The following is a 107,120-nucleotide window of genomic DNA, read 5'->3' as shown; positions in this document are numbered from 1 at the left end:
GATCACAAGAAAATCTGTTTCTGTTTGGGCTTCATCCCGCTGCAGTAAGCCAGAGTGCAGCCTCTGTGTAACTTCCTGTTTACAGTGAGACTGAGACTCAGCACAGACAGATGAACGGGCGCTCCTCCGGGGGATGGGACGAACCGAGAGAGGACAGCGTTTATTTAGCAGACACATCTGGAGGGAGAATTTACCTTTGATCTGAACACACGGTCGCTGCTCGAGCTGCTGACTGGACTGTAAACAATGCAGCGCACGGAGGAGGACGTCTGGGCTGGAAGTCGTTCATCGCTAAACGCTAGCTAAACCGGAATGCCCGAAAAGTTCGCCGTCACTCCCAGAGGAGATATCGTCCTCAGCTTCTCAATAAACTAGTTTTCCTTGTTATAAGTACTTTACAGAGTTCTTTCCAAAGAACATTAAATGTTGAATAAGTTGGAGGATTTAGAGTTACTGAAGTTAGTTTTATCTTTCAGACGTTAATCGTTAATATTCTGAAATGTCCTGCCACATCATATTGTTAAATCCAAATGACTGAAATCAAAAAGGATTTCTTCATTAAACTCTTCCAAAGCTTGGTCAGCTGCTGCTAAATGGACCTTTTGTTCAGTCTGTATTCACCTCTGTGTTTCCTCTGATGCCCGCTCTGCACAGTATTCTGCTCAGCCGGTGTCCTGCTGTCTCTTAATGAAACGTCCTCACAGCACACAGTTTATCAGCTCCCTGGAGTCCGACTGTCCCCGCTCGAGCCATCCCTTTACTCCCCTTTAATGAAGGCCCCGCGACTCCATCCCTCTTATCGGATAGGCTATTAAAAGTTTTAGTGCAGCCGCTCATTAATTCAATTTAAAATTTAATGCATGAATTTCAGCTGACTTTTGGATAATACATTCACAGGATTGGAGGTCGTTAGCCTAACAGTGTTTTACGCTGGCCTTTGAGACCAGGAGGGGAGAGATTTAAAGGGTGAAGCTGCACCTGCAGACGCTTTCGTGTTTTCTGATGACTTTTGCAGAACAGTTTCAGGGAAGCAGAGGTGGGTAATGACTTCCTTATATCTCAGGCTCCCTTCTACAATGCTCTAATAAATATGTATTCAAAGGAAATCGTGCTTTAAGTCAATATAGGGTGCAGAAGTGAAATTATATGAATAAATGTGATACATATGACATATGTGACCGAGCAGGTGTTCAGCTCCCTCCAGCCTCAGGCCAGCTGTGGTTTGGACCTCTCTGCAGACGGGACATACACCGGTGTACAGAGACGACAGCACACCGAGCTCTAAGATAACAGCCAATCAACACTCAGGAGGAACTAAATGTCACCGACGTGCCGTCTTTTTACAGACATTAAATTCAGAAAGCAATTTATTAAAGACAAAACACTTTGATGGATCAGTTCAACAGCTTTATAGAGGAAGGAGGCACTGGGGTTATATTTATTTATATTTATCTATTTATTTAAGTGTTTCTTGAATTATAAAATGGCTGAATCTTTAGGGGGGTCTCTGGAGGCTGTTTGGGCTCTGTGTGAATCGTTGTTCCACACTGACACCTAGTGGTCTCTGTTTCCCTTCATATGTCTGAATCTGAGCTTTCAGTACAAACCACAGGTGATGCATTGTTAGTGTGAGTTATAAAATATAGAACGACAGAAACCCGAAACTGTTTGCCCAACATCAGGCTCCAGATGTTGTCTTCTTCTCAGGATTCCTAACAGGAAAAATGCTGTGCCCAAACACCTGAAGAAGGTGCTGTTCTTCTGCTTAGTAATTATAACACAACAGCCTTGAAATAAACACTGACACTAATTATAGACCAAAGAGTTGAAAGTGACTCATCTGTCAGAGACTTTTACATGTGTCAGTGCTTCATTATTTAAAATAGGATGGGGTTTGTTTAGTGTCGCATACAGGGAAGTTAATGTAGGCCTACATAAATAAAGATTACACAGAGATTTACAAACGTCTGTTTTACAGGGTAAGAAAAAAGTGTTAAAGGGTCAGTTTGCATCAGGTGAGGGACCTGGAGGTGCTGGACACGACTGTGAGGGAGGACATTTATATCTCACACCAGGTGTACTTAGACCATCACCAGGTGTACTTAGACCATCACAGGTTTACTTAGGCCATCACCAGGTGCACTTAGACCATCACCAGGTGCACTTAGACCATCACCAGGTGCACTTAGACCATCACTAAGTGTACTTAGACCATCACTAAGTGTACTTAGACCATCACCAGGTGCACTTAGACCATCACTAAGTGTACTTAGACCATCACCAGGTGCACTTAGACCATCACTAAGTGTACTTAGACCATCACCAGGTGCACTTAGACCATCACTATGTGTACTTAGACCATCACCAGGTGTACTTAGACCATCACCAGGTGTACTTAGACCATCACAGGTTTACTTAGGCCATCACCAGGTGCACTTAGACCATCACCTGGTGTACTTAGACCATCACAGGTTTACTTAGGCCATCACCAGGTGCACTTAGACCATCACCAGGTGTACTTAGACCATCACAGGTTTACTTAGGCCATCACCAGGTGCACTTAGACCATCACCAGGTGTACTTAGACCATCACAGGTTTACTTAGGCCATCACCAGGTGCACTTAGACCATCACCAGGTGCACTTAGACCATCACTAAGTGTACTTAGACCATCACCAGGTGCACTTAGACCATCACCAGGTGTACTTAGACCATCACAGGTTTACTTAAGCCATCACCAGGTGCACTTAGACCATCACCAGGTGCACTTAGACCATCACTAAGTGTACTTAGACCATCACTATGTGTACTTAGACCATCACTAAGTGTACTTAGACCATCACCAGGTGTACTTAGACCATCACTAAGTGTACTTAGACCATCATCAGGTGCACTTAGACCATCACAGGTGTACTTAGACCATCACTAAGTGTACTTAGACCATCACTAAGTGTACTTAGACCATCACCAGGTGTACTTGGACCATCACCAGGTGTACTTAGACCATCACTATGTGTACTTAGACCATCACAGGTGTACTCTGATCATGTGATAACAACAGAATCGTCTCCATAATGTCCATAACAGGAAGATGCCGTTCAAGGATCCAGTTGAAGGTAAAGATTGTGTGACAATGTTTTGAGCTTTTGTAGAGCGTTCAGCCATCAGGGGAAGAATATTCACAGGTTTAATGAGATTATGTGACACACTTTGTAGAACTGTGGCTTTTTTCAAGGTCAACTCACTCAGACATGTGTGCATATCCTGTAACTAGTATTTAAAGCAGATGCCATGTGAGGGTCCTACACGAGCATCAGCCAAAAGTCTGTCAGTCAAACCAGTTTGAGAGAAAAAGGATTTTGGAAACATTTTAGGGGAAATGTTTTGAACTTGTGTTTAAAGATGAAGTCAGACAGAACCTCTGGTCTTCACCCAGGTCTCTGCTCTCCTTCAGACACCCAGCAGCTGATAGTTCAGGCCCAGCGGGGGTCACCTCTGCTGTCCCCTCCCTCACTTGACGGATGTTTACAGATGGCTGTGACAGAAGTGTGCAGGGCGACGGCAGCGTGGCGCTCTCTCCCAGAGGGCCGAGCGCAGTCTCCTCACGTAGAACCATAATGGAGACTGTCTGGAGCGGGTCGATTGAGGCGATCAATCACCGTCTGCGGGCCTCCCCTCACAGGCAGCAACACTGACACAGTTTATTACCAAAGCCAAACTGTTCGTCCTGCATCACATCCTGAGAGAACAGGACCACCATGATCTGTAATATCTGAGGCTGTGTGTGATTTTACTCTCATATGAGTTTATTACAAGTTAGAACAAAGAAAAGAAGCTTCCAGACGCTCATTCATCCAGCAGAACATGCTGTACCTGAAACCAGGGTGTGAGAAATTGCTTTGACATTTTTAAAATTGCTGTGACATTTTATAAAAAGCTTTCAGTGTGCACAGGCTGCTGGTTTTTGTTGCTGCTGCGATTTTCAGACACAGTTTGATGGAAATTATTCAATTCCTGCCACTCATGCAGCGCAGGACGGAGCGAGGTGGACGGGAAATGTTTGAACAGATGTCACAGCCAGGAAGGAACATCTTGTACAGTGTCAGTGCGGAAATTTAACCTCTCTTTACACTAACTGTTTGTTAAGAAGCACGTTGAATAAACTTTATTCAGTGAAATCAAACACAAAAACAACTCTTTAAAAGAAACGAATCACACCGGAGCACCCCAGGGTCACATATTGGGCCCCTTGCTGAAGTCCCCGTACACACAAGACACACATCACATTATCCGAGGACACAGGTGGGGTGGACCTGATCACAGATGAGAAAGAAAAGGTCAGCCTGATGGGAAGAAAGGACCTGACCCGCTGATTTAAGGACAACCGTCTGCTCTGAATGTCACAAAGACAAAGATGCTGATAGAGGTCGTTCGGAAGGTCAAGGGAAGGAACGACACCTCCTAACGGTCCTCTGTGGAGAGGATTGAAAGGAATGACTACTGTGGTGTCTTACCTTGGCGCTACATCCTGAGTCAGTGATGAGAAAGGCAAGGCAGAGACTCTTTCACCTCAGACGCCTGAGGAAATCTGAAAAACTCTCCTCTTACAAAGAGATTATCCCGACAGGGAGCATCGTTGGCAGTTATGAACACAACAAACAGGACCCAGGGAGCGACACAGACAGTGTTTTGTTCAGCTTAACAAACCATAGGCCGTTCTCTACCCTCTCTAAAGGACATTTACACCCAGCAAGAGTAAGGTTAGGAGAATCATTAAGGATGCCAACAGCCTGGAAAAGACTTATTCTCCCAGCAGCAGTGCGGAAGATGATACCAGAAACACAAGGAGCTTCTGACCTCAGGAGATAGAGCTGCGGTCCAATCGAGGAAGGTTCCTAACCGAGTGAAACGACCTGGACGTGTTTACACGTCAGCTGTTCGAATTCTGTTAACGATAAGGAAAGGAGCTTCATTGCTTCCTTTATTATCTCCTTTAGGAAACATTGGACCATCCTTTATGAGCAGAGGGGAGAAAGTAATGACCCACAATTCCTTGTGGCAGCAACATTTAAAGTGACGACCACGTGACACGAGTCACATCCGCCCAGAGTCAGTGCAGTCTGATTCTCTGAGCGCCGCGGCCGTCTTTTCTTTATTCTTTACAACTCTCCTCACACCTTGACCTCATGACGTTTTCCATCCAGGTCAAGGAAAAGTGGTTCGCAAGAGACATGTTTTGGGACTTTTGGAACGCAGCCTGGATCCAACATCAGGTGACTGAACAAAACTTAAATCAAAAACAAGACTTCTGGTCCTCCTTCCAGTTTGCCTCTGATTGGCCATTAATGATCACATGTTCGCTCTTGTTTTATTCATACTTTATACAGAAAAATGAAACACAGGCAGGTTTGAGTTGAAGAAATAAGTAATTCTTTACATATCTGTGACAAATTTTACAATCTAGACTTTGAAACTGAAGCTGCATTTCTCCTATTATATCCATGTTACTGTCCACGTATCACTTTCACAGTGTGTTGCTGCAGAGAGCTGCGCCCGGCTGTCAATCAGAACAAGTCTCCTCCTATTCTCTAGATTTTGAGGAGGTGGTGAGTGCTGCTCACACGGGCCGCGTGACTGCTCTGTTCAAGGACTGTCACTACCTGCTCAGGTGTGCTGTGTGGACCAGGTGAGTCAACCTGACACGTCAGAAAACAGCAGTGTTTTTTTTGTCTTCAATGCAAGACAGGAAGTTTACGTCAAAAAATACTCAGTCAACGTTACCTCCTCCTTTTTAGAGAAGTATTAAAATGTCGACAACATTAATGTGTATTTCTGATATTTCACTTCTGGCAAAGTCACCGCTGCAGATCAACCAAACTTGTGAGTGGCACGCAGATCGACCGCTCAACCAAACTAACTGGAGCCAACTGAACTACTGAGTGTTCAGTAGCTCAGTACGTTTTGTTGGCCACCCGAGCTGACATTAAAATGAGTTTCCTTTCGCTCTTTGCAGACTCTGATTCTCTTCCCGATGACTCGATGGAGCGGTGGGCGGGTCGTACAGGGTTTCCTGTGAGTGATGGCTCTCGCTGACCAATCTGCAGTTTCTTCACGTGAACTTTGAGTTTCCGCTTAGCTCAGTTGCAAACTTGACCGAGGTGTCAACAAAAGTAGCAGGTACAATCCACAACTGGAAACTAAAAACAGAAAAGCTCGAGCTGAGTCGAGTAGCATCTTTTCACGGGCTGGTCTGAGGCAGTCTTTTTTCCTCCTCACATTCAGAGCGTCACACCACATTATAATCTTACTTCTCCGTCCAGTTCTTTAATACCATCAGGATTGTTCACCTTCATAAAGTTACCTCCCTGAGGGAAACAATCTCATAAGGCTTCATTGGGAACATCATCAGTATGCTGAGAAGTGAAGGTAGTTTGTTCATCTTCAGGCACACAGACATTAACACACATTTAATACACATGTACATGCACAGACTGTAAACTCGAGGCAGAGAGCGGGAAGATGCTCTTCAGATATTTGTTTAGTGTTAGTGAAACGGGGTGACCGGAGACATCGGGATCCTCTGAGGACAACCACACGACATCAGGACAAAAGGCTCACTTGTTAACATCACTGCAGAGCTTTTTCTTAGAAATCCATTTTATGCAAGTCATGAATTATTCATTCATCACTCCTTTCATTATTTCTACATGTTATCACCAAGGCAACAATAACACAGAAAGAGAGGGAGAGCTGCTGAAAGCCTCGAGTCCGTCTGACCATCTTCTTTTACTGGGCCTGATTTTAAACAGGCAAAGAGTCTTTAAGCTGCTGCTGTGATTAAGTTTAATTTATACTGGACTTCAAACACACACGCACACACACAGACACACACACACACACACACACACACAGCCCTGCACCTGAGGAAAGAATCGATACTGGAGGTAAACCTAAACTGACAAATGTAGAGTCTTTATCTCTCCTGCGGTTTCCACACCTGCTGCTCCACTGAAACGTGAAGAGACATTTCTCATTGAAAGTTTTCAATTGTTCTGAAGGTGATCAAATTATTTAATTCACATTTTAGTTCCTTCTGCTGCGCTGGACAGACGGGTCCTCTCCTGCAGGATGCAGCAGTCACAGAGGGTAGTTACTCTGATTTGGTGGAACCTGTGCAGGTCATCCAAGGCTGTGACTCTCACCTGTCAGTCCTTTCTCTTCTCTTCTCTCTCTCTCTCTCTTCTTTCTCTCCCTCTCTCTCTTTGCAGGGTGTTTGCATCGTGGCGTGTGTTTTGGGTTTTTGCATCGTTGATTGTATTTTCCTGTTTCTTCTAATGGAAATCATGAAGGCCGTTGCAGCGCGATTGCACTTGTCGGTACAAATTGTAAATGTTAGCTACTAAATCATGAACCGCGTGTAGCATCCTACCTCCGCGGTACAGTTAGGTCGCTCTGTTTGGCTGTAGAGTCTCGAGGCATTATGTTTCGTGCTCGCTGATAACACACACTTTGAAATGCAAAATGAGCTGAAGGAGAAAAACTTCAGGCTGCCCGATTCCCCCTGCTATCGTTAAGTGTTCTGAGCTTAATTTTGCTGGAGGGACGGCAACAAACGCAGGACGTGTTGTACTTATTTATTTACATGTCAGCGTAGAAGGAAGATTAAATGAATGTTAGAGCCTGGAACAATAAAAAGCCTCATTCGTCTCTGCAGGTCACGCCTGAACAGACTCGCAGAAAAAGTCCCAAAACACTTGAATTCATTTGAATACTTCACAGAGCTGATAGAGTCGAGTCGACAGTACAATTAATTCATTTTATTCACATTAAAATTCCTCCCAGTGCTTCTTCAGAGCTGCTCTTCATGTGAGGAGTAATCACCTGCTGCTCGCTGCAGAGAGGCGTCCGGCGAGGGGAGTCCACCGAGGCTCAGATAAGAGAGCAAACAACAGGGAGGGAGAGCAGCGCTGCATTCCTAATCACTACACACAAACACACACACAGAAACACACACACACACACACACACACACTCACACACACACACACACACTCACACGCCCCTCACTGAGCTGTGAGAGTGTCCCATCAGGATTAGACTGAGCTCAGGTGATTATTATAAACACACAACTTTGATTAAGTTGACTTTTTTTACATCATTAATTATAAACAGGATTTAAAAGTAAAAAACACTGAAAACTAAACTTTAAGGACGGAGTCAGTGAGCGCGTTCCTCCGGTGGATCAGAGACGTATCCGGGCCCGGCTGTTCAAAGGTCATCTGATCAGATTAAAGATGTCGGATTAGATCAAATCTTGAAAACGGCTTCAGGTAATCCGACTTGAGTTTTTATCTGGAAACAACCTCCAGTTTGTGTTCAAACGTCTGAGCAGGTTTGGGAAACTTTGGTCCAAAAACTGGAGGTTTGATCCAGACGGTTTCTTCTGAACAACCTGTTTTCAAAGTTTGATCCAATCCGACATCTTTCATCTGATCAGATTACCTTTGAACAACTACCGATTAAAGTCTGTCGAGAATCACGTGATCTTGTGAAATGTTGTGAAATGTTGTTGTATAGTGAATCAGTACTGTCTATTATTGTGTTTTTTATTCTTTTCACTTGTAATTGTTCTTTGTTTCCTGCACAGGGACTACAGATGCAGCTGATCTCATAGCTAACTCTGGTGTAGCTAAGAAGCTGTGCACTGTTCCTGTCAAACAAACAAACAAACAAACAAACAAACAAATACATATAAAAATATATCAGCTGAATTTACTTCAGGTTAAATCGTTTCTATAGTTTAAGAAGTAGTAGAATGTTTGCGTCCCATAAGAGAACACTTTCATCTTCAGTTGATGTAAAAAATAAATAAATAAAAATCACTTTTCTGGGTTAAAATAAAGAAACTCAAATAAAGACGACAGTGACAGGAAGCGCTGCAAAGTCTTCTGTGCACAGGTACGGACTCCCCCTTGACACCTGCTGCAGTGAGTCAATGATTCTTATGCAATTGCGTCCTCTAGTGGTCGGTGTATATAACACAATAACAGAACCAGGGTAGGTTCAGGGTAAGTAAAGTAGAATAGAGAGTATTTTCTAAAACGTGTTAAAGTTTGTTCAGGATGTGGAAGGTGTCATAAAGTTTATGAGCTACAGAGAAAACGTTCAATGATCCAGACAGAGCTCCTGAAACTCGACAGATACATGCTCACACACAGATCAATATGTGATCCGATTTAAACACAGAGCAGAGTTTGAGTCATTAGAGTTTCCTGATGTTCCTCTTCCTCTTTTGTTGCTGACTGAAGAACATGAGGGAACTTTTTGCAGTGAGCTGCCCTGCATGTTCTGTGGCACGTCTCCAGCTGCATTGTTTATCTGAACGTTCTCACAAAGTAACTTTATTAAACAGAAACTAGATTTCTCTTTCTGTTAGCTTCTTTATTTCTGTATCTTATTTGCAAAGGGACCGTGTGCAGTATTAAACATGTATGTTGCTGTTTGAGTCATTGTACCAGAGTTAGCTTAAAGCTAATTTAATCCACAGTCTCTGTAGTTAAACGTCTTCCAGTGTGAAGTCACTGGTTGCTTTGAATATTTAAGGGAAGAACTACAAATGCTTATAATCCTATGAGCCTCTTCTCTTGCACCACATGAGGTTATTATAACATGAGTTCAGGAACAGGACCTCGCCTCCCTCTCTCACTCTGTCACCTGTGTCTCGTTCGCTCTCACACCTGTGCCTCCCTAACGCAATTACCGGTACATACACATATAAGGCTGCTGAAGTCCTTCTCTCCTGTTTGTCTCAGGTCTCGAGACCCTCCCCCCCAAACCCCCTTCCTCCCCTCCCTCCTCTCTCAACACAGGAACCACCGGGGGAAGCCGAATCAGAACCTCGACTCTGTAGCATATTCCAAATAAACTTTCACTTTGCAGGTTATTGGATTTAGATCTGTGTTTGAATGTGGAGCGATGTTAGTGCAGCTACTTGTGCAATGTAATTAAATGTAAGGTTCTGTCCAGTGTGTTTTGTTCAAATAGTTATTTTTCTGACGCTGCAGCCGTATAAGTTCTGCTCATAAGTCTCTCTGTAGATTCTCAGTGTGGTTCACATAAGTTCAGGCTTTAATAACTCATGTCTCATCTTCTAATCTGTCGTGTTGTTGGAGGATCTCTGTGACTTCATGAGAGCTCGCGGTTTGTCTCTAAGGCTTCTTCAGCTTTATAAACTTGTTCCAAAATCCAGATTTGGATGATCTTTGAACACTTCTGTAACATGCAAACTGGTCTGCAGTGAAACAGGATCAAACAAAGTGGAGTATCAGTACTTTATTTCTGACTTGACAACAATATTGCTCTTTAATGCTGATTAATCTCTTCTTCACAGGTTCCTCTTTGTATCAAGCAAACAACAGAAACATTCTGACGGCACAGCACAGTCTGATGAAAACATGGAAATACAAATTCACTGATTTTATTGTGACTTGGGTGTTTCAGCGTTCAGGATTGCTGCAAAAAGCCTCCATCTGCGCCCTCAGGACCTTGTGCAGGTGAACTTGCAGGATGTGAGCCCTTCATACTTCAGTCGTGTGGTGAAGTGATGCAGTGAGTACACCGCTCTGAATGTGCAAACATCAACATGTCAGAGTCTGATCGGGGCTTAAAAATCCTGATCTGAGTCTGACGGGTGAAGATCCCTCCGAGCTCAATGATGCATCTTTATTAATAATTAAATATTAATTTTCTCCCCGGATCCTGGCTTGTTTTTCAGTCTGGTCGTGTTGGCTTCAGCTGTTGGCAGTTGAGTGAGTGCTGCAGTGAACCAGCGTGTGTGGACAGAAAGAGCTCAGAGGAGTCTGACTGTCATCTCGCCGTCTGGAGTTCCATCCAAACACGTCCAACACACAAAGACGACATGTTGAATTTTGATGCGCTGTCAGATTTTTGCAGCTTTGATATGATGCTAACAGTCACACACGTGTTGGAATGCATCGCTTCAGTTTGTGCTTATCGTTCAGGAGACTTCTGAGGAAGAATAAGTGATACATGTAAAAGGGTAAAGACAACAAAGATGCAGTGTAAGGCTTTAAATATGAGTTAAAACAAGCAGCAATGATTGAAGCCTCAACATATACAGCTGCACATGCTTCATGAGATACACAATGGTTAGCATACTTATACGGTGTCATACTGCTGCTGTGATGCACAGGAATGCACAACAAGCGAACGCACACTCACAAAAAGCACAGTGCGACACAAACATAAGATTGAACATGATTCGATGCTTCAGAACAAACTGAATGATGATTACATGATGAACACATGTCGCAGCTCTGTGTCTGTAGGTTCATGAGGCTCCGCTGGCAGTAGCGAGTCTGCTTCTCCAAAGAAATGTAAAAGTTTGAGCCAGGCACTCTTTGTAGAGGCATTGTGTGGGAGGGGCTTCAGAGTCAACAGTGTCACAGAGGTCAGGGGTCAGGTGTGGTAGGATTGAGGACAAAGAGGGGACTGAGGAGACCAGACAGGAGGCACTCGTGGTGGGCGTCTGCTGGGTGATCCAGGAGGGTCGACATGCTGCAGAGAGCAAGCAGAGGGCATGGGTGAGCTACAGTGACAAACACACTGCAGGTGTTCAGTGGTTCTAATAATGCCTGACAGCCTCCTGCTGAGGGTTACAGGTGTGTGTTTATCATATTAACGAAACATAATGCGCATTTTGTGAACATGTACGAGTATCATGGAGTGAATCATTAGTTACCTTACAGGCTGTTAAACTACCTAAACAGTTGTATAGCAAGCTACAGTAGGTACTCTGTTAATGTCATGTGACGTGCACAGCATCTAAAGTTACCCCCAGCTGTTGGTCATCTCTGCAGAATCATGAGTGTGTATTCTTTAAGTAGACATCTTGAACGCAGTCATGCTAGCAGCTCTATGAGGCTGTTCTGCAGAGCTTTGAGCTCTACGCTAACATCAGCATGCTAACAAGGGACAGTTCTTAGAGGACATGTTTATCATGTTCACTGTTTTAGTAAAGTTAAGTGTTTTATTTTATTAGCTAATGTGCACTAAAAAAGTACACCTGGGAATCAGCAGTATTCGGCCTGTTCCTTCCCCTCCTCATAATTGTGCTCTTTAAATGTCAGAGAATCACAGGAGTGGTTTCATCCCCTCAGGAGGAGACGATGAATGTGTCTACAAAACTTCACAGCAATCCATCCAATAACTAGAGATATTTCAGTGTGAACCAACAGGCAGAGAGCGGTGTCGCTAGCTTGTCTATAACTGGAACAAAAATACACGTGATGGGGCATAAACATGTATGACAGCGTAAGAGAGGGCTGGGCATCATTTAAACATTGAAATAGCAGTGCCAATACCAAGAACAGGGACAGTGATGCCGATACCAACAGAGTACTGTGGTGGAGGACTTCTCTTTTGCTTGGTGAGGGTCTTTATCATGTTTCTTATATTCCCAGTTTTCATTATACATTTTTTTGGCCTTTTATTCCTTTATTCAGAAAGGACAGTTTGTAGTTTGGAAACAGGGGAAGAGAGTGGGGATGACACGGGGCAAGGCGCCAGGTTCGGGAGTCAAACACAGAGACCCTGATTGGACGTGCGCTTTAACCACCGAGCTAAAGCCACACCCTATATGCCCAGTTATTCCCAGAAACGATCCCTCTGCACTTTATGCATTTTTATTAGCACTCCAGGCTTATAGTACAGACATACTTCAGCTCGTTTTGGTGCCTTCCAAATACACTGCGCTCAACTTATCAGGTTTGTAGCGGACGCTGCTCCGACCTCACACGTTGCCATGACAACGGCGAGAGTTTCTAAACTTATCTTTTTCCTCTTTAATGATTATTGTAATATTTAACCTTTGTTGCAGTCCTTAAGAATTTAATTTCACTGTTATTTCGGTTATTATGTTGTGTCAAAGGTATTCTACAGTGTTAGGAAACTTCCTTTGTTGCGTTCGTCCTGGTCAATAAAGTTTTGTTGTTGGTCATGTGACCACGCTGCACGCGGACGAGGTGCAGGCGTGCAGCGCCAGAGAGAGAGAGCTGGCGGGTGGAAGCGGCAACTTGTTGATCCCGTCTGTCGTTTAGCTTTTCTGTTGGTCTACCAGGCGAACACGGTGAGTATTAAGTTATTTCACTTGTTAATTTACTGTCTTTATTATTTAAGCTAAATGTCTGAAATCGTCTTGTTTGTTTGGTAGTTTGCTCGGTGTTTATAAGTCTTCTGTGAAGATTAGACCTGATTGTGAACATCAGTATGAAGCGTGGAGTCCTGTGAAGACCAGCAGCTATAAGCTTAGTTTGCAAAACGCATGCAGCATTAAATCGCACAACGCTTGCCTGGCTGCAAAACCGTGCAAATTACTGATGTAAACAAAGTGATGTAAATTACAGATACAAAAATCTTGGCTAGCTTGCAATCAGAGGGGACACGATCTCATCTTCTACTGCTAACTGGAAGCTGGAAAGGCCAGCTTAAAGGTGCATTACCGCCACCAACTGGACTAGAATGGAACAAGTAGATTTAAGGCAGCCAGTTAACTTTGGGCACAAACTTAAAAAGGAACATCTGTCAAGGACGCTCTTTGGTTCGCTTTGTTCACAACAAATATCCATTAAAAAAATCAGATCTTTTTCTCACTGTTTTTTCAAGGTCCTGGAACTAGTTTGTTTCAGTGTGCAGAAACTCAGCCCGACTTTTGGACACTGAAAGCCGTTAACTTCTAAACCTTTGTCTAATAATACAAAACTATAGTATATCATATTTTGCCTTTAGACTTTTCAACAGAAAAGGAAACCCTTCCAACATGTCAGCACTAAACTGGCCTGAGACTCATTATCTTTAAAATCTGGGTGAATGTGTTCTATTATTGGAGTAAAATGGGACAACTTGCCTAAGGGGGGATATTTAGGGAGGGCAGACGGTGAAATCTGCCCCTAGAGTCTGCAGGTGGTTTGTGTGACTGTGAGTTTTACCTGTAAAAGAAGCCGAGGAGGCTCAAACCCTCAGCTGTGGGGAGGGAACGAGGAGCGGCACTGTGGCAGAAGGCTACTGACGATCTGCAAGAGACTGACAATGTTAGACAGACACTCAGCAGCACACACACACACACACACACACACATACACACACACACACACACACTTTAAATGAGTCAGATTAACAGGAACATTATAAAGTCGTATCCAAAGGAGAGAAATCAAGGAATCAGCACTTACCTGAACACCAGTGAGGTTTAGCTTGAGTCAGATTTCATATTTTGATGTGTTGCATTGCTACGTTAGCTTAGCATACTGTAGCAACCCATAACTTCAAATGAATATAATGGAAATAAATATTCCTAAAGTGAAAGAATTGATCACAAAATTGGACACACAAAGTGTTAATTGATCGATATTTACAGTTTATATGAACATAACACTGTACAGTTAAAGCTTTAAAATACTTGATATGTACACGTGCATTTAAAGTGGTCAGACAGCAAACAGGCATCAGACACATTCAGTGATGTGATATTTAACAGTCTGGATGTTTGCATTGCAGGCTGTTAGCTCAGAGGTGCTGCGTACAGTAAGCTAGGAGAGAAGACCCAGCAGGAAGGAACACAGTCAAACAAAAGTGTGGTGTGATATGGTCGGTAATGTGACAGGAGGTAAAGCTAGACAGATATTTACTATAAATGACTTGATTCAAGGTGCATGGGTGGAGAAACACGCAGGTTATAAAGGGAGAAATCTACGTCAAATGATCTTATGTCAGTCTTGCAGAGAACCCTGAACTACATTATGTTATTGACGTTGGTAAAACACGACCCAACCCGACCCGATATTTGCCCCAGACAGGCCAGGCATGTCTGGGTTTATAAGATCTTGCAGAGGAGCACACAGCACGGTTTATTTCCGCTTCTTTTCCAGGAACTGTCTGGATTAACTTTCCTGCTGCTAACAGCTAAGGTCATTCTCATAACCTGTCACCTATTGTCTGACGATGCACAACGGTTCAGCCTCTGGGAACAACGGAGGATTTTCGGTGTAGCCAGTTGTTATTCCTTCCATTTTCCGTTCGCTGTTTATTGCTTACAGTCCGACTACAAACTTGAAAAAACGAGACTAGAGTTGGAGTTGAGACGACATCTATGCCAGGATTGTACACTTACATGCAGATGTCTTTTTAAACCATAATAAAATGGTAATTTGTGAGAAGACAGCTGATGGGTTTCAGAATCGCATTAAGGCTGTTGTGTTATGTTTCTTTTTGTTCTCCACACGGACTGTTTTTCTGTGTACAACTAAAGCCCACTGCGACGCCGGTGGACAATACCAAGACAAACGGAAATCAGAACACGAATACCAACAGAATCTGCTGAATCTGTTAATAGAGATTAACTTGAGGCTGACCAGTGCCCAGTGTGATGAGCTGTTAGCTCGGATCAGTACCAGGATTTCTCTGATGGACACCAACTACCGGCGTTCTGTCTCAGCTGTGGAGCGCCTGTCCATCTGTCTCTGCTGAGTGGCAGAAACAGATGTTACTGAGGTCTGTCTGCAAGATGACCAGAAAAAAACAACTTTTCAAACATTTGAAGAATCTCAGCATTCATTGGCTGGGTGTTATTTGAATTTATTTGAATTTAATGTTCCTGTGTAATGACTGTGACTGTCCACAAGTTTATATGAAATTGCATACTGCAAAAGATCTGCTTCACATTTGGTCCGCACGCTCTTGGAGTTGTGGGGAATGATGTTCGTTAAATACACAATGATTGCACACTGTATGCTAAAAACTAGATACTGTGTTTTACATTCTTTACTACATTCAACTTTGACAATCTGAAGTCTACTGTTTTGGTTTCATTCCTGGCCTGCGAGAGAGCACCACTGCCAATGGTGAGAACAATTTGGGGTTACTTGTACGTCATTGGTGACCAAACTGGAGAGGACCATTTTACATAAGGTAGTGAGCGTGAACACATTTGGTTCTCTGTGTGGCGACTACAATCTTACTGTACAAAGGTTTCTTGGTTATCTAGTTAGTTTAGCTGCCTTTTAAAAAATCTAGCCTAGACTTCTTCCAAGATTTTTACCTTTCAGGGTCACAGGTATGAAAACTCCCTCCATTCCACTATAATAAAGTGTGTCTCCAAGAATCACCAATTAGTGGGCTTAACTTGAAATGGGACATATTGGTGAAACAATCATACGTGTTGTGAAATGACATAATGTCGTACAGAATGTACCATCAAATCAGGCTGAACAAACTTGTTAAACTTGTGGAGATTCGTTTCTACCTTTAGCACCAACATGGCTGCCAGTATCAGTACACCAATCAGACTACAGCGAGGCCGGCAATGCTATCACTGTTAACATGTGTCTGTTGCATGCTTTCCTTTGGGTTCCATCGGACAGAAATCCCACAGAGGTCACTCTGAAACAAGATATACATGAAACGGGGGTTCGAGCAGTGTATCATGGGGCAGAAACCAGCATTTGACAGACTTCAGGTCGTCTCTCATTGGGAAAAGTTTCACCAAATCAACAGTTTAGCCAAGGATGGTGTTTTGGCGGGAAATTGGAGAAAGTGTGTGTCACAGTGTTGGTGAGTCTTTTAAGAAAGAGCGAGGGAATCACAGAGAGGAGATCAAACTGGTTTCCATCTTTTACCTTGGTCAGAATTCAGGTCCACTTTGGAATTGCATCAACTTTTCAGTCCAGTCAATGTAAATATACCATTTTATTGCCAATATAAGTCTGTCTGAATGAAAGCAGGTTGTAGTATTGTTAACTAGCTGACACAATAACAGGAGACACTAAATTATGTAGAAGAACCATCTGAACCAGATTGAAATATCAGATGAATCAAAACTTACTTTAACTGACTAACTTTTAATGGAGGTAACATTTCCTGCTTACAATCTGATTCAGGTCAGCCTCCAAACAAATGTATCAGGTTTCATGTTGACTGTTCAAAATCAGGATGTACGTAATGTGAATGAACACCCAGTCCAACACTGTGTGGTCAAGAAATCACAGATCAATAGCTGTAATGGTTACGATAAACATAATGACGGGATGTTTGGCCATCATGCTAAAGATAACTTAGCCAATCAGAAATGTGGAAAAAGGTGCCTGTCAGATGAGTTTTTGCCCCATGTTGCATATCATAAAACAAGAGGGTGCATCCATTTATAGTGTCTTACAGAAGCCAACAGTCAGTGTGTATCGGTGATAGTCTGAATGAATACATTATAAAAGAAAGAAGAAAAGTGGTGTCTAATGATTAAACGGTTCGAACAGGAAAGGAGGAAGGTCTGCGTTGGAGAAAAGTTGAAAGGGACACGGGCAAGCGTTTGCAAAGTCTGGAGTCTGGACAGCACCCAGACACAAATAAACCTACTGACAGATACTATCTGACTTTGCTGAGTCATCATCCACCTCACTGAAAGCATCCCAGCCAAAAACAAATACACACAAAAGCATCAGTTTAGCCTGAGGTGCAGGTGTTAAAACATAACATAAAGGGAGCTTTTTGTTTCCAGACAGGCATTTGTTATGAGGCTACACTATGTAGAAACTGTATAATATGGTTTATAAGGCACACACAGACACAGGGAATACGGTATCATGTGTGCTGAAGTGGTGGGATCTCAGATATGATGTTAGCCAACGGACGAATGTGCATTAGATCACAATTTTACCTATAATTACCTTATTGTCCACTCAAATAAGATGTAAAACAAGCACATTACATGTGAAAATTCCTTCATTTTAAAAATGGACGACAACTTAACTCTAAGCTTAAACCTAATTTCAAAGATCTATATCATGTTATTGTCTGGTTTGGTTGACTCATCCCAGGTAGAATGAGGTGTGTCACGTTCCCTGAGTTTGTTGTGGTGCCTTAACATAACCTGACTACATTCATTCTGTGTTATCAGACAAACCTCTGCAGGTGGCCTCAGAGGCACAAGAGGGAGCTACATATTGAGTTTAGAACTCTAAAGCCAGCAACTGATGAGTCACAATAGTTTTCACTTCCTCTACCTGTTAGTGTATACAACGATACTAGAGTTAGTTACCTAGATGTACTTTCCTGTATCACCTGCTTGTTGTGGAAAGTCCATAAATGTCAACATGTAGGAGTCTATTCTTTATTGGAAGAATTTGAAAAAGGCAGACTTGGAAGTTGGACTTGTTTTTAACATGGTCAAAGAAAACTGAGAAACATACCAGAGCTAACTCAAGTCATATTGCTCTCTTGTGATGATAAAACTATGGGATTCAGCTGATATCACACTGGTCATATGTCATATTTGATTGCTCTCCACCTCCCTTCCTTCTTATTCCTTCCATGGCCCTCATTACAACCTCTATCCGATCAGTATTTAATATGGAAAGGGAAAGAAGTCTGCGGTATAAGAGCATCCAAAAGTGAACATGCATAACTGTGTACTTGAATATATAAGATCAAACCACTGGGTGGTGCCAAAGATGGATAAATATGCTAAAGGTTGAGCTGATGATGGCAGCAAACCTGGACAAGAAATGAGAGATTCTCGTTGAGTTGCATTAAAGGATTCCTTTTGATCCCAACAATGACATGAAACACAGAGTATACCAACAACTAGGCCAACACTCCAAGGTCCAATCCCAATTCCAGCCCTTGGCCCTGCCCCTCCATTTTACCCAAAAGGTAGGGTGTCCCATGTCTATTGGGTATCAGGGGATAATGGCCACCTAGCCCTCCGAATGGCCCCCAACCAGAGCGTCTTCAGAGGCAAACTTCAAAAAGAAAGGTTAAAGTAATTGCAAAGAATAGTTTGTCTTACATGGAACATGGCTCTATTGTAGAGAAAGAATCTCAATAGGACAACCATTTGTGAATGGCGGTACAGTTATATCCATGTAATGTGTATGAAACTAACTTTTATGAAAACACTACTTGACGAGTGGTGTCCCTTTTCCTAGGAATAGATGATATCTCTACCCCCTGTAGCTCTTTTGTGAAGGGCCACTACCCAGTAGGGGGCATATTCAAAAACTAGGAGGAATGCCAAGAAAGGGGACTGGGATTGGGCCTTAACCCACAGCTGTCTCATCATACAAGTGTGTATGTGTGATAGAGATTATAGAATGAAAGTAAAGCTGAAAAGCAAAAGGAGTCAGTATGCGTCAAACACCCTCCCACCTATCCCCTTAAGTGTTGCAATTCAAGGCTGCATTTACAGAGCCACCTGTCCAAGGTGTACCTAACCTCTCGCCAAATGACAGCTGGGATTGGTTCCAGCCCTGCCAACAGAACTGAGTCGGCTGTCCTGCCTAATGCTGTCTGAAATACTCATGCTCTCCATTCTCTGCTACGATTACAGTTGGATTTGTACTTTCTGGTCATTTTAGACTTTGTTTTTTGCAAGATGCTGCTCCTCCAAGTACGAAGTACGAAAGTGCACCGATGCTGCATGGACGTGGTCACATGCCAATTTGGATATAGCCATACCCTAACTACTACCCTCCACAGTGCAATACCACAAATGTCTTTTAGGAGAGATAACCCTCTCTAGGACAAAAGGCATCTGAATCCACCTGTGAATGTGGCCATCCGAAACAGATTCTACACTTTGCCTTCGGACGACACTTTGTACAACCAACTTAGTTTGAATCATACTGAACCCTTCGGGTCAAGTCCCATGAACAAAGAAAAATGCTTTTACTGCACGACATGTGGTTTTACAGTGTTTGTGTATACAGCATATGAGATTAACTACCATTTAAAACAGAGTGGATATAACATTGAATACAGAATACAGACAGTATTGAACGTGTCATGAAAGCATCCGCCAAGTGTCCCGTCAATGTTTGAATGTTTGAATCACTTCATGCATTTGTGGCCTCAACCTGAACAACCTAAATTCTAAAAACTCTCATTAAAAAGTCTCTATTAACGTCCTCCTGCGGACCAATCAGCAGCCTCAGAATAAAAGGAAGGCGGGGCTGCTTGTGCTCCTTATGTCAAATCCCTGAGCAAAGTCACTGAACATTCAGAACCCATTGGCCAAAGCTTAGGCACTGGAAAACAGGAACTGGGAAACAGGAAACCATTCTGTCCTCCTCTCTGTGAGCCCCCACTCTCTCAGGTGAGAACATGATGGGAATTCAAGTTTTTGGTGTTAATAAGGAGCCTGGTGGAAAGCCTTGATAGAAAAGGACTGTTAGTGCCGGGGCCGGTAAGAGCTATAGTATCTGGGGTAAAGGGGCGTGTAGTGGGAGGAGTGGTTGTAGGAGGTGGATGTACCAGAGGCGAGGTAGGAGCTAGAGGGGGTAAAAGCAGAAGAGGAGCTGTAGTAGGCAGAGGAATAGCCGTGGGAGGAAGAAGGAAAATGAGAGGAGGAGTAAGGGGACGATGAGGACGGAGTGTGGAAGGCAGAAGAGCGACCCAGACTGGACAAGGGCCGAGTTCGGGGTGAGGGGCTCCATGTGGAGCGCCTGAGCCCAAGAATGGGGGATCGATAGGGTGAGGAAGGGGCAGATCCTGGCTGGGAGGGCCTGGTTGTGGTGGTGGAGGAGGTTGGGGTCGAGATATGAGAGTCTGGGGTGTGGTGTCTGGAGACATCGGAGCTATGTGGCAGAGTGGGGGAGATGTTGACACTGAAACTGTGGGAGTCAACCACAAACGTCCGCACCCCCAGGGTCCACTGGGAGTGAGCCAGCTTCAGAGGGGTTGAGGGCGGGGTGTGGGTCAAGTGAGAGGACGGGGCCTCCAGGGATGGAGGGCTCTCTTGCGCCAGAGGACCAGCCAATGAGGTAACTGCCTGTGATGATGGACTGCGAGGGGGTAAGTGTGACACAGGGGACGTGAGAGCTGAGGCCAGAGCTACAGCAGCTGCACTGACCAAAGATGGGCTAAGGGGCGCTGTAGGATCATCAGGAAGGATTGACGTAGGACTTGTTATGGTGGAAAGTGGGAGACTGACTGGGGCCATAGCCGAAGAGGAGCCTTGGGCTAGGTTGGAGGCGGAAGCCGAGGCAGGGGGACTTACTTTGGGGGTGCTGGTCTTCCTTCGGGTCAGCCTGCTCCCACGGGTGCGGTGGGTCTGCTCTTGATCGAAGGCCAAATCCTCTAGCCGCTGCGTGAGGGCCAGTTTCTGCTGGATGGCCATCCGCAGGAGGGAGTTCAAAGTCTTCTTCTCATCCTCAGCTGCAGCCAGCTGCCTCTGCATCTCATCCAGCTGGGTCACGTACTCATCACACCTGAAGAGAGAACAAGGCTTCAGCAGGTTGGAAGATAAACATGATGAGATTTTCAAAGGAGTAAATAAGAATGTTAAACTGAGCAGACCATTACGTAAAAATCGAATAAGTTTGGGAAACATTTTGGGAAATACAGGTTTCTTTCCTAGTTGGATGAGAAGATTGATGCTATTCCCATGTCTGTTTCTTGGACCAGTGCTTATATTTTCTGAAAGCCACCATAACACCAGGTATAATCAATTTGGTAAAGACATCCTGGTAAGTGGGTTTTGTTATCGCCATAGGGAACCAGCATAGCAGTAACCTCGTTCAGTCTTTGTGCTTAGCTCAGAAAGTCTGTATCTGCTAGTTGGTTTGGGCGTTGTCGACCGACTTTCTCTGTCCAAACTATAACGTGAAGAGACGATGATATTGTTTTGGACAGATTACAGATGACAAAAGAACAGCAACAGTCACAGGTAAAGACTCATTTAGGCTGATGTAGGAGTGTGTCGCTGAATTGAACAGATTGGGGGGGCAAATCATGATGGATGACGTGGATTTGTCAGTTTGCTCAGCCCTAGCTGACAGAAGATTCATATTATCTGAGCGGACAAAAGATTGGTGTTGTTCTTCTCATCTCATTCTCAGAGTTGAAATGGCTTATTTCCCAAATGTCAACAATTAGAGAATTTGTGGTTTGTTTGATTGAGACAAAATGTAGTTTACATCTATACATATACTTAGAGATGAAAGAGATGATAGTTGGAGAAACCCATTAATAGATTTATTTAGCCACTCAAAAGTGGAGCTGACAGGAACTGCTCTGTGGCTCCAGCACTTTAAACACTTAGTTTCACTTAACACACAATCATCTGAGTCACTTTAGAAGAAATCAGTTCTTGAAGTTGAATTGCTCTGATTGCATCTCTGACCTGGTGGCGAACATGGCCCGCAGAGAGGAGAATGTTGCGGCGTCCTCCTTCAGGGCCTTCAGCTCGTTCCTTAGCTTCATCATGGTGTCAGTCACCATGGACTTCTCTGCCTCATACTTACTCTTCAGGTTGGCCAGAGCGCCCTCTGCTGTCTGGAGGAACACATTTGTTACTATCACATTTAGCCAACCAAGACTACAGGCAAATCTGCTGCTTCAAAATGCAACAATTCTACTCCACTTGAATGTGTCAAAACAAAAAAGCATTGCATAGTGCAGCAAGAGGTGTCAGAGTTTGTTTTTTCCAATGGTAATGATAATGTTATCTGTAGCCTCTGCCTTTCTGAAGGAGAAGCCATATTAAACAGGCAATACAAACTAATAGCCATAAAGGAAAGGTTAGGACAGCCGAGTGAGCCCTTCAATCAGACGTATTGGTTGGTGTGTTTAGGCGAAGCCCGTAAACATGTGGACCATAAACTGTTGGACTCATTCCCTAAAAGCATTGTTAAACAGTACAGGGTATGCTTTTGGATTATGAGTATTTTGGTGATTTTTTTTGTGTCAAATAAAAAGGCAATCAACTGGATAAGAACACGATGATAAAGGTTTTACAGATAAAAAAGAAAGGATTGGTCGTTTTTGAACATATTAAATGCATGTGCAAATCTAGTTTAGGCTGTTCATGCATAGGAATAAGAAGCTATGTTGAGACTCCGTCAATTCATCGTCAATACCGAGATCCATACTAAATCCAGTACTTCTATTTTCCAAGATTATACAGCCGTATAATGTAAGTGTTTTCTGTTGAGTACTCATTTTGGACATCTGTAGGAAAACCTCCCATGTCTCACCTGTTTGTTGGCTTTGAGCACCAGTCTGAGGGTGGCGATCTGCTCTCTCTTGGTGCTGAGCAGAGACTTCAGCTTCAGGATTTCCTCCAAGCAGGTCTCCTTGTCCTTGTCCAGCAGAGGAGCCAGTTCCCGAGCTGCAGCCCTCTGTCTGGACAGCTGCAGAGACCGGTCCACTGCCCGCTGGAGGTGCTTCACCTGGGGGAGGGGCGGAGATAAAAGGACACAGAAGATCTACCTTATTTTGGAGGTGCTTAAGAGGAAAAGGAAGAGCATACAGGAAGTTATCAAGGGACTGAAAGTTAGAGACAAAGAGAAGGAAAATAGAAGAAAGGAAAGGTACAACTTAAGGAAAGATAAGGCGAGATGGGACAAGCTCAGTGAAACTTGAATCAGAGAATGAGGATGTCTGAAAGAAAACGGAAAAGAAAAAGTGAATTCCTGTGACACTGACATGAGATCTGTGTCGTACCTGGTCTCTGATGATGGCGTTGAGGTTGTAGATGTTCATGGGCTCCCTGCGCAGCTCACCAGCTGGCTCCAGGGCAGGCGAGGATGATGACGATGATGATGAAGAGGCACTGATGCTGGGCGATCGTGTCGGAGGCGTGCAAGGCGGCAGACTCTGCTCAGAGGGCACCTGGAGGCTCTCCCTGTCCCCCTCCTTCTCCTCTCTGCCCCCCTCCCGACATAAAGGCTCCTTGGACGGAGACTCCGAGGAGCTCCGGGACTCTGCAGGAGTTGAGGTTGTGGAGGCGACAGCGGCCAGCCGCCTGGCGAGGCGAGGTGTGAGGAGAACTTTGCTGTTGTCCGAGGACATGGCTTTAAGACTGGCACTGAGGCCTCTGAGCCCTCTGCCCTGTCTGGAGGGAAAACAGAGAGAAGATTCTTGAACATGTAACTAACTGAAAATCTGCCAGCCAGTGTTGAGCCTGATACAGCCTGGCCATACTTTGTCATCTGAAATAAAACTCGAGAAAGAGGTCTTTCAAGCTTTACTAGCCCAGGAGGTCCGATATGCAGCTTCTGGTAGAAGAGCCAAAAATTCACATTCACAGCTGGAGGGCAGATCTCTGTAGGTCTATGTTAAAGCTACAGTGATCTGGACAATGGTCAGCTGTAAGATAGCAAGGACCCAGGGATTGAAGAAATCTACACTGGGATTCTGAAGGCTCTTGACAATTTAAATTGTCTTGGGAGGCAAACCTTTGAGGGAATTGTGTGCTCCAGATATTGAGAGGATCGCAACACTCAGGCCCTCTTGTGCTTATGCCACAGTAATAGAAAAGAAGACTAATGAGGACTACTATTCAAACCATCAGTCAGACCTGTAGTAGTCCAGCATGACGCGGTTTGGCGTCTCGTTGTTGCACAGGCAGACATGGTGGTACAGCTGGGCCAGCTCCTCGCTCAGAGTCACCAACTCGTCCTGGGCCACAGTCAACGCCCCCTGGCTCTCATTGGATGCTGACTGAGCCGCCTGTAGCTCCGCCTCCAGGCTGGAAACCTGCAAGCAGAAGGGAGGAGATCCTTCATCCCTAACATCACTGACTATCTTTAATGTTATTTATTCAGAAACAGTCGCTGTGATGCGTTACCTTCTCCCGTCCCTCCCTGCAGCTCTTCTCCAGCGAGGCAACCTGCCTCTCCAGCTTCTGGAGCTGACTGTTTCTCCTCGGCTTCTCCTCGGCTGCTCCTGCAGCACACTGAGCTAGTCTGTCATGGAGCGCTTTCACCTCCGCCTTGAGCTCCACCACCTCCGTCACAGCCACACGGTACTTACACTGCATGATCTCCAGACCGGGAGTCTGGTATGAAAACACCTGACTTTTATTAAGTGTCTCACTTTTCTCCTCCTCAGATCTTCCCTCCTCCTCTGCCTCCTCAACCTCCCGGTCCAGCTCCCTAAGGGCCTCAGAGTGGAGGTGGGAGGAGGCACTGCTGTGGGCCTCCTGGTGGAGAAGGGCCCTGCGATGCAGGCGGCGCAGGGTGATGACTTTCTGGCTGAGGCGGAGGGTCTTCTCGTGCTGCTCAGTCAGGGCCCCCTGGGTGTGTTGGAGCTGGGTCTGGGACTCGTGCAGGGTCGTCATCAGGGCTGCTTTCTCACGTTCAACCTGTAGGGGCAGCAGCGAGGGAAAGTTGTATGTTATGATCAAACCTTCTTACAGGCTCAATTGGTTCGTGAACCCCCATTTTTAGAGCCTCAACTTTGGACACAGAAGTCTCCATATTTAGACGACATGTTGAACAGGCATTGCTTCTTCTCTGTCCTCGTTGACAAGTCTTCGTGGGAGCATCTTTCCAGTCACAGGTAGACGTGTTGTATTATCTACTTGACTCTGAATGGAACTTATCTTTTAACTCCTCCTCAGCTCTTCCATCTCGTCCAAATATGGTCACTTCTGGCTAAAAAAAAAAACCTCAGCAACAGCCAAAATGCCAAATGAAGTGTCTCAGTGGCTATCTTTACTTTATTAATGCCGTCTATGGTGATATATGTCCGGAACTTAAAAATGGTTTGCATAATACTTTTTAAATTTAACAAACGTAAGGTTTGCAATTAATCTAATTTCATTGAACCCCTGCTGACAGGCAGACAGGCAGACAGACAGGCTGACAGGCAGACAGATTGGCCTTGTTTTTAAACAGCAACTTCCTCGTTCATTTCATAGTAACACTCAGCTGGCACAGTTAAGGTCCAAACTCTGCTCCGGCACAGAGCCCAAGTCTGTCTGGCATAGAAGTTGAACTTGGCTCAACTTGTTGTGTTTCTCCCTCCATGTTTCTTGTCTCTACACTGTCTGCTGTCAGTAAAGGCTGACATGGACAGAAATTTTAAATAGAAAAGCCTCCAGGCACACAATCACTGTGTTAACCATTAAAATACATGTACGTCCACAATCCTGGCAGAGACACAAACAGGATAATTCTACTGTTATCGCTCCTTTGCAGGTAACGAAACCAGAGCTGCTATGACGAATGAATAATTCAAAAACAATTTTAGGTTTGAAGATTTTTTAAGAAAGTAGTCTAAATTTTTGGCTCAAAACTTCTTAAATGTGACGATTCGTTGGTTTCTTTCCTCCCTCAGGACAGTAAACTGATTATGTTTGGGTTCTGGACAAAACAGGACACTTAATGACGTCATCTTCGGCTTTGGGAAACACTGATCCACATTTTTGACTATTTTATGCAGCGAACAAACATCCTATTAATGGAAGAATACTCATTAGTTGCAGCCCTAAGTAAACAGAGGATAAAATAAGCAGCAGTGAAGAAAACGACCCTTAACACCGAGCACCTTCACCTGAACTGGAAACACTTTGCAATGAACCCTGGAGACCCTCTCAGACCTTTAAACTGCATTATTACACAAAGAAAACAGTCAGCGTCCATCAGGTGTAAAGGAAAGATGCTGTAGCACAAAGTGGATTCATAAACATTGACTAAGAGCAGCTCAGACACCAGCAGCGAAGCGGACCCCTCTGCTGGTCGATAGTGTCGTGTGTCAGCTGAGATATAAATAAAATCTTCCTGCAGCCAATCAGAGCGGCTGCTGGGAGCCGGGAGGGATGGGATTACACCTACAGGAACTGAAATATGGATGTGTGTGTGTATGAACACAGTATACAGCTGTGTGGTGAGTGTGTGTGTGTATGTGTGTGTGTGTGAGGGAGGAGACAAAGGGATGGAGTGAGAGACAGAGTGCTGTACGCAGAGGGAATACTGTCTGTCAGCAGGGTTTTACTGTAAATTATTCAAAAGGTTTTCACAGGAGGAGTCGGACGCCGGATTATGGAACCGGCAGAAGATGAAGAATAAAACAGCCGGAATGTGTCACAAATTAACTGAGTTTTAAAGAAGAGAGCAAACATGCTCTAAAACTTTCTACATGTGTGATCAGAGAGCAGACTCACCGTCATCAGCTGCTGCTTCAGCTTCTGGATCTCCGTCAGGTTCATCTCACTGAAGAGGTCGGATGTCGGCGCCCCCTCGGCTTTCCGACCCGACCCCCGAAACTCTCCATTAGACCTGGACGAAGACCCCGCAGCCGTCCCTGCTGCAGTCCCGCCCTGCAGGTGTCCGTTACACCTGACAGGTCAGAGAGAGAGAACAGAAGATCCACTGAACTTCACACAAGACGAGTACAGAAAAATGAAAGACAGATTTATAACGAGGAATAACATATCGTCCTCCATCTTGTTGTTGTTGTATGTGGAGTTGCAATACTGTATCCCAGCCTGCTTAAATCACTTCAGTGTTTGCACTGACAAAACAAATGCAAACAGAAAAGTCTGTGAAGGTTTGGAGTTCTCTGGGAGCTCTCTCACAGTTTGGTCATTGTTGATTTGGGTCTTTTGTTTGTGTTGAAAAGTAACACCTTCCTTTCCTTTAATGACGGAGAAAGACGCGACAGGACATGATGTATTCATCAATCATTCAATAAAACCACCGTCTACAACTTTAAGTCATCTGCATCATGTGCCAAACCATCCAAAACTTCCTACTTCCATCACCGCAGCAGCATTTAAAGTCCTTCTAACCACACAAAGCTGATTATGGGCTGTTAATGCATCTGTAGTGGACAGTGTAAAGCTCTCAGATCACTACCAATGTAATCATCTCATTTCCTTCCTGTGTGTGTAATATCCACCTCGTCGGCTCCTCTACGTTGGGGGACAGCAGAGTTGTGGGGGTGGCGTTGCCGCTGGGCGGGGCGGAGGTGAAGGTCAGGTGGGCGCTGCCGGTGTAGGCCACGTCACACATGCTCAGGTGGTGCACCAGCTCCCTGCGCAGGTGGTTCTTCTGCTCACGTTCACTCTTCAGAGACTCCAGCGCCTCCTCCAGCTGCCCGTCTGAGATGTCCTTCAGACGCAGCGCGTCCTGCAGCTGGCTGTTCAGGACCTCCATCTCCTCCTCCAGGACCTTTATCTCATGCTTCAGGCCTTCATACTCCACCTAAGCCGAGGGTGGAGACACAAAGAGATGGATCAGGTTTCATAAGTGTTCCATGAAGCTGATCTTTGTGTGAACCTGCAGATTAAAGCTCCAGCAGAGCTCAGTCTGACTGTAACTTCACACACTGATCATCCTCCGTTTGTTTCTCATCATTTATGAAGACACTCTGACCTTTGCTGCACGGCTGCAACCGAGACCAGACTTCCTGCAGATTTTCAAATTAAAGTTACCTGACTGTTGATCAGTTCTCACACTGACCATTAGAGAGATCATCAAACAAAACCAGGATATTTTCTTAAACCTCACCAAACTGTGACACTCACAGGTTAGATTAGGTTTAGGTTAAGATCATGGTGCTAAAGTTATTTTATTTTGGTTTCACAAGGGGCACAAGGCTGTGGTCTCCTGGACGAAAGACAAAAGAGCTTCACAGCAATATCCATGAAGGTAAACTTCTGGAGCCCAGGTGGTCAAAGAACCATGCAGGTGGAATACCGTGTTTTTAGTGAGTCCTTCAGTATCACAGGTGTCCTGCAGAGCTTTCTTGTAAACTAACAAAGGTCATGTTTACATGTTAAATGTTTTGTCCTCCTCATAAAACATTTTAAAAGCTGATCTTTAAATATATTATTGAACGGACATACATCCGTGTTTGCTGGCTAGCAGTCATCTTTATGTTTCTTAGTTTGAAACCAGCGAATGAAAGAGCATCGCAGCTCCTGCATGTTGGTGCGTGATGCAAACACACGGCTGCACATTTACACACACATTACTCCTTAATGAGAGCAGAGATATTACACACACTTGGAAATGAGTCTTCTCTTTCTGCTGTCAGAATTAATCTCTAAGTGATTTATTTTTAACATTTCTAATTATTAAAGAAGAAAAACATCTTTATGTAAATATAACAAATGTTGTTTTACTCTCTGAGCCTCTCAGTGGGCGCGCTGCTGCTCTACATGTTTGACTGACAGCTGAGAAATGTAAACACACTCGCTCTGGTAACTGCAGCTTAACAGACCCTGGCCCGACAGTGTTTAGTTAGAATAGCGACTGAGGATTGAAGCACTTTATAACTGTTTCTTTGTGCAGCAGCTCAGCAGCTCATTAAACACCCAGCGCGTGCACTTTCTAACAGTCGCTGAGTCCGTTTCAGCTCTGGTGCAGGAGAAGACTTGTGTTCATGTTTATAAGAAAGTGACTAAAATAAAGGAAGTCAAAACTCCATAATGTTTCTGTCCGTGTGTGTGTGAGTCACCTGGTTCTGTTTGAGTGTCGACACCAGCTTCTGCAGAGAGATGTTCTCCTCCTCCAGCTCAGTGTAGTCCTGGAGGAGGCGTGTTTCCCGAAACTTGTACTCCCTGATCTCCTCTCGCATCCGACTGCGCTGAAGCTCCAACATCTCGTTACTCTGCTGAGACATTCAGGGACACAGAGTTCAGGCTGTATGCAGCTTATAATACAAACAACCAAAGAGAGTGACTCCTCTGTTTCCTGTTTGTTTCTAATGAAAACACTCTTATGGACAGTTTTGGGATATCTGACTGTTTGAAAAATGTTCTTTTATTGTTTTAAATATTAAATCTGTTGGACATGAAGCTTCCTGTATGATCTGATCCCCCTCACCCCTCCTCTGTACTGTACCTCCCTCAGCTCCTGCAGCAGCCCGCTCAGGTGTTCGTTGTCGGCCTGGGAGCTGGAGGCGGTGGCCCGGCTGTGCTTCAGCTCCGCCTGCAGCTCCAGCAGGCGGCCCATGTAGTAGGCCTCCTTGTTGGCAGACTCCTGCAGCAGCGTCTCCTCGTTGGTCTCTCCATCCTCTGCCACCTTACGCTGGGTGGAGTAGGCCTGTCCAAACGCCTGCAACAGGTACAGATAGGAAATGATGAATCATCTCTACGTGATGAGGAGGTGAATCGTCTCATATTTCTATGAGGTCATAGGGTCTCTATTCGAAGGGCATCATCCAAAAAGATGCTACATATCTGTGTTGGAAGCTTAAGGAACCCATTCTGAGAACAACAGTCCTGTTCAGCTTTATCAGCCTCCCAAACTCTGCAGATTTTATTTAGACACAGAACACTCAAAACGTTTCCCGAGATGCCACATGTGTCCGACAAGACAGAACTCTGAACTGATGCCCCAGATGGAGTAGCATCCAAATGACTTGGTTCCAAGCAGCATCCTTTGTCGCACATCAAACCCCCCTGCTCTCTCTTTCCATTTCCTGTTTGCCCCTTCACATTAAAGCTCTGATAAAGTTTACAGGCACACATCATATAACTTCAATGAAGAGGTGGGACATGCTTATACAGAGTACATAAGTTTTATGATTGGATGCTTTTTTCAGTCTTAAAAATACCTAAAGGGAAGGTTGAAGGAGAAATGAAGCTTAGGGTTTAAAATGACATGGCTGCTACACCTAAAATCAGTGGGTCATGCAAGCGCCGCTTATTCAGAGGTTCAACTCCCGTCCCCTGCGGTTTGTTGCATGTCACCCTCCACTCTCTTCTACCCACATTTCCTGTCTCTCTTCAGCTGTCCTTTCAATAAGAAGCAAAATGGATGCAAAGGCCAAAAGCTGCCTGAGAAGAGCTGGAAGCCAAGAAGAGAGGGGCAAAGAACTGGGGCACCACCTGGAGAGTGTTTTGCCCCAGGGTGGAAAAACAATCCATGAGAGTTGGACACCACCTTCTGACCTTTGTTACGACTAGACTTTTATGGAAATTATCCGAGAGGTTTCCAAGATTTCCAAAAACAGCTGCATAAAAAGAGGAGCAGCACTTTGTCATATGTCTTGTGCGCACATCAGAGCTGTAACGCAGCTTTTACTCGATTTGCATTTCAATGAACAAGTCGTAGTTTTTGATTCAGAAACTTCTTTCTGTCACTTTTATTAGCTATGTGGCTAAAACAGAAAAATGCTCTGTCACTGGCTTCAGAGCACGTCTCCTCCAAGTTAAAAATCAATGAGAGCCGACGACAGGCTGGACTGAAGTAATCTGTGGGAACCTCTCTCTCTTTACACCCCTCACTCTTCTTTCTGTGTTGGCTCAGAGAAAAGTCCCGTCGATGTTTTCTTACTGCAGCAGCCTCTGTGCACAGGCTGCAGACTGTACACTGTGTGTCCTCCCACAGGAGCACAGAGTAAGTACAGTTAAACACAGTCAGCTGGGACCTGAACACCCAGCACCGCGCAGTGATGCGTTCAAGGCCACACACATGTTGGGCTGTGTTAAAGTGAAGGATTAATGAGCCTCCAGTTAACACACAAGCAACAGTACTGTGAGCCTACAGCTACAAACAGAGTGTAGTCTAACACTAATGAGCTCATATGAAACAGGGAATGTTTGGAGCCAAAGTTCAGGGAGGCGTTTGACGTTTGGAGGAACGTGCTCGAGTATCGTCCTGACGTTACATCTTTCACTGACCGTGAAACCAGAATTGTGACAGACATCATTCAGGTGGACTTAGACTGATGTCACAAGCATTTTAATGGAGCTCACACCTTGTGTTTTGTTTGTGTTTTTGTCACAGAAGTCCTCTCAATATCTTGGGTTTTGGTTTGAACGTGAAGGTAACATAAGGTGGATTTACCTGTCGATCTCTGTTTTAACCCTCACCTATGGTCCTGAGCTTTGGGTATCAACTGAATGTGGATAAAAGTGGCTGAAATAACAACAGAAGGCCTCAGATTTAGAGAGAGGGTAAGGAGCTCAGGTATGTGGAGGGAGCTCAGTATATAGGTACTGCTCCTGAGCATCGAAAGGAGCCAGTTGAGGTAGGGGCATCCAATCAAGATCCTTATGGGCACCTCCCTTTAGAGGTTTTGGAAGGAAGGGAAGGAGACCCTGAGGTAGTACCAGAACTTCCCTCGCTTGAGGGATATTTTATCCCCTCTGGTCTGGGACCACCTCGGGACTCCCCAGAAAAACTTCCCGACAAGAGCAACGGTATGTCTGAATTTGTTTACCTTCTCTCGTCTAGCTGGACAACTTCCAGGTTGTGTTCTGTGACACCTGTGTACAAATGTGGCTCAGGAAAGGGGGGATGATGTTGTCGGGGCTTTTGTGATAGGTAGGGCTAAACATGTTCTTAGGGGTGGGTAGAGACCAAAAACAGGGCTACAAGAGAGTGATCCATCAGACGGACACAAACAGGCCTCCAAACAAAGGGTAATGGAGCTTTGTGTCAGCTGGATGTGTAAATAGACAACTGTTAGCTAACATGTCCACTGTATCAACCTTATAAGGTGAAAATACGTTGCTTACAGCTTGTTTCACCACCATTCAAGCTGTCATGCCACCTCAAAATACAAATCTCAGCTGTGATAAAAACATCAAATATGAAGGCGATAAAACATCCAAGTGGAAACATTTTCAACCACAGCTGAAGATGAATCCTTCCTCGAACATATCAGGGATGATATATTGATTTTACCCATGAACGCCCTCTGTGAGGTCCCACAGCGTGTATAAACATGTGGAAGGGGCAGGGTGACCATCTGTTCATGGCCACAGCTCTGCTATTAAAGCCGTTACTTTGACACAGCACACACAGAACAACAATATGTACATGTCAGCACCTTAATGACATCCATTCAGTACAGAGTACAATAACCGCAGGCTGCAACCTGCCATAAAAGTGAAATACGACTGACACCCGCGTTCATCTGCCATACATCAGCGAGGACGGTGGGATATTAAGGAACGAGCTACACAGATTACCTGAGTTCTTCAGAAATAAAATCCTGCCATCAGACAGATTTTGTCTCAGGAAGATTTTAAAATGGAGACTGTCAGGGCCCTGCAATGGGCTGTAAGAGGGGGTGACGGCTCCCCTTATACATCCGTTCTCATGGGACCTGTGTAAACGCCTTACAATGAGGACCACGAGGTGAATGGAGCCGAAGAGAAGCTCAGACAGAATGTGACAAATTTATTATGCAAATATATTTAATATTCTCCAGAGATCCAATGACTTCAGATTAACAATGAAACAAGTAAAAATGATACATAGCCTTCTTAAAGGTACTATGTGGAGTTTTCACAAAATCCTGTCATTACTGCCACCGGTGGCCGTGAAGTGAACTGCAGTTAGCTTCCTGTTTCGAGCATTTGTATTCCTTAGCACCAATCAGCTTCGTGGAAACATTTCAAACACAAGCCTGATCTTGATGACCATCATCACGTTTGTGAAACACCTTTGCTTTGTAGCATTAGCTTCATCACTTATTGCTGACTTAAATCAACACTGTTTGTCCTAATACATCAGTTTGTAGGCTAACACGGATCGCGGTAGCTGGTGAAGTCATTTGGAAAGCTAGAAAACATACAAATGCACTTAGATAGAATTTTGTGAGCAATAATGTTAGCAAGAATGTATGCTAAAGTAAGCCAGCTAGCTTAACTTAGCTACATGACATGGATCAGAATTTGCGTGCTTGGTAACCTTAGCTGATAAAAATGTGTGGATGACACCGCAGCGGCGAGCAAGCTAACATTAGCAACAAGCTAGCATTAGCAACTAATTAAAGAAAAGGTCCATCTATAAAATGATGTGGCTGTTTAATGTTGGCGAATAAAACAATTTGTCAGGAAGAATTTGCTGACTTTTTTGCTATGTTAACATATTAGCATTTCCTCAGCAAGTTTACGTTAGCCAACAAACTCAAACAACTGTGTTTGACCTTTAGGTCAGTTTGTTTCCCTGCAGATGACCACAGTTATTGCTCAACGTCAGTAACAGTCGGACGGCTTTAACTACACAGAACTCTTTGTGCTTTGTGTTGCACTCTGGCTTGTGGTGGGTGCCGGTCATTTGTTGATAATAGCAAACTCGATGTCTTGGCTCACGTTAGATTGTGCAACGTTGGCACTGGAGATGGGTGAAGAGAGGAAATGTTTTTGAGTTTGAATCAATGTCACATCCTTTGAATTTTAAGGGCAAATCCGTCCTGAGTCCTTTACATAGAATCCGTCCATACGCTGTAAGAGGAAACCACGAGACAGGGAGTATAATTAAAGTTTTATTCGCTTTAGTTCAGACATTTGCAATACCAAGTGATTAATACATAATTCATGAATCGCTTCTTCTTAAACGACCGAATCAGAATATAAATATACATTCATAGGACCCCAAAATGTTCTACATTATTCTGATATCATATAAATATTCATGGTTTCATCCAGCTCAGAGACTACAGAGAGTCAGAGTGTTTGATAAAGGACCTCCTCCTGCGACAGATAAATAAAGGCCGCTCTTTATGGCCTCCAGTGAGTCAGCAGATTAGAGATCGGAGCTGCTCTCAACTCTGATCAACACACCTCAGACACATTGTAATGTAAGAGAAAATGTGTTACACTGATCAGTTTCTGTCCGCGTTCATTGACTCGATCACATTAACAATTCTGAATTCTGAAACAATTCACCTGTCAATCACAGGGCTGACACACAGAGACAGACAACCTTTCACGCTCACACTCACACCTACGGACAGTTTAGAGTCACCAGTGAACCTAACAGGCATGTCTTTGGACTGTGTGAGGAAGCCGGAGTACCCGGAGGGAACCCACGCATGCAAGGGGAGAACATGCAGACTAACACAGAAAGACCCACTACGTCTGAACCGGGATTCAAACCGGGAACCTTCTAGCTGTGAGGAAACCGTAATATCCAAGTCTTGAACCCACAAATTAGATAACCACTGTGGCCAGCCAAATTTAGCTTCTGTAAACTGACACAAACAAACTGAGGACTCGATTCCAGTTCAAGAGCACAGGTAGGTTGGTTGCTGGGGACACTTTGGCTCTGGATGTGGGTCAACGATAGCAGCAGCTCATTTACATCTGCTAACAGAAAGTTGGAGGTGATGTCTGGGAGGTTTTGAACTGGCCAGAGGCAATATGTTAATCTGCCGCTTGCCTCCATTGTCGCTCTGAGACCGGTGTCCTACTTAGCTGACACAGTGCCTTACTGCCAACTGTGACTTCATCCTGTCTCAGCCCAGGACGAGTCAGACGGAGAGAGAGAGGGAGAGAGGACAGGACGGTGTCCCACGATCAAACTGTGAGCGGGCACGCTGCCCTCAGAGGACAGGAACTCGTGATAATAAAAGAGGATAAAGGGATTCTTTTTATTCATTCATGGCCACAAAAAAACAACTCATTCCCATCTCCCAACCCTTTATCTCACTCTGTTTCACCTCCGCCTTTCACTCATTTATCTCTCCCCCCTGTCTGTCTCCTCTCGGCCGCTCTGTCAGCATACTAATGCAGCCGGACCGAACATTTACCCATAAAACTGTCCCCGCCTGAGTGACGCTGTGGGAAGACATCACAGAGGGTTTATGGAGCAGCTACTAAAGTTTATTCTCTATTTGGGGAACGTGATAACTTCAGAGTCTGCTCAAACATTTAGATGACACACGTCCACAAATCAGACATTTATCTTTGTCAAATATATAACCCGAGCTCGAGCTCAGAAACCGTCTGCAATCTGTCAAAATGTTGAACTTGTTTTTGACTCTGTGTGACACCGAGCAGCAGACTGTTGCATCATGCAGTCTTTGTGTTATGAATCTGTGTGATTGGAGTCAGCAGACTCTCAGGCTGACCCAGAGTCACACAGAAGCCCAGTTTGTTGATGTTTGTTGCCCCAGCTTTCCAATTATCTCATTCACATTTTTGCTCTCTCATTATTTAGTTCCCTCTTCTGTTGTTCACACTTTTACTGACTCGGGTGCATCATGTGATCGTCCTGCAGACGGTCGAGACGGGAAAGTAAAGGTGCAGGACGCCCCGACAGGAAACTGTCCCTGTTCAAACCTTCTGAGAACGATTTCAATCCACATCCTGATACTTTACACTCTCACAACAAGATTACAAACTTACATGTGCAGCCTTAAATTAATTAAACTTTATAGAATAGAATGTCTTTCTTGCCGTTGCATCCGGTCCAACTAAATTAAGAGTGCAACTCGCCATCAATGCAACAGTAAAAAGAAGTAAAGCAGCAATAAGACAATGAGAAGAAACAACAGCAGGGTCGGCAGTCATGGAGCAGTTTGGTCCACGTTCTGTCTCTTGAATTTCCGACTCTAATCTTAGAAATTCTGCTTCTTCCACTGAGGAGTGCCCCCCCTCCCCGGCACTGAACTATATCTTTCTTAAGCTACAACACGCCGTCTTAACGTCCAGACTGTCATCATATATGTTTCACTAGTGCAGATGTGATCGAGACGGTAACAGAGTCTGAGCGTGGCGTGATGACGTGTCAGAGGAGTTCAGCTGTTAGCATCCTGCAGTCTGCTGAGTCATTTCTCTGTGAGCCTCCCAGCATGACGTCTGATCAGATCAATAACATCACATGCTGAATATCACTTTACTGTGTGTGTGTGTGTGTGTGTGTGTGTGTGTGCCCAACCCCTGCTGAGTGAGTAAACACAGACGGAGTTGCCTGTATTGTAAATCAAGGTCAGTTCACTGCCAATTATACTGCAATAGATGCCACACACACACACACACACACACACACACACACACACATTATTATTTAAAGCCTCCATGCAGGGAGGCTGCTTTAAAAAGACAGCAGGCGTTCTCCGACCTTTACGACATCCTCCTGTCATCCGAACACACAAACACACACACACACATCACACACACACACAAACACACACACACACATCACACACCAGAACCACCAGAACATCAGGACTTGTGTGTTCCTCGCTTTATACTGTGTGAGACGAGCTGTAGTTCACTGAGCTGTTTCACACAAAACTAAATGATACTTTACAGTTTCTGAAAACGTTTGTGGTGATATTAATTTACAAACATCAAAGTCAAGTTCTTCAAGTTCCGGTCGACGTGATGTCACTGAGGACAGAACATCAAATACTTCATATAAATCACAATAACATTCGTGATGTGCTTTTTTCACCCGTAACACAAACGTTCCTCTCACCCTGACCAAGCTGTGTGAGGCCTGAACCTCACCTGTGACCCTCTCAGAACTTTGACCCCCCTCTTGTCTGGATTGTATGTGTAGGCGTGAGGACGTCTCGCATGCAGCTCGTAGGGCTGGTAGTTAAGTGAATGCTCCTGTGGGTTGTGTTGGAGGGTAAGAAACAAACAGCAGACAGCACGTTGTTTTATGAGTTGGAGGACTTGTTGAACAGGGACTGATTTCTGTCTGAAAAGGCCTCACAATCTTAAAGCTAAAATATTTAGACCGTGAATATAAGCGTAGCAGCAGGAGGCTGCAGGATGGGAGACTTGTCATCTGTCCGTTTGAGTGAAGGACTGACTGTGGACTCAGTGTCTGCATCTGTTACTGGACACATGCACAGTTTGTAGAGCTGCTGTTTGGTCAATGACAGAGAGTCACAGAGGGTCTGTTTTAAGCAGCACTGAACCAGAAACCACCAACACGACCTCGGATGTTCGTTTTTGGCTGTTGCTGCATTTGGAGCAGCTCCAGAGCAGTTTACATCAAGAACCCGATCAATCATCTTTAACAACCCGATCATTCATTCCTGCAGAACCGATCCTATTTACATATATTCACGACTTTGCTGCGATTATCTGCCGTTGATTCAGAGAGACAGCTCACTCTTGTTTTAGGGTGGATTCTTGCTCCGTGGCTTCTTTGTTATTTGCTGTTGATTAGTTGTTGTTTCTTGCGCAGAGCTGAATCTGTTTAAAGTGATAAAACTGAAGCCTGTGATGAGATTTCTGTCTGAGCCCCTGAAGAGAAGGAGCTGAATTACGACCTTTATTTGGTAGGAATGGATCTCTCTCCCTCTCCGTCCTCTCTCTCCTTCCACATTAGTTTTTTTATCTGTGCGAACAGCTCGAAGACTCATGGATCAATATAAACCCTGCAGCCGTGGGAGAACGGCATCCTCTTTAATCCAAGTCCAAGAGACAGAAAGAGACAAAGACAGCGGCAGAGAGGAGGAGAGCCAAGGAGAGGAGGAGGAGAGACGGAGAGAAAGGACAAAATGTCCTAGACAATCTCTCCTCTCTTTGCTTTACTTCCTGTTAACGTTCAGGAAGAGGAAAAGGTGCGAAGAAGGAGAGATAACAAGAGAGAAGGAGGGATGGAGGGAGAAGAAGAGGGGAGGGGAGGGGGTCGGATAGACGACAGGGAGGAGAGATAATCACATTTGATAGTGTTTTTGCCACTCCCTGTCACGGGTCCTTTGTTTCACTTTCATCCCTCTATTGTTTACAGCACCACTCCTCCTCCTCCTCCTCCTCCTCCTCCTCTGACTCCACCGTTCCTCCCAGCACAACAACATACAGATGACGAGTGGAGCAACATCTGCTCTTATAAAATGATGTCACACATCTATTCATTTCCTCATACAAGCATAGCAAGTGTTCATTTTTCTCACAAGTTCACTTTTAATTAGTTATTTGATGCTGTAAAAAAAGGGGGTGTGGCCTCATGATTGACAGCTCTGTGGACAAATGGGGCTCCTGCAGCGTTCTGTTCCCGAGTAGCAGAGTAGAGGAGGAACGGCGAGAGGAGACGTAACTAACACTAACACTACAGTCATTGAACTTTCCATCAGCGTGAATATCTGCTTCAGACCGACACGAGAAGCTGTTCTGCTGCAGACTGAGCCCACCTGAGGGCTCCAACACGCCAAGGACACCTGAGGGCTCCAACACGCCAAGGACACCTGAGGGCTCCAACACGGCAGGGACACCTGAGGGCTCCAACACGGCAGGGACACAAGGTAAAGGTGTGTGTCGGGTAGAGGAAGGGGTGGGACATCAGTACTGCGGCTCCACCAGCCGATCTGATCTGGGATTTTGGCTTGTTCAACGAGAGGAGGCGGAGACACGTCGGCCATCTTTACAGTCACTGGTTTAAACACAGCCAGACTAATTCACAAATAAAACATGAGCTCAGTCGGTCGGTCTGGATCTTTCCCAGGCTACTTTAATTCTGGGTCAGGCATGCTTCAAACTCTGCTGCTCCGGAGCGAAAGTATATCAAGAGACAGACTCACACCTTTTTAATAATCCCGTCTGCATCGGGCTCTACTCACATATATCTACAAGCTGTAAACATGACAATTTTTGATCTCAGCCGAAATCTTTTTGTGCAGATTCTCCCTGAAACAACAGAATATATATTTGTTGGTCTGTCCTCCAGAACAGGTCACGTTTTCTGATCTGACGTCTCTGTGAGAGCTGTCATCATTTATCTGAGTCCTCCAAAAACAAACACAGATCCCTGCTGTTGTTTTAGGATGTGACGATATCGTGAAGGATTATTTGGATTATCAGGCGGAGGGAAGGATCGGGGTTTGGGTTAATATGATGCTAATAACGCTTCTTTGAGCTTAGCGGAGTTTCATTCTTTGTTCCACTCTCACTCATCCTGAAAAATCCTCAATTCACACAAAGAAAACGTGAAAATATGGAAGTCTGTGTTTGGGAATCATCATGAATTCATCATGACCTCATAGCGAATGAATAATTCACCTCGCCCTCTCTGCTCTGCATGTGTGTGTGTGTGTGTGTGTGTGTGTGTGTGTGTGTGTGTGTGTGTGTGTGTGCGTGTGTGTACGTACATGCATCTTTCAGACATCCAGTCTGCTCTTAAGTGCCTCTGAGCCTGTGTCGGTGTCACACTCAGAACTCACAGAGAGGAGACGTCAGAGATTCAGAGTTTGTGTGAAACATTCAGACTGCAGGAGGTCGACTGAAGCTGCTACAACTCACACAGCACAGCCCAACAACAACACAACTACAGTCTGACAAACACCATCATGTTGAACCAAGTCTATCCAAGTCTTTGATCATAACCTCCTCCACTCAGAATCACTTTCAGCAGACTCTGCCATCTTTGTCTTCCAGGGTGCACGACCCCCTCCATCCTCCCCTCTGGTGAGCCACGCAGAGAGCTGATTGGGAGTCAGTGTCCAGTGACAACAGGAGAACGGAGACGTCTGATTGGCTGAGTGACGTCACAGAAGAGTAAGGAAGCGTCCCATGGGGGGGTCGCTCGGTGTCCTTCTGTTTTTAGCATCAACGGCGGCTCTATTGCTCTCCCTGCATTTTCATCTCCTCCCTCTACACACACACACATACACACACACACACACACACTCCGCCTGTCTGCACACCTGATCACTGGTTGGCCACGTTTGTGAGGCTGCTTCCTGTTTTTATGGTCCTAAACTGTGCAGACTCTTCCCCCGTAACGAAGAACAGCAAACTCCTTTGGGCTTTTGATTTGGATTAAGCATGCTTTGTTTACTGTTTTGTTTGTTTGTTTGTTTGTTTGTTTAGCTTTATGTTTACTAAATTAAACTGAGCTGGGAGATATAATGACATTCAGCTTCTTTTTAGGATTCTGAGCCACATGTAGTTATTTAAACTGCCACTGAAACCCCAAATCTTCTCTCTGTAGATCGCCGAGCTGCTCTGAGGCTGATAGCAGCTCAGCTCCGAGCTCAGGCTCACTGTACAGATCAATATGATGGAGTCCTGTTGAGCTAATTAGCAGCTAGCTGTGTTAGCACTTTGCAGCCCACTGATGGAGCCCACTGAGTCCTCCTCCTCCTGCTGTGAGGCCCTCGATTATTTCATTACAGCAGACTGTCCCTGTCACCCAATTAGCTAATGCACGCGACAACATCTTCATGACATGAAGGCTGACAACAGACGACCTTTACTGCTTCATGCAAGGAAATGCTTTTAGCTGTCTTATAATTGGACCATTCTGTGAAACCGGCCTGTTGGTCCACAGTTTGTCTCGTTTCAAGGATTTTATTTCCTCAGTGACAACAATATAACTTGAAGCCACTAATATAATAATAAGGCTTTTTCACAGACACAAAATGTAGCTGCAAAGATATGCAAGGAGATGCTGTCTGTCCACATGCAGGTTTTTATTTTAGCCCAAACCAAGTAAGTGAATTTAAAAATAAAGTGCCAAATATAAATCTATATTTATGAAAACAAGAATATTTACAAGAATAAAAAGTATTTACAAGAATAGGAAACATTTAAAAAGTAATAAAGTGAAACACAGACGGTACGGGAGGCTGTGAGTGGTGTTTGAGTTTCTCGCATGTCCATGAAATAGTGATGTTTCAGTCCAGCCCACGCTCCAGAGTGGAAAGTATGCTACAGTGAATCATTTATAGAAACTCTTTATGTAACTCCAGATTTGAACTCTGTGGCCTTAAAGTCAGCCGGGCGCAGAGTCAGAGTCAGACTGAGGAGGCTGGTGAATCGTTCATGAAGATGTGAGGTCTCTTATTTTCATTTTAAAGGCCAATCCGAGGTCACAAAAGTGCTCCTGGAATACATTGTTGTTTAATGTTTGTTTAAATGTTTTTCAAATGTTCAATATTTTGTGCACCGTGTTTTTTTTGTTGCTTCTTTGCTGCTTTTAAACACCAAAAATTCCCCGTTGTGTGATTAATAAAGGTTTATTGTATCATATTTTATCATATCGTACCGCACCGTATCGTATCGTATTGCATCGAACCATATCGTATCATATCATATCTCATCATATCGTATCGTATCGCACCGTATCATATTGTATTGTATCGTATCATTTCTTAATCAGTGCGGATGTTACTGCTCCCTTTTCCACTGTTTGACTATCCAGGTTAATGCTTTTTAAATGTATTTTCATTGGGTACTCTGAATACATTTATGGAGGACATTTCTTGGTGTTTTCACTTGCTGAATTGTTAGGTTTATATGTAGTCTGGTGTTTATCAGAAGGAAGTGCATTAAGAACTGCTGCTTCTTAAAGGAACCCTGGTGGCAGCAACAGTTTCTTGTTTTCCTCATTACATTCAGAGGCGGTCCACCTAAAGCTGTGTAAAATACCTTCCACATTGAAACAAACTCTTTCAGTGTATTTGAGGAGACGTAAGATGTCAGTGAGGACAGAAGATTTTCATTTTCACATTTTACACCAACAAAAAACTGTTCTTCTGCTTTCCTATAATATGATCAATCCTTTCTCTCTTCATTCTCAGTGCAGTCAGAACCTCTCAGAAGACAGTGATGGTTCACTACATCTGAATATTCTGTGATGGGTAAATCTCAGTTGTATTTCAGAGAAACTGATAATAAAGGAGGTATTAGCCCCTCCCATCAGCACTTTCCCCGAGCAGTACGCCCTGTGACAGAGAGGATCGATAGCAGCCCAATGAGCCGGAATGAGATGAAATGAGATGAAATGAGAGATATTGAGTTATCCGGGCTGTAATGGAGATTAGATGAAGATGATGTGTGTACACATGGATGCAGCCTGTGGGATTATAGGAAGTAAAAAGATGGAGGACAGAGGGGATCTTCTGCATACTAAACTCTTCACTGTTAGCCTCGATTCACACGCAGCTCCCTGCTCTCGAGTTTTGCATTCGAACACAATCAACGAAAGATTAAATAATAAAAATACCACAACCTTTAACAAGCCAACTTCTCAGACAGATTACTGAAACACCTTTCTTTAAAGGTTACAATAAGTCAAACACAACAGCAACAACTGTCCTCAAACCTCCAGTCTATGTCACACTCTGTCCCCTGAGTCGTGGCATGTTGCCAAATGATGGCCGTAATGAGGCCGAGGGTTTATTCATCGTGTCCACACAGCGAGTGGGAATCTCAAGTAGCTATGCTACATGAACGATATCGTGTTTCTGTGTTAAAGGTAACAACAAATCATGATCATTCACCTCTTCCTGATTGATCAGCAACATAGACGACAACAGAAAGTCAGGGGACACAAAAACATCATATTTGATAGACTGTCAGGTACAGTTAGCTAGCTATCATTTGCATTCAACTACTTTACCATTGGCTCTGACTTTACGCCTTTCACACTGCATCATGTTACACTATCAGAGGAGAATGCTAGCTAGAAAGTGTCTGAATGCTAACTATGCTGTCACCAGGCATTAACAATTATGTAATCCTGGAACCAACCAGATTTGATCATCTGACGATCATCCAGCCTCTTCAGGGCTCCTGGTGTCGGGAGCGGTTCTTATTCAGGCCACTACTTTCTTTTCCGTGCTCTGGTTATTGTTTACAGTCCGACCAATTACTTGAAATACGAGAAGGGAGTTGTTACTGATTGATAATTGATACTTCTATGGCGATGTCTGTAGAGATCATGAAAACCTGATGGGTTCCTGGGATTCACCTTGTTTGCTCTTTGACCGTTTACCTGCATACAAGCAATGACAGCTGAAATGTGATTGGACAATTCACCTCAGACTTCAAACAGAAACCAGAAAGCGTCAGACACCAAAAATCTTTGCCACCAGATTCTGGATTTATGTGTTTAGAAAGATTTCATCAACAATGGATTTTGGTATCAGAGGTGTTCTCATTTCAGTTTGTAGTCCGAGTAGTATTAACCAATCACGTATCAGCTGCTTTGGTTGCATGCAGGAAAAACAGTCGGTGTGGAATAAGAAAGAGGAACACATCCGCCATAACGTCATCTGACGACCACGTCCGCTCTTAGACGTCGTCTCTCAACCTAAACTCCATTCTCTTTTCTCATGTCTCTAAATGGACTGTAAACAAAGCAGCGCACAGAAAAGAAAGTCCTTAATCGCTGCCTGCTGGCTACACTGGAAGCCCTTAGATGTTCGCCATCGCTCCAAGATGGCGGTCGATGGGTTCAGAGAATGATAAAGATAATCTGTTTTGGTATTAAACATGTTTTACGTTGAGATACAGTCCAACATTGTCTCTCAGGATTCAACTATCTGTTTTAGTTTCGGATGCAGATCAATCAGGAAGCTGTGAATAAACAAATCGTCGTACAAAGCGATATGTAACTTCTCTTTTGGAAAAAGTATTCAAGACTACCACCCTGAGTGTGACGCAACAGGAAAAAGGCCACGGTGTAAATATGGTCAATTACATCCTGAGTTGTAATAAACCAGTACGTCATCAATGGCCCAGCCCTTCTCCATGACAGCCAGAGGTGTAGCACTCTGGCTGCACTGGGACACGACCAACAAAGAGTTTGTTGAAGCTTCACTTCCTGTCTGCTGTTTACTCCTCCAGAACACTGCTGTCAAAAAGTGTCGTAAGTCGACTTTATTGTTGGAACAACGCTTAAAAATAACAAACTGACACATCATTTATACTACTTCCTGTTAGTGATTCACAAACACACACGCACACACACTGACCTTCAGGGTGTAACTGCACAGTCAGCTTCAAACCCTGATTCATCTGTACTACATCTGATTAACTGGTGAATACTGTAACTGTACATTAGCCTACATGCTAGAAAATGCACTGATCAATAAGAGAAAATGATTGGATCAGAAGGGAAGCCAGCACAGCTCGTTATTGATTATCAGACTCAGAGGAGATAAATCAGGTTCGATCGGCCGGAGGAGAAGGAACACTGTGCAGAATCATATGATCAACGCCATCATGTGTTGTGTTTGATGTATGTGACTGATAACATGGTGGAGGGTTGTTAGAGCAGCCTGTGCTCACACGAAGCAGGAGTTTCCCTGCAGCCAAAGTGCTCCATGAGTTACTGACCTGTGTCATAAACCAGCCAACAAATACTGTCTACAAACAACAAGCAGCCGGCTGCACAAGGTCCGAGTGGTTTCTTCTAACATGTGGGAGCATGCTGGCTGAGTCTGAAATCATTCACTACTCAACATTCAGGGTGAAGGGACCTTACACTGAACTCATCTGCAAAATAAGAAACACTTTAGTACGCTACTCAGACCATTCATTACTTCATTGCTATCTTCAGTGCAAAGTATGATAATATGTTTGATAAGCACGAGTCAGATGCTGTCACAAATGAACTTCATAACAGCTTTCTTCCCTTCTGTATCCATTCTTTCTCGTTTACATGAAGCGGGGGGGCGGGGCAGCCACGTCACATTCACCAGTTTCACTTCAAACTCTGTGAAAGTCCGACAGGAAGGTCTGCAGGTGTGCTGACCCACACAAAGGGCACACTATGAAAAGTCTGCATCAGAGCCTTTGTGCATTTGCAGAGATTATTGGGCCAATCAGAGGTCCACACTTTTTCTCAATGCATTGTGGGATACTTTAAGTCCATTATGCAGGTTTAATATTCTCACTATGCATTCAGACAGCACTACAAAGGTAGAGAACTCACCTTTAATGATTGATATATGATTCCCAGTGGTCGGATTGTCATGTACACCACTAACTGTCAGCTGACATATCACACCTTAACGATCAGATATGGATCAACCCTCATGAATGTAGCGTTACCCCCTCACTGACTGTTTCTCATTTAAATGTGTAGAAGAAAAGAAAATTGGCAAACACTATTTATGAGTTTAAGGATTCTGCATTGAATCTTTATGATATCTCATCTTGGTGAGACTTGTCAGTCGCAGCCCTACACAGGAAGTTACTTTTAAAGTCACTGTAAAGAACTGGCTCTGTAGTGATCTGGGCCTGTCTATTGTTCGCTGTCCAGCAGGTGTACTGGGAGCCTGGTGAGCAGTATCACAGAGAGAGAAGTGATGTGCATCTTTAATTATTGTCTCACTTATTTCCTGCTCTGGAAATGTGACGTCAGACTATATTAGCCTCACGAGCCACTCCATGGCGTTAGTTGATATTATTTTTAAAAACTATATGTGACTTTTGGGAGTCGGAGCCATACCCCTGCCGAGCCCACCTCCTGCAGCTGCTCCAGCTCCAGCCTGAGCGCCTCCTGCTCGGCCTCCAGGTCCGCGTACTGCTGCTTCAGGCTCTGGTTCTCCTCCAGGACCACCAGTCCACACTCCGCCGCACGGACCTTCTCCCGGTTGGCCTCCGCCAGCTCCCGGGTCAGCCGCTCCACCTCGGCCCGGCACTGCTCCACCGTCTCCCCGCATCCTGCTCCTCCGGCGGCCATCGCCCCTCTCTCCCTCTCCCTCCCTCCCTCCCTCCTGCTGCCCTCTCCTCCCTGCGTCGGATGAGCAGAGAGCCCCGCCGGAGGGAGAAACAGCTGAGGTGGACAACAAACCCCCACCGCCCCTCCTCGGAGGAATCACACCTCTGCTTCAAATCTCATAAAAAAGAACAAAAAACATCCGTGAAAATCCTCACAGCGCTTTCCTCCTCATCGAAAGTCTTCCTCTGCCATGTGATGCTCTAAATGATGCAGCTCCTCATCTTCCGCTGCCCGCATCCTCTTCCCCTCCCTCTGCTCCGTTTTTCTGCTTATTCACCGGCACCAGGACGCCATCTCTGCCCGCAGCCGTGAAGCAAGGCACTCTCCCCGCTGCCTGTCATCATCCTGCTGCAGCCTCACACGGTGTGGAGCCTCTCCAGCTCTACCAGCATCATCATCACACAGGGGGTGGGGAGGAGGATGCGCCCTCTGGAGAGCAGACTGGTCACTATGCACAAGCTCTTGATATTTATATTATAGGCCTATCTATGATTTATTTTAAAACATATGTGTGTTAAATCCAATCAGATCAGACAAGAAAACAAATAAACATATTAATTATTGATTTGATTGTAACTTCACAAATAGGTTAGAGGTCAAATGACTAAAATGGAGTGAAAAAGTTTATTCATGTAAGTTAATAAAATGTTAATAATACAATGTTTGTCTATTTGTCCTGGACATGAGCGCATCTAAAAGCGTATACCAACATTTATAACGTCTTTGTAAACAATAACATGTTGTCTAAGTTATGGTTTTACAATAACACAGTGCTTCATAGCAATTCATTATTTTTCTGTGCATTCTTTAAATGTGAAATCATACATTACAACCATATACAAAAAAGTAAACAGAGATCATACAAAGATTTATACTCTTTATATCTGTATTTTTATCACACCTTTCAAAGCTCCTTTATAATCACATTCTCATAAAAACAAATATTTTAGATGAATATTAACCATAATTAAGTTTAAGCAAGCTAACAGGGTAGCTGTTAACTGGGTAACAGCTAACTGGGTTGCTCTGCTGAAATAAAAAAAAACAATGATACAGCTGATAAACACTTTATTACCGTGTAATCGTGATTCAACAGTGTGAAAATCAGGTATGCCTGCAGGGGGCAGCAGCACACCTGAGGTGCCTTTATCCTACCATAAGCGTTCTCCAGCCTTCAGAATAAAAGCAAGAGAATAAAACATTTAACAATAATTTTTATTTGGTTTGGAGTTTTTACCCTTAAATCTTAGATTAATAATAATATCAAATAGTATTAAAAAATCAAATGATATCCTAATTTGCTCTATTAAAGGAGTTGGCCACTTTATCATGTATTTAATTATATTTTGTGTAACTAATTTTAATCTGCAAATTAAGTATTGTCATTCACAAGTACACTGTAAGATTATAAAAGATGTAATAAAGTATAATTGCAATAAGTATACATTAAAAAGTATAATAATTACGTATAATGTCATTTGCACGCAGGCCCCTGTAAATCTGACAAAGTTCTGCTTATAAGGAAAATACATAATCGTCAAAATTGGTCAGTTGGTTCAGTTTTAAAAAAATAACTAGATAAACTGTTATTGTAAAACAAAAAAAACTAAATATAAACGATGGAATTGTATTTCAAGTGACTGATTATTGATTGATTATTTCACAAATTCGTGAGAAATAAATTCTTATAGTTATTTATCCTATAGTGTTTCATTTATATGCTGAATAATGAAAACTCAAACACCTAAGTTAGCGGACAGTTTGAAACGGGACACTTTTATTGTGTAAATATCACACCGGAAGTATTACCTTTGCTGTGGCTACCGGCTATATCATCTCAGCGGTGTTACGCCGCGTTGCACGTTGCTAGTTAGTTGCAATGTTGTAGCTATTAGCACGCTAGCCATTCCTTTGCTGGGAGGGAGACCCGCCGTTTATTATTACAAACTTACATTCGTAATTCTCAATAATTCATAGTCCAACCGTCATACCAACGGAAATCAATCAACAAAACAGCTGGTAGCTCGTTGTCTTTCTTTCTTTTAGCCCGCTAGCATACCCATCTAGGTAGCCGGCTAGCTAACCGCTAGCGTTGTGTTAACGTTTCCTCCCTCAGTACGAACCGTCTCGAGCCGGCTGGAGGACCATGGCGATGAGACAGACTCCGCTCACCTGCTCCGGTCACACCCGGCCTGTGGTGGACCTGGCCTTCAGTGGAATCACTCCCCACGGCTACTTCCTCATCAGCGCCTGCAAGGGTGAGACCACAGGGCATATATTAACTTTATTAAATAGACGAAGATGGTCCTAACGTTTAACGTCTGGTAAACACACCCAGGCTAAGAGCTAAATATCTATTCCCCATCCTTTATGCATTATAAAACACAGTAAGACCTTTAACTTCCTTGTTTATCCTGGCTTTAAAGTTTTGTTCAACACTACAGACTTCTTTTGATTTGTCCTTAAACTCTGTAAATGTGTCATCCTGAAAAGCAAAAATCAGATGTCATCGAAGTGAGACAGTTTGTGATACACCTGTTGACTTCAGTATACCTAGATTTCCTGTCAGCTGTCATGTTCTGGTACCCTCTCTCCTCCTTAGCTGTAACCTTTGTTTCCTCACTCCTTTTCTTTCATCAGATGGCAAGCCCATGTTGCGCCAGGGAGACACAGGGGACTGGATAGGAACGTTTCTGGGTCACAAAGGCGCTGTCTGGGGAGCCACTCTGAACTCAGACGCCACAAAGGCAGCCACCGCCGCAGCTGACTTCACAGCGTGAGTGGACAGTACAGTCCTGACAGACGCATACAGTGTTTTTGTGACTTGATACAGTTGTCAGATAATCCAGTCATCCAGAATATGACCTCATTTAAGGACATGATCAGATATCACACAGCTCTCTTGAGTCCAAAAGGCTTAACATTAGTAATATCACAAATTCAGTCGTACTCTCAAACACCAGGAAAGGCATGATGATCAAATGTCCCATAACTTTCAGCATCACAAAGCGGGCTCACTTTAACTTAGCTAGATCCAAACAAACTAACTGACACGCTGGGCCCCAAAGGCCTTATGTCCAAACCAAAAATTAACCAGCTGTTCCCCTTGAGACTAACACTGTAGAAGTATTTTATTATCAAGATACTGATCATCTCCATGGCTTGATTGATGTGCATTATCTTTAAACTGTGTTTCTCACCAAACACCATCGTACTGTTGTTCAGCATATTGCGCACATTTTAATGATGGACATCACTTAACTGTAATATTTAGGTTAATCTGAAAGTGTTTCTTCATCATTTGCTTTTTTAACTCCCTGAACAAAGCCAGCTTTCAAATTAATTCTTGGCAACGACAAACATTAAATGACTGCAGCTGCTTTAAAATCTTCCCTCTGTCCTTTTCAGAAAGGTGTGGGATGCAGTGAGCGGAGACGAGGTCCTCACACTGGCACACAAACACATCGTCAAGACTGTCACCTTTACTCAGGTACGTCAAGTTTCTAAAACATATTTATTAATCTGTTTCCACCTAATATCCTGCTTGTATTTATGAGGATGTGATGAGTTGGGTTGGGTTTTATAACGTTCTTCTGCCTCTCCTCTCAGGACAGCAGCTGTCTGCTCACTGGAGGAAACGACAAGCTGCTGCGCATCTACGACCTCAGCAACCCTGAAGCAGGTAGGTGAATGTGTAGAGAGGAAGCTGTCTCATGCAAAGACACATGTGGGTTCATCTTTTTATCGGGTTTAAAACGGGCCTCTCCTCTGGGATTCTTCCTGTAATTGTACATTGGTTGGTGATGCACTGCTCCCTACTGCTGATGGATCTGGTTAGAAATCAGGAGCAGGTGAAAGTCTCTGAATCTCGGTCCATTACCAAAAACAAGAGGAGTAAAGTTAATCCAACCAAACCATTACATTTGTGTTTTTTCTGCCTCTGTAACAAGCTGTCTTATCCGTGTCTCTGCAGCACCTCAGGAGATCGCCGGTCACACCTCAGCCATTAAAAAAGCCTTATGGTGCAACAACGACAAGCAGATCCTCTCTGCTGCAGATGACAAAACCATACGGTCAGTGGGCTTCTGTGTCACTGTAAGACTTTCAGCTGTGAAACAACACACTTCTCCGTCAGCTCGCACACCAGAGTCCTTAATGAAGTTTGTGTGTGTGTGTGTGTGTGTGTGTGTGTGTCCAGGCTGTGGGACAGAAGCTCTATGGAGGAGGTGAAGACGCTGACGTTTGACACGTCTGTGAGCAGCATGGAGTACGTGGCTGATGGAGAGATTCTTGTTATTACTTATGGAAAGACCATCGCTTTCTACAACGCTCTGAGGTATTAATGAGATCCACTTCAGAACACTTACATCTCCTGTCTTTGTTTTTCTCATATTGATCCACTCTAAAAGGTTTTTTTCTTCAGTAGTATTATGTACACATTAGTGAGGATGGAAAGACAAAATTTGACACAAATATGGCCAAAGGTGTGACATCTTCTGCCCACCTTTAGCTTCACAGAACCAACAATGAAATGTGTCATTTATCTTGTTTGTTAATCTTCCAGCCTGGACTTGATCAAAACAGTGGAGGCCCCGGCAACCATCAACTCCGCCTCCCTCCACCCAGAGAAAGACTTCTTTGTTGCCGGAGGAGAAGACTTCAAGCTCTACAAATTTGACTACAGCAGTAAAGAGGAGCTGGGTGAGGAGTGTTTATACGTCACATTTTAGAGACATTTAACAGTGTGAGCTTTTAGTGTTACTCCAGTTTCAAGACATGAACTACTACTGGCTGCTAGCTACTGTCTACAATCTAAAGGAAAAACATACTTAGGATTAGGTTCCAAGGGCTCTTTACTGAAAGCTGCATGAATCACCTTCTTTCAGGAGCCCTTTTTACATTGCATTTGCGCCACAGTGCTGTAACAAAGCTACGCTGTCGTGCAGCCTTTGCCAGTTTACATTGAAACAGGCAATGCCAGCCTAAAGCCTTCACAGTGTGTGTTTTTACACAGCGCTCTGACGTTGCGGAAACAAAAGGCACGTGACATGTAAACAGCACGTGCTTCACATACACACGGCACTGTTCTGCCCTGCTGGCTCCACCGTTTACACTGATGCCGGTTCGTCTCTGTTACTACCTCCGATGTCGGCTCAGCGGCTGAACAGCTTCACCCCACCATTCAGCCTCTGTGCGTTTTACATAGAAGACGAGGCATAACAGAGGCGTAATAATCCCGCCTTGAACCTGCAGTGTAAAGGGGCTATGGTGTTTATTCTGAATTTTGTTTATTAAGGGTATTTTTCTTTAAACAGACCCAGTAAATAAACAACTAATCAATTAAAAAATATGAATTCAAGATTTTTAGGAATTTGGTTTTTGTTTGGTTGTATTGTTAATTTCCTGTCACAGTACTTTGGAGAAACTAAAGCAAAATTAAAAAAGTATTCCCTTTAGAAAAGAACGTTATTAATCCCAGAGGAAGTTCTGTTCCATTCTACGGGAATATTGACACCAGTCCCATCTAACGCTGATGTTTTTCCTCCTGTCTGCAGAGTCGTATAAAGGTCACTTTGGTCCAGTTCACTGTGTTCGCTTCAGTCCGGATGGAGAGCTGTACGCCAGCGGCTCTGAGGACGGCACGCTGCGTCTGTGGCAGACGGCTGTGGGGAAAACTTACGGCCTGTGGAAGTGTGTCCTTCCTGGTAAAGATCTTTAAGCTGTCATTTATATAAAACTGGGACAGGCTGCGGGACACTGAACACAAACCAGTCCTGAGCCCTGAGCTCATTCTTAAGATCAATAAGAAAATCTCGGTATCATTTTCTCTGGGAAAACAGACGTCAACTGTTTTCTATAAAAAGTTAGTAATTGGTTTCACTTCTGTTTGTCATCGAAACCATTAAAATCTGAGTGAGAGACAAATTAGAACGTCCCCACTTTGCCTTTCAAACTCCACACATCCTCCTGTTATCATTTTTATTGTAATGTCTGTAATTCTAGTTTTGACAATTCAGTTGTTTCAAGCAATAACAAAAGTAAAATTAGTTGTACAGAGTGCAAGATACAAAATAAACAAATTAATTAGAAATAACAACACAATAAGATTACTAACTCCAGGTTTGTACAGCCCCAACCCTTCCTGCCTTTTGCACACATACACACCTTCACCTAACTCCCCTCCATGGATCATTCTGGCTGGGGTGTGATCACACACCTGAAATGTAAACAGAGGGGAACAGATAAGAGACGGAAAACAACAAAATAAACACCAGAAGGCAGGTGCATACTGTAATTACTGTGAAAGCAAACCATGCAAAATATCAGAATGTACTCTAATGTGCTGCGTAGATTTATCTTAATGCATAAAAACAGCAGAGTCCCCTCTTTTTTTTTTAAAGCCAATTAAGTTCTTTGTGCTGATACAAGGGGATCCCTGTGATGTGAATTGTTTAGACGACTGTGACTGCATGCTGTATGAACACACTGCTTAATTTGTATAACAAGTTTATGTCTTTAAATCCCCAATATGAATTTTAATGTTGTAAGCAGTAAAGCAAAACCCCAGGCGTATAAACATCTGCTCATAAACCTCTGGAAACTGTGACTGACTCCTGCATCAGCACACTGCTGAGGTGAAGAGATAATATGATTCTTCTAATTCTTCCTCTGTTTGTCTGCTGTTCCTCCTCAGAGGACCTGGGCGCTGAGAACTCTGAGCCGCTGTACACGTCGCCCCCTGAGATCAAAGCCTGAGGAGAAAACAGAGCTGCAAGGAAACATAAGAAAAGGAAAGGCAGGAAGGATAGAAGGAGACGAGCAGAGCGGAGGGGTGTTCCAGCGTTCTATCAGGCCCCAGCAAGGAGCAGAATCCAGAGCATCTCCATCCATCAGGACCTGATGTGGATATTATGACTGCCCTGTCTGTCATAGACCAACATGCTATACACTTACACTAACATGCACACACACACACACACAAACACACATATTTAATGCAGCCGTATGCACAGTATGGGCTGCAGAGTAAAGCAGTAGAGCTGTGAGCGTCTCCTCATCGCTGCCTGCTTTCTCTCTGATCAGTCCAGTTCTGTCCGTCAGCTTGAACTGATTTTAAACTTCCCTAAAGCCCCAATTACCCCACCCCACCCCTACAGACCCCACACGATGCTAAGATCGGTTTTGTTTTGAAAGTTAAAGGTATTAAATGAGCTGGACCAACGCTTGTGTTTTCAGTTCATAGAATACTGAAGGTTCTGCACAGCTTGTGCTGAAGTTAAGGCGCTTTTATTTGTTCAGAAACATTGCTTTGAGTATTTGCTGCTGTTGTTCTGGTTCAGTATATAAGGTTAAAAAGTTTAGTGTCAAAATAAAAGAAAATATCTTTTGTGGCAAAGTGGAAAGGGAAGAAAGGTCACTGTTTTTGTTCGATTTTGATTTCTGTCTTCATTTGTGTCCCGTGATGAAATAAACAAAAGACATTACTGTTTAATTTGTAAGTAATGCACAAAGAGCAAACTGGTGTTTTATTTTTTACTTATGAGATCTTTTGGTTATTTTATTTTGAAAATTATAAATGTACACTCATAAGTAGCTCTTACACACCCATTGTTGTGGCATCAGAGAATGAGAGAATAAAACATAAACAAGGAAAAAATGTTTGAAAAAGGAAATGAGAATTACTTTGATGACAAATATTTCCTTCTAAAACAGTTTTTATAAAGCCGTGCAGAATAATTGTCCCGTCTAATAAATAAAAGAACAGATGAAAGTCTTAAAAGGTGATTTATTGATTTATTAATATGGTATAATCAATGACAAAACAGAGGGAAAAAATTGGAACCTGCAATGCATAGGAGAACATTTAAAATGATTAATTTAAGGTAATTAATATAAATAAAGTGTTTAAATCTAATGTTTTTTGCCAAACTTTCTCCACAGCGTCACAAACCCATGATGTGATTTTCAATAGTTGCATTATTCGTTCAGCCAATGAGGAGCTCCTTCTTACAGCGTTTGACCAATAGTGGCCCGTCTTTGCAGGCCGTCACTTCCGGTTCGGGTCACCCCCCGTGAGCAGCGGCAGCAGCCTGGTGCTGATTTACCCACAGCAGGGACCACTTTCATTTCTCCATTTTTCTGCGGGCAGGAGGAACCGAGAGCAGCGACAACAAGTCATTTTCATTTTATTTCATTGTTCCTTCATTTTCGTATTAAAACTACGCTTTAGCACTTTAGCTAGTGTTTGTTTTGCGGGTTAAAACCAGTAAGAGGCGCTGGTTAGCCGCTACGCTCACACCAAACCTCCCTTGCGTTTTACTCCATTTATTGCCCCTCTCGGTGTTAGCTCGCTAACTTTACCCGTACCGCTGTCCCCGCCATACACACTGCAGACATGCCGGAGTACCTGGACGACCCGTCTGTGCTCACGAAGGACATGCTGAAGAGCGAGCTAGTGGCCCACAATGTGGCGCTTCCGAGCGGGAACCCGACCAAAGACGTGTATGTGCAGCTGTATCTGAAGAATCTAACCGCGCAGAACAACCAGCATGACACCGCCACGACCCTGGACGCCTTCTCCAGCGACGAGGAGCTGCCGCCGGTCGTGGTTTCCACCAGGAGTCGGTCCTCCGGAAGAGTGAGTTTGCTTTTTCCTATCTGTTATTTGATTTACAGAAGCAGGGCGGTCACCGTTACTCTAACTTTACTTAAAGTAGTTCATTTGTTTTCTTTGGCGCAGCATACTTTCTCTGTCGCTCGAGAACCCAAATACTTAATAACTACATAAATAAAGGAGCCATTTTAATGATTTATTACCAAAATAACAGCGTGCATGTTTGGATATAATCATGTAACATCCATCACCGTCCATACAGAAGACATAATATAACTTCAGAAAATCTCACTTTTCTCAAAGACCAGGTGTGTCATTGTAAAAGTGTTTCCTTAGATTTTTTAGGCCGAACACTTTAGCGACTGATTACTTTTAAATAAAAGTCGCTTAAGAAGTCGAAAAAAGCTGCAAGTGCCCTGCAGACGTTGCTTCAAACTACTGTTAAATTTTAACACACACACAGTAAACCTCAGCTTATCAATGAACCAACTCTTCTATACATCTGTACACTCCCTTCATCCACATTGTTCACACCCAAATCTGTACCACAGCTGTAGCGCACAGTAACATATGCTTTCGCTTTCTGCACTTTATTTTGAAAGTTGTCTGTCTACGTTTCTTAAGGACCCTTCTTTTCAGACCTCAGTTTGAAACCAAAAGCTTGATGAATGAAACTGATGCACACTTAAGCTTCTTCATAAAGAGCTTCTCTCTTTACTTCAGCGTAAACGTGTTAGAGGGCTGTTTTTATTGTTGATAGTAACAACAGTTGTACATTAAACTCCTGCTATGATACAATCAGGTTGTTGTTATCAGTCTCTGTGATCTGCAGAGCACTCCGGGTGTGGTTTCTCCTCCTCGGCCTGTTATTCATTCACTCTTTCAAATGATAATTGAATCAGTTTGTGTTGTGAGTGGACCAACAGACTTTCTGTTTTACCTGTTGTTACAGGCCCAGGTACAGAAACCGTGACAGCGCAGATAGAGACACTGAATAGGTGTTTGTTTGTTGTTAGTCTCCCGCCTAAAATATCCAGCTACCACCTGCATACCTGAGGAGAGCTGTCAAACAGGAGCAGGTCAGAGACTTCTGAAGCCTTCTGACATGAACTGCAGCCAGAAGTTTATGTTTGAATGATTTGTGATTTCTAATCATTTTAGACCAGAAAGCATTTAAATACAATTTAGCTTACATTCTTTTAGCAGCGAGAAATGGAAGCAATAAACCTCCCTATTTTACACTCTGATACGTTTACTCTGTTCTAAGTGGTTTGAATAAGTCTGTGACTATTCACGAGGAGAAGTCCACATGAAGGGGGTATTGTGCTACCTGTGGACCACCTTTTATACCATCCTTTGTCTCTGTTCGTCTTTGTTTGTGTTCATTGGAAAGTAAAGCTTGTTCTGGGTCTGGACTCAAACAGGTGTGCAGCGGACCTGTCCGGTCTGGACTTGTGGAGGTGGGGGAGGTCTGTACTGTGACTGAACGACAGGTGTGAGCAAAACAAAGGTAGTGAGTGAAAAATGACAAGTCAAACATGTGGGAGGAGACAGAGTGCCATTCACTCTCTGCTGCTCGTAGTTTAAAAACGGTGTGTGTGCAGGTGTTGCGCTGCGTGTTTCCTTCACTCACACGTCTCCTGAGGATGTCCCGGGGTCACGGGAAAGTCACCTGACCGTTCAGAGCTGCAGCGAAGATGATCGATCTTTCACGAGTTTAAGATGATAAAGAAACAAAAGGAGAAGGAGACTTTCTCTGAGTTTTTGCCGTCATCGGGCAAAAACATTTTAGCATAAGAACATTAGGGATACATGTGTAAAGGTATAAGTTAGTGTAGATGCAGCTGCACTGAATGTCTGGTACTAATCCAAACACAACCTTTGCACCTCTCTGAAGGATAATATTTGAATTCAATAAACCAGGACAATAAATGGACTGCTTTTATAGCACGGTTGTAGTCCGTGCACTTTAGCCCACATGCAGACAGACTCAGGAGCAATGTCAGTGTCTTATCAAAGGAGGTCGAGCTGCGTCTCCTCTGATTGGAAGATGACCTGATCCACCTCCATAGTATGTTTTATATGCTCTTGTTTTTTTCTACTTTCTAAGCGTATGAATGAAGTTACCGTCTGCTTTTGAAAGTCTGAAGAATTTAAGTTCCTAGTAATCCTGCACGTTTTTCACTCTGGGATTCACTCGAGCAGTGACGATGGAAAAAACGGTCGTTGTTGTTTAATGAAATGTGTTCAGTCCTTCTGAGGGGGGACACAGCCGTAGACTTTCTTGTGTGGTAGGCTTAAAGAAAGTTACATTAAGTTAACAAACATTCTTCTACTTACAGCTCCACTTTGTGATTTATTCGTATATAGAATTATTTTTGTATAAAATCAACTCGCCGCAGCTCAAAGCTCTGTTATCTTTTTGGGTTTGGTCTCTTCATTGAGGAAATACTTTTCTCAGGAAGAGGAATGTGTGTGTGTGTGTGTGTCTGTGTGTGTGTGTGTGTGTGTGTGTGTGTGTGTGTAGTAAAAAGTGGAGGCTGTGGAAAGACGCGCCTCGTGTGTAATTAGTTTGTCCTTTGTTTCCTGCAGTCGATCAGTGTTGAGGTTGTTGATCTCGTGAAACCCGATGATCACATGTGATTACAGGCTGCAGGTAGCTCGGTGCAGGTGGGGGCGGAGGGGGAGACGCCTCTGAAACCTTCATTCCTGACATATCTGAAATGGTTGGCTGAAGTCAAAGAGGCTTTTCAGAGTGAATCTGAAAGTCACATTCTTCATGTCTCGAACGTTCTCTTCTGTTTTTATGAGATTTAGAAGAATTGGCTGTAAAGTTTGAGGAATGTGTGACAGCAGGAATGCTAACAGTTGTGGTTAATTTCAGCAGAGTAAACATGTGGCGAACCACACACACTCTATTGTTACTGAGCCGTGCAGCGGGTTACATCATGCAGCCACAGGTCCTGGCGCGTCTCGCCCCGCAGCTCCTCCGTGCAGCTCTGGTTTGGAGCTGTGGAGGAAAGTCTGACGGTGTTTGTAGTGATTTTACTCCAGCGAGCTCCGGCTGTGAGCTCAGGCCTCAGTTATGCCTTTAAAGGCCCGGGTGTGGTCTGCACAGTCCCTCCTCCTCCTGTTCTCCCGCTCAGTCTGCTCCTATTATGAAACAGTCTGGCTCTCCTCCAATCCGAGCCCCGCCGAGGGCCCGCAGAGAGCCAGACTCGGAGTAAGACGGCCTCTCTGTGTGTGTGTGTTAGTATCACAGTTATTACACGCTGTGAACCGTGACAGAAACTCACCGCTGAAGTTAAAGATATCATCTCTGCATTCCTCACATTTTCTGCTGCAGAGTCCCTGCAGACCAAGAAGGTCATTGAAAGCCGCGCTCGCTCTGACAGAGGAGCGTTTGTAGTTAGTGTTTCTCTGAACATCCATCCACTCTGCTCAGCTCAGTCACACAGAGGAGAGCTGATACATCTGAGTCTGTAGTATGGTTTTTATTTTACTACGTCACCGTGTCTGTGTGCATCGATTCGACAGACAGACGCTGCAGAGTTCAGTCATGCAAACTAGTTTCAGTAGGAGGGAGATAAAGCCTGCTTCAAAGTCCCGAGGCGTCACTAGATGTTTGATTGTTCCCAGAATGCCAGTTTAAACTTTGAGGATTAACAAAGAAAATGTAAAACCATGCTTTCCTACTCAGTGTGAGAAAACTTGACCTACAGCAGAGCCCTGGTCATCACGTATGACCCAGTGAGGTGTGTGGTGGTGTCTGTCTCTGCAGAGAACTTTCCCTTTGACCGAGTTTCTTACACTGATTAACATTGCCTTTATTGACAGCAGTAATGATCAGCAGTGATTGCATATCTTCATAAATGGAGGATAAAGTTCCTCTTCGAGTCAGTCTGGAAGAGAGTCTCGTAAGTCGCTCAGCTGGCGACACGCCCGACTCTACAGGAAGACGACAGTGTGAGCCAATAACAGCTTCAGGTTTATATTGTCCGTGTGCCTTTTAAAAGCGGTTACAAACTATTCATTAACTGGACTCATCTGCTGAATCAGCAACAACACAGCTCAGACGCTCAGGAGGTTTAAAACTGCAGCTGTAAAGATGATCTACACAAACAGTCTTACTAAACCAGACTTCTTCTCTGATTGTTGGGACATGTTAACAGATTAATTGTTTAAGTAAAGCAGGTGTTCTACTAGTTCCAATTGAATGGTTCCTGCAGCTCCTTCAAAGTAAAAGCCTTTCATCAAAGAGACGTGATTATGTATGAAGTTTGGATGCAGCTGCAGGAGGTGTTGAGCTGAGCAGTGTAGCGTTTATGTTTTTACTGCAGAGAGAAGTGTTGCAGTGTAAGTGTAGAAAAGCAAACAGAGATTGTTTTTGGTCAGAAGCTCTTACTTCCTGAAGTTTCCTCAGCGCTGGCCTACAACACATAGTTATTTATTTCATGTTTTGCATATTCACGTCCTGCACGGTGGATGACATTTGCATGACGAGGAACTTTCTACAAATGAATCTCGTCCTTGTGATGGATCTGCTTGTTTGGAGGGTTTACATAGACGAGTATGTTTTTTACTTTGCACAGGGCTGCACTAATGGCCAAAATGATGATCACAATGTACACAAATAATATAATATATGAATGTAATTGTGTTTTTTCAGTGTGTCTGTGGGAGCTGGGTGATAGGGTGTCTCTGTGCAGCGTCTCTGCTCTGGATGTCTGACATGACGCTGGAGGACGGGCAGCAGCTCGCTCTTCCTCTCGGCCTTCACACACTCATCATGCTGCACTTTGTGCTGTTTGTTCAGCTGCTTCACCGTCAGTCATGTTTATTTAAAACAACATGGTGATCAGGATTAATATTCCATTAATTGTGAAGCTCTAACTTTCTCTTCTTTGAGTCTGTTATCTGCCCGACCTGCGAGTGCACTGACTTCACACAGACACACAGAGAAGTGCAGAATCACGTGTGTGCACTGACCAACATGTAAACCATGTTCCTGTCTGCTTTGGATTCATGCAGTCGTAGGAGCGTCAGGTTTTCTGCAGCTTAAAGAAAGTAGAAGTATGATGTTTGGACTTTGCAGCGCGCTCAGCTGGTGTGCCCTCGGTTTATTTACTCCGAGCCGGAGACACAGGCTTCGTTTCAGAGGCAGCTGGCTTCACACACGCTGTAATTTCCTGTCGGCTGGTGCGCTTCAGCCCTGCACTGTGTTTACTATCATGAATCGCCTGAAGGCAGCATCTGCTCAGAGTGCCGCGCTTCTTCCCCTCCTTCTTCATCATCGTAGGAAATTGAAGGAAACTCCAGGAGTTGGAGCTCGCCTCCCCAAATCATGTGCATGAGTGCGCATTCACATGTGCCTCCACATTTCTGTCTGTGGATCATGCGTCACATGAAGTTTCTGTGAACTTTTCCCACATTTTTTAAAAACAGGCATTCGGTTCTGTTCATTCAAAGCCAGGTGGGGTCGGCGAAGGAACCTGGCAAACAGGTTTCTGTAACTGAACGCTCGACAAACGGCTTCACTCTGAGCGGGAAGACAGTCAACAAGCTGAAGGCAAAAGGTCACAGGGTTATGTTTAAGGTGAGCTCGAGGGCGCGGCGGGAAAGAGTCCGTTCAGGGTCAAACATCTGAGCTGAGCAGCTTCTGACTCTGACTATAGTTTCCAGAGTGTTACGTTTTTATACACATTGTTTGGGATAAAAACCTTAAATGAAAATATGAAACACTTTTACGAACGTGTTTTTATTGATTACTTTCCTATTTGTTGTAAGAAAAACATTTGCATGAATCTTTGTCCTCAGCACGTTGAAACATCCTGACATATTGATGATTAAAAAAATAACAGGAACATCCTTTAGTTATACTTAAATTGAACAAAAGAGAAAGAAAGGGGCTCTCAGACGGAGACGTCTCCTTTTCATTTGAAGCTAGCTCTGTGAGCCGTCTTGTTCACCGGCGTTGTTGTGTGTTGTTGACTTGACCTCTTTCCCAACCTTCCTGAGAAAACAAAAAGCAGAAGAGGAGTACAGACGTGTTTCAGTGGGCTTCTTTTTGTGGGAGCATCAAACGTCTCAGCGCTACATCATCTGACTTTAATGTCATTACAGTCAGGAGAGGAACAAACCCGGTACAGCCCCTGAGCTGATGAGTTTATTCACTTCAGTTCATCACTGCATTAGTAACCGTGTCTCCATGTCCTCCTCTTCTTGCAGAAAGCCACCAGGAAGACGGACAAAGTTCTCCCGGACGAGCTCGATGTGACCGTGCTGACCGATGAGGGTCTGAAGGACGAGCTGCTGAAGCACGGAGTGGACGCCGGGCCGATTGTTGGTGAGTGTTCACATGAGCCAAGGGCTCACGTGTGAGGTAACGGGCTGAACCTTCACACACACACACACGCAGAGGGACGTGGTGTGTTGGTGCTACACACAGGTGCTGGAATTCACACGTGGCTCTGACATGTCAGCTAACAGTTTGACCCAGTCTGTGAGCGGTTACTCTGGAATGTGTCGCTCAATTAGGCTTCACTCTGCAGACCAATCAGATGAGTGCGTGAAGAACGGTCAGGCTGTTTGTGAAGAACGGTCAGGCTGTTTGTGAAGAACGGTCAGGCTGTTTGTGAAGAACGGTCAGGCTGTTTGTGAGTGAGCACATCAGCTTGTGTGTTCAGACGTGAAGCAGAAGCACCTGCTGACGTCTGCACCTCAACCTAAACGAACCACTCTGATGATCAACACTTTCTTAGCGCAAGAAGAGAAAGGAAGGAAACGATAAGGAAGTTTCGTGTGCTGCAAAAACAACTTTAAATCCCTTTTGAGGGCCAGCTCTGCCGGGTTTAGATGCATCTGAAGAATCTGCATGTCAAAGCATCTGCATTAGTTTATCTCCGTCCGGACGTCCTTAGAGCAATCTGGATCCAAGCTGGAGGTGCAAACAGATCTGAGCTGCCAGAGCAAAGCGAGACACGGATCACAAGTTGAAGAAGTTGTTAAAGAATCTTGTAAATAACGATCATCGCAAAGAAGTCGCAAACACATTTTGCAGCATGATAATTCAACAGTCACTCTCCCCACTAACTTGTCTGTCTATCCTCTCCCTCTAACACAGCTGTGTACGTCAGGCGTGTAATAGGCGTGTGCCTCAACAGCTGCAGTGAAACACTGACGGAAACCTGCAGCTGTTGAGCCGCTCACGTGCTACTTTGGTGGCTCCGTTAGACGAGATGTAACACAAGACATGACACTAATAATACATTATTACTGTTTGATAAAAGAAATTGTGAAAGTTTCCCAGTGACGTCTTCAGATGCTTCAGCAGCCCGACACACAGAGACCTTTCATGTCCTGTCAAAGAGGAGCATCAGATCCTCACGCTTAAGTCGGCGGATCCACTGAATATTTGTGATTTGAAAAATGACTGAAACGAGTTCATTGATTATTAAAAAAGGTGATTAATTGTCTTTCTTTTGACTGAACAGTTAATCCTGTACAGTTGGTGTACAGGATGTTTTAAATAACATAGCTGATGCAGAAGTGGCAGAGAAAGTGACCTAATGTCAGTTGTCATGAACGTCTCCCTCCTCCTCGTCCTCTCAGCGTCCACCCGTAAGCTGTACGAGAAGAAGCTGCAGAAGCTTCTGGATGCCGGTCCCGCACAGCTGTCACAGCTGGTCGTCACAGAGATACAAGTCAACCACAACGGCAACTCCGAGTCTGACCCATACAGCGACAAGGAGGACGGTAAGAACGACACCTCACACCTTTCATGAGGACTATAAAGTGCTGTGGTCCGTCTCTTACACACTGCAGCAGCTGCATGAAAACTAGAGAAGCTTTTTGCTGCCTGCAGAGGCAGAAATGATAAACTGACTTGAACTAATCCCAGACTGTGCTGTGATTTTTCAGAAGTGATACCAGAACCAGAGCCAGTACCTGAACCTGAACCAGTCCCAGTGGTGGAGAGGCCTCTGAGGAGCCGAGGGAAGACGCCCGTCACCACCCGAACCTCCAGCAGCAAACACCACGTGGTAAGAGACGCACCTGTACATGGACTCTTCCTGCTTCACCTGCGGACGTTTGTAAAAGGAGGCAGGAAATACTCCTGGTTTCTCTGTCATGTGATCAGTTTCTACACGCGATCATAATATTAGTTTACACGCTGCTTTCTTGATGTACAGAAGCTGATGAATGTTTGGATGCTGTGTGTGTTTGGTTTCTGCTAACAAGCAGCATGGATGTGTTTCCGCTCGTGTCTGTGACAGCAGTGGTCTGCTTGTTCAGTGTCTGATTTCAGCGCTCGGCTGACTGTAAACCTCCATGATAGACGAGTTTATGTCCTGTGGAAATTACAGGTTAGACTGCAGGTCGTAACGTTTCCCCTCGCAGCCGGCTGCAGTCTGACTTCTTTATAGTTTCCACTAGTGGCTGAGATTAGATTAGATGTTTGCAAACACAGTGTTTCCTTTCCCTGACCCAGATTTAGTTTTGTTCTCTGAAGGAGCAGCTACGTACGGTGAGGCTGAAAACTCCCGACGCTCTTCTGTAAAGCTCCACTTCAGCAGAGACTCTCTGCCTGTCTCGCTGCTTTCAACTCTGCAGAGGTAGAAATGTCTGCTCAAGGTGGAGTGAAGATCTGGAGAGAGGGAAGACTGAAGCAAGAAGGAAGACGAGGACAAGTGGTCATTTCTCCTCCATGTTTGTTGTCCAGTACTTTCACAAGTATTTGTTCTGCTCCTCGTCAGCTTTGATTGGAAGAATGGATAAATAAGTGATGCTGATAATCTCAGTGTTTAACCAAAGTTTAAATGTGTGGGGCGACAGGATCGCTCACCTCGTAGAGATTCGTGGAGGCTGAGTCCTCTTCACGGCGGGCAGGATTGGATCACTTGCTGCATGTAAAGCCCCGCTCTGCCACACACGACTTCTGTCTGTCTTCAGCTGACCGAACCTCGAATCAACAAAACATTTCTAACCTACATAACGTGATCATTAAGTAACAATGCCGACATGTGTGCACATCAAACGGCAGCCCTGTCAGTCCTTCGCTCTCTGCAGTATGAAAGCAGACCTACACAATGCCACACAGTGCCGCTTCCTGTGCAGACAGGAAGCTCAATGAACCCGGACCACACCTGAATCAAAGGCAGTGTGTGATTCTTCCCAGGAAACTTTCTCTCCTTCGGTTCCTGTTCTCCCGTGTTTTTCCTGAGCTTTACGACTCCAAAGGTCTGCTGTAATACTTCAACACAGACACACTACATGCCGTATCCTGATTCCTGGCATGCACGAGCTGCAGAAGACTCTTCCTCCTCAGTGATGGAGAGAGAGACGGAGCGCATGAAGAGAAAGACGTCCTGTTTTTTACACTTCAGAGGGGCAAATGATTCTGTGTTCTTCCCTTCTTCCTCTCTTCTTCTTCTTCTTCTTTATTCTGGTTTTAAACGTGAAGAGGAGACCTTTGTGGATTGATCACCTCCCTTTTAAAAGCCTCGTTAACAAAGGTCATATTGAGCCTGTTTCACAGCCTGCCGTGCTGTTGCTCCTGTGTCGCTCTGGGACTTAAATGCAGACATTTCACTTGCAAAATACGAGTCGACTCCGCTTGTTGTTAGGATAGTTTACTCTAATGTGGCAGCCCTGCAAAAAGTGCTTTTGAATTCTGTTTACATTCTTTAAAGTCAGCAGAATGCAGGAAGCGAACTTGATTTTTTCCGGGGGAGGACCCTCAGACTTCCTCTCCTGGTTGTTAAATCCTCCCTCTCAGTTTTGGCACGTCTGAGCGAGGACGTTTAAAAGGGGGTTTCTTCCTCACTGCTAGCTTTAGCATCGTACCACACTTAACTTTAGAGTCAAAGTATGATAGGAGTACTCCTTAAAACAGCAGCTGGCCTCAGACTTCTCACCTTCATTAACACATTCCAGCTGCAGACGCCACAGATGAACTCTGAGCCACATGTTGCACAGAAAGCTGCTTAATGAGAAGTGTTTGGAGGCGTTTCTTCTTCTGTGTGCAGCTCAGGTAGGATGTGACTCCCAGCAGCTGTTTCTCGTTACTCCGTTTCCTCCGACGCTGCCACAGGAAGCAGCTTTTCTTTTCACTGGAGCTCAGTCACACCCAGCTCAGTGCGAGTCTCTGCGCTGATCGCTGCATGTCAGACTCAAAGCACATGATGTGGATTAGCTGCTTCTCACTCGGCTCCTTCCCACACTTTCCTCCTCAGTCCTCGCGTCTGTTTTGTTCCTTCTTCTTCTTCAGATTTCTGGCGTCCATGTTTCCCTACATTTGTTTTCGTAATCACAAAGTCAGTTTTATTTTGAAAAACAGTGGAAGCGTGATCAGATCCTGTGTCTTTAGATCCTCTTTGGGAAACAGCAGCATGAACTCATCCCCCACATGTGATGTTGTCCTGCTGTGAACAGCTCCCCCTGCTGGTCAGACGCTCAACTCTCACCTGTTGAGCTGCAGGAACAAAAAAGGAGAAAACTGGAGGGCTGCCAACTATGAGCTGGTGTGAGGGAGGAGCTGGTGTGTGTGTAGGTGTGTTTATGTGTGTGTGTGTGTGTGTGTGTGTGTGTGTGTGTGTGTGTGTGTGTGTATTCAGGTGTTTCCCCTGCTTCTAGGAATGAATTTCCAGTAAACACAGAAGTGGTGTTCTGTATTTTAAAGGTGGATGACGTGATATTTTTTCCTTGATGTAATGACTTTAGTTTGTCGTGACTTTGTTTTGCAGCCAGCTGCATTTATATTTTATTCTTCTTCTCCTACTTACTGTCATTTAAATGTAGCTTCAAGGTGTCCACCTGTCCTGTGTTTGTGTTGATGGATGCACGTCGCAAACATGGTTTTTATTTGATCAGGACCAGTTTTCTTTCTTTATTTTTCCTAGTTGTGAATAAACCAGCTCAGAGGCGGAACGACTTACTGAATAGCCACCTTACCTGTCAGACTGCACACCTCCTCCGGTTATACGTTCCCTTTTAATGTCTGTATTTCTAGTTTGCTAACGAATCAATGACAATCGTACAATTGGGTTTATAAATACAGACTGCTCATACTCTCCTCTCCTCGGTGTGTGTTGCTCTGGTTCTGATGCACTGAAAGGTGTCAGACTGAAGGTAAAGCAGGTCTAAATGATGATAGATGTCAAACACATTGTCTGCTGCCGTGTGTGCACCGTGTGTGTAGAGAGACCAGTTGATGGATGAGGAGGATGATGAAGAGCCCGTCCTGCAAGTAAAGCGCAAATCCAGGAGGTTATCCCAGAGAACGGTGAATAAAGCCCCTCCCCCCCCCCCCCCCCTCTCCCCACATCCACTCAGCGGTGTCCACACCCCCTCCTCACTCTGTGCACCTGTTCACCTGTCTTCTTCGAGGTGATGGTGCTCAGACGCAGCACATTCTGTTCTCCATCTTCACGTGTTCTTCTCTGTCTGCTCTAAATATGCAGCTCCTGTTTCATTCAGACTGAAGAGCCCAAAAGCAGGAGAGGAATCTGCAGCTCTGTTCCTCCTCTCCTCTCCTCTCCTCTCCTCTCCTCTTCCTTTAAACCTCCCTTCCTGTCCTCGTTCTTCATGTACTCTGTCCTCGTCCTGCGTTCTGTCCCTGCAGGTAGTGCCTGAGGATCTCAGGCCTGTGCTGGCCAATCAGGTCCAGCTGCAGTCGAACAGGAGGGTCACCCACACACTGGACAGTCCAGCTCGGGCTGAACCTCCGTCCACCTCATCCAGACCTGCTCAGGTAGCTCTGGGCGAGTCGCCCCAGTCTCTCACTTCTGGGTGGATGCTTTAAAGTTCTGCTGGTTCACTTTGTGTTTGAAACCTGTAGCTCCAAGAGGAAGAAGCGGGTCTCCGTCTTCCCAAACCCAGTAAGGATTTCTCTCACAAACCCGTCGCTCTGCTCGACACGACTCTGCTGGAGGTTAGCCCGTCGTCTGTTTCCACAGAGTCACATCTGGGAGGTCCACGTGGGGGGAACGGTTGGAACATAATGCCAGTATACTCACTATGACCGGGTCTGTTACTCAGTCGGCACACTGGTGGTGATGGATTGTGCTCATGGTGTATAAGATGTTTCTGCTCACAGTCGGTGGTTGAGTGCACCCCTTGGATGTTTGTGTAGCACGCTGTCAGCAGCAGCTTCAGTCCTCTCAGTCTCATGCTGGATGTGTTCAGTCACAGAGCTGCGGTGCACTCAGGTACAGCACAAAGCCTTCTCTCTAATCCTCCATCTAAAGATCGTAAACTTGAACCCTAAAACTCAGATCTGTCGGATCAGTGGTGGCACAGATTCTGGGTTAGGGTTAGGGTTAGGTTAAGGTCAGATTCTGACCTTATTAAGAGGATTACCACGTTAAACACAGTTTTTCTTTTCAGCTTTGATCTAATTTCCAAATGTTGAGCAACTGAAACTTTGTCTCTGTTTTCTGCTCGTTTGTCAGGAAGTCTCTAAGATAAACTGTGCGACTAAAATTCGCTTTTTATCACAAGACTGGCTCAGAGAAAGAGAAGTGATGTCACGTCGCTCAGCGGGTCAGTTTGTGCGTTAGCTTTAAACACACAGATGCACGTCAGTTCTGCTCCAAAATGTTCTTTTTGCTCCGTGCTTCCACCAAGTTTTTGATTTTGTTTCAAAGAGTACGAGAATTGGACACAAACGCAGAGATTCGTTGATAAAGGTCCTTTAGGTGTCATGAATTCAACCTGCAACATTTCGGGGCGGCCCCGGGGATCGTACCGAGGGATCGTACCGAGTTTAGATGTCAGAACCTGACAGGGCTGAGCTGGTCTGACAGCTGCGTTCGTTTAAACGTATGTGCATCAGCTGAACATGAGATTGACGACTGAAGACGCAGCTGAGGTGAGTCTGGTGCAGACGGGGGGTCAGACATCAGGCTGGATGTATTCTCTTTGATCTTCTGTTTGTGTCTCAGGAACCTGAACTGAGAACTGATCCTATCAGACCAGCAGTGAGGGTGCGTAGAGTAAGACTTCCATTTAAAGTCCTTCTTTTATAACTTGTATCTCAACATAAAATGATCCTGCACAATCCTGTCCTGTACAAGTCAAAGAACCTGCATGAAGAACAGAGTCCACGACCCGCTGCCAAGCCGTCCAGGCCTTCCTCCTCTCTGGTTCCCCTCACCAGGGTCGACCCGGTCACCTTCAGCCCCATGTGTAACATCTCACCCATTAAGAGACGGGAGTCCCACTGGTCCCAGTCAGACCAGTTTGGATCTAAGCTCAGCAAAGTGGTACAAATTCAACCATCTGTGGAGGCTTTACTTCCTCTTCTCCCTTCTTCTGTCCTGCACGGTGCTTCTCCCTGAACGACGTGTGCTGAAACATGAGGAGTTAAACAATCACAATCTATAGTGTCAGGTTGTGAGTGTGAGTGTGTGTGTGTGTGTGTGTGTGTGAGACTGTGTGTGTGTGAGACTGTGTGTGTGTGTGTGTGTGTGTGTGTGTGTGTGTGTGTGTGTAGAGCTGTTGAGGTGCTCTGCAGAGTTGTGTGACAGCTGGCTGGTTAAACATCTCGACACACACTCACACACGCTGTCTGTGAGCAGGAGCAGCGAGCCCCCCCTGCAGACGTCCTCCCGCACACACAGACGCAGCAGAAAATCACCAGCTTCCTGTCCTCGTGCAGCGCCATGAGGACGCTCGGCTGTGCGTCCGCTCTGTCCCAGGACGTGTCAGTGAGACAGGTAGACTGTCTGTGTGTCATTCACCAGGTGGTTCAGCAGTAAACATGGTGGTTGGCTCAGCCTTTTGTTTGAGGTGATCACGTGGTGTGAGGTGTTGGATGTCAGGCAGGACGCCCTCTGCTGGTCCAAACACACACCTGCAGGTGTTTGTAGTGAAGCACTGTGGGTGTCTGTTACAATGTGGTAAAAGAAGCTGAAGTTCAGTGATGTCTCATAATTATGATCTGTGGGTCTGTTTTTGTCTGCAGGTGGAGAAGATCGCAGCCAGCGAGCAGCCCCCGAAGGTGGAGGAGAAGGACGTCCTGAAGGAGCTGTTGCCCAACGACCTCAACAGTCCGACAGGAATCACGTAAGAAAGTTTGTTTGTTGTCAGTGTTGGTCATAAGGACCAGAATACATCATACACAAGAGACTGTTGTGACTGTAACAATACCGAGAACAGAAAAATACAACTAATCACAGTTTTGAAGCCGTCACTTTTTAAAATCTGAACCTCTGAGCTGCATTTAACCATCGCCTGTTCACACCTGCACTGCTGACAGTTTCAGGATATTCTGTTTTAAAAGAGTTTAAGTGCAGCTGTAGTGTCGCTCTCACTTGTCTGGTTTGATCGTTTCGACATGTAACGTCTTTAGCGACAAGCCTCCTTCACGCGCGGCTCACCCGCTGCTGTGGAAACGAGACCGCAGGTGATTAACTTGTATTTTTTGGGCGACTGTAAAACGTGCAGCTCGTGATGAATGTAAACAGAGCAGACAGAGAGGGAGAGAGATACAGAAGGAGCAGCTGTGTGCAGGTACAGCAGGTGAAGGTGAGCAGATTAAAGTAGTTTATGAACCAACACTAACACATCGTGGAGAAGAATGAAGGACAGTTATTATGGAACATCACTTTCTTTACATCGGGTGACGTATCGTTCGCTGAATACCTCAGCTCAGTTTGACCCCCTCAGAATCATTAAGTGTAAATCCTTGTGTGTTACAGCGCCACCTGCAGGCGACCCATCAGAGGAGCAGCCGGCCGCCCGGTGAAGTCCTGCGACCTGTGGAACGATGAAAACAGCCTCTTCTCTCCAAAAACCAGCAAAACCAGCAGCTCCTCCTTCTACACAGAGAGCCACGTGGTCAACAGAGTCAGCAGCCTGCCCCTCTCCACCTCCTCCGCCTCCACCTCCTCTTTCTCCTCCTCCAGGCCTCTGTCTGCAGCGCCCCCTGCAGGTCAGATCAGAGCAGCGTCTCGCAGCATGTCTGTGTGGATAAAGCTGTTTTTGCTCGCCATCGTGGCTGCCTTCCTGTTCCTGGTTTACCAAGCGATGGAGACCAACAGCATCAACCCGTTCAAAGAACCCGGAGCAGACGTGGCGAGCGACACCACGGCGTAGAGGGAACAGGAAGTGCTTCTTTTCTTTCTTTTTCTTAAAGTGTGAATCTTCATGTAGCCGTTTTGTTCATCCCGGGCGCTGTGAAATTACCTCCGACATCTTCGCCCTCGATATTTTATCTTTTATTTTTTCCTTCGTTTCTAAATGTGTGAATCCCGTCAGCAGCGACAGAACTGTTTGAGTGACACTCGGATCTCCACGAACGGACAGAACCTCAAACACAAACAGTAGCTTTCAGAAACATGTGGACTCACTTTTTACTGCCATGTTTTTTTTTATATCTCATACCTGCATGGTGTGTGTGTTTGTACTGAATGTGTATGTGCCTTACTGTCTGTCTGTCACTCATTAACAGCTGATGGAGTTTGAACCTGTAATTTTCTGTTTTGTACGTCACATGACCGTCTTTGTTAAAGAGACAGAGGCTCGTTGTTATAAATCAAATGCTTCTAAACCTTCTAAAAGTGCTTCACCAATATTTTCTTAATGTTCTCTTCTAATAAAAGTGAAAGTTCCTGTGTATTCCACTTAATTATGTATTCACTGTCACGAATATTGAATATCCAGTCAATAAACTATAACGTTGTTACTGTGGCTGTAAGAGCGTGTTATTCATGAGGATGTTAAAGTTCAAAGGCAACAAAAATGTACCTTCAGGTTTTCCTCTGTCTCTGTAACTTCAAACGATTCTTTTTTAGTCTTCAGTAACTTTTGTCAATCAAGGTGGGAAATGTTTTCAGTTGCCACCCGTTTTTTTAATTTTTATTTCGTACGATAAACAAATGCATAAATCAACACAGGAAGTAGTTAAAAAGAGATGCAAACAGATCATACATGTGATCATCTGAACACATTCCTCCTCAGGTCAAGGACTATGTAAAGCAGCGACATGTCTCCTTCAGGGCAGTTTGTAAAATACCTTGAAAGGTGTTTGTAAGGTAAAGGTACAGTGCAGCTCCTAAAGTAGATCTATCAAACTGAAAACGAGCAATAGCTACAAACTCTGATGACATGCAAAGGACCATGGGTGTATTTATAAGAAGCTGACTTGTAGATCTGGTGCTGTAGTTTCTAGTATGTTTGGGAAAAAGGCTTGAGGTATAAGTGGGTAATCAACCTGACCATGTATTTGCAATGAAAAGCAACATATCCATGTCTCCATGTCTCCCCTCTGGTATAGGGAGGACCAACCTAAAGATTTACAACACACTGTTTCACCCTGTGTTTGTTACAAAAACAAAAGCAGGAATTTAAGTAGGGATTCAGTTTCATGCATTTAAACAACATCACATCAACCATAGTTTCATAAAGATGGAAATGAGCAAAGAAACTTGGAGAAAATTGACGATTTAAATCTACATTGCACCAGCTTGGAATTTCCATTTATTGAGCAATATAGTTTCAGACATTGAAACTTTATTTAGTCACTTTAACAGCAGTGGTTGCTCACCTGTGATTGTTTACATGTCGGATGGTAACTAAAGGAATAAAGAAGGAACGTTTTTCTTTCAGGTCTCTGCTTGTTTCCTTTGAGATATCAGACACTAGTTCAGGCTCGTAAAAAGTCTCAAACAATCAGAGAGAAAACATCCTACTGGTGAAACTGCTCACAACTTGTGACTACACTGACACTATGCTACTTCTTATCTGTGTAAAAGAAAACGACAACTTTCACTGGAATTTTACAATTGGAAGTACAACAAAAATCTAGCTAGTAATGTAGTAAATGACCTAAACTGACAAGTAAAAAAGGCTTTGTAAAATGAGGGACACGTTGATGTCAATAGGTTAATGTTAAAATGTGATTAAACAGTACCACAAGTAAATAAGAAAGGATGTATAATGGCTCAGTTATGCTCTTACATCTTAATTACTATCATTAGCCACTAGTCATGTCTGTGTAATGAGCAGAGCGCGAGCATCTTTGTTTTTCATTATTGCAGTGGTTCTCATTATTGTTTCCAGACTGAGTGATGTGAAACTGAATGCATCCAACCCTCAGGTTACTACAATCACAACTCAGGTGTGACAAGGTATGCGATGACGTCACAGTGTGATCTTCGCAAGAGGGGGGCTTCACTCTCAACAGCATTACTGAGGACAAGAATAGAAGCAGCTGCCAATGGATAATCCACTTACTGTTCCTCGCATAACTTGTCATTGAGGAGTCATTCTCTGTCTCACACACACACACATCTCCTCCTGTTTGTGAGTGTCACACAGGTAGACAGTTATTTACCTGAGCAGGAAGCACAACACTTTTGCCGGAAGAATTTATTCTGAAGCACCGCCTTCATATCATAGACCAATTTCATGATTGGGCCACACGTGTTGATTGACAGCTGAATGGCACTGTTCTTATTGGACAGAGAGGCGCAAAGACCCACCCTGGCTTTGCTGTGACGTCACGAAAGGACAAGTCGATTTACCGCGAGGTCATTCGGCCTCTCTGAGCAGCCGGTCCCAGCCAAGCGGAGGCGCCATCTTACGATACTGAAAGAGTGAGTGCAGTAATTCACTTCAGATAAACCATAGGAAATATTTCATCACCACTGCTGTGAGTGATTTGTGTTTTATACAACTGTGAATTAGTTCAGCCGTTATGTTTATGCGATCTGTACCTCCGCTGCTAACCAGAGACCTTCCACCTTGGAGCGGTCAAGCTAGCTTAGCATATCCTAGCTTAATGTCTTTTAGCATAGCATTTTATTATCAGCTAGAAAGGAAAAGGGAACATGCTAGTTACGTGGATCTGTATCTGACAGTTTTATGAGATGGGCGTTACAAATGGCTACCGGCTGTCCATTTAACTCATATTGACGCTTTGTTAGTAAACGCGTTGCATTGTTAGCCTAGTTCATTCAGTAAGCTAACGTTAACCATTTCCCGTTCACGGTCATTCAGACGTCAGACTAATGTTGCATTCACATGCTCCTCGGAAACTTGGTGTTTCCAAGTTGGGAAGTCGTTCCTCTGAGCGACAAGTCGTCATGTGATAAAACCATGAACGTGATATAGTAATACATACTGTATATTTTATTAGGAGATAAACTAGGCCCTTGGACATTTTGTCCGACTCTCCAAGTTAACTTTTAAGCATTTTCCAAGTCGGAAGCTCATTTTTTCTATCATTCCAAGACCACGTAAATGCGGAATGTACTAACCACGTGATGTAACTCCCCCTCAGTTCAGGTAGCGGAGTGTGTGAGCCGGTGGGGGCGGGTTTTGTTAGCAGTCACCGCTGCCAAGTAGCTCAAGCTAACTTGTTGCTCTTTGCAGCGCAGCTCCGCCAGCAGGCAGGACACCACCATGTACCCGACCGCTCTGACGCACCTGGCCCGGGCCAACCCGTTCAGCGCTCCCCTGTTCTCACTCCAGAAAGTGGAGGAACCCCAACAGAGCCTCAATGGACAGAGGACCCGCACGCTGGCGGCAGCCGCCGTCGCAGATGGTAACCACTGCTCATTCCGAAGGCTACCTAAAAGGGCTAGCGTTAGCTGAGTTAGCTTAGCCTATCAGATAAGCTCGATTCTTGGCTATTTCATTGCGCAAGTCATCCTAGATACATTGATTGTTTAGTGCAGTTTCCCTGCTGCGGGCTGTGCGTGATCGTTAATCGCTTGTCGTCCTTATTAATGATTAGCGAGGTTGTTTTTGAAGCAGCTAGCTGCTAGGCCTCTGCTGCAGACAAGGTGCCTGTGGAGGACAAGGAAGGACAAAGTGGAATCTTGCTTTTGCACTGCAGCAAAATCTACTTGGCGTGTTGCACTTTATTTGAGGTACTAGATATGAGATGAATGAGAGTGCCAGAGGAGGATCAGTAATGAAGTAATGTAATGGTTAACTGGTGTAGAAAGGCACGTGATCCCTGCCTAGAGGGGAACAAATTGTCCTTGCTCCAATGTTATATGATGGGTTGTAAAAACGGTACCCCAAATAACTTAAATGTCAAACAGTGAATCTGCAGAGTCAGGTGTCAAAATGTCAAACAAGTCAAATATTGTTGAAGCATATTAATATTTGGGAATTTTAACATGAATCATTCAAAATATATTTTGAAAACATTTGCATTTATATTTAATTTAATCCTTACAGCACAGCTAGTCTGTAAAAGTAGTGCAATGTCACAGATGTGTTTGTAATTTGGGAGTGGATCAAATTATGTCAGACTAGAGGGATATTATGCAGCTCACATGGCTTTGTTTTAAGACCAAACATTGCAGGTAGGCAGGTTAAACCACTACTTATTGCATAAGGGCAAGAGTGGGTAGTGTAGCTTCTGGTTTGGGCATCAGTCTGGTTTGTTTGAAGGTTACACATTTAACCAGCTGAGATCTACAAAGTGTTAGCAGTTAGGCAGGTCACCTTTCTGAGCCTGGAGATGTTCTGACAGTGTCACTGTGTTTCTTCAGAGGGAGACAGTTGTGAGTTCGGCTCTCAGAAGTATTTCGTCCTGTGTGGCTTTGGTGGGATTCTGAGCTGCGGCACCACACACACAGCGGTCGTTCCCCTCGATCTGGTCAAATGCAGAATGCAGGTCTGTCTTTGGGCTCGGTACCTTTTTACCGTCACGCCTCACCCACCCATAACCCCGTGTTTTTTATTTATTCGTCTTCTCGAAAATGCACCAATTTGCATGAGAGAAATGGCGTCAACCAAGTTTTGGTGAAGTTGTTTCTTTGGTCATTGATTCCCATGATTCTAATGTGTTGGAGTGATCATAACATGGCTGCATGATTCTGCACCTGTGTGTTCAATTGTTTCTACCCACGTCGCCGCCCCCTGCCCCCCCTCCACTTAGACCACAGTAGAGGACTCATTCATGTGAAGGTCAGGAGAGCCAGACCTGAAGGAGTGAATGTCCTGAATGTTGACCGTGTGTCAGACAGCAGCAGGTGTTCCTGCCTCTCAGGACTGTCTGAATATAAAAATGAGAAACGATACATTAATGCAAACAGCCGTTATTGCTCATTAACACACTGATTAGTCACCTTGTGATGTCAGGTAAGTGTTCAGTAAAATGCATTTGATAAAACAGACATATTGGTGGCTATGATTTATTTAAAAACATGTTATGAATGTAACGACCTGTTAGCTCAACTTGAAGGTTTTTTCTTAAATTATGTAAATCACAAATTTGTTGGACCACAGTGATGTTTTGCATTTTGAGCCTTTTAATCGTCTCTTGAGGCTCTGCAATATAACAAACGTGCCTCAGGACTATTTTTCTAAATGTATCATATTATTTATCATGTTTAAAATGTGCTGCCAATTCGAAGAATATCCTGATTATAGAATCCTGAAGAAACCAAAAAGTTCATTAGTCAAACTTGTTTATAACATTTTCAGCGTACAATAAGCGTTTCTATAAAGCTCGTTTGCAGGCTTTAGGAGCTGCCAGCACAGCTGCCTATCGGAGCACGTTTCTCTGAGAACTTCCAGACATTTAATAAATGAAATCCTTCACCAGGTTAAAAATGAACGACACTTGAACTGTAAGAAAGTAGTAGTAGTAAAATGTTTTAATTTACGGCGCGTACACCAAAAAGTGCCGGACGGTTGTGTATATATCTCCGTAGTTCGATCCATCGAAAACAAGTTAAAAACTGTCGTTTATTAACTCTTGTACACAAACATTTTATCGCTCTCCTGATTGGAGCGTTTGATTCCCTGCTCCTATCTGTTATTTAAAAATCCTACCACAGATCTTTAGAGTAATTTGTTTAGTTTAATTTAGTCTGCATGAAAGTTGAACAGTCAGAAGTTGATATGTTTAGGTAAAAAGTCACTTTGTGGTCAGAGGCCTAACTTGTATTCATCACTGTGGTCCTTGAACGTTCCTGCTGAAATCACATTTATACAATGATTATCAACCTTTGGTGTTTTATCCCAATGATGGTGGCATGTTGGTGGCAGAGCCGTCTATAATGGAGGAGTCCCGACACTGTACTCAAACTGACTGCACATGAGGACACTGAAGGTGTTCCCTCTGCAGTGTCAGCTCCTCCATCATGCGGCTCTGCTTTGGTGTTGATTTTTGTCCTGTGCTGCATGTGACCCTGCATGTTGCATGTATATTGTGTGTCCCCTCCCCTCTACCACAGAGAGCTGCGAGTTTGGCTCCAATAAGTACTATGCCCTGTGTGGCTTTGGGGGTATCCTGAGCTGCGGCCTCACACACACAGCAGTGGTGCCCCTCGACCTTGTCAAGTGCCGTCTGCAGGTTTGTATGGAAGCTGAACCCCACAGTGATGAGTAGCCAGCAGCTCCTGCAGCCTCTCAGTCCCCCTGCGTCGTGTAGGATCATTACTCATGAACCATGAACAGGCAGCTTTAGGAACCGAACACTAAGGCCTTGTCCACACTTATACTGATACTTTGAAAAACAGTTTTCACCTGTGTTTTGGACTCTAGACATTTGAGAAAATCTAGGGTGGAGATTTTATCACTCTGTGTGGACATGCAACAGGAGTGTTAAGGAAACTATTGCACCATCAAATGAGTTTGCACATGCCCTTTGTGCATTCTGTACTTAACATCTGCCTATAACAATTGGAGGAGGGTGGTTATATGCACATAATGTAGGTGCAAGGCTGTCAGAAGAATATCAGTGAGAATCATTATTCAAAAAGAGGCGAACATTTCCTTATGAAGCTCCAGGAAGATCTGAAGCTTTGTTATTTCATATTTTTGTAATATTGAGTTAATAGTTTTAAATAGTCTTTTTTCTAAGTCACTACTGCCAACAGCCAAATTTTGGAGGCGGCCACAAACCAGATCATCTGTAGCCCCAAAATATAATAACTAGGAGTGGGGGGGCCTCCCCTTTAACTCGTTTTACATGATGTATATGAGGAATTCAGCCATAATACCTGTGTTGAAAAGTACTTGTCATATCATTGCCAGAGAAACGTATTAAGGTCGTTTTGCGTCCACGTGTGGACAGAAATGTATCAAAGGTTGTAAGGACAGATTTTTTCTTAAACAGGGGAAAAATATCAGTGTGTGGACAAGGCCGCAGTAACCTGTTTATAATCATGACTTTACATTCACAAATGTAATGTCTTAAATTGAATTGAAACCTCACAGGTTCAATGGTAGGACATGTGAAACTGTGTAAACTCATAAACCACACTGTTTAGCTTTTAAAGGTTAAAACATTTAATCAGTCTGGTAAAAAAAAAACGTCTTCAGAGCAAGTCAATACATTTTTGTAACTCCCCCAAAGCTCTTTAACACTAGATGAAGTCGTTTATTGGCCCAACCTGATCACAAGTCGTCCTTTGAATATCTGCTCAGATAAGCAGGTACCAGAGCTGCGTTTTCATCTTTCCTCACACTGTTTCTTTATTCACCTGTTCAGGTGAACCCAGATAAATACAAGAGCATTGGAAACGGCTTCTCAGTGACGGTGAGGGAAGATGGTGTCAGAGGTCTGGCGAAGGGCTGGGCCCCCACCTTCATCGGCTACTCCATGCAGGGACTCTGCAAGTTCGGCTTCTATGAGGTCTTCAAGATCTTCTACAGTGACCTGATGGGAGAGGTGAGTTCAGAGAGGACACGCAGAGACATGTTGGTTCATGTCTTTTAGAAATGCACTCCCCTTCTCTTTAGGCGATGGGAGTGAAGCCCAGATAAACACGTGGGGTTTTCTTTCTTTGTAATCATAAAGCCAGGGCCACATTTTAGGATGTAGGTTAACTACCTATTTGTTTGTTCAATGTATAAAATGTAATGTATAATTTAGTCTTGGTTAATGCAGAGTGTGCTGTATGTTTTGCCGTGTTGCACAGCCCTGTTTAATAAACCAGACATAGACAGAGGAAGTTGCTTTGGAAGGAATATAGCTTTGGAGTATTTGGAGCGTTACCCAGACTTAAAGTGGACGTGTCTCATGATAATGGGCACGTGTGACCCGTGCAGATGTTAGTGTCTGTGCCTGTGCAGTGTTCTTGCATTGTGCTGGTTTTGTCGTAACAATCTCTGCTTACCTCGTTGAACAGTTGTATATTTTGGTGGTTTAACTTTGTCTGGGAAACCTGAGCTGTGTCCGTCACCTGACCTGTCTAACCATTTGTTGTTCTTTCCCTCTAACAGGAGAACACCTACCTGTGGAGGACATCGTTGTACCTGGTTGCCTCAGCCAGCGCTGAGTTCTTCGCTGACATCGCTCTGGCTCCCATGGAGGCCGTCAAGGTCCGTATCCAGACCAAGCCAGGCTACGCCAACACCCTCAGAGAGGCCGTCCCCAAGATGTACGCAGAGGAGGGCATCTGGGCGTAAGTGTGCAAACTGAGCTTTCATTCTCTCACTGAGTGATTCTAAAATGAGATTATTCAGAAGCTGTTATAGAAAGTTGATTTCTGTTGACAACACGCTCCTTAGATCCACCTCTGGAGGGCGCTGTGCCTTGTGCACAGCTCCTCAGCAGCTTTCTGGCTGTACAGTTGGAGGTGCTTGAGTCATTGGCGTGTGAGAACAGTCTACCTGTCCTCCAGCCCACCTGCAGCACTGGCAACCCTGTTACACACAGGGAGTCCCCAGTGCTGCCAGCCTGGGGGACGGACAAACTTTACATACTTACTATAGAGAAAGAACTGAAGTGTGTGTGTGTGTGTGTGTGACCCACACAAACATTATTCCCATGATCTGTTCTGTACGCATGTTTGAACTGAGGTATGGACATGTTGGATACGTTTACTGAGCGCTCGTCTCGTCCCTGGTTTCCCTCCAGTTTCTATAAGGGTGTCGTCCCCCTGTGGATGAGGCAGATCCCCTACACCATGATGAAGTTCGCCTGCTTCGAGCGCACCGTGGAGACCCTCTACAAGTACGTCGTTCCCAAACCCCGCAGCGAGTGCAGCAAAGGAGAGCAGCTGGTGGTCACCTTCGTGGCCGGTTACATCGGTGAGTAAAGCATCTGAACGAGACATTAAGCGAACCTGTATTTAAGGTAGAAGAAGCCCAACAAGCTGCACGTTAGTGATGTGGCTCGGTCTTTAAAGTCTGGTCGATGGCAGATGGTTAAAATGATGCATCATGTCGTGACCCCACTCGGAGCCATAGAGAGCTGCGACATCGCAATGGCAGATCATGGAGCATATTGGACCTCCACTGGCGCGACTCTCTCTCTACATGGCTCTGGATACTTTGTTCAGGGGAGTGGGCGGGGCCACTCCCCTGCTGCTCGTCTTCTGTCCTCACCTATGGCCACAGCGCGCACATCCGGGGGTAGTTTCCGGTCTTTGTTTTAAAGGTTTCTGTGGGCTGGTCTGAACAGAAAATGATCTTATTTACATTAAAAACAGGACTTTAATTATCACACAGCGAAAACAACCGTAGAGCCGGGACGGAGAGCGAGGTAGGGGGAGAGAGGGAGAGATCGCACCCAAGTTACGTCAGTAAAAATAAATCAATAACATCATGTCACAAACATTTACACTTATGGCCTGCGGGAGACTTATGACTACGTTTTTATTACAAAGAAAATTAAGCAGGAGCTGCAATAAGGAGCCTGTGAGTGACTTTATCAACCTGATCACTTCCTGGATAAAGTTACAAATAAAGTATAAAAATAAAAGCCAGGAAACTCTTCAAAATAAAAGCATTGTATACAAACGAGGGAGTCAGAATTCCAGATCGGGCTTTTACTTTGAAAAGGCATTCCGGAAGTGTTGACCTACTTTACTCTCATGCCTGTGACTTTTACTGCAGGGAGAGATGTTCACATTGCTGTCTCACAATTAATTGTCACCGTGTACTGTGGCCGAGAACCGCTCGCAGTAAAATGTTGCACACCTCGTAATCTTTAGATTTTCAGCATGCATTCAAATGAAAATGAACACGTCCTGCAGCCGTCACGCACACGCTGCCAGTGTTGCCTAAAAGCGCACATTGACCTGATGCGGTCAGCCACATGCTAGGTTTTGACCTAGCCTTGATATTCATTATAGACATATTTGCTGCAGTGATGTCACTTCCTGCATGGCATTGTTTACAACTACTCAAAGTGTAACCAGTGATTAAAGAACACGTTTCAACATGTGGAGCAGCACATGATGAACCTATTGTGTGTTAACATTTAATTTAAAAGCAGGTCTGAAAATCATCTCTGATCCGTCTCCATGCCATCGGTGCATCACTGCTGTTCTTTGATTTGAGTCTTGACTGATCTTTGAGGAACTGGTCTTAACACAGCAAACACAAACGTATCGAGTGTTCAAGCTAGAAAAAGAAATGATTTGAAGTGTTAATCGGGAAGGTCTCACTTTTGCTGTCTTTGGCTCAGTTTCATGAAGTTCCAGTTATAACGCATCAATCCTTTGAGCTGATGTCGAACACTGCAGTGATTCCAGCTGGTCTCTGATGTTCTTGTTTCCTGTGTCTCTGCAGCTGGTGTGTTCTGTGCCATCGTGTCTCACCCTGCTGACTCCGTGGTCTCTGTGCTGAACAAGGAGAGCGGCAGCACCGCAGTCCAGGTCCTCAAGAAGCTGGGACCCAAAGGTCTGTATCAAAACTGATCCACGATAATATTTCAGCACTGATCCATACAGTGCTCTGATCAGGCTCGCATCAACACGCTCCTTAGATCCACCTCTGGAGGGCGCTGTGCCTTGTGCACAGCTCCTCAGCAGCTTTCTGGCTGTACAGTTGGAGGTGCTTGAGTCATTGGCGTGTGAGAACAGTCTACCTGTCCTCCAGCCCACCTGCAGCACTGGCAACCCTGTTACACACAGGGAGTCCCCAGTGCTGCCAGCCTGGGGGACGGACAAACATGTGCATGTATTAGAAACGCCTTCAACCTTATGACTGCAGGATGTTACGACTACAGTATGATTAAAGAGCCTTTATGGTCAAGATGTTTGATGAGCGTTCAGTCTGAGGCGGAGTTCAGAAATGTGTGACTGACTGTGTGTTTCCTGCCCAGGTGTGTGGAAGGGTCTTGTCGCCCGTATCATCATGATCGGTACCCTGACCGCCCTGCAGTGGTTCATCTACGACTCTGTCAAGGTCTACTTCCGCCTGCCCCGCCCCCCTCCCCCCGAGATGCCCGAGTCCCTGAAGAAGAAGCTTGGCCTCACAGAGTAAAGCCTCCCTCCTCTTCCTCCACTGAGTCTCCACCTCTGAGCCCCCCAGACCTCCACAGCGCACACAGCAGTTTTCTATATTTATGTTGTCAGCTCGTGCAGCTCTGCACTGAGCTCGGAGCTGCTACTACTCATGTATATTTAAACAAGCGAGGAGACGATGGAACTGTCGCTCTGACAGAAAATATTCCTCTGTAGAAATGCCTGTCTGGTTTTATCATTTCCTGTCATTAGAAAAATGTTGAAATTCTAATAAAAGAATTAAATCCCTGGGAAACACCGACTGTTCTTTGTGGTTTGATTCAGACTTTATTTGTTCCGTTTAAACGTCACCAGGAAAAGATTTCAGATCAGTTTCTTCCTGTCTGGTCGGTCCCACAGCTCCGACCCGTGAGGAGCTGTGGGACCGCTTTGACCAAATTACAAATATCGAAATGGCCCTCTGGAAATGTATCTCTTACTATGTAACCATTGTGTTTAACAATGTATGTTTTGTACCCATGCAGGCTGCTTCAGCTTGACACCCCAGCCCTTTGTTCCACATCACAAGCTTTAACATATTGCGCCGTGAACTTTAACCCTTGCGTGCAGAAAATCGCTGCTTTGAAGGGAGAAAAAGTTCACCAAGCACGCCTAGGAGGTGCAGGTGTTGGAACGCAGCCCTGGTAAAAGTTGCTCTATCTCTATGCATCACTGTGAACATCAAGTCTTCATTGATGGTGCATTGTCTTGTAAACCTGTTTTCAGTGTGTATCGGTGAGGTCTAACATTGACTGTATTTCCTCCTCAAACATTGCAGACCTGATTTTCAAAGTAATTAAATCTTTCATTGATCACATCCATGTTAATTAGCTTGCTGTCTCGACAGCTTCCCTGCTGTTGACATGTTACCGCCACGTAGAAAAGTTTGAATGATTGTAAAACAGCTGCATGGCAACTGGAGGTCAAAGGCTCTTCTGAACCTTTAAGCTCCAGCATTGTCGTTGGGGCGTGCGGTGCAGATTTCAAAAAGTTCTCTGAACAAGTGATGGAAAAAAAATCGTAGAAATATTTGTACTCGCTTTGACCATTTTCAGAAGCGATCTGTACAGCTCCAGATTTCAGAGTTACAAGGTAAAACTTTGAAACAGGTTTTGTGCTAGGAGTTATTGAAAATGGGATTTCCCAGGTTCAGTACTAAATACTACAGTACGAAGTTGTCATTCACACTGTGCTGCGCTCTGACTGGCACCTGTGTTCACAGGTTGTTCTTGTTTTCTACCACAAGAGGGTGTGATCACTCCACTGTTTGTGTTTGCTATACAAGAGACTTCATCAGTCTGTTGATCTGAGCTGGGTAAGAAGTATTCACATTCTTTACTTACAGGGTTTTTTAGGTGAATGACTAAAAGGTAAGTTTGAAAATGCTCCCAATCAAAGGTCGTCCACTAAAAGTTCTCCTTGTTTCCACTGACAGGCTCAGATTGTTATTCTAAGTGTGTGACAACATGACAGAAAGGATCCCTACAGAGATAGACCTTTTTGTTACAGAGGAAGATGATTGTTTTAACCACACACAGACGTTACATCGCTCTCTGCACACACACCAGACTCCATTCATAAAACGGTCATTTTAAGTTGAAAAACACAGGAGGTCGTTCCCTGCCTCCGTTTGTTTTTGTATTGTGTGCTTGTCCAATATTGAGTTTGATCCAAACTTTTAGAACATTTTAGAACACTAAATTTACACAACACAAACACACTAACCAATTGTGGCAGTGGCAGAGAAGCAATTCCCACATCGATAAAGTAAAATCAGTGTTTTTCTGAATGGAGTCTGGTGTGTCTGCAGAGAGCGATGTAACGTCTGTGTGTGGTTAAAACAATCATCTTCCTCTGTACCAAAAAGGTCTATCTCTGTAGGGATCCTTTCTGTCATGCTGTCATGTCTCTATAGCAAAAAGGTAAAGATGCTGCGTAACTGCGAAACAATCTGCGGACTCGAGGAGGATTTTCTACACTTGTGTTTGACAGAAGACGCTATAGCACCTCGCACTGAATAAGCCCTTATTTAAAAAGAACCGAAGCTTTGGCTGAACTCCTGTTTATTTTAAATTTGCATGCATCCACTGTTCCCTTCAGTCAGTGTTGTATTTACCACCAGCTCCTCGTGATGCTGGTGGTGAAAGCTCTTTAATTCAGTATGAGGCGATGGTGTGTTTTTAAAGCGTCATTCCTCATATGTTGAAACGGGAAGGTGAGCAGGTGTACCTGCTGCTGCACGCTGAGATCTGATCCTCTAATGGTCCAGGCCTGGTTCGGTTCTGCAGACGCACCGCTGCCGTCATTATAGTCCATTTATTTGCTCATAAAACCGGCAGTTTGAGCAGCGACAACAAAAGCTCCGTCTTCTGATGGAAAAAGGCGGATATCAGCGCGTATGTTGGAGCCTAACAGGTCTATGAGACAGGGCTAGGTTGCAAAGGGTCATGGGAAATGGATTCCATTTGTGTTTTCCGTGTTTGTTGAATAAAACATTAACACCATGAGAGATAAAAAGCCGTCATTTCCACATTCAGTGATAACCTCTGAATGTGTCCTGTACGTTAGTGCCGTTCCTGCAGCTCCGTCGTATCTGTGCTCTATTTTAAGGCTCCATCTTCAACACGTCCGACTGCTGATGGAAACAGCTGTGGGATCCATCAGGGACAGTTAGGCCTCAGCCTTCATTATCATGTCCAACACAAACTATGTTTCCATTACACGGTGCCAAATCCAGACCTGCAGAGGGATATTACACACCAACGACCCCCGTGACCCTCCAGCTTTAATGCTTTAGAAACAGGATTTCTGCAGATCTCTGCTCTGCTGCATATTGTGAGCACGATTATTGGTTTGAATTACAAAGGAAACGATGACTTTATTCAGATCATTTTCAGCTGCACGTGTTTGACTCGAAATGCTTGATTAGGGTTGACCTACTTAGGGACTGTATGAAAATGATAGAGGCGGGAAAAGTGGGACGTGGAGCTGCAACATTTAATCAAGTAGTCTGTTACACAAGCGAAAGAAAATCCGTCAAATGTTTTGATCATCGATTAAATGTTTTGGTCGTTTTTAAAGGGAAATGTGTCAAACACTTGTTGGTTCAAGTTTCTCAGATGTGAGTGTGTGCTGCTTTCCTTTGCCTTAATGACGGTCGATGAGTCTTTGGGTTGAGCTGTTTTGAAGGCGTCACTTTGGGCTCCTGGAAATTGTGATGAACTTGACTCATTGCATTAAAATTACAGCGCCAATGGTAATTTATTGTTTTTTACTTTATGTTGAAAAGGATAGTCTGACTTCTTTGGGAGACTTGGTGAGCGTCTGTCATGTGTTTGTAATTTCAAATGAATGTGAATGATGTGAGATGAATGTTGTCCCTCGCTCTCTGGACACTACAGTATTTTCCAACAGAGCCTGCTGGATGTCTTGTGCTGCTTCTCAAATCTGATCGACTTCCCTCTCAACACTGCTCTCCCGTAAGTCCTGAGCATTTCACCTCCCAAAGGAGAAGTTGACCGGATGAACGGTTCTTGAGGTATGTGAGGAACGCTCATACACGGATATATTATACACACAGAGATTCCTTCCCTTCGAGTTCGATGCTGCTACAGCGCCACCTATTGGCCAAATGGTACCAAATCTGTCATGGTCACTCAGACATCACTTCTACACACGTCCGCCAAATGTGGTTCCAATAGCACCAAGTGTTCAGGGGTTTTTATGTAAAAGAAGAAACAGCACGGAGAGAGTTTCACAGCTAGCTTTATCAGAACAGAACATCAGTAACTTTTGTGTTCCCAGTTTGGTGACGGTCTCAGTGTTCAGAAGGAGAAGCAAGAAAAAAGGTTCTGAACGACAAAAACAGCAGAAAATCTAGAAATCTAGAAGCAAATTGGTGAGTTATCTGGATATCGTTGTCCACACCCACTGAATCGAGGAAACACTTGTTTTGGAGACTTTGGGTTCTGACCTGAAATTATTTACCAGCCAAAATATTTACAGTTAATGACGGCCGTTTGTCGCCACCAGTGCGAGAGTAGAAGCAAATCTAAACGTTGCACCGACAATTTATTGATGCGAGTTGAAGAGTGGAGTCGAGTAAATGAAGAGTGTTAAATTCTGGCATATCTGTATAAATCCAACCTGCCCGCGGCGTCGGGCCTCATTTATTTTATTAACCGACACAGATTTTTACCCAAATTGGGTGAGTGGTGGGTTTTAATTTTGGACCTTGTGTAAAAGTGTAAAATGCTAAAGAATGACTGTGAAACTTTAAAACACACACAGTCCCTAATGACTGCAGGCGGGGAACGAGCAGAACACGTTGAGTCATAGTTTTTCTGCTGCTGCTGTGGCTACGTGTGATATGCAGAGAGCTCGGGGTTTACACAGGGTGGCTCTGCGGTTCTGTGAATGAAAAGATCTCATTGAGTGTTGGCAGGGTCAAAGGGTTCATTTGTAGAGCAGCTTTCACACAAAGCACATCAGAGGGCTTTACATGAGGAGTGAAAGTGTGATTCTGCAACAATTACGAGGCAACAAGAGGGAGGGTAGGATGAATCAAAGCAATGGTGATGGAGTGATGAGATAAAACAAGCTTACTGTTGTAGCAAAGGACACTGCTTTGTGAACTATTTCTTCAAAGCCTGGAGTATGGCTCTTTTTTCAAAGCAAGAGGTGACCATGTCTGGACGAAAAGATGGAGCTGGAGAGAAGAGAGGGGTTAGCAAACGCTAAGTTATCAAAGCTGGAGAATTAGCTAGTTAACATAAAAAGCTAAAGCCAACTGAAGCACAGACGTGTTGGACGGTCTGTTCGTCCAATAAAGCGCACACACAGATTATCTGTCTGATATTTACATGAACAAATCTCCAAAAGGCTCCAACAGCACAAACACGGCCCAGAGGTTACGTTCAGTGACTGAGTTAGCTGAGGGGACACCTAGCAGACAGCTAGCAGCTCCCACCTGTCACTCAAAGAGGCCACGCCCCTAATGAGCCTTAATATAATGTAAACAGGTGAGCTGTATAAAGATTCTCCCCGTACGGTTGTCATGAAGAGAGAAATGAGCTATAGAGACCCAAACAGTTTTTTGTACCAGGCTGTAAACATGTTTATTTCTGCTGTAAAGTTTAACATGGGGCTCTATGGGGACTGACTCACTGCTGGAGACAGCCTCAAGTGGACACCAGAGGAACTGCAGGGTTTGGGACGTGGCCTTCTTCAGCCCTGGAGGATGCAGCTTGGTTGGTTCTTACTATAAGAGTACAAGAAGGGGAATGGACTTCTTCTTCTCGTGTTTATTACCAGTTGGCAAACAAGCCTACAGCTGCATTACCGCCACCTACTGGACTGGAGGGAGACAAGAGGTGCAGATTAACTAAAGGCAGTGAAATTTGGGCACAAGAATATCTAGAACAGCTCTTAAATACAACCTGGTTACCTAGTTATGAATAAAGACTTAAAAAGAATCAGAGTGGTTTTGCAGGCCTGACATTAGGGAAGCATACAGTGAACCCTGGTCAGAGGGTTTTAGGGCTCGGGTACAGTTATTAGTGATGCCCGGTTGATAATCCAAAGAGAAGCCAAAGTTTTAAAATGTGCGTGATGCTCAGACTGTAGTTTATACCTTTAGTGATCCACCATCTTTGGTTCAAGATGGAAAAGAAAACAGAGCAAACCTTGTGTGAAGTTATGTTCATGCCTCAGTGACAGAAAGCACTCGGCCCGTTGTCCGGCTCTCACAGCGAATCAGTCACACCTCCCAGCAGAGAAGAGGCACAGGGGCAGCGAGTTGGCGCATGTGCAAACGCATTCATGCATGCATTCATGCATCTATTGTCCTTCCTGCCCTGTGCGGAGTTCTGGAGGTCAGTCTGAAATAGCAGCCGGTGTTCCTGGTCACATGGACGAGGGGGCTCGGCCTGGCTCGCTCTGAGGAATTTGCAGGGGAGGATTCCTGTCTGCAGCAGGCCTGGGAAGTCTCTGAGAGCAGGAGGAGGAGAGAGGAGGAGGAGGGAGGGAGGGAGGGAGGGGGGCTGACTGGAAAATGTTTCTGTACAGAAGACTGGCCAGGGTCACCTTGTGGACTTGAGTCATGACACAGCGGTCTCTGCACACAGCTGGAGGTCTGCAGACTCACAGCAGAGACCTGAGATACTTCTGCTACCAGAGCTGTTTGTTTTTCATCAGCATCAGATGGTTCACAGAGTGTTTAACAAGTTCTGAAGCAACAGCTGAAAAGAGTCAGAGAACATGATCTAGTACTCTCGCACTGTTACCTGACCTTTGACCTGCAGCGAGAGCAGGAAAACACAGAATAATGTATCTGTAGAGAAATGGATGAAATGTAAACTGTCTGCTCTGCTTCTTGTAAGGCATCTTTAATGAGTCTGTTCGTGTGTGCAAACAAGTTCATCAAACATGCAGAGGTGCTCTTCATGTAGAGACAGCAGCAGCAGTCTGAGTCATGTTCAGTCTGTGACGGACGATGTGCGGTGTTTCTGCTGTCCTGGTGTCAGTAAGGAGGTCATTCCTGTAAGTAAAACCCCTTTCAGACCTTCATTATGTAGCTGTTGTGCTAACTTGTTGCATATTAAAAGTTAATGTGTTGAATGTTACAGCAGCAAATCAAGGCAGGTAATAACTGACCCCTATCGTCTGCCTCTGCAGGAGCTCGTTAAAGCAAATAGCAACACCTGAGAAACGCCGGTGTGCCGGGTCGTTGATGTCCGCGCTCCAGCAGCCGCCCTCTTTCTCCCTTTCTTTCTGGCACTTTGCAAGGATGCTAATGCTGCTAGCTCTTTACTTTTTATATTCCCCCTGTATACCTGCATGCACCTGTCCTTCATTCATCCCACACCACTAACTTTACTCAAGTCCACATGTGATGATTTCATTTGCCAATTTAACTGGATTTGATAGAAGATTCTTTAATGGATTTAATGTGTCTCTCTTCTTGTTATAACTTTCTGTCCCAGGTCGTAACAAGGTGTTACACGAGGAATGCAAACACTGCACAGACATTGAGAGGAGTGGGGGGTTAAAGGGGCCCAGCAGTTTACTTTTGCCCTGAGACTGAACCAAAAGGTTAATCCGGCCGTGCTCATCCGTTAATCTTTGCAGTTTTTGCCCAAATAAGGACTCTCAGCCTGCAGCAACAGAGGCGATGATGACTATCAGTAAACTCAAGCTCCAGGTTTCAAAATAAAAGCCCCCTCAGAAATATTTGTCTGTGTTTCTAAACAGACAGAAATACAGCTGTGAAAAGGGAATAAAAGTGCAGATTCATGAGTTTTTTTGGCCTTTTGATGAAGCTGAATAGACGTTTGTGTTCCTCTGTGTAAAGTCAATTTGGTTTTGTTCTGATTGAATCCTTCCTCTGACCGTTTGGCATCTGATTCTCACAGATTTGCTCGCTGACCACCAGAAACACAACGGCTGCTTTGTCCTGCTGCTGCTGCTGCTGCTGCTGCCCGGGAGCTGCGTGCGTCCTGATTGGTCCACGGCTTTCACGCTGCCTCTCCAGGTCAGCAGGCCGACCTTGCACAGCGTCAGTAAAGTGTTAACTTTAGCACACGTCGACCATATTTACAGTAATAACTGCTCACCGACAGCAGCTTGTTTAACTCAAACACATTATGTCACTCTGACCTGTGTTTGTGCCCGCTCACTCTGCAGGTGAGCTGCAGGTGAAGCGCACAGAGAAGGTCACAGGTGGAGGCTGAAACATGACACGTACCTGCTGTTTACATGGCAACACAAAAGAGTCAGAGGACACATGTTTTCATTGTTTCACCATTTCTAAAACAAATCACGTCACTTTGATTTAAATGTTCTGATTCACATGAAGGAGTCATGCAGCACAACAATCTGAGGTACAGTAAATCATCTGCATCAGCATGTCTGTAAAACTGTTCAGTTCCCATCACTGAGACATCCCACACACACACACACACACACACACACACACACACACACACACACACAGACCAAACATGTTACCATCCACAGTAACTAAACCTCCAGCTGCTCTCTGTGACCTTGCAGCTGTGCAGTGAAGCAGCTCAGAGGCAGCTGCTCCCATCAGTTTAATTTGGTGGTCTTTGTTGAGATGTAGCTTCCTAATCTTTATGGAGCCTCACTGCTTTGTTTCCTGTATAATACTTATATTTATATGTGATACAGAGTTTACGTATCTGTTTCTTTGTTATAAACAACATCTCTCCTTCCAAATCAAATCTTCTCACTGAGTCTTTTATCTGCAGAAAGTGTCGACTGGTTCAGAAACCAAAAGATGTTTTTCAGAGCTGAATAACGCAAAGAAACAACTTCATGTTGAAACAACAGAATATTAATGTTAACCTCAGGAAGAGGTCACAGGTCAGTGTTTTGTTTGTCATCACAGCTCTCTCTGCATGCTCTCCTCCAGTCTGTCTCAGAGCTGCTGGGTGACGTGAGGCCGCTCTGTGTTTGATGGCTTGTGACCGTCCGTCTTCCTCTCGATCACATTCAGGAGGTTTTAATGGGGTCACATCTGGATTGGGCTGGACAGGACATGTAGAGAGAGGTGCTGATTTAAGGAACATTTGGAGTGCTCTCTTTAATTTTTTCCGGAGCTGTTTGTGCCTCAGACAGTCTCCAGATATCAGAGCAGATGTTTCAAAGCTTGGACTGACCGCTCAGGTTTCCCTTTCTGCAGATCAGATTTGTTCTGGATTTTGGACTTTGATGTGGTCAAGTTATTTGAGGTGAAATGTTGTTTTGTGTGCAGATTTGATGACGACATGGAGAGCTGCAGTGCTCTGAAGAACAACAACAAGCTCACATGCATCTCATTAATTTCTCTTATCAACATGTGAATATTTACTGAGAGATGGTGATCGTTTAGACGAGACTTATTACATATTTTAAATGTCCTTCAGAAATCCTTTTATACTTATACTTTAATCAGGTTAACACTGACACAGAGGTCCTGCAGGCTGCTGTTTGAACAACCTGAAGATCTTCATGACAGCTGAACACAGACTGTTCTAACCAAAGACGCCTCATTCAGAGTTTATTTCTTTAGTTTATTTGATTCAGTTTTTTGCAAATGCGACCTCAACATCTTTAAAGAATATTACTGTCTTCACTTTTCCTGAAACAATTTAGAGGCCGTACAAAAATCCAGATAAAAATGTCCATCAGCAAACAGGAAATGTAACGTAGATTAAGATGAACTTGAACCTCCTGACACAACATATTATGTCTTTGATTTCTTCCCTCTCAGCGGCCTGGAGGAGGAATCCGTCCAAACACGACGACTGTTTGTGCAGAAAGCTGCGAGCGAGACGAGAACCTGCAGGATGTGTGCGTGTGGGAGATAAAGAGAGAGAGGGAGAGGGAGGGAGGACGCTTCACAGGGGGGCTTTGTGTGTGTTATGTAACTGCCTTTAAGCCCCGCCTTCTTCTGCTGACCAATCTGATCTCACTCCCCTCTCTGTTCACACGTGGCCTCTGCAGCCCTCACAAACACACACACACGGCTGAGCGGGGGGCCTTCATCAGGTCAGCATCCTCTCATCCTATTGGAGGAGAGAGTCATGTATGCAGCTTCCTATTGGGTACCAGCCTGTATCACCACCACCATCATCATCACCATCATCATCGCGGTGTGTCACATGTGCAGCAGCAGAGAACAGCATGTTCATGTTCATGTATGTGTCTGATGAGGCAGGAGTGACATTCATCAGAGGGCGATGATTTTATTCAGCGTTATTTATTGAATTTTATTAAGTGAACACATTAAATATTTGTCTGCAGCATGTTTTGGAAATTAGAGTTTTTGAATCATTGCAATTTTTAAAGGTTTCCAAACCATTTCCTGCAGCTGCACCTCAACTCAGCTGAATAATCATCCTTATTTAGAACACGTTATTCTCTAAGACGGGTGTCCGAATCTTAGAGTTTTGCAAGGAGCCTTTAACGTGACATCTTATTTCCTGGACTTTCAGAGCGCACAGTGTCTCTGATCCGTCCACTGAAGTCAGGAGGCGTTTGTTCCTTCCAGGAGAGGAGAGCGAGGCGAAGAATAAATGAGCTTTGGCTATAAGTCAGCAAATTTCAGGACTCCATGTCCAGAAAAAGCACACGTGGGATTGGGAGGGATGTATTTCGAAAGAGTTTAGGCACCAAAGATGTTGGTTTAATATTTGTTATGATAAGAACAGGGCCAGAACATTTGTGTGTGTGTCTTTAAATCGAGAGTAATAAGGGTCAACATTTGGGAACATTTTCAGCAGCACTGTCATTTTCAAAACAGTTTAAAGTTGAATCAAGCATTGCCTAAAACAGAGGACAGTAGTGTGTTCTTAGTCACGCACTGCGTACCACTAATCATCTGTCTTTCCTTCTCCGAGGTCGATCTCCCAAAGTGTCCTGACGTCCTGAAGTTAGTGATGTGTTTTGATGCAGGTCGGCCTGCGATGTTAAAGCACAAGAACTCCAGCAGTGTCTGTTTATCCTCACAGTTTAACCTTTTTCAGTGATGAAATTCTGTTCTGCACAATTTGTGACTAAATGAAGTTAAATGTAGCAAATGATTAAAGAACCCAGAGTGAGTCTCACAGTGAGGCACAGAGGAGGAGGGAGGAGGAAGAGCAGCGTCTCTGTGGAGGTGAACATTATCTCCGTTCACAGACGTCCTCTGTGTTTCTCTGACCCAGTGAACGTTGAACCTATTTAAAGAAAGACCTGAAAAGCAGAAGCCAGATGTGACTGATGGATAACTGAACTGAGTTAGACTGTAAATGAAACCTCTTCAACTTGTCTGAAGACGTGGCTGAAGAGGAGAAATACATTTTATTTTTGGCACCCAATGCAGCATAAAGATATTTGGAAGTCATTCTTAACCTTTAAACCATCAGATAGAGGAACAACAAGGAGCTGTCTTTAATTACATTTAATTTTGTAATTTAGAAAAATTACTTCCTAAATTAAAGATGGCAGCGTGAAAAAGAGATGCAGGAACCTCAGGACTAACTTAATAATCCTTTTATTCTCAGAAAACAAGACGCTTTATATTAAGGTCTTTGTAACAAGTGCTAGTTAATAGGTAATAAGTCCTTATAAGATGCGTATTAACATTAAATATGTTAATAAGACTATATAAATGTTAATCGTATCATAATCCTGTTTATTGTTAGATTATAAGACATTTATAAGCACTTATAAGAAACTTGTGAACAATTTATAGACAGCTTAAGAGCATTAATAAAAGCCTTATTAGTTTCTGATAATTATAATAGCATTACAAACTCATTGAGTCTTACTCACTTACCTGTTATACCTTTGTTAAGCCTTTACTAAGCTTTACAGTTGCTTTATTAAGAGTAATACATACTTTACTATGCAGTCATTAGCAATTAACTATGCGTCTATTAACAGTTAATTGTGCTTTTTTGCATCTAAAGGTAGAATAGTTAAGGTTAATACATCCTTTATTATGCACTTATATAGTATTAATAACAAATATTGAAGTCATTTTAATGTATGTTAATAAGCATCTTACAAGGACTAATAAGGGTCTTATTACCTATTAACACTTATTACATGGACCTTAATATAAGCGTTACCGAATATTTTAACCAAATAAGATGTTAGAAATACTTTATCAAATATAAATATCATGAAAATACAAAAAGAGTTAGTTTTATTTTATTTTTATTATATAATTTTCAAGAATCAGGTGTGTTAGAGGACAGAGAAACCTGCAACATGCAGGACGGTCGCTCTGCAGGAGCAGGGCTGCAGAGCCCTGCTTTAGTTATTGGCAGGAAGTTTCTCTAGTTTTAAAGTATAAACAAAACATTTCAAAGTTTGTGCATGAAATGGAAACAAAGCTGTAACACGATGCATCCTATGAAACAAATCATTCTGTTGTGACGGTGTCTGCAGACTCTTCAAAGCACCACAGACTCCTGAGCTAATTATACAACATAATGTAGGTCAGATTATATTAACACGCACGGTGCTGCAGGCTGGACGAAGTGCAGCCACTGAGCTGAGATAAATACTTAATCTGCCTGAAGGATTATGAATGTTTAATGTTCAGGTGAAAGTCCACCTGTGTCCGGCTCCGCCCTGATAACGCACCGTCGAGATTACAGGAAGGAACCGTCTCAGTGAGCGTTCAGAGAGGACAAATCTTCTATCAGGACAAATAACTTCTGTAATACAGAATTAGTGCGTCTAATAACTGGAGGAGTGTGTGGGTTCTGTTACTTTACTGTAGAACGTGCAGGACGAGAGGATGGAGCTGGAGTGGAGCGAGGGGTTAGCAAAAACATAAGATATCAGCTAATGCTAGCAAGATGCATCTGTCTTTCACAGTAACTGATGTTAATTTAGATGCTAATTTTGGCTAGCACAAAAACCGTATCCGTATTGTATCCCCTTGAATTGTATCACACTTCGTCTCCCCACAATGTCCTGTTGTATTGTCTTCATGTCTGTGTTGTATTATACTGTATCATATCGTTTCATACTGCCTGTATCTGTCTTGTGTCTGCGTTCTTTCCCCTCTGCTCTTCTCCCTGTACACCAACAGCTGCTCCTCCAGTCATCAGTCCGTCAAGCTCCTGAAGTTCACGGACGACACCACCTTCATTGGACTCATCTCTGGTCTGGGACGAGTCTGCCTACAGGTGGGAGACTGACCACCTGGTGACCTGGTGTGGAGAGAACAACCTGGAGCTTAATGCTCTGAAGACAGTGGAGATGGTTGTGGACTTGAGAAAGAAAGCACCCACACCCGCCCCTATCACCATCACTCCACTTTTTCCACTGTGGAGTCTTTCCGCTTCCTGGGGACCATCATCAGCCAGGACCTCAGGTGGGAGCTGAACATCGGCTCCCTCATCAAGAAGGGACAGCAGAGGATGTACTTCCTGCGGCAGCTGAAGAAGTTCAATCTGCCAAAGACAATGATGGTGCACTTCTACACCTCCATCGTTGAGTCCATCTTCACCTGCTCCATCACCATCTGGTACGCTGCTGGGACACGGGCAGGCTGCAGCATATCATCCGCTCTGCAGAGAGGGTGATTGGCTGCAATCTGCCATCTCTCCACGACCTGCACACCTCCAGGACCCTGAGGCGTGCAGGTAAGATCGAGGCCGACCCCTCTCACCCCGGTCACAGTCTCTTTGAGACCCTCTCCTCTGGCAAGAGGCTGCGCTCCATCAGGACCAAAACCTCCCACAGAGGAACAGCTTCTTCCCCTCTGCTGCCAGCCTCGTCAACAAGGCCCCGACAACACCCCACCCCCCCACGTGACACGGACTCTCATCCAGCCCCTCAGTCACTCAACATCTCACGAATGTTTAAGACTCTAATTCAGACTCTCTGTGTTACATTAACTCACTCTTATATTATCTGTACACTGCAGTATTGTTAGCTGTAAGCTTTTTGCACTCATTAATATCCTGCACACCTGTACAGGTTTTAATCACACCTGTTGAACATATTTTGTATGATACGTATTGCTTTTTATATTTGTATTCTTATTGCCTGTTTTTTATCTTATTCTATTTAAGTCTTTTACTTGTTTTCGTTCTGTTCTGTGTTAATCGTTCTGCACCAAAACCACCAAAACAAATAAACCCACTTGGCAATAAAGCTGATTCTGATGGTACCGTCTCGCATCGTAGTGTTTAGTATTGTATTACAGGTGTATCATTTTGGATCTGCATTGCATCGTATCCTTCCTTAAGACTGGACTGTTAGAGGAAATGTACTTGATCACTGCTGCTGGTCATCAGTACCCCAGTGTTGAAAAGTATTTAATGCAAGAACTTATGTCTTCATTAATCATTTATTATAAATCTGTTTTTGTATTTATTTATTGATCTGCACTTCACTTCACAGCCTGCAGACTGGAGCATCTTCTGTTATCTCCTCCTCCCACCTTTATGAAGACAGGCTCTCTCAAAGGACCTCTCACCATGCACTCAGGATCAGTGAAGTCATTCAGTTACAATAAGGGAGACAGCCTGTTGATCGAGTTCAATGTCAGAATACGAGACTGTACCTGAGCAGGGGGTCTTTATTGCTCCTGGTCGGTGCATGCTGACGCCTGACTCTAAATGCAGCTTAAAGACAGAAAAGCAGAACGACTTCATTTTCCATGTAATCTCCATATTTCCAAAATCTTCCGTGACAGACACGTTTAAAAATGTCACGCACGCAGAGGCATCCTGCTCTGCCCCCCTCCTCACATGCGCACTCAGCCTGGTCACATTGGCAACCCACCCTCCTCCTCCTCCTCCTCCTCTCTGCAACCCGTTCAGCTCCACACTCTCTCCATCTCTCTGCCAGCCGCTGCACCGTCTCCTCCACCCGGACCACATTTCTAACACCAGCCTTTAGAAACACCTACAAGCATGTGAGTATCCTGATTCTTTTAAATATTATTCGTGAATATTTGCTGCCCTGGCTCCGGGCTCGGTGCTGCCACTCAGCGCTGCGTGCGGATCGCCTGAGCAGCAATGGATGCTCCGCTGCAGGAATCCATTTGCAAATTACGTCAACTTCAACCCAATTTCATGAAACTACTGACAGTGATAAGATTTATGAATGTTTGGATTCATATCGCACAGAAGCTGTAGGATATTTTATGTAGAGTTATTTATTTAATTACGTGCGTCATTTGCGTAACGTTTGGATAAATGCGTCCTCAGTTGTTAACAGAGCAGCTCCTGCAGGTCCGTGCTGTAGCGGAGATATGGTCGTATCTTTAGGCTGTTTCTGACTGAATTCCCGCTGTGCACTTGTTCATGAGGGAGGTTTTATAGTGTGTAAATGTGACTCAGACAGGAAACTAAATGAACTTTCGCTCAACTTGAACTCTTCCGCTGTCGGAGCTCGTTTCCTTTTATTCTTTAAAGTCGATATTTTCCCATTTTCTTGCATGTTTGAACTTTTATTTTGAAAATATTGGTCCAGTCTCTTCTGAATCTGTGTCTCAGCATCTCCAAAGTCAAGGTCGCCTGCAGGGCTCGTGCAGGCCCTGCTGTTACATAACCTTAAAATCACAGAGAAACAAAAGCAGCTCAGCTCGTTAACATAATGAACCGGCTGCGATGATAACGCGCGCGTGGACTCTGTCCCACCTGCAGGCTCATGGTCATGTAGTGTGTGATACATGGGGAGGTAAAGTGGGGCGTTGTGCTGCACAGAAGCCCCCTTTGTCTCATGAAGGAGCGCAGATATGGAGCTCAGTTTATACTGTGCGGCCACGAGGTGTGTCCCTGTATGGACACACACACACACACACACACACACACACACGCGCCCCCTCACCGCCTGTAACAAGTGTGCGTTTAACCTTGATATGAGTCCTATCTTAACTTGTGTGCAGCAGGCTGAATATAACAGGACACCATGTGCTCACAGGCTTTGTTCTTCACTGATAGCACCGTGGTTCTCAAGCTGAGGCCCGAGGACCTCCAGGGACCACATGTGTCCTAAATAAGTCTTAATAAATATAATTCTATCAAATAAAACTGCAATATTTCCACCTACAGTCTTTCGTATGATTATAATGAGTAGTCCGGTGTCCCTCTCTGCACAGGTACCACATAGGACTCCAGTCGTGTCTCTGGAGGTTGGCGACGTATAAACGTTTGGGCAGCTCTGGTTTCTGTCGTCTGTGCTCCACTTTCTGTGAAAATCTGCTTCTTTCCTCCTGAGTTTAAAACTTTTATTTGACCTTGATCTGTTTGAGCCAGCCTGTTGCTGTTTGCTGATTTACTGACAAATGAACAGACGTGAAAATCTACGTACAGCTCACTTTCTGTGTTTTGCTAATGTCTGGGCTTCCTTTGATCGCTCGGTGCCCCTTTGACCTTTATTATGAAAGGGTCTTCCTGTCGATATTGAAACTAGTCGACAGGAAACCACACTAGCAGAGCTGCTCTGTCTGGGAGGAAGTTTAACTCCGAGCCACCAGATGAACTTGTAACACTTTAACCCACCTTATTACTCACCAGCTACCACCGTTTGACATCTGTCTGTTTGTATAAAGCTTTATTACCCCCGTTTATACCCCGGTTTATACCCCGGTTTATACCTGCACATCAGTCTGCAGCCTCACCTCATATCCTGTTCACCACCTGTCTACATACAGGTGATTACATGAGGTTAAAAATAGGACTTTATTAATGCAGAAGGAAATTAGAAATGATTGATTGCTTCAATATCACAAAATGAGATTATTATAAAAACTCAAACTCAAAGTGTGTGAGGGTTAAACACAAAGAGGTGGAGCCTCAGAGAACACTAAGAAGTCAGCTGAGCCGTGATGGAGGAAACATTTGATGGACAGTCGTGTTTGCAGTCAGAATAAAAAGTAATTAAAGACGTTTATTGCACCAGATGATAAATATGTAAAGATAACATATTATATTAAACCTAATATTGCACACGGCCAGTTTAATGCCGTAACCGTCAGGACTTTTATTTGTTGTGCACAAGACAATAAGTTTCTGATCTCGATCTTTGACCTGGATGGAAACAGAAAACACGCAGCTGGCTTGTGCACCAAAGTTTGTGTTGTTAGTGACACTGTACATGTCGCTGAATGTTACGGATCAAACCCACATTTAAGTCCTGAGTGTCCTGAGTGTCCTGAGTCGGTTTGTGCTGCTGTGATTTGTGAATCTTTCTGAAACAAAGAATAAAAGAAACGTGTGCAGAAAGAAACAAAGGAAGAGGAGGACAGAGTCAAAACCAAAAGTCACTTATTGACATTTAAAAAGAGCAGCAACAGTAAAATAAATCATTTAAAATAATTATCTTCTTAATGATCTTTAAATATCACTGTCAGAAACAGAAACAGACATCGCTGGCCTCGGCCGCTGTGTTTACTCGCAGGAATCTGTCCCAGCGGTGACGAAGAGTCAAATTAAACTTCGAGGAGAGTTTGATCGTCTGACGGCGTAAGAGACGGATGTGTGAGTCGATCCAGACAAAGAAGAACAAGACGAACTGAACCAACTACAAAAAGCACATTTGTGATGTTACGGGGCGATAAATAAAACCAGGACACGTTTTTACTGTTGCGACTACAAAAAGATCAAAACAAACTAGATGGAGCTCTGAATGCTCCGATTTCTTCTCTCCTAAAAGGTGTTTACAGACAGTGTTGCCCTCAGCTCCCAGGCTGCCCCGCAGTGAGAACACTAAATACTGCTTAGCCATCCTTGTTTGTCTGCAGGGAGCGACTAAAAGGCCGGTGCGAGAGGACGCACCTGAGAGATCCAGGGGGAGCGTTCATTAAAAGCGTTTATCACAGACAGACTGTGTTTAAGAGGTGGACGAAGCCTCTTGGTACAAGACTGAAGATAAACCTGCATTCTCTCTGTTTGAATTAAACACAAGATACTTAATAAGTATTAGTACTTAAGTGCCCTAATGACGAGCACTCAGTGAAGACTCGTCCCAAAATATACAGATGAGATTTAACTTATAAATCAGGTTCACAAGTTAAAGATCATCGTCTTTAAATATGTAGATAAGAAACACTTTAAAAACATTTCTTTCACAGCTTCAGCCTGCAAACATCTAAACACTTAAAGAACTCGGTGATAATCATTCATAAAAATGCACAACATGTAAGTATGTAGATTCTACGGAGGAGCATTAGGGCCAAACTTAAAGAAAATGAGAAGAACATTTTTTTAGTTTTGCTTTATTCAGATCTTCGTCAGACTGTTGAGACTAAAGGCTCTGCACAGTTTGACCTCAGGGTTGGACTTTAACTCTCCACCAAAACTAAATCAGAGGAGGATTTAATTTGCATTTAGTTTGAAACATTTAAACTTTATTGTAAATGTTTTAACATCATTCTCAACACTTCACCTTTCAGGCCTGTGTCCACTCACAGTGTCTTTGTGCTGGTAGCACCTGTTTTCTCTACAAAACCAGTGCACTCAGCGTCCTACGCGCTCATGTCTCACTGGGAACACCGCCACGCTCACCAATTTCACTTCTCCCTCACCGACCAATCATAATCAAGAAGGGGCGGGACTTACGATGTCAACAATAGCGGCGGAGAAGCTAATCCTTTCCGTTTTTCGAGGGTACAATTTCCAGGTGTGGAGCTGCTGCTTACCCCAGGACACGAGGGATGCACGATATTATCATCCATCAGTATCTGCAGATTATGGCTGGAAAATGACATCAGCAGATATGTCATTTTTCTTCAGTATTTTCCGCCGATAAAACAACGCTCTAATTCTGCCTGAATGCTCCGTGATTCCCTAAAATAGCTTGACGACATTACGACGCGCGCGCTGCCTGCACCACGCCGCGTTCCCGAAACAGACAGCGAGGTTGTGCTCAGCATCGGCGATGCGAGGAGGGGCCAGAACTCATCATCGCAGTCTGTCTAAGTTGTCTGAATATTACAGTTTTATTTGGAAGAAAATGTTACAGACAAATAAACATGTCTTCTTGTATATAACCTAAGCTGAAGTAGTTTTCTCATACTGCCCAGTGAATACATTTTCAAAAGCTCTGTATTATGTTATGTGAGAAAAAAACACGTGCCTAATGTATCGGTATCGAAATCAGCAATCAGCAAAAAGGGTTGGAAAATATCGGCCTATCAATATCGCCAAACAATCCAATACGGTGCGTCCCTACACGACTCCTTTACTTAGTTTTTATGTGTTGTTGTAAAATGTCTTTGAATGGAGGCAAACACTGAGCATCCGGAGCCATTTAAAACGGACTTAACGGTCACTACTCGTGCCGGCAGACTACTTTCGTAACCTAGCAACAGTAAGCGGCGGTGAGAAGCGCTCTGATACTGAGGTCGTGTGCGCTGCCGGTATAAAAAACGCAGTTAGCGGAAACAGGCGCTAAAGTCGCTTCGAAAAGATTTTTCTGATGCCTGACTCTGAAAGTCTGACTACATGCGCCACATCTGAATTTATCTTCATTTTAATCTCAATTATTTTCACTTTATAGTTTATTTGTCATTTTCCTTTAGTGTCTATGAAACACTGTCCTCCAGCCCGCAGCAGGGTCACAGAGCACCGCGTGTAACAACAACCGTCTTAGAAATAATCATCCGACTGAAACAAAAATAATCACCAATAAAAACAGCTCAGATTATAAATGAGTAATAAATACTAATAAAGACTGTTCCAAACATTTAAACCATTTGTTACATTCTTTTTTAAATCTCAGCAGTTTTTAACATTTCGACATTTCGTCTTTTTAGACATTTAATATCTTTATTTGTGAAATGCAAAATAAAGAAGTCTTCCGCTCTTTTCTGTTCCCTGCTCCTGACACTAAAACGCTTTTTCACATCCTCAAACAATCTGAGAAATGTTCCCAGATCTGTCATCGTCAGGCGGCCCTGAAGAACGCTTTATTCCTGTGATAACACGTCGGCCATGTTGTATCAGAGGATGACAGCATCAGCAGTGATAGTTACAGTCAGCATCACACACACACACACACACACACACGCTCTGCTGCAGGGATGGATGTGGTATCGGACATGATAACCTACAATCACATCACGTATGTTCAGATTAGCATGAAGCTAAGACATGAAGCTGGATGAGGACAGTGACGCGACGCTGCTGATAAACTTCAGTATTTAAGACACAAACTTCGTCCGTCTTCAGTCGATCACTTTTTAACAACGCTGTCGTGATGTCTCGCTTCCTGATGCCCATCCGCTCGTCCTCCTGTAAGTCTCTTAACATCGAGCTCTTTTTCTGAGACTCAGCAGCCGGAAGTGTTTGGGTCGTTGGATTGTTTCCGTCATGTAGAGGATTTTGTTGCTTATGCAGAGTTTTGGGGTAGCACATTTTTCTGTTAGAGACATTTTGTTTGTTGGAGCAGTTTGTCCCTGAAGAAGCTCCTGTCAGTCAAAGCTGGTGTTCTCTGTAATCGATAGAAGCAATGATATTTGAAATTGGTGCCATAGCTGTGGAGAGAGTCGTACAAACAACTCGTGGTTTTCCCATTCTACATTCCTATATTACCCAGCATGCATTGCGCCCCTCCCTCTGAAAGGAACGGCAAGAGACGCTGGAGTGAAATGCTACCGTTTCTCTGCAGGCGACGGCTCAGAGCGGGACAGAATCTGAAATACACGAGAACATACCAGTGGATCGTCTGAAACATCTTCAGGTCTGCAGTCGACATTTCAAACCTGACGATTCTGAACGAGACATCGGTGAGGTGGCGTCCTCGATTGAGGAAGTAGTTTAGCGAGCTCCCTGGCCTCCGCCAGATGACGCATTTTATGTAGTCTGGCAGACGTTTTCCAGAGCTCACTGGAGAAGCGGATCGCGTCCTCCAAAGGCATTTCTTTCTACCATAATGACTTTAGCTTCCTGTAGCAGCATGACAGGACTGAGGAGGAAAATCGGCAAACTTCTCTTTAAGGGACATTCATTGACCACAGATCTGGCAGCTGATTCATCAGGGCTGTGTATTGGAGTCTATTCTTCATCTTATTATCACAAGATTTTTAGACATCATTTTTAGTTCAAAGCAGTCAAACTGAGCTTCACTGAATCACTGCTCCACAGATTCCTGGATGATTACTACAACTGTTTGTTTCAGTCCGGCTGTTCATCCTGTTTATTCTTTGTTATGTCAGACAGCTGCTGTATACACTGAAGGCTTTAAGGTCGTATACTGATGGGACTTGTTGCTTATTCAATATATAAATCTTATGACTGCATTCCTTTTACAGAAGATGTTCAAAAGAATATCTTCACTTAGAATTAACTCCCTGCTCAGGACCTTCTCACCTGACCGTCCTCTCTGTGTCTCCCTGCAGCTGCCATCATGTCCTCAGTGCTGCAGAAGCTGATCAGCCCTCTGGCCAGCAGCCCCGCTGAGCCCCCCAGGAACAAGGTGACCGTGGTCGGGGTCGGCCAGGTGGGCATGGCCTGCGCCATCAGCATCCTGCTCAGGGTAAGAGACAACTACATGATCAGAATGGAGGTTTTCTTACAAGACAGAAGAGCCAGAACATGAATTCCTCACTTCACCTTCCTCCTCCCCCTCTTCCTCCTCCTCCTCCTCCTCCTCCTCCTCCTCCTCCTCCTCCTCCTCTGTCAGGACCTGTGTGATGAGCTGGCTCTGGTGGACGTGATGGAGGATCGTCTGAAGGGGGAGATGATGGACCTGCAGCACGGCAGCCTCTTCCTCAAGACCTCTAAGATCGTGGCTGACAAAGGTCAGGACCTGCTCACAGAAAGTTCTTCTTCTTCCCCTGAAGAGAAATCGTCTGTACACGTGGTCTCACTGTCTCTCCTCCTCCTGCAGACTATGCAGTGACAGCCAACTCTCGCCTGGTGGTGGTGACGGCTGGCGTCCGTCAGCAGGAGGGCGAGAGCCGCCTGAACCTGGTCCAGAGGAACGTCAACGTCTTCAAGTCCATCATCCCACAGATCATCAAGTACAGCCCCAACTGCACGCTCATCGTGGTCTCCAACCCCGGTGAGTGCGCTGATGATCGCGTGATCATCTGTAGGTTAAGTTAACATATAAACACCCTCTGACCCTGTGACCCCCCCTCACAGTGGACGTGCTGACATACGTGACCTGGAAGCTGAGCGGTCTGCCCAAACACCGCGTCATCGGGAGCGGCACCAACCTGGACTCCGCCCGCTTCCGCTACCTGATGGCCGAACGGCTCGGCATCCACGCCAGCTCCTTCAACGGCTGGGTGCTGGGCGAGCACGGGGACACCAGCGGTGTGTGCACACAGAGACTGTTATATTATTAATGACCACTCAGGGGAGTGTGTGTCAGTATTAACTCTACCTGTGTGTGTGTGTGTGTGTTTCAGTGCCCGTGTGGAGCGGCGCTAACGTGGCCGGAGTGAACCTGCAGAAGCTGAACCCTGAGATCGGCACTGATGCTGATAAGGAGCAGTGGAAGGCTACACACAAGGCGGTGGTGGACAGGTACGGTGTGTGTGTGTGTGTGTGTGTGTGTGTGTGTGTGTGTGTGTGTGTGAGGTTACGAGGCTAAATAATCTTTAATATATATTATTACATATATTTCGGGGTCTTAGCTTTTAAATTACTGCCACATCCATTTTAACGTCCTCATCACAAATGTATCTATAAATAGCCGAAGTCCTGATGTCACTTCCTGTTTCGTCTGCTCCCTGAGCATCTCTGACTCTGTCTTTGTGGGTGTCCTTCTTTGTCTTCAAAGATAAACTAAAGCTGCATTAGTTCTTATTTTTTTATAAACAGTGGATTGTTGCTGCAGGATGTCTGATGGATGCTAATGTTTGCTAACATGTTAGCCAGGTTTAAAATGTCCAACAGGAAGTTCAGCTGCTTGAGTTGATTTTTCAAAATTCCCCAAAAAACTCCCATGAAATGTTAAAGTATTATGACTTCATTGTAGTTTCCTCTCTTGTTGCTGGTGTCCGCTCTCAGCTGTCTGAAGGGAACTCTCGTAGCTCGCCATCCAGCTGCTTTCAGTCTGTGGAGCTGATGAACATTTCTTTATCACCGATCTTACAAGTTATGTGCAAAATATGGGTCAAGGTCAAAAGTTCAAGGCTTCCCGTGTAACAAATACAAGATTCTGGATATTCAGGCGAAGACTTCTTCTTCCTGTTGTGAGGTGATTGTTAAATATTCCTCAGACTACAAACAGAAGCCAGAAAAACGTCGTCCTTCAGATTCTGTGCTCATGTACAGATATCTGGTTAGAGTAACAGTGTTGTGCCTGAATGTGCTCAAAGAAAGTCCGAACATCAGTCACATCAGCAGAGTGTTGAAGCATCCGCTCAGTCTTTGGAAATGTCTAAATGATGAATTCACGACTCGCTCGGTGCAAAATAAAAATCCTCCGACAGCAGATTTCCTCGTCCTTGCAGCCAAACTGTCCTGCCAGATGAAATTAGCCAACACTCTGCTTACATGAGGGACTTGTGTTCACTGTGTGGAAAATTCAGATCATGTGACCTCCTCGGTTTACATACCTCTGAGAGGAGAGAGTGAGGAGTGCTTCCATGTTCCTCTCTGCAGAAGAACCCAGTACAGATACGACCCGCGTGTTAGTTTATCCACAATCATCCGGCTGTTATTCACTGTAATCCACTTTGGATGAGGAGACGCAGGCGGAGTGTTTAATTTAACCCCTCAGAGGGCAGGCTGCCCCCCCACGGAGGCTGTTCAATTTAAGACATCATTAAATCTGCTGTTAACGGCTTTCGTGTCCATTAAAGGCCCGGAGTGATTACAGCTCTGGCTTCCTGTGGGAATGTAACCTCAGAGCCTGTCTCGGTCAGAGCTTCACTCTCTGTCAGACAGAGCGCAGGATCAGAGCAGGAGAGCTGCGGTACGCCGTTACTTGGAGAAGGCAGAAAAATACAGGCGTGCTCCTGCAGCTCTCCTCTCGCTGTTAGCACACAGACTCATGCACAAGCTTTGTGTTTATATTCTGCATATTGTGCATACTTCTGTCACGGTAAATCTACCAACACAACCAAACCTGAACACTCTGAGAAAATACAGGGTCATAAAGTTAGCAGCAGTCTGTCCAGGAAGAATCACAAACTCTGCATACAACTCAGGGACGAAGCTCTCTGAGACTCTTTGCTGATGTTCACACCTTTTTTACGAGTTCCTGCTCGGGAGACACAACGCTTCTGCTTGTATAAATATACATACATGTCCAAATAAAGTACAAATATTAAAACTCTCAGTGTATAGATGTTAACAGAGTGTTCTGTGTGTCTCAGTGCGTACGAGGTGATCAAGCTGAAGGGTTACACCAACTGGGCCATCGGCCTGAGCGTGGCCGACCTCACCGAGAGCATCGTCAAGAACATGAGCCGAGTGCATCCTGTGTCCACCATGGTCAAGGTGTGACACACACACACACACACACACACACACACACAAATATTGACCCCTGCATGTTACTTGTTGTATGTAATATTATATTGTTTGTGTGTCTCCTCTCTAAACTTTGTGTATTTCCTCAGAACATGTTCGGCATCGGCGAGGAGGTCTTCCTGTCTCTGCCCTGCGTCCTGAACAGCACCGGCATGAGCAGCGTGGTCAACATGACCCTGACGGAGGCCGAGGTGGGCCAGCTGAGGAAGAGCGCCGACACCCTGTGGGGCATCCAGAAGGACCTGAAGGACATCTGAACACGCCTGATCACACATAACACACAGCCATGATGCAGAGAGGCCTGCTGACACGCACACACTCCTTTTATACCGTCCCCTCTCTGAAACCGTAGCGCTCTTATTTTGAAGGACAGTACCAGTGTTTTTCATGCGGCCTGATTCGGTTGTTTGTCATCATCTACTTCCTGTCAGTCATGCTTCGGTCTAAAAACACTGGTACGCTCCTGTGAATAAGCAGATTTTCTCCCCATCAGCTGGTAGAATGAAGTTGCTGTGTAACTGTGTTTGTGTTAGGAGCTGACCCGTGTTACTGTACTCTGTCAGTGTTTCAGCTGTTCGGACCAGGATCAAACCTGGTGTCACCGTGCTCCTCGACCACTTCCTGTTCCAAGTCGATCATGTAGCTCCCTGCAGGCGATCACAGAGAACAAGACACTAAAACCCTCCCTCCTTCGTCTAGAAGATGTTCTGCGCAACAGAAAACAACAGCAACAAACACTCAGTGAAATTGTGGCATCATGTGTGTGAAGGTGGATTTGTGTTCACTTCCTGTCAGCAGAGGGAGGCGGATCAGCCGGCAGGGGAGCCGAACATCCAGCTCCAGTTTGTTTCTTTGAGTGTCTGACCTCGTGTTGTAAACGCAGCAACGTGTAAGTTAATAAATCTGAACCTGATGAAGGGCAGTCTGTGCACGTGTTTTACTTTTATGACTCTAACAGGAAATGATAACTTTATCTGTACGGCACCTTTCATGCAGAGACGCAGCCCGATGAGCTGACGAAAACAAAATCAGAAACACACAAAAACAATTTAAAACCAACTTAAAATAAAAGAATTACAATAGTTTGGTAAAAAACAACACATAAGATATTATTGATGAAGCCTGTGAGACGAGATCTGTGGAAAAATCACCATCAAAAGAATGAAGTACTGAATTTAGAGCAGCCATAACATTATGACCACCTGCCTAATATCGTGTAGCTCCCCTTCTGCCACCAACCGCCCTGACCCGTCGAGGCACGGACTCCAGCAGACCTGTGAAGGTGTGCTGAGGTATCTGGCACCAAGACGTGAGCAGCAGATCCTTTAAGTCCTGTAAGCTGCGAGGTGGGGCCTCCATGGATCGGACTTGTTTGTCCAGAACATCCCACAGACGCTCCGTTGGATTGAGATCTGGGGAATCTGGAGGCCGAGTCAACACCTTGAACTCATCATGTTCCTCAAACCGTTCCTGAACCATGTCTGCAGTGTGGCAGGGCGCATCATCCTGCTGAGAGAGGCCACTGCCATGAGGGAATACTGTTTCCATGAAGGGGTGGACTTGATCTGTGTTTCCTTCCCCGAAGATGTTTCGGGGATGAGGGGAACAACAAGTAAAAAAATAAAATAATTAAAAAACTAAAAGGTTATTTGGTAACAATTAAAAGACAAGTACCTGCAGGGTACAACTTAAAACGAGCTTCTTTCAAAAGCAAAAATAATCTTCCGATTAACCGACTTTTTATAAAAAGTCAAAACTAATCCAAAACAAAAGAATTGAGGCACCAAGAAGAAGATCACCCCCCTTTCACCAAAGTGACACAATTGATTCAGTAGGCTATTCAGCGGACACACGACAACCGAAAGGATCCACATGACCCTCTGCCACGCGCTGTCTTCTCTCCGCTGCTCTTATACTCCGAGTCTTGATTTGATAAGTTGCAACAGGTGAACTTAATCACTCGCGCCAGCAGGGAGAGAACCACCTGAAGAGCGCGGGAGAGGGAGAGACACGGTCAAGCACACACACGGATCCACAGATCGTAACAGTCTGCAGCAATGTTCAGGTAGGTAGTGTCAAAGTAACATCCACATGAACGGCAGGACCCAAAGTTTCCCAGCAGAACATCGCACAAAGCATCACACTGCCTCCGCCGGCTCGCCTTCTTCCCATAATGCATCCTGGTGCCATGTCTTACAGGTATGAGACGCACACGCACCCGGCCATCCACATGATGGAAAAGAAAACATGATTCATCAGAGCAGGCCGCCTTCTTCCATCGCTCCGTGGTCCAGTTGTGATGCTCACGTGCCCACTGTAGGCGCTGTCAGCGGTGGACAGAGGTCAGCATGGGCACCCGGAACACATCAACTATTAAATATACGATAATTAGATGTTA

At 44.5% G+C, this 107,120-nt stretch overlaps 5 protein-coding genes and 2 non-coding genes across 14 annotated transcripts; 6 read left to right on the top strand and 1 right to left on the bottom strand.

Annotated features, from left to right (window-relative positions):
• Positions 1–10,329: 10,329 nt before the first annotated feature.
• Positions 10,330–45,917, bottom strand: LOC138599363 (protein bicaudal D homolog 1-like). Of its 4 annotated transcripts, none has more exons than XM_069671000.1 (13): positions 45,681–45,917; positions 29,643–29,855; positions 29,257–29,409; positions 27,694–27,998; positions 26,957–27,131; positions 24,638–25,153; positions 24,368–24,546; positions 23,512–23,902; positions 23,043–23,237; positions 22,190–22,341; positions 21,065–21,275; positions 14,007–14,090; positions 10,330–11,577 (listed from the first exon to the last, which is right to left on the bottom strand). In XM_069671000.1, exons 1-12 carry the CDS (start codon positions 45,912–45,914, stop codon positions 14,037–14,039), a joined length of 2,778 nt encoding a protein of 925 aa, XP_069527101.1. In that variant the 5' UTR covers positions 45,915–45,917; the 3' UTR covers positions 10,330–11,577; positions 14,007–14,036. The 4 variants fall into 4 exon arrangements, with proteins under 4 accessions (XP_069527101.1, XP_069527102.1, XP_069527099.1 ...); XM_069671001.1 differs by having other exon boundaries at positions 45,696–45,917; XM_069670998.1 differs by lacking the exons at positions 10,330–11,577; positions 14,007–14,090 and having other exon boundaries at positions 20,116–21,275.
• A 1,877-nt stretch (positions 45,918–47,794) lies between these two features.
• strap (serine/threonine kinase receptor associated protein) lies at positions 47,795–53,775 on the top strand. Its single transcript, XM_069671182.1, has 9 exons — positions 47,795–48,211; positions 48,594–48,729; positions 49,362–49,443; positions 49,563–49,635; positions 49,927–50,026; positions 50,152–50,289; positions 50,518–50,654; positions 51,509–51,658; positions 52,648–53,775. The coding sequence occupies exons 1-9, from the start codon at positions 48,100–48,102 to the stop codon at positions 52,707–52,709; spliced, it is 990 nt and encodes a 329-aa protein (XP_069527283.1). The 5' UTR covers positions 47,795–48,099; the 3' UTR covers positions 52,710–53,775.
• A 328-nt stretch (positions 53,776–54,103) lies between these two features.
• tmpoa (thymopoietin a) lies at positions 54,104–70,260 on the top strand. Its single transcript, XM_069671119.1, has 6 exons — positions 54,104–54,591; positions 60,796–60,913; positions 62,179–62,322; positions 62,488–62,609; positions 68,534–68,634; positions 69,270–70,260. Exons 1-6 carry the CDS (start codon positions 54,349–54,351, stop codon positions 69,664–69,666), a joined length of 1,125 nt encoding a protein of 374 aa, XP_069527220.1. The 5' UTR covers positions 54,104–54,348; the 3' UTR covers positions 69,667–70,260.
• Positions 70,261–72,084: 1,824 nt separating this feature from the next.
• slc25a3a (solute carrier family 25 member 3a) lies at positions 72,085–81,030 on the top strand. Of its 5 annotated transcripts, none has more exons than XM_069670979.1 (8): positions 72,085–72,167; positions 72,946–73,117; positions 75,771–75,889; positions 77,030–77,209; positions 77,764–77,945; positions 78,401–78,573; positions 80,059–80,169; positions 80,594–81,030. In XM_069670979.1, the coding sequence occupies exons 2-8, from the start codon at positions 72,976–72,978 to the stop codon at positions 80,752–80,754; spliced, it is 1,068 nt and encodes a 355-aa protein (XP_069527080.1). In that variant the 5' UTR covers positions 72,085–72,167; positions 72,946–72,975; the 3' UTR covers positions 80,755–81,030. The 5 variants fall into 5 exon arrangements, with proteins under 5 accessions (XP_069527080.1, XP_069527076.1, XP_069527081.1 ...); XM_069670975.1 differs by lacking the exon at positions 75,771–75,889 and adding an exon at positions 74,079–74,203; XM_069670980.1 differs by having other exon boundaries at positions 72,086–72,167; positions 72,951–73,117.
• LOC138599914 (small nucleolar RNA SNORA53) lies at positions 78,038–78,236 on the top strand. The gene has a single exon (XR_011308747.1). It is a non-coding gene; the product is annotated as a small nucleolar RNA SNORA53 (small nucleolar RNA).
• Positions 80,241–80,439, top strand: LOC138599913 (small nucleolar RNA SNORA53). Its single transcript, XR_011308746.1, has one exon. It is a non-coding gene; the product is annotated as a small nucleolar RNA SNORA53 (small nucleolar RNA).
• Positions 81,031–95,035: 14,005 nt separating the features above from the next.
• ldhba (lactate dehydrogenase Ba) lies at positions 95,036–105,644 on the top strand. The gene is given in 10 exon segments (XM_069670802.1): positions 95,036–95,069; positions 95,072–95,182; positions 95,185–95,202; positions 101,632–101,768; positions 101,916–102,033; positions 102,123–102,296; positions 102,380–102,553; positions 102,649–102,766; positions 104,566–104,689; positions 104,812–105,644. Coding segments are annotated over 10 exon segments (1,176 nt in total). The 3' UTR covers positions 104,980–105,644.
• Positions 105,645–107,120: the final 1,476 nt, after the last annotated feature.

Source organism: Semicossyphus pulcher, unplaced genomic scaffold (assembly GCF_022749685.1).
Source record: "Semicossyphus pulcher isolate SPU_LCO1_2020_fin unplaced genomic scaffold, fSemPul1.0.p SCAF_20, whole genome shotgun sequence".
NCBI lineage: Eukaryota > Metazoa > Chordata > Actinopteri > Labriformes > Labridae > Semicossyphus > Semicossyphus pulcher.
This window is presented reverse-complemented; position numbering and strand designations above follow the sequence as displayed.

Excerpts from the sequence above, each read along its gene's own strand:
- LOC138599363 (XM_069670998.1), bottom strand. The coding sequence starts at position 45,914 with ATGGCCGCCGGAGGAGCAGGATGCGGGGAGACGGTGGAGCAGTGCCGG. Across the intron at positions 27,999-29,256 it reads CGACACTCAAACAGAACCAG|GTGGAGTATGAAGGCCTGAA; the intron begins GTGACTCACACA and ends CCCTCGGCTTAG. Across the intron at positions 24,547-24,637 it reads GCAGGGAGGGACGGGAGAAG|GTTTCCAGCCTGGAGGCGGA; the intron begins GTAACGCATCAC and ends TTCTGCTTGCAG.
- strap (XM_069671182.1), top strand. The coding sequence starts at position 48,100 with ATGGCGATGAGACAGACTCCGCTCACCTGCTCCGGTCACACCCGGCCT. Across the intron at positions 49,636-49,926 it reads CCTCAGCAACCCTGAAGCAG|CACCTCAGGAGATCGCCGGT; the intron begins GTAGGTGAATGT and ends GTGTCTCTGCAG. Across the intron at positions 50,655-51,508 it reads CAGCAGTAAAGAGGAGCTGG|AGTCGTATAAAGGTCACTTT; the intron begins GTGAGGAGTGTT and ends TCCTGTCTGCAG.
- tmpoa (XM_069671119.1), top strand. The coding sequence starts at position 54,349 with ATGCCGGAGTACCTGGACGACCCGTCTGTGCTCACGAAGGACATGCTG. Across the intron at positions 60,914-62,178 it reads GGACGCCGGGCCGATTGTTG|CGTCCACCCGTAAGCTGTAC; the intron begins GTGAGTGTTCAC and ends TCGTCCTCTCAG. Across the intron at positions 62,323-62,487 it reads ATACAGCGACAAGGAGGACG|AAGTGATACCAGAACCAGAG; the intron begins GTAAGAACGACA and ends GTGATTTTTCAG.
- slc25a3a (XM_069670975.1), top strand. The coding sequence starts at position 72,976 with ATGTACCCGACCGCTCTGACGCACCTGGCCCGGGCCAACCCGTTCAGC. Across the intron at positions 73,118-74,078 it reads GGCAGCCGCCGTCGCAGATG|AGGGAGACAGTTGTGAGTTC; the intron begins GTAACCACTGCT and ends GTGTTTCTTCAG. Across the intron at positions 80,170-80,593 it reads CAAGAAGCTGGGACCCAAAG|GTGTGTGGAAGGGTCTTGTC; the intron begins GTCTGTATCAAA and ends TTTCCTGCCCAG.